Below are 144,179 nucleotides of genomic sequence, written 5' to 3'. Positions count from 1 at the left end.
TGCAGGGTCCCAAGGCTTTGGGCCATCCTCTACTGCCTTCCCGGGCCATAGCAGGGAGCTGGCTGGGACATTAACTGGTACTCTATGGGATTCCAGCATTGTGCAAGGCCCTTTTGAATGACTTTTTTATACTAATTTTTGAATCACTTTAACATCATCACAAAGCTGACAAATTTTAAGTCAGAGACTGTTCATCAGAGGCTCTTCGATGAATCTATTATATTTTGAAAGGCAGAGAGAAATCAAGAGGTCTCCTACCTGCTGGTTCACTCCCCAGAGAGCCACAGCAGTCAGGGCTGGGCCAGGAACGCGAGTAACCTGGCCGTTACTTGCTGCCGACCGCTGTGGCGCACATTAGCAGGAAGCTGGATGGGGAGAGGAGTGAGCATTTGAGCCCTAGGACCTTGAGATGGGATGCCAGCCTTCTAGGCAGCATCAGAATCCTTGCTGAAAGCCTGTCCCCCTCCCGCCCCCTCCTCTCGTGGGAAGCTCTTTGCGAGTGTGACTGGACAGTGAGATGATGGGGTTGCAGTTTGGATGGCAGCTGAGATGCTGCTTGGAATCTCCACATCCCCTAGCCCAGAGCCCAGGTGCCCGTCCTGCTTCTGCTCCCAGCTCCAGCTCCCTGCTGAAGCACCCAGACAGGTAGCAGGTGCCAGCTTAGGCACTGGGAACCCTGGATGGAGATCCACCTGGCTCAGCCCGACTGTTATGGGTCTTTGGGGACAACCAATGGATGGAAGATTTCTCTGTTTGCCTTTCAAATGAAAAACAAAAGTTTAAATGATTTTTTTTTTTCATTACGCTAGGCGACTGCCATTCTGGATGTATTCCAGGAGAAGCCCTGGGACTTGGGCCTGACTGGAGCCCCACCCTGGTTCAAGAAGATGTGGGCCCGGGGCTCCCAGACATGTCCTGGCTCTGCGACAGCACGGCCACCCACTGCCCCAGCCGCGCCTGGGTCCTGTCATCTCCTGAAAGCACCCACCCCTGTGATTAGGGAAGTGAGCACCCATTCCGCAGGGCTGGTCCCTCCCGCCCCCTCCTTCTCCACCACGCCTTGCCCTTGACCCCATTGGGACTGGCAGCCCACGGGTCCCCAAGTGCCCCGAGAATCTTCCCTCTGTCCTTTTGAGAACAGCACCCAGCCTCTTCCCTTTGACGAAGACACACATCTTCACCGTGTGAATAACAATTTGTCCGGGGTTAGGGGACTGCTTCTGGCTCCCACAGCTCTCGGCCAGCCGAGGGCCACCCCTGGGCAGATACTGGTCATGGTTGAGGGTCGGCACTTGGGCTGGTCCAAGCAGAAGCCAACCACAGAACCACAGGTGGACTTTGGAGAGGAGAGCATATTCTTGGTGTTCCGTGTCTCTGCTGGGCATGTCCCAGGCTCAGAACCCACAGGAAGAGACTACAGATGTCCGTCCAGCACTCGGAGCCAGCCGTTCCTGCAATGGCCTTGGATTTCCAGATGTGTCAATCACTGTTGGTAACCTGTGTCTCAGGGCCATTTTCTGTTACTGGAGACAGAAATATCATCGAGGGTCCGGCACGGTAGCTTAGTGGCTAAAGTCCTCACCTTGAACGTGCCAGGATCCCATATGGGTACCAGTTCTAATCCCGGCAGCTCCACTTCCCATCCAGCTCCCTGCTTGTGGCCTGGGAAAGCAGTCGAGGACGGCCCAAAGCTTTGGGACCCTGCGCCTATGTGGGAGACCTGGAAGAAGCTCCTGGCTCCTGGTTTCGGATCAGATCGGCTCAGCTCCAGCCATTGTGGCCATCTGGGGAGTGAACCAGCAGACAGAAGATTTTTTTTTCTTTGCTTCTTTCTGTAAATCTGACTTTCCAATAAAAATAAAATAAATCTTAAAAAAAAAAAAGAAAAACCTGTATGTAGGGGCAAAATGGTGATGCAGTGGTTTAAACTGCCTCTTGGGATGCCCACATCCCAGCCCGGGGTGCCTGGGGTTGAGTTCTGGCTCTGCTTCTGCTCCAGCACCCTGCTACTGTGCACCCTGGGAGGCAGCAGGTGAAGGCTCAGCTACCTGGATCCCTTCAACCCCGATGGGAGATCCAGGTTGTGCTGTGGACCCTCGACTTAAGGTCCAACCCTGGCCGTGTGGGCATTTGGGGCATGATCTCTCTCTCTCTAGCTGTCTTTCAAATAAATGTAAATAAATAACCTTACGAAAAATAAAAGAGGGCCAGCATTTTAGCTCAGCGAGTTAAGCCTCCGCTTGTGACCAGGGCATCCCGTTGAGTGCCAGTTCGAACCTCAGATGCTCTACTTCTGATTCAGCTTCCTGCTCATGCACCTGAGAGAGCAACAGATGCCGGTCCAAGGATTTGGCAGACCCGGGTGGAATCCCCGGTCCAGTCCCGGCCGTTGTGGGCATTTGAGGAGTGAACCAGCTCATGGATCATCTCTCCCTCTGCCTTTCAAACAAATACATCTTTTAAAAAAAGCTTTATTAGTATTATTTTTTTTAATTGCAAACTCAGATATACACAGAGGAGGAGAGACAGAGAGGAAGATCTTCTGTCCAATGATTCACTCCCCAAGTGGCTGCAACGGCTGGTGCTGTGCTTATCCGAAGCCAGGAGCCAGGAACTTCTTTCTGGGTCTCCCACGTGGTTGCAGGGTCCCAATGCTCTGAGCCACCCTCTACTGCTTTCCCAGGCCACAAACAAGGAGCTGGTTGGGAAGCGGGGTTGCCAGGATTAGAACTGGTGCCCATATGGGATCTCGGTGCGTGCAAGGTGAAGACTTTAGTTGGTAGGCTACAGCACCAGGCCAAATACATCTTTAAAATAACATTTGACAAAGAACAGCAATGTGCAGAAAGAACATAAAGCATTAACCTATAGATTCCTGCATTGCCCAGCCAGGAGCTCTGGTCACGCTGTTCCCTCCCCAGGAGCCACCCTGCCCCTCCCACCCCCACTCTCGGCTCCGGTGGACGGCTGTCATTTCCAGCTTCCTGGCGGTCCCAGTGCTGTTCCCTAAACACCGGGGCTCAGTCCCGCCTGCTTGAGGCCGTGATGTCAATGGGGTCGCATGTTCATCTTTAAGGTCAGTTTTCTGAGTCATGAGAAGAAATCGGTCGCCACCCTGTAGCTTGCATCCCAGATTTGATCTGCATTTCCTTTTGTGAATATATATATATATATATATACATATATATATATATATATATATATATATATAAAATTTATTTGAAAGGCAGAGTGACGAGAGAGGGAGAGGCAGAGAGAAAGAGAGGAAGGGAGGGAGGGAGAGCGTCCATCCCTGGTTCGCTCCCGAGCTTTCCACAACAGCTGGAGCTGGGCCAGCCGAGGCAGGAGCCAGGAGCTCGTGGTCTCCCACGAGGGTGACAGGTATCCGAGAATGTGGCCAGCAGCTGCGGCCTCCCAGGGCGTGGGTTAGCAGGAGCTGGACCCGAGGCAGGACTTCATCCCAGGCAGTCTCCATGGGAGGCAGGTGTCCCAGAAGTTGCTAAACCGGCTGAGTGGCAACATCCACTCATGTTTGTTTACTTTCTGGAGGCTCTATTTCTGTGTTCTGCATGGTGAGGCTTCCCAGCCAGCTGGAATGCATCTGTTTAGGGTGTGAGGTAAGCCTCAGGTCCGGTCTTCCCACACATCAACACCCAAGCCATGTAACCTCTCCCTGCCCCCCACGGGGTTCCTGCATGTTACTCAGGTCCCACACCACAGCGTGGCCACGTCCATCTGCCTGGCACACTCTTGTCTGCTCCTCTGTCTGTACCCCTGCAGATGCCATGATGCCCTCACCACTCCTTCACCTCCCTTAGGGTCTCTACTCATTACCTTTCTCTCTTTTTAAGATTTATTTTTGTTGGAAAGGCAGATTTACAGACGCTCCAAGATCTTCTATCTGCTGGCTTATTCTCCAAATGACCTTAACGGCCAGAGCTGGGCAGGTGCAAAGCCAGCAGCCTGGAGCTTCTTCAAGGATTCCCATGTGGGTGCAGGGGCCCATGGACCTGGGCCATCTTCCATTGCTTTCCCAAACCACATGAACAGAGTTGGGTCAGAAGTGGAGAAACCAGGTACACATATGGGATGCCAGCGCTACTGGATGCAGCTAAACCCACTCTGCCACAGTGCCAGTCCCCACAATATATATTTTTAAGACTACAGAAAACCATTTATTCCAGATTAAAAAAATTTTTGTCCTTATTTGTTTCAAACTGAATTTCCCCATGCTTGAATATAATCTATTTTTGCCTCAACATTCTACTTTTCCAGGCGGTGTTATAAACAACAAAATACATAAAGTGAATTTTTAAAATTCTCAACACATGTTACATCTCAAATCACAAGCAAGCAAATGCACCTCAAATTCCTGTCAAATTATTTAAGTGAAACCAGTTGGTGTGCTCGCTGCGTGCTCAGCCTCTCCACGTGGAGACAAGCTTGCTGTGAAAGCAACAGTCTAATGGGGATTAACATTTAGAACCGACTCAGCATTCGCAATTCTGGGGGCCCCACAGTATTTTTAATATAAATAAACATGTCTACCTTTGCTTTCACAGCTTGTGGCTCTCTGGTTTTAATTGAAACTATCTTGAAGAAGAACAGAAATAGTTAATCTGTAGTTTTCATGCCTGTGGCTAGAAGGAGGGGTCAGGTTTCGTCTAAGCAACATGTAGGAATCAGTGGACCGTCCTGTCTCTAGCCTGTCCCACTGCTGTCATGTGCTACCTCAGATCTCAGGGGTCAGGGCCCGGCGGCGTGGCCTAGCGGCTAAAGTCCTCGCCTTGAAAGCCCCGGGGTCCCATATGGGCGCCGGTTCTAATCCCGGCAGCTCCACTTCCCATCCAGCTCCCTGTTTGTGGCCTGGGAAAGCAGTTGAGGACGGCCCAATGCATTGGGACCCTGCGCCAGTGTGGGAGACCTGGAAGAGGTTCCAGGTTCCCGGCATCGGATCGGCACACATTGGCCCGTTGCGGTCACTTGGGGAGTGAATCATCGGACGGAGGATCTTCCTCTCTGTCTCTTCTTCTCTGTGTATATCTGGCTGTAATAAAATGAATAAATCTTAAAAAAAGATCTCAGGGGTCTCAGTCCATCTCTCCCCGTGTTCCTGCCCACACCGGGAAGGTGGTGACCCCTCTGCACACGTGGGAGTACCTTGCTCTGTGTGGCTCCTGAAGCCAATCACCCCACGACCCCGGTCCCAGGCCAAGGTTAATCTCATGATCTCATTATCCCTGTTTATAGCCCGGACCATGGATGCCCCAGCTCCCCACGCATAATCCCAACCTGGCTCTGCTTCCCCACCCTGCCAACCACTGACGGCCCCTGCTCTGTCCCCAGCGGGCAGGGAGGACCCTGATGCCTCCTCCAGTGGACGTTTCTGTTTCCCAGGATCACTCCTGCCCTTCCTCCTCCTACTGCCAGGAGGTGGGGGTCTGCGCCCGCCTTGTCTGCTTCCAGAAGTGTCCTCTCCCACACCTCCCCACCACCTGCTTTGAATCTCCTGAGATTTGACAAAAGCCCCCACTGCAATATTCCCACGGTCCTGGGCCAGGCCTTAACCTTGGCCGTGAATGGCCCCAGCCTTCCCCTCAGCACTGGGCCATGCGGTCAGCTCCAGGCAGTGCCCATGCCATAGATGGGCCTCTCCCCTTGAGGGGCTGGTTCTTGGGGTCTGTGTTCCAGGCACCGCCTTCACCCACTTTGTTGTAGAGTGTGAGTTCCTCGCTCCAGCAATAACTTTTCTGTCTGCATCTGATTTGTCCATGGAGGCAGTTGGGCCAGGGGCCGTGGGAGGAGTGCCCAGGGCTGGGACCACACAGAACTTGGCGCAAAACAATTACCATTTCAAACTGTAACATGCAAGGCGGGGTGATACACAGAGGTTTTGTGTCTATCAGGCTACTCCCGGAATGGGTACCACAGCTGGAGCTGGTCCATGCTGAAGCCAGGGGCAAGGGACTCCATCTGAGCTTCCCGCATGGGTGGGTGGCAGGAGCCCAAGCACTTGGCCAACACCTGCTGCTTCCTGCAGTACACACTAGTAGGAAGCTGGAGACAGGAGCCAGAACTAGGATTCGAACCTGGGCCCTATGATGTGGGACCAACGTGTCTTGGCTGGCAGCTTAACTCAAATGCCCACCCAGGTCCATCCCACCTTCCTCTTGTGCCTTCGGGTGATCAATCCTGGCTCCCCATCACATCAGCTCTTCCAATCACCTGCGCTGGGCAGGGGCGGGGCTGACAAGGTAGGAGACACATCTACCATTCGCAGGTTTTCTATGTGGCTTCATGTTTTGCTTCTCTCTCTTTTTGTATGTCTCTCTGTTGCTCCCTTCCTTCCTTATTTTGTTTCACAGTGTAAACATTTGGGGTGGGTGCTGAGGGGCGACGGTTAAGCCGACCCTGGAGCAGAGAGCCCCGCTTGACCCAGTTACTCCGTGTCTCTGATTCATGTGCCTGGGAAGGAATGGATGAGCCCCTGCCACCCACGGGGGAGCCCCTTGTGGAGCTCCTGGCTCCTGGCCTCAGGCGGCCCAGCCCACCTGGGGAGGGAATTGGCAAATGAAAGGATCTCTCTCTCTCTCTCTCTCTCTCTCTCTCTCTCTCTAATTCTACCCTTCAAACAAAATGCATACAGTTTTTAAATTGCAAAAGTAATCACAACACCTACTGGAAAATGACCCAAGTTGTGTGTAATCACTGTGTCATCATTAAGTTCATTTTTATTTTCCTAAAAGTGTGTTTATTTTTATTGGAAAGGCAGATTTACAGACAGAGGAGAGACAGAGAGGAGATGGAGAGCTTCCTTTTGCCGGTTAACTCTCCAAAGCCAGGAGCCAGGAGCCTCTTCTGGGTCTCCCACAGAGTGCAGGTCCCAAGGCCTTGGGTCATCCTCCTCTGTATTGCCATGCCAGAAGTAGGGAGCTGGATGGGAAGTAGAGTAGCCGGGACACGAACCAGTGCCTATGTGGGATGCTGGCACTTGCAGGAGGATTAGCCAATTGAGCATTACACTGATTGCCCCACTCCATTCCATTGAGTTTATTTTAATGTGTGATATGCGGACTGTCTGTGACTCAGCGCTGGGGACAGCTCTTGCAAGCACTTCTCAGAAGACCATGTGTAGCTGACACACCTTTAAGGCCCCCTCCTCCCAGGAGACTCCCAGGTGGCCAGTGAGGTGGGCTAATTTGTCCACTCGGTTCCACCCTCTCTACCCTGGGGATTTGCTATTCTCTTGAACTTGATAGAATTCAGATTTCATCCATTTTCTCCTGGGTTTCGTGAGAAGCCTTTCTTTTCCTTCCTGAAGTTCTGCAAGATCTCTTGTGACACCTTGCAGTATCTCCAGAAGGTGTGGTCTGCCCATGCCTTCTCTGTAAGCCTCCTTCCTGCTCTCCTGCCTCGGTTTCCCCAGTCACACACCAATGTCCTCACTCTTACACGCGAGTCTTCCGAGACCTTCTCCCTTGGGTGATCCCTGCCTTCCACAGACATCGCCACAAGGTTGTGCTTTTTTTCCCTGCAAGGTCATCCTTGACAGAACTTGAGCTCTCAGAACCTGATGTTCAACCACTGAGCTCTTGCCCAGAACATGTCCCGACTGTCCCAAAGGGGTACTGATGGACGCGGTCTCCAGGGGTACTCGTGATCTTGGGGATCCCCACCCCCTGCGCCATCAGCTGTGTTTGGAGGCACTGGTGTCCTTGAGCTTGTGAGACAAGCCCCAGCCCCACTTCTCTGGGAGGTGTCCAGGTCACAGCCCTCCTGCCCTCAGCGGAGTTGGCTCCAGTCCCGGTGCCTTCCAGGGTCTTGTGCTTGAACCACTCAAGCCCTGTCCCCCAGTACCTCCCCTGCGCGTTGATCCCAAGTAGGAGGTCACCCCCATTACCTCCCAACAACAGGAGCTGCCAGGGGAGGGAGTTAGGGTCAGGCGAGAAGGCTTGGGGATGCCCTGGGGTCCAGGCCTAACATAGGTGTGAGATGAGCAGGGAACAGGTGCCAAGGACCCAGCTGCCTCCCACAGATGTTGCAGTCATCTGGCAGGCCCACACTCAGCCACCTCCCGACCCAAGGCACTTCCTTTCCTTTCCACAGCAGGGCATGGCTATGCAGCCCACTCTAGCCCCGCTTATTTTTTTGTTTGTTTTAGATTTATGTATTTATTTGAAAGTCAGAGTTAGAGAGAAAAAGAGAGAGAGAGAGAGAGAGAGAGAGAGAGACCTTCCACCCACTGGCTCACTTTCGAAATGACTGAAACAGCCAGGGTTGGATCTGGCCAAAATCAGGAATCAAGAATCTCTTCCAGGCCTCCCACGTGGCTGCAGGGGACCCAAAGCCTTCGGCCATCTTCTGCTTTCCCAGGCATCTAGCAGGGAGCTGAATCAGAAGTGAGGCAGCTGGGGCTTGAACCAGCATGTATGTGGGATACTGGGGGTAGCAGGTGGTGGCTGAATACGCTATGTCACGACACTGACCTCAGGCCAGCCTTGTGTGTGACTCCATCTGTTCTCCTCCCAGGGTGGACAAGGTGTGTCCAGTAAGGGGGCACCAGTCCCTGTCCCTCCCACCCTCACTCCGTCCTCCCTGCTAATGCCATATCTGGTCTCCCAAGGTCCTGGCAGCCATCTGAGTCTTTTAAACAAAACCAATTGGCTTGCTTGGTTCACACTGGCTTTCCTAAAAATGGCTGAGACAACATGTCTGTCTTCTCAGGTCTTTTGTTAGGATCTAACAAAAGTCGACTCTGGAGTATTCTTGTTGACAATCTTTACATAGTTAATTACCAAGTGCTTGGTAAAAAAAAAGGTTCAGGGGTTATAGGGAAGTGGGTAATAGTATTATGTCCATATTGTTTCCATCATGTATCTGAGGTAAAGGGGGATATTGAGGGAGAAGCCCCACCAGTTTCCCACCCACCCCAAGTCCTGGATGTGAGGCATGCTGAGATCCTTGCTTAAGTGGTTTTAATAGTTCTCCAGTTATGAATTGCTGCCAGTTTCGCTCGATGAGGTCGTCCACTGATTGACATAGTCCATCACAGAGTCTTCATTTTTCCAGTATTTCGCTGCCAACATATAGCTGAGGTGGTTGATTGACTTGTTCTGTCCTCTGTCTTTTCTTGGCTAGGGTTCTGAGTCCAGCAGTTCGATTGGGGAGATCTCCAAAGAAACTTTGAGGTGTTCCCAGACCAGATTCTTGTATGTTCTAGCAAGCACAGGGCCCGGCACAGTCCATCACCACGATCAGCTGGTGGTTTCAATTGTTGGGTTGGTTCTGTTTTCAGTCCCAAGTTGCACTGGAACCAATGGGTGTTGCAGTCCAGTCTGGTTCTGCCCAGCACAAACTCGGCCCTTACATCAACCAGTGAGAGCTGCAGCCTAGTCGGGGCGACCCACAATAACCCCCACCAGGCCCGCCCCCTACCCTGGTTTGCCAGTATGTGTAGCAGACTAGTCCAGTCTGTCCCACATCCCATTTGGCTCTTGTACTTGTCAGTGGGCATTAAAGCTTAGTTCCATCTAACCAACTCAACTATCCAGCCCTCACGGATGTTGTTGAGTGCCTCTCTGTCTAGCCACCCAAGCCCCCGTCCTAGTTTTCATGCCTTCCTGCGGGACTAGTGACCCAAGAGGGGGGAACCCACTATTTCCCTCCCAGGTCTCTATCAGTCCCGGTTTATGCACTCTTCGGGTGGTTCTGTGGTTTGACTTGACAAAATTAGCCCCCAGTGCCAGCTTCTGCCAGCTGATGCTGTGGCTAAGCCCAAACATCCCTCACCCACTCTAATTTATGCTTGCGCCCGCAGGAATAATCAGCCTAGCCTGGCTTTTCCCTGATCTAGTCCACATGCGGCGCACAGGTGTTGCAGTCTTGCTTAGTCTGGTCTGTCCCCATTCCAGTCCAAGCTCTCCAGTGGGAGTAGCTGTCCGGCGAGGGGACCAGCCCCTTAATCCCCCCGCCGGCTCTGCCCCCCTCCCTTCCTGGTTCTCACGCGTGTTGATTGGGTGCTGCAGTCAAATCCAGTACAGGCAACCTCATCCTGGCATTCCATATTGTGCACTGGGTTTTGTCGCGACCAAACCCGGTTCGACCCACACGTACTTATTTGGGGAGTGAACCAACAGGTGAAAGATCTCTCTGTCTCTCCCCTTCTCTTTGCCTTTCACATAAATAACTCATTTTGGCGGGTATCACTTCATGTCTTTCAAACCCAAGTAATTGCTCTGGCTGTGGTTGAGCGCCCTCTATTGGTAGGCTTCTGATCAGCACCCTTTGGTTCCCAGCCCAGTGTGTCCTGCACAGAAGCTGACTCCCAGCCGAGCCTCGCATACAATGCTACACATGGTCTTCTGAGAAGTGCTTGCAAGAGCTGTCCCCAGCCCTGAGTCACAGACAGTCCGCATATCACACATTAAAATAAACTCAATGGAATGGAGTGGGGCAATCAGTGTAATGCTCAATTGGCTAATCCTCCTGCAAGTGCCAGCATCCCACATAGGCACTGGTTCGTGTCCCGGCTACTCTACTTCCCATCCAGCTCCCTACTTCTGGCATGGCAATACAGAGGAGGATGACCCAAGGTCTTGGGACCTGCACTCTGTGGGAGACCCAGAAGAGGCTCCTGGCTCCTGGCTTTGGAGAGTTAACCGGCAAAAGGAAGCTCTCCATCTCTTCTCTGTCTCTCCTTCTGTCTGTAAATCTGCCTTTCCAATAAAAATAAACACACTTTTAGGAAAATAAAAATGAACTTAATGATGACACAGTGATTACACACAACTTGGGTCATTTTCCAGTAGGTGTTGTGATTACTTTTGCAATTTAAAAACTGTATGCATTTTGTTTGAAGGGTAGAATTAGAGAGAGAGAGAGAGAGAGAGAGAGAGAGAGAGAGATCCTTTCATTTGCCAATTCCCTCCCCAGGTGGGCTGGGCCGCCTGAGGCCAGGAGCCAGGAGCTCCACAAGGGGCTCCCCCGTGGGTGGCAGGGGCTCATCCATTCCTTCCCAGGCACATGAATCAGAGACACGGAGTAACTGGGCCAAGCGGGGCTCTCTGCTCCAGGGTCGGCTTAACCGTCGCCCCTCAGCACCCACCCCAAATGTTTACACTGTGAAACAAAATAAGGAAGGAAGGGAGCAACAGAGAGACATACAAAAAGAGAGAGAAGCAAAACATGAAGCCACATAGAAAACCTGCGAATGGTAGATGTGTCTCCTACCATGTTAATGATCGTGTTTAAATATAAATAGATGGGCCCGGCGGCGTGGCCTAGCGGCTAAAGTCCTCGCCTTGAACGCACCGGGATCCCATATGGGCGCCGGTTCTAATCCCGGCAGCTCCACTTCCCATCCAGCTCCCTGCTTGTGGCCTGGGAAGGCAGTCGAGGACGGCCCAATGCTTTGGGACCCTGCACCCGCGTGGGAGACCTGGAAGAGGTTCCTGGTTCCCGGCATTGGATCGGCGCGTACCGGCCCGTTGCCGCTCACTTGGGGAGTGAAACATCGGATGGAAGATCTTCCTCTCTGTCTCTCCTCCTCTCTGTATATCCGGCTTTCCAATAATAATAAAATCTTAAAAAAAAAATAAATGGATTAAACATGAAGATGGGCAGTGAATTGAAAAATATATTCCATCTATGTATTGTCTAATAAAGGCACATTTTTAGATTCAAGTATATACTATAAAAATGGTAACAGACATTGAGTGGCTAAATTAATATAAAATTTAAAACACCTTTGGATAAAAATTACTACTCTAGACCAGAAAATTTTGTAGACAGAAGCAACAAATACAAGGGTTGGGGAATGAATGTGTAGCTTTGTGGCTAAGCTGCCCACCTTCCATCTTCTGTATTCGAGTGCCTGGGTTTGGGTCCCAGCCCCAGCTCCTGGCTCCAGCTTCCTGTGATAACCCAGACACTGGGAGAGAGTGGTGATGGCTCAGGTGACCCTTGTGGGAAACCTGCCAGAAACCTGGAAGTGTTCCTGCTCCCAGCCTTGACCTTAGCCCAGCCCTGGATGCTGTGCCTATCTGGAGAGTGAACCACTAGTTGGGGAGTTTTGTTTTTCTCTCTCGGCTGACTTCAGCAACACTGTGAGCCCAGCAGACCCATGGGACATTTATCAAACCGTCTGTCCAGAAAGACATGTCCAGGTTTCTTTCAAGCGTGAGTGAAGCGTTCTCCAGGACAGGCAGGCTTGGTCATCAGACAAGTTTCCCATGGATATACAAAGAGCCACATGAGGTATGCTAACCACAGTGGAATGAAACTGGAAATTAGCAATGAGGAAGCCTGGAAATTTTACAAATATGTGGAAATTAAACAACATGTTCCCAAATAACCTATGATTCCAAGGGGAAGTCACCAGGGAAATTAGAGAACACTTTTGAGGTGAATGAAAACAAAAGTGTGGGAAGCAGAGGCAGCAGCACTCAGAGGGGCTCTCTGGGGGTGCACGCTGGGCTCCCCCAGGAGAAACCTTCAGCCCCAAGCAAGCAGAAGAAGTGGAACAGCAAAGACTGGAGTGGAAATAAAAACAAAGACTGCAAAATTAAAACCAGTAGAGCCAAAGTTGCATTTTGGGATGGTGGTGGGTTTTAATGAATTTATTTTGAAACAGAGAGAAAGAATCTCCCATTCACTGGCTATCTTCTCAAATGCCTGCCATAGCCAGGGCTGGTTCAAGCTGCAGCCAGCAGCTGGGTACTCAGTCTGGTTCTTGCTTATGAATGGCAGGGTCCCAAATACTTGAGAAATTGCTATTGTCCCCCAGGGTAAATAAGGGCAGGAAGCTGGAATGGGAAGCAGAACTGGAGCCCAAACCCAGGCACCCCAATCTGGGTGTGTCCTATTTGACACCTTAACTGTTAGTTCAAATGTTTGTTCCAAGAGCTGGCTTTTCAAATTGTCAACACACTTGAGAATCTAAAGCTGCTTTTCTCACATCACAGTTCGATTTCCAGAAATGCATTATTCCTGTTATCTATTGTTGCATGACCAATCACCCCAAAAGTTGGTGCTTTAAAATAACGGACTATGTGTTTGCTCAAACGTCTGTGTTGGTAGGCAGCGCTTGCTTAAAATGATCAGTACAACTCAACTCTGCCGCCATGTGGCGATGTCTGGGATTGCAGCAGCACAGAGGCTCCCCTGGTGGAAATTTCCAAGATGATGTTCTCCAGGGGTGCATGTGGTATAGACCGAGCTGGGGTCGCAGCACACCTGAACGTGGGTCTTTCCTTGTGCCACCATGGCATACGGGGCACAGCATGGCAACTGTTCCAGTGGTGAAAAGTGCAGGGGGACCGGTCCTGAAAGTCATGGGGTGTCTCTTCTGTCACGTAACGTTATCAGAATGTTGGTCCCACAGAGTTGGTCCCATGCCAAGGAGGGGAGACAACCTTCACTCTTTCATGTGAGGAGAGCGGGAAGATAGCGGCCACCTCCAGCCTGCCACCGACGGCTCTCCCGGGGGGCGGGGTGGGACTCTGAATCGATGCGCCCTTTGTTCTGGAAGCGAAGCAGATCTAGGCACGTCCCTGCCATGCACACCTATGTGCATGTGTGTATGTGTTCATGTGTGTGTACATGTACAGAGAGATCTTTCATGCATCGGGTTACTCCCCCAAATGATTGTGACAGCTGGAGCTGAGCTGACCCGAAGCCAGAAGCTTCTTAGAGGTCTCTGACAAGCAGGTGCAGGCACCCAAGTCTTTGGGCCATCCTCTGCTGGTTTCCCAGGTCATAAGCAGGGAGCTGGATGGGAACTAGAGCAGCTGGGACAGGAACCAGTGCCGGTAATTGGACACCGGTGCCACAGGCAAAGGCTTACCACGCCACGCCACTGGCCCAGAAATAACGTCTGAGGCTGGCATTGTGGCACAGCGGTTTCAGCTTCTGTCAGTGAGTACTTGTTGCAGGGTCAGCTGCTCTGTTTTTGATCTAGCTTCTTGGTAAGAATGCATCTGAAAAGGCAGTGGAGGAGGAAGGCCTCTGTGCCTGAGCCCCTGCCACCATGTGGGGGACCTGGAGGAAGTTCCTGGCTCCTGGCTTCGACCTGGTGTGGTCATCTATGGGGAGAGAAAGACTTCGCTCTGTCTCCTTCCTTGCTTTGCCTTTCAAATAAATGAGTGAATCTACTTTTTTTTTGTTTGTTTTAAATGAAGTTCCTGATCTCAACTGAAAAGAAAAACAACAACAACAAAAACAGCCGACAAAGCAGAAATTGGCACCAGGTGGCTCAGGTCTCTGCAGGTGCCTCCTCATGTCGCCGCTCCAAGGGGAGCCACCCCGAGACCACCAGAGGAGGTGAACGACCTGGCTGGCCAGGACTCACCTTTTTTCTCAGCAGTTCTGTGCAAGGGCACCTGCTGGTGGCTGGCAGAGATGCTCAACTGCACCTGGGCATTGAGTGTGGTGCCTGAGACCCCAGGGTGGGAACCACCTTACTGTACCTTCCTACACAGTCTCTGGTTTGGACCAGCAGAGACAAAAGCGGAAGACAGAACAAGAATCCGGGAGAAACATGGATCATTCTTGTTGGAAAAGTTTTTGTTCTGGCACCGATCCTGCCGTGCTGGCACCGATCCTGCCGTGCTGGCACTGATCCTGCCGTGCTGGCACCGATCCTGCCGTGCTGGCAGAACCGAACTGCTGAGTCTGTTTTTGTGTTGTCCGAGAGACCTGGAAGAGGCTCCTGGCTCCTGGCTTCAGACTGGCTCAGCTCTGGCCATTGGGGCTATCTGGGGAGTGGACCAGCAGACAGAAGATTTTTCTCTTAGTCTCTTCTCTGTAAATCTGCTTTTCCAATTAAAATCAATCAATCAATAAATAAAAAAATGCAGGTGGGGCTCTGTTATGGACATGAAGATCCAAATACTGTCTTCACTGCTAGGCCCGATGCCTGTCTATAGTTTTTAGTCACAGGAAAGCAGTTTCTTCTTATCTTACTGTCCATATAAATGTTCAGCAAACATTGAAGGCCACACATTGAAAAGGACACCAAATCATTAGCCTGCCAGGGTTATGTGTCTTGATTTGGTTCTGAGCAGACTTTCTGCAGTACAATATGAGCTTAATATATATTAGCTATGAAACTGGTGCTGTAGCATAGTGAGTTAAGCTGCTGCCTGGTGCTGCCATCCCATTTGGGTACCAGTTTGAGTTCCAACTGTTCCACTGCCCATCCAGTTCCTTGCAAACAGCCTAGGAAAGCAGTGGAGAATGGCCCAACTGCTTGGGCCCCTGTAAATATGTGGGAGACCTGGAGGAAGCTCCTGGCTCCTGGCTTCAGCCTGGCCCTGGCTGTTCTAGTCATCTGGGGAGTGGACTACTGGATGGAGGATCTCTATCTCTCTTTTTCTCCTCTCTTTCTCCCTGTAATTCTGCTTTTTAAATAAAAATAAATTAAAAATAAATACTATTACTATTTAACAGCAGAATCAATAGCAGCAGCAAATGGAGGGCCAGTGTCGTAGCACAGGGCATTAAACAGCTGCCTGTGATGTCAGCATCCCATCTGAGTGTCGGTTCATATCCCAGCTGCTCCACTTTCGAACCAGCTTCCTTTTAATACATCTGGGAAAGTACCAGTGGGTACCCCCTGCATTCCATGTTGGAGATTCAGAAAAGTTCCAGGTTCTTGGCCTCTGCCTGGCCCAGCCTCAGGTGTTATGGCCATCTGGGGAGTGAACCAGTCAGTGGAAGATTTCTCTTTCTATTCTGTAATTCTGACTGTTAAGTAAATAAATAAATCTTTAAAAAATAACCTCAATAAATTGCCTGGATAAAAAGTGGGTAAAGGTATGGAACCTGCCATCACTTACAGGTAAAGGAACTGACAACAGTCTGGGCAGGTCAAGGCAGCAGCACCCGAATGTGCATCCTAAAATAGGATGTGGGGTGGGCTGAGCTGCAACTGGAAGGGAGTGGACCGGGCAGGGCTGAGCAAACCTTAGCTCACAAGGAAGGACAGAAATCAGGCTCGAGCATAGGTCATGCCAAGCTAGGCTCTTACACTGACTGGTGTGCATGAGCCAGGGATACTACGACACAGCATCAAAAGCAAAGGCCAAGACAGGTGAGGGACTGTGCCAGGCTGGGTCAGAGCAACCACTGGCACACACATAATCTAGGGCTGGGAATAGGCTCGGCTGGAGAGCTGTGAGAGTACACCCTTGCTGGGTTGGGGCTCTGACTGATAAGTGCAGGGGCCGGAGTGGGGGCTGTATACTGGTCTGGATATGGCTGCAATCTCCCTTGGCACAAGTGTGGACTGGGGCTGGGTACACCTAGCCGGGCTAGACACCAGCATCATCTGGTGCTCTGGAGGACCTGGGTAGATGTAGGATGGACTAGGCTAGGTCTCTGCCCATATAAATGTTCAGCAAACACTGAAGGCCACGCTGAGCCATGTGTGAGCAATGTCTGGGTATGGATGAGCCTTGGCTGGGATGAACTATCCAACAGTAAGAACCGGAATGGATTGAAGGCCAGCAAGGAAAGGCCACTGTTACTGCTAGGATAGGAGGTGGACTAAGTTGGACTGGCTCATGGACCCACTGGTATGCGCAAGATCTGGCAGAGGGAGAGGAATTGATGGAGGAGCTTGGGAAACTCCTCTGTTGGGACATGGTCCCAGTAGGTGACTGCAAGAACCACAATAGGGAGCAACCCAGACCGGGCAAGAGAAAGATACTCACCAGCATACATTTGGCATAGGTCGGTGTTAGACCAGGCTGAACCAATTCACATTACCCGTGGGCAAATTTGAGTACCAGAACAGAGTGTGGGTTGGGCCAGGTTCAGTCACAAAACATACCAATGCACATTCCGGAAAGTCAAGGTGAGGTGAGCCGTACCAGATGTGACTGCAGCACCCAACAGCACATGTGAGAACCAGGGAGGGAGAGGGCAAAGCGGGCAGGGGGAATGTGGGCTCCCCTGCTGGACAGCCACTCCCACTGGACAGCGTGAGCTGGGATGAGGGCAGATCAGACTAGGAAGGGCTACAACACCTGTGGTCCTCATGTGAGCTAGATCAGGGAAAAGCCAGGCTGGGCTGACTGTTTCTACTGGTGCAAACATAAATTAGAGTGGGTGAGGGTTGGTTGGGCTTTGCTGCAGCATCAGCTGGTTGAGGCTGGCATTGGGGGCTAAATCTGTCAAGCTTAACTCCAAAACCAGCTGGAGAGGACATAATCTGGGAATAGGAGTGGCCTAGGAGGGAAATAGTGGGCACCTCCCTCTTGGGTTAATACTCCCACTGGAGAGCATGAGAACCAGGACTGGGGCAGGGGTGGCTAGACACAACGCACCCACCAGTATGTGTGTGGGCTGGATAGTAGGGTTGGTTGGGTTGAACTAGGCTTTAATGCCCATTGACATGTACAAGAGTTAAATGAGATGTGGAATAGATTGAACAAGTCTGCACTACATACTGGCAAGCATGGGAATCAGGGTAGAAATCAGGTAGGAGTCGCCCCCATTAGGCTGCAGCTCCCACTGGTTTGCGTGAGGGTCAACTATGAAGTGGGTAGGATAGGGCTGGACTGTTTCACGTGGAAGACAGGGCTGGAAACAGAACTGACCCAGCAATTGCAACGACCAGCATGTGCATAAGCTGACTGGGGAGACGGATTGTGCCGGACCCTGTACTGGCAAGCACACACAAGAATCAGGTCTGGGATCACCTCAGACGAAGTTTCTTTGGAGATTCCTCCAACTGAACTGCTGATCTCAGAACCCCAACCATGAAGAGACTATGTCAGCCAGTGGATTCTGAATAGAGTTCATCGTGCTTGGAATGGCGAGATGGGCAGCAATTCAGAACTGTTGAACTATCAAAACTGCTTGAGCAGGACCTTCAGAGCATGCCCCAACTCAGGGACCTGGGATGGGTGGGAGACTGGATGGGGTTTCTCCCTTTATTTCTCCCCTTACTCTAGATACAGAAAAAAAAAATGGTATTAGTGTGGACACAATGGTCTTGCCCACTTTCCTGTAACCCTTGACTCTTTGTGCCCTAATCAACTATGTAAGATTATATTATCAGCAGCAGCCTGTAGACTAAAATGTGGGCCAAGGTTGGACAGACATTATTCCGGAGATGACCAATTGACCTACGTCGTCAGGGAGAGCAATCAAAACGTGTGGAGACACAGCCTCACACCCAGAGAAGAGTAACTACTGAATCCAGCCACAGGGGTGGGCACTGGACCTGGCAGCTGAGGTGCCTGCCTTCCACGTTGGCATGCCTACACTGGAGTCCCGGCTCTCGCTTGGCCCCAGCTTCTTGCTGATGGGCACCCCAGGAGACAGGAGGTGATGGGAGACTTGGATGGAGCTCTGGGCGTTTGGTTTCTGCTTCCTCCTGGCCCAGCATCAGTTGCTGTGGGCCCATCTGGGAAGTCAATCACAAATGGGAGCTCTCCTTATCTGTCTGTCTTCCTTTCACAGAAAAAGAAATAAATAAAATAAATATAGCTTAGAAGACCTCAACAGCACGAAGTTAACAAAGACTCATGACAGGCTGGTGACATCGGAGCCCCTGTGCACCAGCAGCAGTGGAGGGGTGGGGGACATACCAGAATGTAGCTGCCTTGGAAATCCTCCCATGGCTCCTCAAAATGTAAACAGTGATACATGACAAGGGACTCAGCAGTTCTTCCACGGACACGCGGATGTCCACAAAGGGTGGGGAGCAGGGCCTCACAGGAATATTTGTATCATGCTGGTGGCCATGCAGCACTGCCCAGCAGCCACAGGGTTAACCAGCATGAGTATCTGCTAACAGACAGGTGTGTAAGCCAACAGTGACAGTCAGACAAATGATGGTGGTTGGATGGGGAGGTGGCTATAGATATGTGCTAGATAGGTAGATGACAGATCCAAGCAGATGCTGGATGCTGGATGCAGTTCTGGATAGGTAACAGGTAGATGAGACACACGAACACATGCACATAGGTAACAGGCAGATGAGAGCCACAGGTGATGGATGACATAGATTTAGTTGCTAGAGGATACGCGATGAAGCGGACGCAACACAGGTGACTGGTAGCTGTAGGTGGTTGGGGAGATGACAGACAGGTTTGTAGACGTAAGGAAGTTCTGACAGCACAACAAACCCGGTATGTCTTGGGACCACCATGCTGAGATGACCCGGTCCGTGAGACAGGTCCTGTGTGGCAGAGCTTTCATGGGGGGAATCAGAGGAGAGTGCTGCGGTGGTTGCAGGGGCTCGGGGGAGAGGGAGGTGGGGACTTGCTGGGTCATGGGTGCCGACTGTGACCTCTGTGAGCTGGGGAAGGTTGCCGGGACCATGGCTCTACCCAATGCCCATGTGTGCAGGTTCCGATGGCTAGCATGGCAGGTTCTGTTAATCTTTTCCATAACTAAAAATTTTTGAAAACCTAAAATAAACTGAAAACCTAAAATAAATGTTGGCAATTTTTATTTTACAGATGAAGAGGCAGGTCCCAGGAGGGAGGAAATGAATGAACTAAATCACTTCCTGTCCACAGGGAACCACACCTGACCTAGGCCTCCAGGCAGCTCACGTGGGCGTGGTGTGGGCCACAGGCTCACTGGAGACACCACGATGCCAGAAGCAGGCAGAGACGCCAGCGACCTGCCCACAGATTTCTTGGTCGGCTAGTTGGCCAGGCCTGTGGGGAACAGCCATGTTTGGAGCACATGGCATCTATAGGCCTCATTTAAAAATTAAAAATTTATTTGAAAGATACACACACAGAAACTTTCATCCACTGGTCAGTCCCCTGCAATAGCCAGGCCTGGGTCAGGCTGAAGCCAGGAGCCTGGAACTCCATCTGGGTCCCCCAAATGGGTGGCTGGGATGCAAGTGCTTGGGCCATTCTCTGTTGTGTCGCAGGCACATTAGTGGAGCTGGATAAGAAGTGTAGAACAGCAGGGACTTAAACTGGCTCTCCCATGTGGAATATTGGTCTAACACAGTGCACCACTCATGCCTGTCCATGTTTAGGAAGACTTTGGTATGCACAGGTGGTTTATGTTTTTAAACTGAAAATATTGGGGTGTCTCCAGGGTGGCCACGTGGTTGTGAGCACATAGAATGCATGATCATGGCGCATGGAGTCATGCACTTCGTCACTGCGCTTCCCAGATCTTCACTGCTGACCACACGAGTGATGGGGACGTGGCTTGGGGCATCTGAAACCCATACAGGAGTACGTGGGTTTGAGTCTCAGCTCCAGTTTCCTGCTCATGTGCACCCCAAAAGGTGAGAAGGGCTCAAGTTGCTGTGTCCCTGTATCTACGTGGGAGACCCAGAGTGGGTTCTTGGCTCCTGGCTTCAGCCTAGCCCAGTACCAGCTGCTGCAGGTATCTGGAGAACGGGCCTGCATCTGGATCTGCATCTCTGCCTTCCTAAAGTATTGCATATTTAAAGAAAGGGCTTACACACGTGGTGAATCTGTACCATACTGACTAAGCAAACCTAACCAATTCTCTTCTCTGCACAACCAGGGCCACATGACTGCGTATGAGCACCAAGGGGAAAGAACACGCTGTATGGTCTTCCTGGGCGTGAGAACCTGGCAGAACGAAGGTGGGCCTGGCCCACAGGGGGCTCTCACCTGGCAGGCATGACATGTTCAGCTTGCGGTTGCTGCACAGGTCATCCTGTGCATTGCTCTTGGCAGCTGATCCTGCCCTGCCCTGCCCTGGGGAATGCCCAACCACACAGCTCAAATCTCTGAAGGCCTTGCCACTGGCCCTGAAGTCCAGAGTAAGGAAAAGATGACTTTTTCAGAGCTGGCATCATGGCATGGCAGGGAAAGCCACCACTTGCAATGTCAACATCTTGTGTGGTCACTGGTTCATGTCCTGGCTGCTCCACTTCTGATCCAGCTCCCTGCTAATGGCCTGGGAAGGCAGCCAAAGGAAGCCGTCTTCTGCTTTCACAGGTGCATCAGCAGGGAGTTAGATTGGAAGTGGAGCAGCTGGGACTCAAACCAGTATCCATATGGGATTCTAGCGTTGCAGGCAGTGGCTTAACATGCTGTGCATAATGCTGGCCCCTCACTGTTGATTCTGTTAGATTCCTTTATCCCTAGAAGATAAAGAACCCGTGCCTTATTTGTCCCATATAACACCCTGGTAGTCACAGCTGTGGGTCACAGTAACTTTTCAAGATTTATAATTAAAAAAAAAAAAAACAGAGAGAGGTAGGTGAGAGATCTTCCATTGCGGGTTCACTTTCCAGATAGCCACAGTGGTCAAAGTTGGGACAGACTGAAGCCAGGAGCTTCTTTTGGGTTTCCCACATGGGTGCAGGGGTCCAAGCATTTGAGCCATGCTCTGCTGTTTTGCCAGGCACATCAGCAGGGAGCCAGATTGGAAGTGGAGCAGCTGAGACTTGAACTGCATCCATGTGGGACGCTAACATTGTGGGAGGTGGTTTTATGTGCTGTGCTACAGCACTGGCCCTTAGAGAATGTCTCCTCCCTTTTATGTTCTGGGCTAACACAGCCAGCTTGAGATCTGTTGTTCTGAAGATGTTGCTCCAGGCACATTCTGTTAGGGACTGCTGCCCAAATGTATAAGCAGCCAGTTGATGGAAAAAATAGCTACTCCTCTTTCAAGTCCTCAGTTCCCAGATGATGAAAAAGAGGAACAATGGCCACACTAAAAAGGGTCATGGCCACATGCAGCCTATCCATGACACAAACTGTACTCTACACGTTCCCAAAGACAAGGCCATCACAGAGTTCACCACTGGGTCTTGCATGATGACTCAGCCGGCCAATCCTCCACCTCTGAGTGCTGGGATCTCATATGGGCACCGATTCATGTCCCGACTGCTCTACTTCCCATCCAGGTACCTGCTTATGGCCTGGGAAAGTAGTGAAGGATGGCCCAAAGCCTTGGGACCCTGCATCCGAATGGGAAACCCAGAAGAAGGTGCTGGCTTGCGGCTTTGGATTGGCTCAGCTCAGGCCACGGCGGCCACTTGGGGAGTGAACCAGCGGATGAAAGATCTTTCCATCTCTCCTTTCTGTATAATCTGCCTTTCCAATAAAATAATAATAATAATATTAATAATAACCCCAAACCACTCTTGCTTTTCTGTTGATCTGGTTTACTCTAAAGAACACACTACCAGACTGCCTTCATGCTGCACTGATTTCGGGTGACACACCCTGTCCCGCTGCTGATTTTGGGGTGTCATTAGGACAGAGCAGACTGATGCCAGCTCCAGCCAGTTTTTTCACATCTCATTTCTTCAAGTTGGCCCCCACCACTGTTTCCCAGCCCAAAATAACTTTTCCTGAAGACCATTTAAGCAAAACCAAGAACAATGGGGAATCATGTTTTGTTTTTCTGGATTTACTTAAGGAACACTCACAGAAAAATGCGTCTAAATGATTTTGAACAAAAAAATGTTCTGAATTCATCATTGGCTGATTCACCTCTCCGTGGGCAGTCTGGAAGCTGGTTCATGCATCTGGTGGTCTCTATAGAAATTGTTCATGATCTCCAGATTTGCTCTAGGAATAGATGACTCTTCTTTCCTTGGGTGGTGACAAATTCCTGGTCCTCCTCTGCCCCAAGCCATGCATGCCCTCTTAGGAGACAAGGGGCTGGGGCCTGGGCTGGTCTAATATTTGCAATTATTCTCTTATCAGCTGTAGAAGGCTAACTTCCCATTTTGGTCTCACTGGAGTCTGGCAGAGTTGCAAATCCTGAACAGTTAAGCAAAACCCATTTTGGCTTTTCCATGTTTCTAAGACAAGACTGGGCCTTTTGAAGAAACCACCTCATGAGAGAAAGTGTACGTGGCATCAAAGGCAGAAACTCAGAATTTGAGTTTTGGGGTGAAGATTGGTCCTAACCTAACAATGGGTGTTTTGTTAAAAACTGCCATAAAAATAAATGCTAATCTAAAATACAAGTGCCAGTGTTCTTTAGGACTGAATGGTGTGAGCTGTTCCAGTTTATGCAAATAATTCCTTGGCCAAATGCACCCCTAGTGAGGGCCTCTCAGACTGGGTGGGGATTGGTTCACCTGTGAGGACTGAAGTTCTACCACAGGCGGCGTGGGCTGCTAACTTCCCTGGGAGCAATGCCTGAGGACTGGGAACTTCCTAAGATGCACCAGCCTGAGAAGCTGCTGCTGACCTTCCCTCAACCCACCAGGATGGAGACGCCATCAGCACGGGCAGAGCCAGCGTCAGTGTCTCTACAAGCCGCAGGTAAAATCCATGGGAGAGCAGCTACTGCCCTCTTGACCCCACATATTTTGTTTTCAAAGTTTAAAGCTACTTGGTAACCTCTGCTTAGGAGCCAGTGACTGAAGAGACAGAAGGCGCCGCCTAGGTCCCATTGTGACTCGGTCCCCTCCAGGCCAACCCACGGCAGAACAGAAGGAGTCCGAGGCACCTACCAGCCAGGATGAGAACTGAGAAAGAGAAGCCGGGGCAGGAGTGGGCTGGCAGGAAGGACCCGAAAGAAATGGAGGAGGGAGCAAAAGCATGATCTAGAGGCTCTTCACGCACGGCCCGCCACCTCAGGACTCCAGAACTGCTCCTAATGCTGACTGAAGGGGGGCCTGGAATGGGCGGAACGAACCTCGTGTGTGAGGGGAGGTGGTGTGAGAGGGGGCTGAGCTGCCAGCGAGCGAGTGACCGCTTTCAGGTCTGTGACACTGCTGTGGGCTGAGGGAAATCCCCCTGTACCTTAGGGTACCAGCATGGCAGGTGGCATCCATCGAACCTCAGTCTTTTAGAAACCGAGACCCCACTCCCTGCCCCCGTGTGTAGAAAAGACAAAGTTCAGCAAGTCTCTCTCTCTCTTTTTTTTAAAGATTAAATTTTGTTGTAAAGCCAAACGGTCCTAAATGGTTAGGATTATCATAAGGGACCCTACATCAGCTATGGAAAACGGAGATAAGCTGCGATGGGCTGGACGTGGGCTGCTGCCTCCATCTCCACACCAGCAGCCACTGTTGTTCTCTTCCTCCGGGAGTGGTCCCACACCACCCTCTCAAGGGACCCACGGGGCAGCCGCAGGGTGGCTGTGTGTGTGTGTGTGTGTGTGTGTGTGTTGGGGGGGGTGAAGGGTGTGGAAAAGCGACTGGTTTTCCATGTGCTCCCAGAATCACATAGACTATAGCAAACTTGACATTAAACACTGTTTAGTCCTGAGTTGGGTGACCGCCATGGAGGAGGGGCCGAGTTCATTAGGACTCTTTGCCCTCCTTGGCGTGGCGTCATACATGGCCTGTGGGTTTCTCTTCTTCCATCGCTTGACCTCCGCTTGCCCTTTCGCTGGTGGCCCCTTCTGAAGTCTTCTTGCCCATTGCTCTGTTGGCCTCTTCCTGAAGAAGAAATCAGAAACCATGAGGGTCGGAGCGGAAAGCAGTGAAATAAACTGTTCATCGAGTGCAAGGTAAAAGGGTATGGCAAAGATCTATGGGCTGCCTCGTTGGGTGGGTTGGAGTTGAGCTCCTGACGCTGGTATTGAGCGAGTGCTTGTCTTTGGGTGAACTGACTAGCCTGCTAGGACAAGTGTTTGGCTGGCACCCATCACTAGAGAGGCTGGGTTCCACGCTTGCCTCTGGCTCTGGACTCGAGCCTCTCACTCTGAAGAGCCTGAGGCTGCGGTGATGAGTCAGGTGACTAGGTCCCTGCCACCCACTTCGGGGGGAACCTGGACTGAGTTCCCAGCTGCTGGCCCTGGCCCCGGCCCTGTCCCAGCCCTGGCCCCTCATGCACATTTGGAAAGTGAACTAGCAGACAGGAGCTCTCTTTCTGTCTCAAGCAAAAATTAATTTTTTTTTTTAACTAAAATGACTAGCTTGCTGGTCCCAGCAGGATGGCTCAATGATTAAATCCTCACCTGCAAGTGCTGGGATCTAATATGGATACCAGTTTGTGTCACAGCTGCTCTACCTGCTTTCTATCTCCCTGCTTGTGGCCTGGGAAAGCAGTCGAGGATGGCTCAAAGCCTTGGGACCCTGCACCCGTGTGGGAGACCCAGAAGAAGCTCCTGGATCCTGCCTTGGATCGACTCAGCTCCAGTTATTACAGCTATTTGGGGAGTGAACCAGTGGATGGAAGATCTTTCCCCATTTCTCCTTTTCTCTGTAAATCCGATCTGCCTTTCCAATAAAAAGAAATAAATCTTTAAAATGACTAGCTTGCTAACTGGAACCCACTGATGAAGCATGAAGCAGCTCAGACCAGGGGACAAGGTCCTGCAGGAAGGCCAACTCCTCCTATAGGCTCACCGCCCCTGTCATGCTTGCCTTCAGGCAGGGAGAACAAGGAAGTATTATCATTCAGGTGAGACAGTCTGAAGAGTTTCTAAGCAGCACAAGCTTTGGTAGGGAGAGTGCTTCCTCTGTGACCTGCGTGGACCTCCCATCCTGTAACTTTGCAAAGTGGTGGGCTGTCCCTCAACCTCCGGTTCTACACCAGTCTCTAGTAGATGGGACGTGAACTGTCCCTGCTCCTGTGCCTCTCTGGTTGTCTGCCCATCTCCATCTCCCACCCTGAACCTTCTCAGAGCACACACCTTGGCGTCCTGCTCTGCGAACTTCTTGAACATATTGGCGTAGATCCTGCGGTCCCGATCGTTGTGCTCCTTCGCCTTGCGCTGGCACGTGGAGATCTGCAGCCGTGCGGCCTTGTTCTGGGGGTTCACCTCCAGCACTTTCTCAAAGTCACCCTTGGCTGACTCAAATTCATTCATGAGTAGCTGGGCCTCACCCCTCCTGTACAAGCCTTTCTCGTTGGCACTGTCCAGTCCGAGGGCCTGGGAACAGAAAGTGCATATTTTAGAAGGGCTGAAGGCAACCCTTCGCATTGGTAGGAATCTTAAAAAGGAATTTGATAGTTCTCTGGCCAAAAGAATTAGGCAAGATGGAAAAAAATGGCCTCAGATAATTGTATACAACTGATTAAAAACGAATCTAGTTACTTTCTGCCTTGAATGCAGTTTTTAGAAAAATCCCAAAGATGTTTGGAAGAAAAGAAAAAGAAACTGATATAAGGGACTTCTACCACAGGACAAAAGTAAACTGTGAAATGACAGAAACGTAACTTGCTTGATGTAGATGTAAATAAAACCAGCAAACATTCAGGGTGCAATGTCAATCACTGGGGAAGGGATGAGTTCAACAGTGGCTAGTCATGATGGGAGAGCAGAGCTAAATTCTTGGGGCCAGTGCTGTGGCGTAGGAGGTTAAGCTCTGCCTGTGGTGCCAGCATCCCATGTGGGTGCCAGATTGTGTCCCAGCTGCTCTACTACCGATCCAGCTCCCTGCTTATGGCCTGGAAAGGCAGTGGGGGATGGCTTAAGTTCTTGCCTCAAGTACCCACATGGGAGACCTGAAGGAAGCTCCTGGCTTTAGATAGGCTCAGCTCTGGCTGTTATGACCCATTGGGGAGTGAACCAGCAGATGGAAGATTCTCTCTCTTTCTCCTTTGCTCTGTGTTACTCTGCCTTTTAAATAAAAATAAATCTTTTTAAAAAAGAGATACATTCTTATTTCATATCATAAACACCAAAATTAATTCCAGACCAATTACATTTACATGTTTAACAAGGGTTTTTAAAATTTAATTTAAAATGTATTTGAAAGACAGAGAGATGGTAACAGAGACAGAAAGATCTTCAACCTGTTGGTTCAATCACAAACACCCACAAAAACCAGGTTTAGATCAGGACAAAACCAGGAGCCAGGAACTCAAGCTGGGTCTCCCATGTAGGGTAGGAATTCAAGTACTTGGGCCACCAGCTGCTGCCTTACAGGGTGCCCATTAGCAGGAGACTAGATTGGAAGTAGAGTGACCAGGATTCAAACCAGGCCCTCTGATAGGGTGTCCCAAGTAGTGCCATAACTTCTGTGCCATGTCTGTAACAGGGATAGCATAGGGAAGACCTTTTCAGATAGAATGGAAAGGACAGACTTCTTATGCAAACAGTAAAACATTCTTTACTGAAAAAGGTATAGTCAACAAAGTTCAATAAGGGAGTGCGGGCTCCCCATTGCAGATGAAAAGTTAAAAGTGTTAACAGACAACCACCTCACACACTAGGGGAGACAACTACCTCACACAAGAAGCTGCTTAGTTCATGGGAGAAATACAAATGACTAAGAGGAAGATGTGATTTAGTTGCTGGGTGGCGCATCCCATCTCATATCAAATTGCCTGGGTGGGAGTTCCGACCTTGTTTCCAACTCAGCTTTCCCCTAAAGCACACCCTGGGAGGCAGGAGGTGATGGCTCTAATGCTTGGCTCACTGCCACCTACACGGGAGTTCCCAATCCAGTTTCATTCTGGTCCAGCCCTGGATGTTGTGGGCTATTGGGAAGAGAGCCAAGTAACTGGAAGCTTTCTTTTTATAACTTTCAGATAAATAACAATAACAACAACAAGAAAAATTTTTTTAAAGAAAAGATGTGTAACCTTAGTAGCAGCCAAGAAATAAAAACTGAATATAAGAATATAAGAATGCTTTTTGTGGCCATTAACATCAACAAAAAGAAAAATCAATGATATTCAATAATAACATATATTAAACATTTTAATGTTTATGTCTTTTGAACCAGCGTGTCCACTTGGAGAAATTCATCCTATGAAAAAAATCCCAAGAGTAAGCAAAGCAGATGCTTTGTGATGGCAGTATCAGAAGCCTGCCAAGCCACCTAAGGGGATGGGCTGAACAAATTATGACAAATGCTTAGAATCATTAAGAACCTAAAGACAATGAGAGGAGCTGGATAGCGAATTGCTCAGGTACAGAAAGATGTTGTTTCTTTCTTTTTCTTTTATTAAATATTTTTATTGGAAAGGCAGATATGATTTACAGAGAGAAGGAGAGACAGAAAAACCATCTTCTATCCACTGGCTCACTCCCCAAATAGCTGCAACAGCCAGAGCTGAGCTGATCCCAAGCCAAGAGCTTCTTCTGTGTCTCCCACAGGCGTGTAGGCCCCCAAGGCTTTGGGCAGTCTCCTGCTGCTTTCCCAGGCCACAGGCAGGGAGTCTGACTGGAAGTGGAGCAGCTGGGACATGAACTGGAGCCCATATGGGATCCTGGACATGCATGCAGGAGTCCGAGGACCCAAGCTGTTCTCTGCTGCTTTCCCAGGATATAAGCAGAGTGCTAGATCAGAAATGGAGCAGCTGGGACAAAAACCATGGCCCACATGGGAAGCTGGCATTGCAGGCAGAGGCCTAGTCTACTGCACTACACATTGGCAAAGACTTATATGTATTCTTAATTAGTGAATTAAATACTATAATAATAAAAAGGTAACCTGCATCAATCTTTTAAATGAGCAGTTGCATTTTGCCCTATGAAAGACAGGTACCTGCCCCTTTATCAAGACTTATTCCTGGGCCTGGCGCAATAGCGTAATGGTTAAGGTCCTTGCCTTGAACGCCCCGGGATCCCATATGGGCGCCGGTTCTAATCCCGGCAGCGCCACTTCCCATCCAGCTCCCTGTTTGTGGCCTGGGAAAGCAGCTGAGGACGTCCCAAAGTCTTGGGACCCTGCACCCATGCAGAAGCCCCAGAAGAAGCTCCTGGTTCCTGGCTTCAGATCGGCACAGCATTGGTTGTTGCAACCACTTGAGGAGTGAATCATCGGATGGAAGATCTTCCTCTCTGTCTCTCCTCCTCTCTGTACATTTGCCTTTCCAATAAAACAAATAAATCTTAAAAAAAAAAGACTTATTCCTAATGCATTATGATAGTTTGAGTACCAGCAAAGTCAGTACTACAAGTCTTCCTGGATTTCCCAATTGACAGCGAAAAACAAACAATTCCAAACTGACCAACAAATAAAGCAAAATGAAAACCTTCCCAACATTTGGCTAAGAGGATGGGGAAGATGATCATTTAAAAAGTCAGAGGGTCTAAAGCCCATCTCCCATCTTTCCACTCCTTACCTTATCGCAACACTCGACAGCTTTGGTGTACTCTCTCAGCTTCAGGTAGCACATGGCCAAGTTCAGAAACGCGGCAAGCAGAAACGATTCTGAAGCTTTCGATTCCTTTTCTGATAAGCCATATTCCATCTCTAGCCAGGACACTATCTTTCCATACTGGATCACTGCCTGCAGGTATTTGCCTCCCTAGGAGAAAAAAGCTGTTAAGTTCTTTCTGTGTTGCATTCTGGAGTGGTGCAACCATGGCCCTGACTCAGTAAAACATATCCTCCAATCAACACCATCCCTCCAGTGGCCCTGGAACGGGTGCTTCTTTCTGCCCCTTCCCTACCTCTCAGAAGCTCCAGCAGCCCACGTCTTGCCCTGGTGTTGCCCAGTGTGGGTTCTTGGAGGGGAATGCCATCCAGCCAGCAGTAGGCCCTAAGCTTCTGGGCTACCAGCTTTGGTGCTAACATGCATCAGGCTTTGTAATGGAGGGTGACACTTCCAGGCCCCACCTCTGGTGTGGATGGTGGGGAGGGCACTTCTCTCTTTGCCCCTGCCTTTAAACAGCACAAGGTGAATGCTAGATCCTGGCAAGTTCCAGTCCCAAACATAGTAACCCTCAGTTATCAAAATCGGTGTCAGCTGCAAATACTGAGTTGTCACTTGTAGACTAAGAGCCTCTCCAGGCAGCGTACAGAAAGGGGTGTGGCTGGACCTGCAAGCACTTCACTGAAGCAAGGAAGCAGTGTGTGCTGGAGGCCATGGGCTTGCTTTCATGGTAAGAGCAATCAAAGTGGCCAAAAGGGGAGTACAGGTGGAGGCTCCTTTTCAGGTAGGCAAACCCCAATGGTCAGGCGGCAGAGAACAGCCAGAAAGAACAGTCCCAGACCTCTCACAGTTCCTCTGCACCCACACAACACTGGATTTTTCAAAAGCTCTTTCACATAAGTTTTATTTAGCTTGTTATTGAGAAAGACTTTTTCAGGATTTTTGCTTTTGAGTTTCTGCAATTGTAGTTTTCAGTTGTAGGTGACATTTGGACTCCCTTGAGGGCAGTTGACCACACTGGGAGATCTTTCACGGTTATCACCCCTGGGGTGTGGAGGAGCTGGGAAGCAGTCAAGGAGGCTACTGCACACAGGGCAGTCCTGCACACAGGCCAGGATTCCCTGGCCCTGAAGGTCAACAGTGTTAAGGTTGAAAATCCTGTACTGAAAGAAAGGAGGAAAAAAACAAAAACAAAAACACAGAGGGAGTAGATTTTGTTTACGAGCTTTTTAAAATCCCAGTTCCTAGAGTCAGAGAATGACTTGTTTCCAAACTGCATGACTGGTATCCTGGATCAAATCGGAGCCAAGTCTGGTTTGTCTGAAAAGGGTTGGGTGGCTGAGTCATGTTTAACGACCTGGTTTTAGGAATGCTTTCCCCCTGGAGCAGCACAAGGGGGCGCACCAAACCCACACCCCAACCGCGTCCCCGGGGCTCCTCCTGCTGCACTAAGCAGGTGTGACAGCTAAGGCTGCTCCCCTCCCTGCCCCGCTCCTGCCCCTTTCTGTCCTGCGGATACTGTCAACTTTGAGGGCAAAAATCAATGTCTGTTTAACCGGCTTGCACAATGCCTGGCAGGGTATCATGTTATTACCTGTTCTTAATTATTCTGAGTCAAATGGAAGGCAGTCCTCTCTTATTTTTCTTCTCAGTGTTCAGAGGTTGAAATGAGACTTTGCAATCTAAACAGCACAATCGCTTCCACTTAGAAGCTGAGCACAATTCTGTCTTACCAGGGGAGGGAGGGAGTGATGGATCCCTTAAACACCACGGTGACAGGCCAATGGAAAAACTCCAATGTGCAAACGGCACAAAATGTAGATTTTGTTTTCAGTTCTCACCCACACATCTGGACTCTGTGCGTGTGCACAATGTGCCAAGTCAAATACCCTGGAAAGCTGAGGCCCAGGAGGGCAGTATGGCAGATTGGAACCTGCCCTGAGGTTGGAAACTGAAGGAAATGTGGGCACAGGAAACTATATACCAACCAACTTGAAGTTTTAGAGCAAAGGCTGAGATCTTTCACCTACAGTGAGGAAGGTGCCCCCGGGGAAGCTTGTCGTAGGAACACAATGTTCAGAGACATTCTGGGAGAAAAGGCTTAGGTCCGTGGTTTTGAATCTTTTGTGAATTTTTTCTCCCCCCACGGACTCATGTTTTGAAAGATTTCGTCTATCAAATTGCATGCTAAAGATAATTTGTTCCATATGTGTGACTGCTGATCCAGGCTTTATCCCCGATCAGGAACTTGAGGACGGCTCAAGCGATGTTAGGAAAGGCACCCGGAATGACTGCCTTGGGACGTTATGAAGCAACAAGGCTGAGGAGCGTGCAGACACCTAGGCACTGCATCGTGCTATTGATCAAACGATGGACCGTGAATTGTGGTCCTCTCTCCATGTGTATTCAGGACACGGGCATTGTCACACATGGGCTGGGGACATGACTTTGGTTCCCATAATGTTCTCTATACCAACAGCGACCAATGAGAGCTTCTGGGAAGCCACGCTATGTTACTGTACTGAGCCGATAAAGTGTTAGTCAAAAACCTCGGACCTCCCAAAACGCTTCAGAAGTCTCAGAAAACATAAAATATGGTCCTGCATTGCGCAATGATGAGGAGATGTTTTGAGGAATGTGTTAGGTGATTTTATACTGTGGGGAATAAGAGTGTATTTCCAGGAACCTAACTGGCGGAGTCTACCACATACCTAGACAATACAACCAATCTGTATGGAGCCCAGACTCCAAACTTCACAGTGAGTTACCAGGCTGTAGCCACCTGTAGGACAATGTAAGTATTTGTGTTTCTAGCATGTCTAAGTACAGAAAAGCCCCAGTAAAAATGCAGCAAAAAAGATAAACAGTGGCACCTGCGGAGGGCATTTATCATGAATGGAGTTTGCAGGGCTAGTAGTGGCTCTAGTGAGTCACTGTGAAGGACAAGGACACTGCTGTACCCTGAGGTGGACTATAGACACACTGGACACTCAGGCTGAACCAAATATATACAAGTATTTTTCTTTCTGCAGCAATAAATTAACTTTAGCTGGGTATAGTTTTTTTTTTTTTACTTTATAAGCATAAAAAATTTACAAAACAAAAAATTTACAAAATGTTATTTTGTAATAACATTTTGATTAAAACAGAGGATAGCAGTATAAAAACTCTGTACATACTGATTTTATAAGCTTTTTCTATTTTACTGATTTTTATCTTTTTTCTTTTGCTTAGAAACGAAGATACATGAGGTGGGCAAAGGCTCAACTGGCTAACCCTCTGCCAGAATTGTTGGCATCCCATTTGGGTACCAGGTTGTGACCTGGTTGCTCCACTTCCCATCCAGCTCTGTTAGTGGCCTGGGAAAGCAGTGGAGGATGGCTCAAAGCCTTGGGACCCTGCACCGGTGTGGGAGACCTGGAAGAAGCTCCTGGCTTTGCAGGGCTCAGCTCTAACTGATGTGGCCACGGGGGAAGTGAACCAGCAGACTGAAGATCTTTCTCTCTGTCTCTCCGTCTCTGTAAATCTGCCTTTCCAATAAAAGTAAATAAATCCTAAACAACAACAACAACAATAATGACAAAACTAAGTCACACACAGGCTTTAGTCTAGGCCTCCACAGGGTCGAGACCAGTACTACCATATCCCAACCCACCAAGGTTTTCAGGGGCAGTACACATGTGCAGCTGTCATCCATGACAACAGAACCTCTTCCCAAGGAACCTGTCTGAGTTTGTTCTACAGTAAATGCTGCCTTTTATTTTTTTTTTTTAAGTAGAAGGAGTGTATGCTGAAAGCGATCATAAAAGGATAGCTCAGCAAATACATAAGCCAGTAACATCGTTATTTTTACTATCAAGTAAGTGCCCTACACTCAGTGGTTGGCAAAACACCATGGGAAAAGTGCTGCACTATAAATTCATAAAGACTCTAGGAATTGCTTGGCTCCATCACAGCTTAGGGTACCACTGACACAGATGTTGTTATATGGAACATGGCTCCAGACCTGCAGGAGACATGGTCAGGGCCCAAGGTCTTAAGGGATTCGATAGAGGAAGTTTCTTTTTTGTTACTGTTTATATCAGTGTCTTGTGCATTTGGGTATACAAATAATCCATTTGGGATGCTATTTGAGTAGTTTAGAGTACTACTTCATTGAGAATTTTTTTTTTTTGAAAACAAGACTTGCTCTTATGAGTTCAGAAATTTAAGAGAAATTGAAAACTGGAAAGAAACTTGGGGATTATCTAGTGTAACTCCTTCACTTTTGACGTGAAAATATAACCTCATTGGACCTTTTTCAATTGTCTTAAATCATCTAAATAGCCTTTGGCCCAGTTTTCCAAACTTCCCCAAGGTTTCTGGTCATCGTTATCTTACCATATTGTAAAGAAGCAAATATAAAAGCATAAATTACTCTATATTGTTTTAAACTTGTGGGTTTAAAATATTTGACTACAACCCACAAAAAGGAATGTTTTACATTGCAACCCAATACCCACTCATACTCAATAAGCCAAAGTTTTATGCAGAAAAAACTTATTATATATTCCACCAAATTAATTTTACATCCTGATGTGGGGCTCGGTGTGAAGTCTGAAAGAAACCACATGCTTTGCTTGCCCTGCCTAGGTTCATTCTGCACTGATGATGGTCTTGCGTTAACTCTCTGTCCTGGGTTAATGCTGCCTTCACTCCCTTAGCTGAGGCCATGAACCACACAGATGCTCGCTAAGGATGTGCTCAGGCTTGCGTGTTGTGGCCTCACACTGCGAAAACCAGCACCTAATGGAAAGAACTCTGTGTGTTCATGGTTTTTTTTTTTTTTTTTGGCGGGGGGGAGGGTGGAGAAACACTGTGTAGAGCACTCTAAGCAGAATCACATAAAATGCTTTTTCCTTTTTTCTTGTATCCAGGGGTTTAAAATCTAAGTGAGAAAGTCCTGCCTTCCCACATACTGGATGGGCCTTTAGCTCAGAGGCTAACACACTGCTGAGGACATCCACACCCCTACTGGAGTGCCTGGCTTGAGTCCTGGCTACTCTGCACCCGAAGAGGCAACAGGTGATATAGCTAAATTCCTGAGTTCCTGTTGCTCCCACGCGAACGAGGTAAGACTTCCTCACTCTTGGCTTCAGCTGACCCAGCCTTCGTGTGGGCATTTGGGTAACGAAACAGAAGATTCACTGTCTTTTAAATTAAGATTCACTGTCTTTTAAATTAAGATGAAAGTAAGTAAAGAAAAAAGGAATGCTGTTTAAGATATATTTAATTGAGAAGGAGAGAGAAAAAGAGAGAGAAAGTGAGCAAGTGAGTTTCCCCCATTTATTGGTTCATTTTTCAAATGCCTACAATGAATGCTTGGGACTGAGCTAGGGTTGGAGCCAAGCGCAGAAAATATAATGCAGGTTTCCCATATGTATGTCAGAAACCCAATCACTTGAGCCATGACTACCGCCTCCCAACTCTGCATTAGTGGGAGATTGGAAGTTGGGAACAGGAGCTAGGAATTGAACCCAGGCACTCTGGTGTGTGACACGGGTGTCTTAACTGCTGGGCTACATATCCTCTCTGAAAGAGGGTTCTTCAGAAGCCATCTACGATGAAGATCATTCAGGAACTTCTATGGGCTAGTTACATGGGTTGTCTTTGATCATTATTTTTCTCTGGAAATCTGTGCATGTTCTCTTTACATTCATCAGGTACCCTAATGTTACCAAAGTGGTGGAAAGAGCAAGGTGTGAAACTTACCCCTGGGTGAGTTCTACTTCTTGCTAACGATTACTCTATGCATTCTTCTCTGATTCCACACTTTTGCTGAGTGATAGCTAAGATGGCAACCAAAATGCTCTAGGCTCCAAGCGCTACAGCAGAAGGAGCGAGTTTACAAGCTACAGGAGAATGTGTAAAATGTATTTGTCTTCTCTTTCTCACATTATTATTATTATTTTAAACCATTTCTTACACTGGAAATGACAGACTTTTAAAATCTCAAGCTTATTGTTCTAAGAAGCAGCCCATCAAATTCAGAGTAGGGAGTTAAGAGCACAATTCATTGATGGGTGAATTCTTTTGACACAGGATTGTACAGGGGCTCACACACCTTGAAGTACACAGTTCCCTTCTCTTTGACAATGGCAGCCTGCTCCAATTTTTCTTTGGTATCCATCTCCCAGGATTCTTTGGCCTGCATGTAAATTGGGGACAATGGTTAGATGCACACAAAAGGAAAAGCATCAGGTGATTACAATAAGAACAAACAGCAGCTACTTGTAGAGGGTATGCCCACAATGTGAACCTTGCTAGCTGGTGACTTCAGGTGCCCTTGCCAGTTTACTGCTATGCGAGTGCTCCTGCTACTGTTTTCAGAACACACTCTGCTGATCCAATATCACCCAGGAGGTGGGAGCAGACAAAACCACAGTGAGGAACAAGGACTGCTGAGCCCAGCTAAGAGGCCAGCGAGGCCATCTCAGGAGAGCCCTGGCCCCCCTTCTGCGGGCTCACCATCACCTGACAAGCAAGTTGTTCCCTTCAGGCCTCAGGTTCTCAGTTCTAGAGTTGGAGTACTAACCAGAGTGTGTCACAAGCTGTTTGGTCCTGTAGAATCTTTAGAAGGTCAGGTCAAGTCTCTGAGCTCTGAGACAACCAGACATACATGAAAGACTTGAAAATGTATCAGTCCACAGATGTATACTTGGGAGATTTCAAGTAAAATGTAATTAAGAGAGAAAGGTTCACGCAAACATGTCACTTCAGGGCCGTGGGAAAGTGACTTTGCCATCGTCTGCTTGCATGTGCTATTACTCGTCACCTTCATGGATATAATCCAGAAACAACTGTACTGTCCACGTGAACTGCTGGATTTAAAGGATCATAAAAAGTCAACAGTACAATCTGGAGTCCTCAGGAAAAGTGACAATGGACAAGGCCGGTGCCAGTTACTGCATGCATATCACTGGGTTTAAGAAGGGAACTGCAAAATTTTCTCTGTTCAGCAATTAAGCTTGTGTTCTTGGTGTTACAGCTAGCTCATCTTCCACTCTTTCTAAATGATGATGTTGCTTTCTGCAGATCCATGTTGCTTTCTGAACAATGTTGCTCAATTATTTTAAAAACCCAGTGAACAGGGGCCCTTTGTAGGGTTTTTTTCTTTTTAACTTCAATTTTTATTGAGACGCAAACCACACTGCCCCATACACTATCCCACCCCTTGCACCTTGCATGTGGTTTCACACATCAGTCTAGTCAGGCAGTGAGGACTAACAACAGCTTGCTGGGACAACCAACCAACCCCCCAGTCCTGCCTGCCGGCGAGAATCTGCAAAATCAGCAGCTATACCCAGGTCAGGGGAGGGAAGGAGGTTATTCTGCACAGATGGAAACAGCGGAGCTCAAAGGCTGAGTGGTCATACGTTACAGGGCTGTGGGGACAGGCTGGGCCTCCAGAGGACAGGACAGACATCATGACAGTTGCTGGTTGACTGTAGCAGGAGTGTGTTGCTTGTTTGGGGGAATGGGAAGCAGCAAGGTGTTGAGAAGACCCTTCCCTTACTTTCTTAGCCACAGGACGAGAGTAGCCTTCCTTATGCACCACGCACCATCACAAGTGCCGTTAAAAGCTTTCTGTCCACACAGTGGAGGTAGCCCTGTGCTGGATTTAACAAAGGAATCCAGAAGGTTGCCCTTGTGGCATTAGCTGTGTGTTGTAGGTGGAGGCTTTGGCCCAGCTTGGGGAGGCAGCTAGGACGGCCCCACAGCTCTCTGTGGCACCCACAGTGTGTATGCCCAGGTAATCTGCTCTTGGCAAGCCTCCAGAGATGGGCTTGAGAATGGAAGGAATGTTCCAGGAGGTTTCTGGAGCCCGAAGCATTTGAAAAATTCTCTTTTGTCTCCACAAAGGAGGTATAAAAAGGTCTGTGGTTACTGGGCTTCTCTCCTCAGGTCCTGCTCACATGGCCTGGTGCCCTCAAGGCCTTGCAATTGGGCTGAAAACAGAGCCACAGTGCACGCCTCTCGGTGACTCCTGGGAAGGTACAATGAGTTCAGCACTGAAAAGCTGCACCCGGTCCCACAAGGAACTGCTTGGCAGAACGTGAACCTTTTTGTCATTAACCCAGGAAAGAAAAGTACAAAAAGAACAAGTCTAGGAACAAATAAGGGAACAAGTCTTGGATTCTACCCAAAAAAAAAAAAAAAAGGGCTGACACATAGGAACAAAATAACAACACTTAGCTCCTTGGGTTGTATATCAGCTGTGCTATGTCAGCTGGCCCCAACTCCAGCGGCAGCAGCAGCTTGCAGCCAAGAGACAGAGATCAGGGGAAGCACAATACAGAAACAAACACCATCTATCTGCTCGGCCTGTAGGACACTGATTTACAGGAGGTGGGTAGAGGAGAAATTTTCTCACCTTTTCGAAGCTCTTAAGTGTAACTTCATATATAAGCTCAGCATTAGGTTCAATGCCAAATTTAGGCTTTCCTGCCTCTCCAAAACCATATCTGAAATGGAGAGTAAAAAATATATATATATATATATATTTATAACTTTGAAAGAAATTGGTATATTTCCAGGTACTTCCTTCTGTAGTTCAAGGCATTATAGTAGCATACAGCTATCATTTGTGAGCTCCAAACAGGAGAGACCCTAACGACAAACCAGATGTTGCTCAGCAGACACCGTACCGGGTACCACTACTGTGCGTTCCTCAGAAAACTGGCTTGATTTGGTTCCCTTCTTTCCTGCATGGTCACATGTAACCCAACACCTGTCTTCTCTGAGAGAGCTTACTAGATGTGATTTTAAATGTCACTGCCCTTTTCAATCTGCCATTTTACCTCTAGTTCTTGTCATAAAACGGCTATTATTTGGCTATTAGCACTGTTCCCTTAGCTTTATCAGCAGGAAGGACAGAGAACACACAGGTACTGGAACTGTTTACATGCGATTCATCAGAGGTGTTTTTAATAAGCTTTCACTTGCAGCGGGCTGCCATGGCTGACGCCACCGCCTCTGGCCCCAACAATGGCAGGGACTGGGGGAGGGAAGGCTCATGCCTCAGGAAAGACATACAGCCTCCCAGCATTCCTTTCAGATTTTAAAAAAAAGCATACGAGCGAATGCAAAGAATTTAGCAAACATGACATAAAACATAGCACTAGCAAGCTCCAACCCCTCATCAGAAGAACCACTCTTAGAGCTTTGTAGCTATCACATAGTAAAACTCCACAACCTACTTGAGAAGAAAAATAATTTCTGGGAAGATGTAAAATGTGTGGTTGAAGATCATTGGAGATGGTTAGAAAATTCAAGCCCACACCTGCTGGACCGGAAGCTCTACAGGAGTTGTGTGTCTGGCTCAGGGGTTTGCGGCATTAACAGCAACGTCCAGCAAACAAGGAAAGTGTGCACTGAGAGCGTCCCTGTTGGAGCTGCTGCAAGCCCACCTGCCCTTTAATACACAAAATGGTCTTACAACTTAGGGAAGCTAGCCCTCAGGCTGTGGGATGAAGGATTCAGCCTCAGGTCGGTAGAGGCTAATTTCTCCTTATCTTCTCCGGGACAAAGGCTCAGCGTGGCTTGCACTACTTTCTCTCTTCACCCTTTGCCTGAATCTTCAGGAATAAAAAATGCTTACTCACTCACCTCCACTGTTATACAAGAAAATGGAAGTTACAGCCAGAGGCAGGCACAGAGATACAACGGGAGTTGGTAAGAATGGGGTGTGGAGGTTGTAATAGCAGGGCAAAGGGCATCTTCAACAACAACAACAAAAAAATTAAAAAAAAAAAAAAAACGTAATTACCCATGGCTGGATTTGGGAAGCGGTGCCTTTAGTTTTGAGCTCTTAGATCTGTGTATCTTTTATTTTATTTCGGCCTTCGGTTAGATAAACAGAATTCCTTAACTCCTGGAAACCAGGTAGGGAGGTGAGTCCTTACCAAGTGCATGTTTACTTAAAGTATGTTTTATTTGGAATCAGTGCTAGGCAGGTATAAGTGCAACCGACAATCTGGCACTTGCCTTGTGCCAGTATTCTCAACTGAGGTTGACATTTGGCAGTATCCAGAGACATTTTGGGTTGTTACAAGCTGGAGGGTGCCACTGGTATTTAGTGGACGGAGGCCAGGAACATGGCTGAACGTCTTACAATGCACATGTTGTCCGTACAACCAAGAATTACCTGGCAAAAAATGTCAATAATGCTGAAGATGAGAAAACCTGCTTCTGAGTAATTCCTGGATAGAAGCTCCATCGTTAGAGGTGGGGTGTGTGTTGGGGGAGGAGAAAGTGAGAAGGTTGGGTATGGTGGGGCACCGGGAACTTCCTGGCTGTTACCAATAAGATTATAGAAGACTAAGAAGGTGTTATTCCTATAACCCCCTTCTGGGCCAAGGTGTATGTAGAGTTCATTATCCTACAAGCATGCACTCACAGCAGCCTGTTGTGGGGGGGCACCTAGGATGGCTTCTGTTTTATACAGACTTGTCTTACTCATTTTGGATCAGCCTAGACAGAGACAGATGCAAGGCCGATAATTTATCAGACTGGAAAATAAAACCCTACAAACAGAATTCAAAGACTTAACCAGAAGGTAACCTCAGCTACAGTAACAGAAGGAATTCAGTGTTCATGCCTAAGCTGCCTCCAGAGAGTGCAGGTACAAGGAACCGCCATTGATGACCATGAAAGCTTAAATGGAGAAGCACTTGTCCTGTACTTTCCCAATGGAATGCTTCCTTTTCACATTCAGGAGACTGAGGCCGAGAAGGGGGCCCGGGAGGGGGGGTGGCGGGGGAGGGAAAGAGAAGGAGAGGGGGTAGAGAAGGAGAGAGAGAAAGATTGATTGATTCCTGAGAAATCAACAAAGATGCGAAGACGAAGTGGCCAGGATTTAACTCAAGATTCTTTGTCTCCAGAACATTGTTTTTTGATCCACACAACCTCCTAATTTGACACTAAGGCTCTTGGTAGCCTGTGTTGATGCAAAAGGGAAATGTAAGGAAGGGAAGATTAAAAGATTAAAAGGTAAAACTATTCAAATTTTGCCTGAACCAAAACAAGACAAATCAATCCACAATATTTAAGACAACAGTAAAGAGGGAAGCTACTGTTGCAATGAGAAAGGAGAAAAAAATAATGGATTTCTTATTATAAAAATATTCTGCCAAGAATTCTATCAAAGAGAAAGGAATGCTTTGGAATCCTTCTGGAGAATGAAATGCATACGATGCTAAGAACATATGTTTCCAACAGCCGTGTTTATAGCAACATTCAGATGTAATGTTCTAGGGCAAGTGGGAATCTGGATAAAATTCACTCACTGCATGCATTAAAAACACACTTGCTTTGCAGGGCTTTTCTCCATCCACGTAAGGTGTGGTGCAATGCATGTGCAGACAGCCTCATGGCTTCTCAACACGGAGGGAGACACCACGCACAGAAAGCAACATGTTCCTTTCAACCTATGCTAACTTATACCCCTAATACACATGAAAAAAGAAGTTATATCCAGAAATTTATTCCCGAAAAGATCTGAAAAATCGACCATATGTTCACACACATACAGGACTACTTTTTTCTTGTGGCCTGGGGATGACACGGGAGAGAAAGCTAGGACAGCATTCACGCGGGCTGGTGTCCTGAGGGCTGCTAAGTGCCACACACTTTGCTAAGCGCTTCCTGCACATTATTTCATTTAGTCTTCCCCAGTTTTGTGAGGTAGACACTGTTATACCCAAGACACAGGAGAGCCAAGTGCCCAAGTACACACAGCTTTGGTAAGCTGCAGAGCAGGGCTTTAACACTGACAAGAATTGAACAATGACCTGTTTAAACCTGTAAGGAACTAGCTGCATTTATACCTATGCAGATAATCTGTTTCTCCTTGACATTAAACAGAGACATCTGTCCCCACAATTGCCTTGTCACACAGGTTGCAATGCAGTGAATGGATTAATTTTAGATTATGTTTACACTAGAGAGACCTTATCCCTGAGGAGTTTACATCTGAGAAAACACATCAGACAGAAATCCTACTTTCTATCAGTGTAACAGAGCTGGGTAACATCTAGTCGGTGGGCAACACGAGGCCTGAGAAATCGTCTAGCCTGGTCCTGCCAATCTAACCACAGACGGAATTCAAAAACTTGTTAAATTTACAGTAGGCTAGTTTTTAAGTCGATCATTTTGTATGGCCTGAGAATTATGCTATAAATATACAAATGGCCTTTGGCAGAAAAAAGACACCCCACCCCTGATTTAGAATTATGATAATTTTGGAATGCTAGATTAGAAGTAATTAGAGATCACCCAGATATGGGGAAACAGCAATCTCTTTGATCCACTTTATTAAAGGAAGTTCCTGCTGGAAACAAAACGGCTTCACTAAAGAAATGCAATGTACACATAAAGAAAACACACTAAAGTGGGACTACTATGGTAGCAGAGAAAGGAAAAGAGAGAAAAGAGAAAACAGAAAAAAAGAGAAAAAAGAGAGAGAGAGAGAAAGTATTTAATAAAGGACGCCCAGCAAAAGCCAAAGAGTTCAAGGTAGAACATTCTGGAAGGATTTTCCTGTGGGTAGTGGCATGGCTAAAGCGTTACCTGAGAAACACCGATTATGAATCAAGGACCAGGGCAAAGGCATAAAGACCTCTGCATAACTAGAGACTGCACGAGGGTAAACTACAAAAGGATTGGCAGGACCTACTGGAAAGAGTAGGTCATCAAGATTCTCAGAAAATCAGAAGCCTACCATCTGAAATACGTGGAACCAGAGTAGGGACAAACTAAACAAGCAGATGCACTTTCATGGAAACAGAAGCAAAGCATGCTGGTTTCTCTCAGGGGTCCATTTCTCAAGATGGAAGGGTTAGATTCACTATATAATTTTAGACCTAAAAATACTACTGAATAAGTTTTCACAAGACAGTCAGTGTCTGATAGCTCTAAGCGTGGAAGTATTAATGGATCATTCTTATAATGGGAAAAAGTTAGAGAAAGATGAGTCATATTCCCTGTCTTTAGATCCAGAAAGAAACTTTTATTTTCAGCTCTAAAAATTCAGGGACTCTCTATAAGAACAAATGGCATAAATCCAAGTGGTCGTAAATCATCTAAATGCTTCTTATGTGCCCCCAAACCCACATGCTTTACTGCCTTCTGCCTCTAATTCAAAGAAAAGACAGCAAGCAAATGACATGTGAGAAGAGTTAATAGTTTCGTGTCGCGGCAATGTGGCAGACAAAACAAGAAAGAAAATTTGCCTGTTGGTTCTACCCTTAACTCATTTCAATCAAGTAAACATGCTTACAAACCATTCTGATATTAAAAGGCCCATTAATTTTTTTCGATGACTAACTTATAAGTTGATTTAATGAACTGTTTCCAGTTTTGTATTAACTTCACTGAAATACCAAAACACCAGATGAAAAAGCAAGAATATCCTTGTTCTTTGGATAACCTTCACGTGTAGTGAACGGGTATGCTCCTTACCGTGGTCCAAGGTACAAGATACACTGTTCTTCCCGCTGCATTTTCTCCAGGGCTTTGTCAATTCCGATGGGAATGTCATGATCTTCTCCTTCGCCCACAACAAAGACCACATCTCTGCAGTCAAACATCCTTCCACCACAGCAGCCTTCCAGGTGGACTGCGGGAGAGGCCAGGACAGTTAACAAAGGGGCTTCTTTAGACTGGCTAACTTGGCAGAGTGACAAGAATGGTAACAATGAGGCTGATACCACTTCTCCTTTCTCATTGCATCACATTTTGCTGGAGCTCAGTTCACCTATTCAGAAAGTTTAAGAGCAACCATATTGCTTTCTGTCTTTGTTAAACTTGCAATTATTAGTGATTGTAATTATTGGATCAGCAAGATAACTCAGTGGGCATTAGAACGAACTAGGAACACAGGTTTAATCTAAGCCAAGGCAGGTGGAGTATCCCTCACCCAGAAAAGCTCAGGACTGGAAGTGTTTTTTGAGATTTTGGAGCTTTTGATTTTTGGAATATTTATATAGCTGTTATTAGCTGAGGACTCCTAACTGAAATCTGGAACCTGGACATAACCTTTTGGAGAATTCTGAATTCTTGGATTACGGACACTTGACCTTTATGGATGTGAAGGCATTTCAAAAACTCCCTAGAAAAATGGAGTTAAAATAAATTTTAAGTTTTTTGAAACCCATGCATAGTTTTTTTTTCATAATATGCAAATTTCCCATAATCTTTTCGGAAGATCCTTTAGTGTGACAGAGGTAGCCTCACCTGTAACAAAGGGGAAAGAACATTCTGGATTATTTAATAGACAGTTGTCAAAAGCTGACACATTTAAAGTCAACTGTATAATGGTTTCAACATCTGCAACTGCATATTGGCTTCAGGCACTTGGGCAAAACAAACAACTGAGAGGTTTGTTCCCCATGACACACACAAAGGGTAACTAGTACAAAGAATTCTAATCTCATTTAAATATGGTTGAATAAAGTGAACATCCAAAGGCAGTGGCATTAATAACCATGTTCCTTAATGAAAGCAACAAGTGTAAAGTAGGAAGAACCAACAGTCTAGTGCAACTTCATAAATAAAATGCTTAATCACCTTCCCTGAAATGTTCAGTGAGAAATGTTGGTTTCCTGGGGCCTATTTCCTATTGCGCTCCCACTCGTTCAGTTTATTCGCAGAGTATTTTCATTTTAGATAACTGGATTTTATCTTATTAAGATACAATAGACAAAACACATTCATAGACATTTTTCTTATCAGCTAGACTCTTTTTTTTCTAGGAATAACTCCCTGAAACTTTTTCAAGTTTAATATTAAGAATATTTATGTCTTTTCAGTTATATATTTGATGTAATACATAAACTGGATAGCTTTTATGACAGCATAACAGTCAACAAGTAACCTAATTTGTCTTTCATTAGAAAACTTGTTTTACCTCTATAATTTATGTATAATGGCCTACACTGAACTCTAAAACGCTTAAAAAAGACTACTTTATCTATGCTTTAAAGAGATTAGAAAGGTTTTACAAGACTATAGTCATTTCATGCCCTATAAGATATTTATTTTCTAAACATAAATTCAGTCTCAACTTGCTTTACTTTTGAACTATATGATCTCAAAGGTCCCTCGAAGCTCTAAAATTCTATGACTCAGGAACAGAATCAGTTTCAAAGCCAATTCCTGTAGTTAATAATTTTGTTGGATTACCTGTAGCCCAGGCCTGAGAAATGAAACTCTGAAGAGTAAACAGTAATGGGGTAAGCATTAGGAGGCAACATGTAACATGGACATTTATGCTTTGAAGCCCTCTGTCCCTGTCTATTTCACTAGGGTACATACCATCCTGATTTGAACAAACACATAGGATAGAGTCCAGGAAACTGGGGCCAGATTGGATTCTTGGTTGAGGTCCTCTAAACAAGGGTTAGAGCTGGACTTGGCTTTCATGGCAGAGCTGGCATACGACATTTTGTTTCATATTTTATACCCATGAATGTAGATTATTCCCTCGTTATTATGTACCCTTTGGGGTTGGATGCTCTACATTAAATACAACTGAATTAACTTGCAGTAAACTGAAGGTTCTAAAAAGCAAAAGAATTTTTTCAAAATCTTTTTTATGGGAAAGGAGTTGTGCACATGTGTATGGGAGAGTGTGAGAGGGAGCTTGAGAGCTTGAGAAACAGAGCTCCTAATCCCCGATTCATTCCCCCAAATGCCCAGCGTGGGGTGGGAAAGCCAGGTGCCGGAGCTCAATCCATGTCTCTCACATGAGGGACAGTCTCCAGTTACTTGAATCATCACTGTTGCCTCTCAGGGTTGGCATTAGCAGGAAGCTGGAGCTGAGAAGTAGCGCCAGGAACTGAACCCAGGTACTTCAATACAGTATTCGAGTGACTTAACTGCTTTGGCTAAATGTCCACCCCTGGAAAATATTTTTACAGCAAATCCAGTTTTATTATTTTCAAATACATGCTTACTAGAGAGGTCCTGTAGGGAGCCTAGGACTGGAGAGATTTTTACAAGAGTAAAATATGATGTTTCTTAAAAGGCTGAGAATTCTTAGAAGTTTGTGCTTCCAAATATTTTTAAATCTGCCCAAGAAACTTAATTAAGACTAATGGGTACTACTTTTCATGAAAAAGATTTGTTGAGGAAAATGAGTTTCAGCCCACATGCTGCAGATTATCTCAAGTACTGAGATTTATTACCCTTAGTAGCAGCTTCTAACCTAGTCAACAGATCTTTCTGTCTGAGGTTTTCGTTAGAAGTATCATCTTCCTCCTGAAGGAGTGTATTTAGTGGGGGAGGGAAATTATCAGTACATTTGTTATGGCTTTTGGTTGATCAGGTTTGAATGTGTTTCCAAAACAGGAAATTCAGACTCTGCAAAGGACTCCTGCCTGTGTGTCAGTTTCCTAGGCTGTTTTTCAGTTTGTAAAGTATTTGAGATTATACGAATAATTTCAGAAGGTCTTTTTACATGTTATAACAATTAGGACAGAGAGGAAAAAAAAAGACTTTCTACTAATAAAGCAATGAATGGGAAAGCAATGAAGTAAATAAATAAAAAAGTATAATGAAAGCATAATTATGAGAGCGAAAAATTCACTGCATTTAGTTTCTCCTAGATAATAAAGGACAGCATCAACATTTGTGGCTACCTTACAGGAAGGAAAGATTTGCAACAGCTCTTATACTTACCCCTACATAGATGGACAAAATCCTTTCTTCTGGCATTGTCTAGCTCTTAGTGATTGGACCTGATTAAGCACTACCTCTAATAACACAAAATCTTACAATGATAGCTGCACGAATGAGTACATGTGTGCACACACATCCACTGTCAGTGGTGTGTGTAAAACCACCACTTTGTAATACTGACTGTATCTGGAATGTCAAGGCAAGAGGAGGTATAACTGCCCCAGGGCATATGCAGTCCAAGACTTTTTACATCTACAAATAGTGAAGGCTATCACTTGCTGGGTTAACTGGTTTTTAAACTTGGAACACTGGTGGGACAAGTTCTGCAAGACGTTGACAAGAACTCACACACCACTTTGAATCATGTGGCTGGGCAGGGGCCTTGCTCCTACAGATCCTACTATTATTATTATTATTATTATTTTCTATTAGCTTAACAATTGCTACTAAAGAGAGCCTTAGTAGCTCTGGCTGTGGAAGACCTGTGGTTGCTTTTGACTTTGCATTTTTTAGTGCAAATACTAACTTAATAAATATTTAATAATAACTACCATGACTCACTTGGGAGCTCAGCCTCTGGGGCTCAGGAGGTCTGCTGCTAATCCCAACCAGCATGATTTACGGGAAGTCAGTGATCTATGACGTTCCAAAGAGAATAAAAGGACATACAGGATGCTTCTACTTAGGGCTTTCTTGGTAGTGAAAGAAATAAACAAATTAGAAAGAGACAACCTTTTCTCTTGACTTGAAGTCTATGCATTGTAAAGGGAGGGAGGTCCCCCCAACTTCACAGTCAAACCAAACCAAATTACTCCAGCTTAGCTGCGCAATCTGAGTGTAACCACATCAAGTGAGCCTGGCCCGATGCAAAACATCATTTAAACTGGAGCTCTGACTTATTGTTCTCTTACTGCCCTAGAGCAATTTTGTTTTGAAGAGCACAGAACACCCTGTTCTGAATGTAGCTGGCACATGAACTCGATGTGCTGACAGCAATTTGTACTCCGATTAAAATAGGGGGGGAAAAAAGGAAAGAGCACACAGCAGTAACAAAAACTGGAATGCAAGAACCCAAAAACTGTACAGTTTGTATTTTAGGAAGCAAAACTGAGAGAGAGACTCCATAACTTTAAAAAAAAAAAGTGCTGTAAACGCTCCAGCCTAGAGACGCTAGCTCTGGTAAGTGTCTGTTTTTCCCTTTTCTAATTATAGCAGTTGGTGTCTGATAGCTTTGCACTCATTCCCCAAACAATTACTGGGTCATGGGGATCTGAATGGGAATGTTGTAATGGTATTACTACTAGACAAGACTGGCCATTTGGCCAGGGAAAACCAGGTTGGGACAGGTTACTCCCACTGGGCAAGGATTTTCTCTGCAGCCTGACTCATGCCAAAGAGCTTTTTTCTGCCTATGTCTCTTGCTCAATAGTACAGAGCATCCCAAAGCGAGTGGGGTCTCTAGTAACCTCTGGAACAGGCAGGCAGAGGTGGATTTCTAGAAGCATATTCATCACCGATGATAAAAATATGGTTCTATCAGGCATGGTGGTCAAATTTCCCCCAACTGCCTCCTTTGTCTGCACTGGTTTGCATCACTGGACATGAACAAACACTACTGCTGAGAAGCCTTATGGGACTGCGGGCAGGAGTGGGAGCTAGCTAGCTCTTGCAGCAGCATGCCATTTATGTAAATGACTTTGATTTCATAGTCTAAACAGGAAGCACACACTCAGCAATACATTCTCTACCAACACAAACCTTTATCGCCATTCTTTTTACATCAGGGGAGCCAGATCTGGATTCTAGTCTCATTTTGTCATTCAATAATCCTGGCTCATTTAAATGCTTTAAGTTCAGGTTTTTTGTCCATAGAAGAGGAATCAGAGTACGCGCTGAATTAAAAGCTTTTAGATCACTATTTGACATTCACTCACTCAAATGTTGGGATGTGTGCTATGTGAAAACACGGTGTTAAGTATTCAAAGACGAACTCGATGAATGTTAGCTATGACTATATTCCTGTATTTGTGGTGTGTTAACAAGATTGAACATGTTTTGGAACTCTACACAAGAAGGCACTTGGTGATTCCACATGGAATCCTGTTGACGTATGAATAAAATTCCTAGGCGGTAAAGGCAATGTCTTATACGTCTTCTGGACCTCAGAGTGACCAGCACACAGTTCAGGTCAGAAAGTAAATATTTATTTAATGACTGGCTAATCTGAAGACAGGGTATGAATAGTGGTGATTGTCACTAATTTATAGGAATTTTCCTTTTTTCAATCTATGAGTCATCCCTTCTGTTTAAGCAAATTCCAGGATGTTGCTCACATTTTTTTTTACTGATCTGAAGTTTTATTTTTAAAAACATTATTATAAAATAAATGATCCACTGATTGTATTTTTTTTAATTAAAAAAAAAAAAGAGGTGAGCATTTGGTTGCAGAAGTGAAGACACCAGAAGCCTGCATCCCTTAATAGAGTGGGTGGTTTAACCTCGGCTCCTCTACTCCTGCTCGATGTGTGCCATGGGAAACGGCAGGTGATGGCCTACATGGCTGGGTCTTTGCCACCTGTGTGAAAGATCTGGATTAACTTCTGGCCTTGTGACTTGAGCCTGGCTCAGCCCTGGCTGTTGTGAGCCCTGGGCAGTGAACCAGTGAATAGAAGGTCTCTATCTGTGCCTGTCTTTCCAATAAAATGAAAATAAGTGAAAAACATTTTTCAAAAACCAACTAATTACTTTCACTATGTTTTTGCTATATGAGCAGACTTATAGAATAAAGGAGCTGAATAAATTCAAAATATTTGAAAGAACAATGTCTGTTTTAGACCAAATGTCATAATATATTATTCAGTGAAAACATATAATAAAAGGATTTCAAGAAATTGCCTTCTTTTGCTTGCCAGACCATTTATAAATATTTAAAAAGTATGTGAAAAACAAAATCCAAAAGCCTCACAGCTTTATCAGATCTCAACACGTACATACACAGAACCTTTTCCTCTATTTTCAATTTTTAGTGCCTTTTTGCTTTTAATGCTTCTCTTCTACAAAAAATATAGCTAGATGTTTCTGTTGTCACAACTTTCACGTCATGAGCCCTTCTGTCTTTAATAGGAAACTTTATCTCATCTATAATATTTGTAATCAGTGATTTGAGTGGTTTTATCCTTGTACTAGTTTCCTATACAGTTGAACTTGTTTTACTTGTTGTTGTTGTTACTTATTTCTGATGAACTGAAAAGTTTTCTTTGTTGTTCTTACTCTTCATTCCACATTTGGTGATTTCCAAGTTTTACGTGCCATTCTTTAATTAAATAATTATTGAAAGGCAAAGAGAAAGAAAGAGATGGAGAGCTCTTCCTTCTACCTGTTCACTCTCCGAATATCTGCAACTTTCAGAGCCAGCTGAGGCTCAGCCCAGGAACCAGGAATCAATCTATGCTCTCCCAGGGTGGCTGGGTCCCCACCCGGCCGAGCCATTACCACTGCCTTACTAGGTATATATTAGCAGGTACGGAAGCTAGAGTCAAACGTGGAGCCCAGACTTGAATCCAGGCACTTTGATATGGCATATGGGCAGGCATCCCAAACAGTGTCTCAACTGCTATGACAGACATTTTCCTTTTTTAAAAAAACACTTTTTAAAAATCATTTTGAAGAGGCAAGAAGTGACACACAGCCAGGCAGAGTTTCAAAATGTTCACAAGAGCCAAGGCTTGAGTTGAGGCTCCAGCCAGGAAACAGAACCTCAAGTCAGGTCTCCTAGATTGGTGTCAGGAACCTAATTATCTTCTTTTCCCTTCTGTTCTTTCTTTTCTTTTTTCTTTTCTCTTGATTTTTCTAAGACTTATATATTTGAAAGAGAGCGACAGAGAAAGAGAGGTCTTCCATTTGCCAGTTCACTCCCCCAATATGCCTGCAGCAGCTAGGGTTGCGCCAGGCTGAAGCTGTGAGCTCAGAACCCTATTTGGATGCTCCACATGGGTAACAGGGGCTTATGCAATTTGGCTGAGTACACAATTCTAGGCTCCAAAGCTCATAGCTACAGATAATGCCCTAAGTGCTGTCTGTAGTATTTATCTTTTAATAAACTCATCCTTAATTTATTCATTAGATAGAAAAACAGACAGCAAACTCGTTTCTGCTGGTTCACTCCCCTGATGCTCACAATGGCTGTTGACCAAAGTCAGGATTCAGGAACTCAGTTCAGGTCTCTCATGTGGGTGGCAGGAATCCCACAATGTGAGCCATTACTGCTGCCTTCCAAGGTCCACATCAGCAGGAAGCTAGAGTCAGGAGCTAGAGTGAGGAATGGACTCCAGGCACTCACCTATGGGACAGGGAATTCTTAACCATTAGGCCAAACATCCACCTATCTTCAATATTTCCCTCATGAGTAAGACTGATTCCTCTGCCCAGAGCTTGCTCCTCTCTGGAAGAGTTGAGAGTTTTTCTTTTGAAGCTACATGCTCAAATTCACCAGGATGTATTGAGGTGAGAAACCACTTTTGTTTGATACTATCAACCTTAAAATTTTGTATCTTCACTAGGAAATTTTCTATTACATGTTTGATTAGAGGTGCATTGTCTCTCCTGAATTTTTCATCAGAGGAGTCTTCTAATTTGTCTTTTAGCCTTTCACCTTGCTGTTTTCCCTCTGTTTGGAGATAACCTTGACCAGCCTTCAGATCAGCAAGTCAAGACTTCAGAAACTTGTCATTTTGCTCTTCAGTCCTTCTGAGTTTTAATTTTGGGAGTCATTCTTAATTTTTGGAAACTTTCTTATCCTCCTTTTCTTTTTCAAGAGAAGTTTAAAATCCTATTAGCCATCTCTAAAGACAATCTTTGGTAATCTCCAAGTTCTCTTTTATTATTTATGCTAGTTCACCTTTTGTGCTTCTTTCTCATGGTGTCTGCTTATGATTCTTGGTGGTCTGAACAAACTACAGAGGAAGAACTTCGAGTGATCAAATGATTGTGGTTACCTGGCACCTTTTCTCCAAGCAGTTGAATGTGTTTTCACGGTAGGGCTCATCCCAGAAGACCTGGCTGCCTTTGGGGATCCAGGAGAATATTTCACAGATATTTATTGGGGGTGATGTGGATAGCAAGCCTGGGAACACCCCCGCTGATCTGCTGACGTGTGCAACGGTGTTACTTAAGATGTAGAATACTTTAGCATTATTTACTATGGGAGAGAGTTAACTTTCCACACAAATCTGTTTCAAACATTCAAATAAACTTTATGTATTGTCTTTCCCTAGCATGTGAAGTCTTCTGAGGCATATCCCTTTTTATTTCAGAGCCTGATCTGAGTGGCCTTAGCTTAAAAGCAGTTTGTGTTGTTTCAAGCCTTGGCTACAAACCAGAATCACCGAGAGAAAGAGACTCTTCCATTTATTGGCTCACTGCCCAAATGGCCACAATGACCAAGGGTAGGCCAGGCTGAAGCCAGGAGCCAGGAGCCAGAAGCTTCTTCTAGTTCTCCTACATGGGTGCAGGAGCCCAAGTGCTTAGGCCATCCTCTGCTGCTTTCCCAGGCACATTAGTAGGGAGCTAGATTGGATGTGGGGCAGCTGCATCTTGAACCAGCGCCCATATGGGGTGCTGTTACTGCAGGTCACAGTATGCCATTACGCTGGCCTCTGATTTTTTAAAACATTTATTTTCATTTCTATGTGAAAGGCACAGAGACAGAGAGCGATCATTCATCCACTTGTTTACTCTCCAAATTCCCATGGACAGTTAGGAGTCCAGAGCTCAAACCGGGTCTCTCACATATGTGGGAGGAACCCGAGTACTTGAGCTACCATCCTCTGCTCCCAGAGTGTGCATTAACAGGAAGCTGGGTCAAAAAGAGTGGAGTCACCAGGACTTGAACCAGGCACTCAGATAGGCAATGCAGGAGTCCCAAGTTGCATATTAATCTTTGTGTCAATGCCTACTCCACGTTAGAATTTTTTTAGAAGCTCCCCAGATCATTCTAAATTTCGCCAAAGCTGAGCACGCCTGCCCTGGAGGTTCTCTGGCCCAGTTGTTCAGTATTACTGTAGTACAACTCTGATGATTACCCCATAGCCTGCCTTGGCTCCCTGCATTGGCCAATTGTGAGCTTGGCGTTCTGCCTGAAATTCTTCAGAACAGTGTGTACCTCAGTAGAGGTCTGCTCTACACCTGTTTTGGGTTGGTTTTACAGAGGCTAGTTTCCATCAGACCAATTTTATCTACTTTACATAGTCCAGAAATTTTTCAAAATTCATGATTCACTTCTTGTATTCTTCCATTGTCCCATATTACTACTGATTTTTGCCCTCTTTTTTTTTTTTTGGATGGCTTTCCCCCCCCTCACAATTTCATGGGTTTGGAGGTGAGTGGAAAAGGAGGCATTTCAACAGATCACTCTGTTGAAATTCTCTCATTGAAAAATATTGCATGGTTGGGGAGGATAGTTGTGGTGCTGTGGACTAAGCTGAGAACACCTGCAGCCTGTATCAGACTGCTTGAGAACAAGTCTTTCCACTGCTTCTGAACTAGCTTCCTGCTAATGTGCCTGGGAGGCAGCAGATGATGGCCAAAGTCTTTGGGGTTCCTGCCACCCACATGGCAAACCTAAATGGAGTTCCTAGCTCTTGGTTTCAGCCTGGCCCAGAGCTGGCTGTTTTAGGCACTTGGAAAGTGAACTAATACATGGAAAATTTTTTCTTTCTATTTCTTTGCCTTTAAATAAATAAGTACTGCTGACTGCCCATAGTCCCTGAATTTCAATATAGGTGAAAGCAACTGAGGCAAGAAGAGACAGCACCACTGACAGCCAGCATTCTGGTGGACCTGATCCAACCAGAGGTTGATAATTCAGGATCTGTGAGAAAGAGAGAAGTGGTAGCTGCTTAGAGGCTTATGTCAGTCAGATTGAATTTTCTAAGAGAGTAAAGCTTGTTGGGCACTACCGGTGATTAAAGTACAATGACTAACGTATCAGTCATCGTAATCATGTCAGTTAGAGTTACCTTAGAACATGGTGCCTATTATGTTTTTAAATGGAAACTGACAAAACTAAATAAAAATTATGGGATGGTCATCTTAACTGACAGTTAAAAATATACAAGCATGGGAGACTGAAGCCTGACTTGTAAACAAGAGGGTCCTGAGGCAGAGCGAAAACAAAATATTTTTTGAGAAAGAATACATTCTGTCAAACAAACCTAAATTCTCTCTCCCATCCACAGGCAAATTAGGAAAAGGAAGCACAGGATCACAATTAAGTAAACCCTTGGTAGATGCACAATTAGTTTGAAGATTGCTACTAGAGTTAAATTAACCCTGGGTTCTATATGCCCTAGCAGAGCCTGAAGCACTTGCTGGTGGTTTACACATAGGAGATAAAAGAAGTGTTAAAGATTTCTATCCTCAAGTCTGCTTAAACAATATAAAAACAGAGACACCAGATTTAGGGAAAAAAAAATGTCCACTGTGTGCTAAGCATCTTTTTTCATAGCTATAAAGATAACCCGTGGGAGTAAGAATTATTCCCATTTTATAGATGAGAAAATTGGAGGCTCAAGGTGATTAAGCAAACTGTCTAAAGTCACAGAAATATCAGGAGGTAATTCTAGATTGAAAACTCTGAAGTCCATCCTCCCAAAGTCTGCGTGCTCCACCCTGCACGCTGCATGGCATCCCCACCCAGAAATGACAGACTCACTATTTCTTCTATGTCTACACTGACTCTGCCACAGATGGTCCCTTCTTTGCTGTTTCATTCTAGAACGAGTTTTCCTTCCAGGTTTACAGCCGGTTTTGAATCTAAGAGTAGGAGTGACACGACACAGAAAAAGCCGAGAGTCACTTCAGAGACCTTGGGAACAAGGCGGTCTTTGTTTTGAATGGCAACTACCGTTAAGGCAACCTCCTCCTCTCTCTCCCACACAGGAGCTAACCCGTTTAAGAGGGAAGGCAGGACACCTTAACCCCAGTAACCAAAAAAATCACCACAATAAATTTCTATAAAATTGATTTGTTCCAAAAAGCCAAAAAGAGCTTTGGGAGAAAAAAGTAAAAATAAACCTACAATTTCCTGGGAAAGTACATTCTAACAAGATGAGAGATAAAGAATAATTATTGCCCTTTCTTACTACATGTGGGAGCAAGAAAACAGAAAGTTGCATAAAGGATTATTTAAATACATTTGCAAAGTTTCATACATATTATGCTGTCCTTCATGGAAAAATAAGGGGATTATAATAAAAAAAAAAGCCAACCATGTATCTGCTAAGTTCTGAAAGAGAAAAATAGGAAGAAAAAACTGGGAATGGATGAGATTGGCTACGCGCAAGGGTAGGAGGAACAGGATGCAAATGGAGAAATGGCGACAGTCTGGTAGAGATAGGGGGAATAACATCTCCAAGTGCATCTTTTTTTTTTTTCCCCACAAGCCCAAAACACAGGTAATCAACAGTGTGAGGGGGACTCCAAAACCAGGATACCTAGCAACAAATACAGAAAAGGTATTACAAATGCATAATGGTTGAGGGCCAAGAGGAAGCAAGAACTTGGACAAACAGTCTTTTGAATGTATGCTACACAGTTAACAACCAAAGAAACTATACACAAACATGTCCCAGTTAAGGTATTTTTCACAGAGGTGCCAGTCTGCAATTCTGAGTACCTCATGTAGGCACTAGGACTGTGTAAATAGGTACATGTATGGAAGATAACGACAGCCAGGCCTCTCAATGTTGGAAGAAGCTTTAAATGAGCAAAGGGAGAAGAGGTCTGGGCTAGCTGGCTGAAACCAGCAGTCAGAGTGGTCTCCCGGCCTTCAGTACCCATGCAGGCTGACCGAGCTGAGTGCATCCATGCTGAGGCATGCCTATTCCCACTAGCTCAAATGGAGAGAGATTCTAGGAGCAGTGCCAGCCCCCAGCACAGCACTAGCACCCAGACACTAACTTTTTAATACAAGCTTTCAATAAAAAGAGTCAGGGTTCCTGAACTGGTTGATTCCTGGCCAGGGAGAGGAAAATTTTGAGATGAACCCAAAGCATTTTTATGATTCCAGCAAGTAAGTGAAAAACAAAATAAAGCAAAACAAACAGGAACAAAAAAAAGGAGGAGGAGGTGTGTTGAAAGGACTTGAGAGCCAACCTGAAGTGTCCAAGGGTTAAATCTTGACAATTCGAACAACATAAGTCAGAATAGTACGGAGTAATAGTTTATAGAAAAAATAATATTAATGGGTTCACAGATACAAAATAAACAACTATATAAATATATAAGGCGGGGCCCGGCGGCGTGGCCTAGTGGCTCAAGTCCTCGTCTTGAAAGCCCCGGGATCCCATATGGGCGCCGGTTCTAATCCCAGCAGCTCCACTTCCCATCCAGCTCCCTGCTTGTGGCCTGGAAAAGCAGTCGAGGACAGCCCAAAGCTGTGGGACCCTGCACCCACGTGGGAGACCCGGAAGAGGTTCCTGGTTCCCGGCTTCGGATAGGCGCGCACTGGCCCGTTGCGGCTCACTTGGTGAGTGACTCATCGGACGGAAGATCTTCCTCTCTGTCTCTCCTCCTCTCTGTATATCTGACTTTGCAATAAAAATAAATAAATCTTTAAAAAAATATATATATATAAGGTGGTGGGGTGGGGTGGGGTGGGGTGGGGGCAGCGAAGGACATGGCATTGTGGTGTGGCAGGTTAAAGCTGTACGCTGGCCCCTTGTATCAGAGTGCTGGTTTAAGCCTGGCAGCTCTGCTTCCAGCCAAACTCTGCTCTTGTTTCTGGGAAAGCAACAGATGGTGGCTCAAATACTTGAGCCTCTGCTACCCATGTGGGATATCCTGATAGAGTTCCTGGCTCCTGGCTTTGGCCTGGCCTAGTCCTGGCTGTTTTGTTCATTTGGGAAGTAAACCAGCAGATGGAAGATCTCTCCCTTTCACTCTGTTTTTCTGCCTTCCAAATAAATGAGTAAATCTTAAAAAAAGAGAGAGAGAGAGAGAGAAAGAGAAGCCCTTTATTACAGAATAATTCCAACTGATAAATATGGAAGAAATAATGGAAACACAAAAGTCACTATTAGTCACATAACAACATAACAACTGTAGCATGTAAAAAACATTAATGAATGCTAAACTGAGTGTGTGATGTGATGTAAAACAGGATGTTTATATCAGTCTCCTCCTATTTCCCTCTAATGAAGTATTTAGTAATTACAAATGAACGCAGAAGAGAAACATAGCAAAATCCACTTTCACAGAGTGGCCTGAGTCAACATCACCAGTAATGATATGCCAATATCAAGTAGCTCTTGATAATGACGAACAGAGAAAGGCCTAATATCAGTTACATGATCTTCTCTCCAAAATATTTAACCCCAATCTAATTCTGAATTCCTCAAATTAAGGAATATGCTACAGAATGTCCAGTCGTCAAATGTCAGAGCCATAATAAACAGAAGCTGGAAGATTTATTACACATTGATGTGGACATGATAACTAAGTATGATGTTGAGGCCAGAACTTGCCCCTGATGATAACAGCTAGCAAGTATAATCTTCTTGAGATGATTACCATGTTCTGCTCTGTTTAGTCACTTAATAGTCTTGGACAATATATGTTACGTCTTTGAACTCTTTTCTCACCCAGGATAATAAATCTTATCTCATAAGGTTATTGCATGAAATAAATGAATAAATATGTGAGACAGTCAATGAATTTGTTGACACACCAAGGAGTTCACTGACTAAGGATTCTTCAATGAATGGAACTGTTTTTTTTTTTTTTTTTTAATTCACTTAAAAAATATTGTTTGTTTTCATTTTATCTGAAACAATGACAGACAACACCGGGAGTTTCCATCTGTTGGTTCACTTCCAACATGACTATAAGCAGGACTGAGCCATGACATCTAAGAGCCTGGAATTCGATCCACATCTCCCATGTAGATGGAAGAGACCCAGTGCTTCAGCCATTCCCTACTGAATTCCCTCCCAGGCTACTGAATCTGGACGGGAAGTGGACTCTGGAAGGGAATGTGGACATTCTAGTCCCACATTCTTAATCATTGTGCCAAATGACTTCCTGCTATTATTCATTCCTGAGTTTGTGGGTGCTGGTAGGGTGCCTGGCACATATACATCAAACTAACATTTACTACTAAGTAAAGTCAATATTAGATAAATTGTGAATCTAAAATTATGTTTTGGTATATATTCAATGAAAAAAAAAAGATTTATGGCTGGTGCTGTGGTGTGGCAAGCTAATTATCTGCCCATGGCACCAGCATCCTGCATGGGCACTGGTTTGTGTGCAATCTGGCTCCCTGCTTGTGGCCTGGGAAAGCAGGGATGGATGGCCCAGGTCCTTGGATCCCTGCACCCATGTGGAAGACCTGGAGTAGACTCCTTGTTCCTGGCTTCAGACTGGCCCAGCCTGTAGCTGTTGCAGCTACTGGGGAGAGAACCAGCAGATGGATGGCATCTCTGTCTCTCCTTCTCTATGTAACTATTTCAAACACAAACAACATATTTTGTACAATGATTTATAAGGTATTTTTTTTCATTGGAAAGCAGATATACAGATTAATTCCCCAAGCGGCCACAACAGCTGGAGCTGTGCCAATCCAGAGCAAGAAGCCTGGAGTCTTTTCTGGGTCTCCCACAGGGGTGCAGGGTCCCAAAGCTTTGGGCTGTCCTGGACTGCTTCCCTAGGCCAGAAGCAGAGCTGCCGGGATTAGCACTGGCGCCCATATGGGATCTGGCGTGTGCAAGGCGAGGACTCTGGTCGCTAAGCTATCAACGTCGCGCCCTATAAAGTAGTTTTTAAAAATAAAGTTTTCAATATTTAAGAAAAAGGTTCCTGAGCCTTTTAAATTTGTAATAAAGGCAGTTTTTAAAAATAACGTTTTGAATAACTAAAATTTGAAAGAGTTACAGAGAGAGGGAGAAACAGAAAAAACTTCTACCTACTGGTTCACTCCCTAGAGGGCCACCAACAGCCTTGGTTGGGTCAGGCCAAAGCCAGGAGCCGAGAGGTTCATCTAGGTCCTCCACATGGATGCAGCAGCCCACACTTGTGCCATCTCTTTCTGTTTCCCCCAGGCAGTTAACAAAGAATTGGATCAGAAGACGAGTAGCTGGGAACTAAACAAGCACCCATACAGAATGCAGGTATTACCCCCTATGCTGCAGTGCTAGCCCTTTCAGGATAATTATTTTTAAATACAGAGTTTACAATTTCCCCCACTTCACCCACATAAATGGAACTCCACTGTTAAGGTCTAGTTCTCTCTTACAGCAATACTTACTTTCTACAGTTGCTCCTTCATTTGGGTTTGAATATCCCTCTCCTTTCCGTTTGATTCTCCGGATAATACCCGCATCTTCAAATAAATCCTCTCCTTTGAAATCAAGGAGTTCAACCTAGAAATGGGGGGGGGGAAATTTGGCTGAGGAAAGAATGTCACTGGAACCTTTTTTTTTCACTTTATAAAATAACTCTTGTTTTACAAAAATATACTCACATTTGCATCTTAGTTATTGAAAAGGTAGGGGGTAAAAGGACACGAGGCTTTTTTCAAATATGCAGAAAGAACGTCATGCAATGACAATGTCTAGCACTAGTCCTGCAGGGCTGCAGTGCGAAGGCAGACAGGAAATACTAGCAACACTGACTTGTAGGCAAATGGCCAGAACTGCAAGGCGCTGGCACACGGCTGTGTTGTCTGACTTGAGGCCACCGCTTTTCCACCTAGTTTATGGCGCTGCCTTCATAAAGTGAAAGAATAAACCTCATGTGTCTGGCTGACAACGACTGAAGCTGTGTGTTACCTGGTTAGGGTGGCTTTTAAAATTAGGTTTTGCTAAACGTGTGTGGAGTTCAGCACAAGATGACTAAAAACTCCACCCACTGCTGCTTCCTTTGAAGGAGATCTGTGATATTAATAAACCTCGATAAGAGGAAAATATCTTACAGCCGCATATTTCTACATTCGTCTCCGACGTTTCCGTCCTATCTTCTGGTCACCTCTGAGTAGATTACACTCAAACAACTAGCCAGAGCCTTTATTTCTAAGTCAAGCGCCTTTTGTTTATTTGGATATGACCTTTCTGTGCCAGAGACACGTTTCTAAGAAAGCATTGGCACACACTCCTTGGGTTTGTGGGAAACAATTCAAGAAGGCAGGCTCCAAAATAAATAACTTGGATCTAATTCCCAATCGCAAACTTCGCTCCTTGTTCCACTGCCTGTTGCTTCAAAGAAAGCTCTAGAATAGAGCAGATGCTGACTAGGCAACCTCACGCACATACTTGCCTCAAAAAAGAGAGTCGCATTGGGGGGAATTTTAGGGAGACTGCCAGCTGAGCCATATGCATATTCTGGCCTGCATAATAAGTGGCAGATCTCTCCTTTCTTCATGGTGGCCACCCCAATGTCCCACGCCTTGATAACTTGCCCTGAGAAAGAAAAATACAGTTAAAAAAAATCTAACAGCCCATATTTTAAAACATTTAGTTTGCATGAAACAAAAGTCCAAAACAGATTTCCAATTCTTCACAATATGTACTCAGCTAGAAAATATGGCCTACAGGATGGCAAAACTCAGCCAAAATTATACACAAAGAAATAAATAATGATTCTCTTTCCTTTTTGGGGAAGACTATCAGAGAAGATTCTCTGCTGGTTAAGATAAATGTAGTATCAATTCCTAAATTGAGTCTTTCAAAAGCAGCAGTAACAAAATCCACAAAATGTGGCTGTGTTGCAATTTTGGCTTAATTTATCATTTCAGCTACAATAATAAACGCATGCTTTCTAGGCAAAGATGGAGCAAGACTAGTATAGAAACTGGATTTTATCCTAAGGCAGCTATAATTTAGTTGGGTAGACAAAAATAAGAATGGTCAGAAAAGCATGAGTTGTATCACAGCATCCATGAAACAAACTTATTCTCTAAATTTATAATCAGAAAAATGTTCCTTCAAACAAAATGAATGTGTTCTTTTGCCAATTCACAATTACAGGAGAATCAAGATGGTGGAATAGAGTAAAGACATGCTTAAACAGACGGAGAATTATTAGCCAGGGTGAAGCAGAGGGCACATTCCAGGAAATAGGAAAGGAAAAGCTGACAGCAGAGGGGCACCTGGAGACTGACAGACACGGGAAAACAGCAGCTGTAATAGTGCAGTGTCGCAGTTATCAGATACTCCAGCGGCAGTCAGCAAGCAGCGATCTGAGCTCCATCAGTGGCCGGAGCTCCACCAGCAGCCAGGTGAGAAGGAGAGTTCACCGGGAGCTCAGCAGGTAAACCCAAGCAAAGAATTTTGCCCATCCTGCTGATTTGTTTGACTTGACTAGGAGGAGAGACAGAACAGCATTTCTTCAAAAACAGTTTTCCTTTTTGCTCAAATTCTTCACTGACTCATACATCATACAGTAGCATCATTTTCTTCAAGAAGGTTCTTGGTTTTCTTTTTCATTTCTTCAGTGACACATTAGGCATTTAGTAGCATGTTATTTAGCCTCACGGCATTGTAAAATTCTATTTTTCTTCCTTTTGTTGACTTTGCTTTGTGCCTTTTCATTTAAGGGGGTGTATAGTAATTGTGTAATTGAGCCTATCATATTCAGATGTGAGGATACAATGCAGTATGCATTTCTATTTCCAGATCAAAGATGGACTCCCAAAAATTGTTAAATTTATCATGACAATAGGATGCTGACTCTGCCACTGTCTGTGCCTACAATGATGGACTTATGACTGTTTATGAAGAACTATACTATTTCAGTAATATAAGGTAAATCAGTAGGGGGAAGAGGATTTGGGGAAGAGAAAGGGGAAATCCCAGAGCATATGGAACTGTATCACAAAAATATAATAAAAAAGAAAAAAATTACTATTACAGAATCAGAATATTTTATTTTTTGCCAGTTCCAGATAACTACTACTTAACTGTAGAACTGTATTAGGGTATATAATTACAATCCCAATATATACAATTTTTTTTTAAAGATTTATTATTATTGGAAAGCCGGATATACAGAGAGGAGGAGAGACAGAGAGGAAGATCCTCCATCCGATGTTTCACTCCCCAAGTGAGCCGCAACGGGCTGGTGCGCGCCTATCCAAAGCCGGGAACCAGGAACCTCTTCCGGGTCTCCCAGGAGGGTGCAGGGTCCCAAAGCTTTGGGCCGTCCTCGACTGCTTTCCCAGGCCACAAGCAGGGAGCTGGATGGGAAGTGGAGCTGCCGGGATTAGAACCGGCGCCCATATGGGATCCCGGGGCTTTCAAGGCGAGGACTTGAGCCGCTAGGCCACGGCACCGGGCCCAATATATACAATTTCTATCATGCCCATTTATCTCTGGGAAACAGAAAATGTAGTCTGTTTCAAAGCACAAAATGCCAAGTTGAGGGTATAAGCCATTCAAAATTTTAAATATTTCAAGCGAAGTCAGATAGGCAAAGATGCCCAGATGAAGCCAATTTTGAAGTGAGCTGTTGGGCTGAGAGAGTGGACAATGGAAAGTTAGGGTAAGAGGAGAACTACACAGCAGCATTTTAGTGAGGGTGGAAAACACGTATTTGTCATTCAAGATTTCAGCTTAGTCTGCATTAAGCAGTACAACTTTAAAAACATCAGCTCCACTTACTTGAGTGAAAAATCTACATAAACACTTGCCATCATTAAAAGACACAGGAAAAATGTGAAGCAAAAGGAAGAAGGTCATCCACTGCCTCTGAAGCCACAATCATGCTGTATTTAAAAATGTAAAACATGGGGCTAGTGTTGTGCTTCAGCATGTAAAGCCTCCACTTGCTACACCAGTATCCTATACAGGTGCAAGTTTGAGTCGTGGTAGCTCCACTTCCAATCCAGCTCCTTGTTGATATGCTTGCGAAAGCAGCAGATGACCCAAGTGCTTCGGTCCCCAAACTTCAACAGGAAACCTGGAAGATGTTCCTAGTTCCTGGCTTTGAATTGGCTCGGTTCTGGCTGTTGCAGTCATTTGGAGAGTGAACGAGCAGATAGAAAATTCTTTCATTCCTTCTCCTCTATCCCTCTATCTCTGCCTTTCAAACAAATCATCTTTTTTTTTTTTTAAAGTAAAAGACAAATAACAGCATCTTGCATTTTGGGGTATGGATTGATTTTTCATTTACTATGTATCCTGATCTTTCTCCAGTATGACCAAGGATGTGCATTTTGGAAGTTAAAAATCAGCCTACTGTAACCTCCAACTCACCTCAACTGATGTATCAGGTCTGCTCTTTACTAGCTGTGTGAACCTGTGCAAATTTCTAACTTTTGTGACTCAACTTTGTCATCTGCAAAATGTAGATGGTAATACTAGCCTGCCACTGAGTTGTGACAGAATTAGTAAATAAAATGTCAAATACATGGCAAGGTTCCTGGCATAGAAATACATACTGAATCAAGAAAAGTCACCATCACAACCATTAACATAAATTGATTTATCTCATTCATTTTTAAAATTGTGTTTATTTGAAAGCTTCTGTACAGCAAAGGAAACAATTAACAAAGTGAAGAAGCAACCAACAAAATGGGAGAAAATCTTTGTACACTACGCAAATGATAGGGGACTAATATCCAGGATTTACAAACAGCTTCAGAAACCCAGGGACAGTAAAAAATAACAACCCTGTGAAGAAATGGGCAAAGGAAATAAACAGACATTTTTCAAAAGAACAGATTCAAATGGATAACAGACAAATGAAAAGATGCTCAGGTTCCCTAGCTGTCAGAGGGATATAAATGAAAACCACGTTGAGGTAGCACCTAACTCCAGTGAGATTGGCTTACATTCAGAACTCTACTAACAACACCTGCTAGTGTGGATGTGGGGAGAAAGGTACCCTCCTTCACTGCCAGTGGGAATGCAGGCTAGTATAACCACTTTGGAAGTCAGTATGGAGAGTGCTTAGAGAATTGCGAAAAAAAAAAAAGTGTTTAATTGAAAGACAAATAGAGACAGAGGGAAAAGACAGATTTTCATTCATTGGTTCATTCCCCAGATGGCTGCAACAGCCAAGTGGAAGCTAGGAAGAAGGATCTCCATCTAGGTCTCCCAAGTAGCTGGGCCATCATCTGCTGTTTTCCAAGCACACTGGCAGGAAGCGGGATTGGAAGCAGAGGCTGGACTTGATCCCAGGCATACTGATAGGGGATGTGGCTGTCCCAAGTGGTGGGTTGAGTGCCTCTGTCACAACACCCATCGCTCAATCCATATCACTTTTAATGGCTGTGTAATACTATACTCTCCTACAGTGAAATAAATTGCCAATAGTGAGGAAACTTAACCATATGTTTGCCTACTGTATTCAGGGGTATTTGGAGGGCAAATGCCCAGAAGTGCATGATGGTATGCATTTGACATTTTATATCTATTGCCCAATTACCTTTTCAAGATGGCTTCTTCAGTGTTAGGCCCATCCCACTTGGTTCTACGGTGAACAGGCCAGAATTATCGGAAGAAATACTCCAGGTCTGCTGCTGACAGGCTGCTTTCCTGTCACAGTCTGTGACAGACTGTGCTGCTGTGTTGCCAGAATTTTTTTTATTATTATTTTTTAAATGATCAATTTGGCCATCTTTAGTCAAATACCTGACTCACCCTTTCAGGAAATGTGTATGTTGAGCAGGTGCCATTATACCTGTGCTCAAGATATTCAGTCAATTACTGAACAGCAAAGGGCTCTATAGGCACTAAGAACAGTAGGCTAGATCATCCCCTTCTTCCCTTCTATGAACATGCAACATGTGGAGGAGAAAGACACACAATTTTTGTTTCTTATTTTAAACAAAAGTGATAAGCAATAAAAGAGAGTCCAAACCAGAGCAGAGAGGAGAGGGGACTATTCTGTTTGGGGTAAGGGTGGGAACAGTCAGCATGGGCTTAATGCAAAGCTACTATCTAGGCTAGGTCTGAGGAGCTGGAAACGGCCCCGTCAATTAAATGCAAAGCAACTCAGGCTAAATAAATCATGCATGTGCCTCTGCTTTTTCTTTTTTGGAACATGGAAGAACACTGGGAACACTGGAGGCTTGTCACTGAGCTTTAGACACTAAGCAGGGGGGGTGACAGGAACGCTCAAATCTCCTTCCATCCTTGGGACTCTTTCTCAAAATATAGCATATTCCTGATTTTTAAAACATAACATACAATCACCAAGACCCCTAAAAATCGAAGATTTTTCATTTGTTCTGCTCATCCGCAATAATTCATGACCTACAAGTTGTAGTGTAGGGGAGACATATGAGGAGTCTTGAAAAAGTTATTGGAGCAAGAATCTAATTTATGGAATGGCTACAAAGGCCCTTTAAATACCAGGATACATTTTTAGAAGGTGTTTATATAACTATTATGTTATTGCAACTTTATTATCGTTCCAAATGAAATAAATGTAAATCTTGACAGTTACTGTAAATTGTATATTAAGAAAAGACTATACATGGATTTAAAAAGTTTTTTTGCACCAAATACATTTACCTTTAAGTTAATTTTCCATGGGAAGAACAAAACATGCAATATACACTCAGAACATTTGGAAAGCCTAGAAGAGCACAGAGAATACATCTTTATAAAGCCTCTGAAATCTTAGTGTCACAATTGTTGATTTGTCTCATTTCCTTCCAATTATGTAGCTATACTTTGTGTTTTAAATTTTCACATGCACATTCTTAAAATTGGAGCTGTACACAGCTGGCATTGTCGTGCAGCAAGTTAAGCCTCCCCAAAGTGCTGGTTTAGTACTGGCTGCTCTATATCTGATCCAGCTCCCTGCTGATGCCCCTGGTGAGACAGTGGATGATGGCCCACATACTTGGGACTCTGTCAACCACGCTGGAGACCAGGATGGAGTCCCTAACTCCTAGCTTTGGCCTGGTTACACCTTGTTGTCACTAGCATTTGCAGGGTGAACCAGCAGATGGAAGATCTCTTTTTCCTCTGTCACTCTTATTTTCAAATAAATAAATAAATCTTAAAAAATAAAAAAAAAACCCACCTTCTGTACAAGGTGGTTTTAAGTGGCCGGAAGGCCAAGACAATGTTTCTGAGTGGGGCTACAGCAGGGAGTTCTTCAACCACATCTGTGACAAAGCACTTACAAAAACCAGAAGGCAAGGCTGTGGCCGGTACACACTGCTAGTGAAAAGGGTTCTGAATGGCTTATTTATTTCACCTAGATTTTACCCACCAACCTGGTCTTCAAGGAAATAGCTCTTTCATTTTACCATAACTGTAAAGCTTTGTATAACATCTAATGGAATTCCCACTGGCCATTAGGAGGACTGTCAAAACAGGTAGCCCCAGACACTAGAAGCTGTGTGGACACTGACAGCCAAGCCTTGAAGTTGTCTGAAGCTCATCTGGGCTCACTACGAGGCCCTGTTATTCTCCTTCAGGCAAAACAACTTCAAAAAAAAAAAATTAACATCAGATGAGGTCAGTCTGAGACCACGATAAAGTGAGACCAAAAAAATATCAAAATATTGTCAAAAAAATTGTGTCAAAAATTCCTAAAGCCCAGTCATGATGAATCCTACAAAATACCAAAAGTCCCCTTTCGTAACTAATATGAGTGCCTACTGCTTCTCTACCAGTTTCAGCTTTATTATTTAATTATGGCAAAATGTGCATTAAAATTTATACCATGTTAGGGGCTGGCACAGTGGTGTAGTGAGCTAATCTTCTACTTGTGGTACCTAAATCCCTTATTGTTGCTTGCTCCACTTCTGCTCCAGCTCTCTGCAAATGGTCTGAGAAAGCGGGAAAACAGTAGGGGCTGGCCCAAGGCTTTTGGACCCTGCACACAAATGGGAGACCTGGAAAAAGCTTCTGGCTCCTGACTTTGGACAGGCCCAGCAATTCGGGGTTATTTGGGAAGTAAACCAGCAGATGAGAGATCTCTCTGTCTCTTGCTCTCTGTCTGATTTTTAAGTAAAATGAATACCTTTTTAAAAAAAGATTTATCCATTTCTTTATTTGAAAGGCATACACACACACACACACACACACACATATATATATATTTTTTTTTTACAGAGAGAGGAGAGTCAGAAGGTCTTCTGGTTCACTACCCAAATGACCACAATGGCCAGAGATGAACCTATGTGAACCTGGGAGCCAGGAGCTTCCTCTAGGTCTCCCTTCTGGATTTAGGGACCCAAGAATTTATGCTATCCTCACATCAAAGTGGGATCATATAGTATTTATATTTCTGTGACTAGATCACTTCACTTAACATAGCATATTCAAGGCTCATCAATGTTGTACCAAGTATTAAAATTTCCTTCTTGTTTAAGACTGAATAATATGCCACTGTAGTTACAATACATGTTCCTTATTCTTTTATTTATAAGCACTTAGAATGCTGACACCTTTTGGTTATTGTGAATACAACCACTAGGAACATGAATGTACAAAGATCTCCTGGAGATGCTGCTTTCAATTCTTTTGGATGGTCACTCATAAAAATCGCTAGATCATATAGAAATGCTATTCATAATTTTTGAGGAACAACCATTTTACTTTTCACAGTGACTGTCTCATTTTGCAATCCCATGAACAGTTCACAAAGTTTCCTGTTTCTCTTTCATGTACACTCTCAACAACTTGTTTGTATTTTTTAAAGTATCCATCCTAACAGGTGTGAAGGACATTGCATTGTGGTTTTGATTTGCATTTCCCTAATCAGTAGTGATGCTGAGCACATTTGCCTATGCTGTTGGTTAATTGTATACCCTCATTGGAGATATGTTTATTCAAGTCCTTGCCCTATTTATAAATCATATTATTTTGTTGTTGTTTTCATTAAGAGTTCTTTGCACCTTCTGGACATTAATCTCTGACCAAGTATATAATTTGTAAATATTTCTCTACTAGTTTTTAGAACACTTTCCATTATGCTGTATTCTTTCATGTATAAAATTTTGAATTCTGACATAGCTCAAAATATTTTTTATTTTTATTACCTATACTTTTGGGTGGGTAATATTGATGAAATCACTGCCAGATCCAGTGTTACGAAGCTTTCTCTCTGTTTTCTTCTAGGTGATTTACAGTTTCAGGTCTTAGGTTTAGTCCTTAGATCTATTTTGAGCTAATTTTTGCATGAGATGTAAGGTAAGAGTTCAAATTCAACTGTTTACATGTTGGGTAGCCAGTTTTCCCAATATTATATAATGAAAATACTGTTTTTTTTTCTCCATTGAGAAACAGAATTAGGTTCACAATATCAATAATAGCAATAATTTTGCTTCTCATGTATCATTTGCTGAGACCTACTATTCCTGTAAAAAAAAAAATGCCTGGGGTACAGCAGGCACTCAGCAAATACTGCTGGTTAGGACCCACTTGGGTTTTGTATGTGATTTGGGCTAATGTATTTTATTTATTTATTTATTTATTTATTTATTTATTTATTTTTGGAATTAATTGACATGGTATTGAGTAACCAATATGTTAAAAAAAAATGCAAGTTCTTAACCACATCCTGTGATTACTTCATTGACATTACAATTTTAGTTTATATACAGAACCGGCTGCTATACACCTTAAAATGGCTATAGGGTACTATTCAGCTGTCTCATGTTTATTTTCATTTTAGTATTTAGCAGTTTATAGTGTTGAAGCATAATTTTGCTGAACCTGGCAGATTTTAGGATAGTCTAAACTGGCTTATAACTCTAACAAGGCATATGTCACCAGCTGAGGTGCAGACAGTTTTGGGGGGGTATGCAGAGAAATCTTCAATACCCTAGTGAGGAGTAACTCACCTTTGTGTCCTACCTAGTAAGGTATATGTGAATCCATGCTGACTATTTCCTCTCTGGTTCTAAGCTTTCCTTGTTGTTCCCTGCCTATCTATTCTAATTTTTTGTTGTTGTTTGCTTTTTTTGGGTGGGGGGGGGGCTCCGGAGCGACCCTGATTGTCATTGCAAGAGAGGGTGGGGATCCAAAGTTGGAACTAAGTAAGGACCAGAGAGAGCTCCTCTCCCTAGTCCCAAAGGAAGTTTACTGTTCTTCTGTTTCTGCGGACCACTCAGGGCTCCTGGCTGTTGTTCCAATGACCTTGGATCCTGTGAGGAAGGATTTGGGCTTCTTCCATCCCATGTGGGAGATCCAAAAGGGGGTGGGTGACACCAGAGTTCTTGGCCTCTGAAGGCACTCCAATTCCCCGTGGTCTCCTTGGCAGTTGGGATGTAGTCCTTGCTGCCCGTACTGATAGTCCTTGGTGAGGATCCGGGAGTCTTCAGGGTTGGGATACAAGCCTCCTCCTGTCCACCTGCTCCACTCTGGTGTCCCTCCTGCTCTGTGAATATGACCTCCTGTTAAGAGGTTGTCAGGACTGCTCTTGATTCCCCCTATATATCTTTGTAGTTTTACTGTTGTCTAATGCTGATTCGAGTCTGTTGTCTATGAGTTACCTGTTATGTTCCTGACAGGTTATACTTCACATCTTCCTCACACATTCTAAGGAGATGGAAGATTTCTCTGCTCTCCCGCCCCATTTCTGAGTAGTTTAGGGTCTTAAAAGTATGTTAAGTTTTACAATTCTTTGATGTAGATCATAAGCAGTCTGACTCACATTGATTGTTCGTTTATTGGTTACATCACAATATCTTACTGCATGAGATACAGGCTGTTTGGGGTTGGAATAATATTAGTTTACAGGTACTGTTTTTCGGATTGACATCATTTCATCTTAAATTAAGGCAAACATGTGGTATCTAACCTTTTGGGATTGGCTCATTTCTCTTAGCATAATGGTTTCCAGTTGGGCCCATTTGGCCACAAAAAAACTGCATTTCGTTTTTTTCAATAGTTGAGTTGTATTCCATGGAGTAAATGAACCATAGCTTTCTTATCCAGTCTTCTGTTCATGGGCATTTCAGTTGCTTCCAAGTTTTTGCAATTATTGATTGTGCTGCTGTGAACATAGGGGTGCATGTTGGTTTCTCGTGTAGCAGGTGTTTTGGATATATTCCTAGGAGTGCTATTGCTGGATCATATGGTATGCAAATTTTCATTTGTTTGAGTGTTCTCCATACGGATTTCCATAGAGGCTGTAGCAACCTACAGCCCCACCAGCAGTGGAGTAGAGTTCCCTTTTCCCCACATCCTCACCAGCAAGTGTTGTTGGTGGTTTTTTGTATGTGAGCCATTCTTACTGGCATTAGGTGGTACCTCATTGTTATCTTAATTTGGATTTCCCTTATTGCCAGGGAACTTCAGCATTTTTTTCATATGTTTGTTTTCCATTTGGGTTTGTTCCTTTGTGAAATGTCTGCCCATTTCCGTTGCCCATTTCTTGAATGGCTTGTTTGTTTTGGTTGTTCTGGAGATTGGGCTAATGTATTTTAAAAGAGTGCTTGGGACTGAATCCTGGCTCTGCCAGTTACTGTATATCTTTGGGCAAATTTCTGTACCTTAGCCTGCTCACAAAACCAAAATGACACCAAAATAAAAATGGTGCATTTTAACAGGTACTAAACCATAAAAGAAAAAGTTGGAAGCAGGAATTCAGTGTAGCAGTTAAGATACCATTTGGGGTGCCCACATACCATATCAAAGTGTTTGGGCTCAAGGCTCAGCTCCACCCTGGCTTCTAGCTTTCTTGTTAATCAGCATCCTGAGATGCAGCAGGTGATGGCTCAAGCAGTCAGGTTCCTGTCACCTCCATGGGAAACCTGGATTGAGTCTTTGGCTCAGACTATTGCAGGTAAACCTGGCCCAGCCCTGGCTGTAGTATGAATCTGGGGAGCAAACCAGTGGATGGGAGCTCTGTCTCTTAAGTCTTTCTGTCCCCCCAAATAATTAAGTAGAAAAATTTTAAAAAGGAAATGAAAAGGTAAGGCAGAAAGTGGGAGGATATACTTGTCAAACGTATCTGTAAAAGTACTGTCTTGTTAAATACAATTCAGTAAGACAAACAAAGCATTATTTTAAGTGGGAAAAAAAATTGAATATTTCACACACAAAAAAATACACATAAATGCACACTGAGCACAAGGAAATACCCTCAATGTCACTAGATATTGGGGGAATGCAAACAAAAGCCAAAAAAGAGATGCCACTTCATATCTACTGGAAGAGTACAGTTAAAAAAAAAGACCAAGTGTTGGTGATGCTATGAGAAATGTAACTCTCCTGCCTTGCTGGCAAGTAAGCAAAATGTTACTGTTACTTTGAAAATGAGTAAATCAGTATCTTAAAAGATCAAACGCACACTCAGTAAATGAACAGCAAGTCTACTTCCAGACATTCAACCCAAATAAGTGAAAACGTAAATCCACAAAGGGACATGCATATGAAAGTTCATCACAGTGTGATTCATAACAGTCTCAAATATATCAACACAAATGATGAATGTTCGAACAGATGAGTAAGTTGTGGAATTTCCATAATGTAGAGTACTACTCAGCAATTCAACGTGCACAAGTCTCAGAATCATTGTTGCTAAGCGAACAAAGCCAAACACCAAAGACAACATATGATTCCATTTAGAGGAAATCCTTGAGCAGTCAAATCTACAGTAACAGAAACCAGATTAGTGATTGCCTGGGCCCCAGAGTCCAGGAAAGAAAGTGACTAAAAAAGAGTTCAAGACAACTTTTCAGAGTGAGGAGAAAGACGGTGGTAGTTACAGAACTATCGCCAAACTTCATCCAACTGTATGTTTTAAATGATGACTTTTCTTACATGTAAATATTACTTCAATTAAAAAATTCAAAGATGCTTAGGCAGAAACATTAATATGACTAACCTATACTGAACAAATGGTACAAAAATCTTAAAAAGCAAAAATTAGGATCGATGTGAAGATTAAATGGCATAATTCACTTAAGGCTCCTGGCCTGGCATAGGAAGTATCTAAAAAGTGAATCCCGCCCACTCCTCTTTTTCCCACTACACTAATGGCTGAATAAATAAACAGGGATTTTTGTAATGGTTATGGGTCATAATGTAATGAGACATCACTACCATTTACTTCAAGATGCTTTACTTTTAATAAGTACAGGAAAGTACAAGTATGTCAAGAATCCGGAGCTATTAGTTTATCTCTGTTCTCAAACCTGAGAGAGGAATATAATAGATAGGATGTTTATCTTCATCATTCCCAGCCATATTAGTCACACTCCAAGAGCGTCAAAAGGGATGTCAACAAAGCAGCCCGAATCAGAGCAGCATCTCTCTTCCCCAGGGCTGTGTGTGAATGTGGAAGGGCTGCGGTCTCAGTGCTTTTGGACTGACTGTATGAGAATGGGTAAAAACAATTCTTCATCCCCCAAATCTACTTCCTTCCCTCCATTTTGGTGAGTATGTATTTCTTGGGCATACAGATAAGAAAAAAAACCACTCCTATTATTGAAATATATATATACATGTAAATATGTATATACATATATAAAATATATAAAACCCAATGTTTATGTATTTATATATATAACCATATATATATATAGCCCAAGTTATTCTTATTTTAACTTCTTTTTAAATGGGTTATAGACACTGTTCTAGGAATTTAGAACATGCAATGTCCAGTTAGAAGACCTTTTGAGGGAAACCATCATCTTTTCACTCTCATTTGGAAATACAGTGGTGATAATCAGCTCTCTCAGATTGGCTCAGTTTTGTCATTTCCAACTTACTAGTACTAAAAAGATGCTTAGGTACTGTTTTAAAAGGTCTGTAGGGCCCATCAGCGTGGCCTAGCGGCTAAAGTCCTTGCCTTGAACTCACCGGGATCCCAAATGGGCGCCGGTTCTAATCCCGGCAGCTCCAGTTCCCATCCAGCTCCCTGCTTGTGGCCTGGGAAAACCGTCGAGGACGGTCCAAAGATTTGGGACCCTGCACCCACGTAGGAGACCTGGAATAGGTTCCAAGAGGTTCCAGGTTCCCGGCTTCGGATTGGCGCGCACCAGCCATTGCGCTTACTTGGGTAGTGAATCATCGGATGGAAGATCTTCCTCTCTGTCTCTCCTCTCTGTATATCTGGTTTTGTAATAAAAATAAGTAAATCTTTAAAAAAAAAAAAGGTCTGTAACCATGAAAAGTATCTGTAGATGGTGTTGGGACACAAACTGCTGAAACACTGTTGTTACAATTCCATTCTAGAGCTAATTAACAATCCTGGCACCGTAATCGCACTAATAAATACTGAGTGCCACTGTGTGTGAGGCCAAATGTGAAACACTGGCTGTGTTACTTATTCCTCAACATAACACTAATACTGCTCTACATACATAATAGCATAACATAAACATGCAACCGTGTATGCCATGCTCATCATCATTTTGGATGAAGAAAGTAAGTTGGTGCAGAAAAAAAATCAATGGCTACACATAATGTGCATGTGGAGCACTCAAATTGCACATCTCCTTATCATATCATATGTGCATTTTTTTCAGTGCAATGTTTATGGCTAGACTCTTAAAATTTTATTTCAAATATAACATTTCAACATTACCGTGACTTTTCAATGAACTATTTCTCTTTATTCCCTTGGGAGAGATAAAGTACAAGGGGTCAGGAGAGTTTAATGGACAATATTTATGTTACTACTCATTCAAAATTTTTTTTCATTTTGATGCAATAGTTACTGCCATAAAATAGAAGAATGAAACTATACACTGTCTTGCTGATGATCCTTGTTTCACAGGCAACTGAACATATTCCGTTAGAAAGTTCTAGCAGAAATACAGTGCCATATTCTTTAAAAAGATTTATTTGTTTGAAATGAAGAGTTACAGAGTGAGAGGGACAGGGAGAAGTAGAGCTTCCATCTGCTGGCTTGTTCCCTAAATGGTCATTATGGTCAGAGGTGGGTCAGGCTAAAGCCAGAAGCTTGGAATTTCATCCAGGTCTTGTGCAAGTACTTGGGCCATCTTGTGCTGTTTTCCCAGGCACATTAGCATACAGCTGGACTGGAAGGGGAGTAAACAGTACTTGAACCAGCTTGCATATAGGATGCCAACATTGCTGATGGTTATGGCACTCCTCCATAACCTAATATTCTAATTATCATTGAATGGGGCTTCTAAGGATCTATGTAATCATGTTTGTTGTGGTCTTTTTATGGTTCGTGCTTGCATTCTTTACAGAAGGCACGAGAATGGACTCAGGACTAAAACTTTAATGCTCTTTATAGATTCCACTTTCATAAGGGAGAAGGAAAAAGTACTCATGTTAATGGACTCTGGGAAGTAGTGAGAACAGGAACCCTGGCATTCTAACACCTAGAGAGACGCTCTTCACATGAGACCAAGCTGTCTTTAAACAGTTATGTCCTAGGTAGGGAATCAACTGAAAGTTGTCTCTGTTCTCTTCCAGCTGGCATTTTTTAAAGAAAGGACTCAGGAAATGTTTTCACTTAATTCAAAATTCTAGGAAACATGACACACTCATTCTCCATAGTGTTATACCAAGAAAATGCGTGTAGCCGAAGTAACAGTATAAAATTCTCAGCAACTCTTAATTCTACTTGCCAAGAAAACTGCTGAGATGACCTGTTATCTTAAATGTACCTACCAACTTTCTCAAGACAAAAAAATTTTAAGGGTAGAATAAGAATTTCTGGGACAATGGGAATAAGGTAGTCTGATGATAGTTACTGAAATTATTTGGTTTAGATCATGAAGTAACCTGAAGTCATTGTGGTAGTCCTAAAGACTCGTAACTCTAAATCAACATAGTAACTGTCATCATTATCTGCTATATTAAAGGACACTACTCTTTGTTTTGTTTTAAAAGGTTTTATTTATTTATTTATTTGAAAGGCAAAGTTACAGATAGAGAAAAGAGGAGAGACACAGATAAAGGGGCCTTCCATCCACTGGTTCACTCCTCAAACGGCCAGGATTGAGCCAGGCCAAAATCACGATCCAGGAGCTTCTTTCAGGTCTCCCACATAGCTGCAGGGACCCCAGTATTTGGGCCACTCTGAGCCGCTTTCGTAGGTGTATTAGCAGACAGCAAGATCAGAAGTGGAGCAGCCAGCACCTGAACCAATGTTCATATGGTGCTAGTGCTATAGGCAGTGGCTTAACTTGCTGTGGTACAGCACAGGTCGCAAGCGACACTACTTACCTGAGTTCGACTGCTGCCTTTTCAAGCAAAAAAAAAAAAAAAAAAAAAAGAAAGAAAGAAAGAAAGAAAGAAAGAAAGTCACACGTGCCATTAACTCATTAAGGACCAGAAGGAGAAGGGAACAGTAGCACAGCCAGGACTAGAGCTTGGAAAGAGCACAGCAGGACGGAAAATCAGACAGATGTCACCACAGCACACAAGTGACTGTGGGTACCGGGGAAGGCAGAGTGCCAGGAAGAGTTTAACTCTGGCTCATCGCTTGTTACTTCCTTTCCCAGATCTAAGCTTAGTCAACAATTTCACTATGTGAACAGTCAGAATAAAGAAGGTCTTATAGTCAAAAGTGAGGTGTGTTGAAGGACCTCTTGTTTCCCACACTTAATCTAGGAATGAGTTAGAACTGATTACTATATCTGTGGAAGATAAAAATTTAAAACAAAATTATAACTCAGCTTTCAATTTCTGACAAGTCACATAGTCCACCAAGTTCAGCTTAATGCATGGGGTGTAATTTTATCAAGATTAAAAAAAAAAGGGAATACTACACTGTGATGTTCTGATGTAGTAGATTAAGCAGCCACCTGTGACACTGGCATTCCATATGGGTACCTGTTCAAGTGTCAGCTGCTCCACTTCCAGTCCGATTCCCTGCTAATGAGCCTGGGAAAGCAGTGGAAGATGGCCCAAGTGATTTGGCCCTTGTACCCATATGACAGATCCAGATAGAGTTCCAGGCTACTGGCTCTGGTCTGGCCAAACTTTGACTATTGCACCCATGTGATGAGTGAGCCAGCAGACAGAAGATTAATCTTTCTCTCCCTTTTTCTCTATATTATTCTCCCTTTCAAATACATCAATGTTGTTTAAAAAAATAAGAATACTAAAATAACTAAAGACACTTACCAACACTAAAAAAAAAATAGCAAAATTATACTGAGCACTTGAAAGCTAGTTCTTCGCCTTTTTTGTTTGTTTTGTTTTGCAGGATCTCTTTATACATTAAAAATTGAACCTTGGGGGCAGGCATCTGAGTTAGCAGTCAAGATGTCAACCGGGGCACCTGCAGTCCATGTTAGAGGGCCTGGTTTGAGTCTTGGCTGCTTCACTTCTGATCCAGTTTCCTGCTAATGCACACCCTGGGAGTTAGCAGTGATAGCTCAGTTACTTGGGTCTCTGCCACCTGTATGGGACAGCTGGATAGAAATCCAGGCTCCTGCCTTTGGCCTGGCCCAGTCCTCCTGTTGCAGGCATTTGGAAAGTAAGACAGCAGATAGAAGCTTTCTCCATCTGTCTCTGCCTCTCCCCTCTGCCTTTCCAAATAAAAAATAAAAACTAAACGTCAAGCTTTTAAAAAGTTGTCATTTGAGAATTATTTTTAGAACAAGCCCCACGTTAACATAAATAATTAAAAAGTTACATTTTTCAACACAAAGAATTAGTGAAAAGCATGGCCTTATTTTACAGTTTTACAAACGTAAAATGTCTGACTTAAGACAACTGAGTTCTCATCTACTTGTGCATTCACCTGTTGTAACTGGTTGTAATACATGGAAAAATTTCAAACCCACGAAGAGAAGAGGGTTGGAAGAAGTTGGAGAGCTTCAGCAGCCCTTTCAAATGATTGTGAATAAAACTGTCTTACACTTGGACCTGGTACAGTAGCCTAGTGCCTAAATCTTTACCTTGCACGTGCCAGGATCCTATATGGGCACTGGTTTGTATCCCAGTTGCTCCACTTCCCTTCTAGCTCCCTGTTTGTGGCCTGGGAAAGCAGTAGAGAATGGCCCAAAGCTTGGGACCCTATGTAGGAGATCCCGAGGGAGCTCCTGGCTCCTAGCTTCAGATCAGCTCAGCTTTGCTGTTGCGGCCATTTGGAGAGTGAACCAGCAGACGAAAGATCTTTCTCTCTGTTTCTCCTTCTCTCTGTAAATTTTCCTTTCCAGTTAAAAAAAAAAATTTTTAAAGAATCAAAACTGGACAAATGGTAGCTTTATAAGGCTAGTTGCAATATGGAATTTGAAAGTGCACCAGTTGACTTTTCGTGTTGTATTACATTAAAATTCATTAGTCTGGTGTGTACTTAGAATAGAATCTCATTTTGCGTAGTCAACATTCTGTGTGGTCTCTGGCAAGATGCTGATTCAATGAGTTATCTGAGATCTTCCAAATGTTGATAATTTCATAGCACAATATTTATGAATCACATTTATTAATCCCAACTCGCCTACCAAAGTCTTTTGAGCTGTGAGAGGCTGTCAAGCTCACAGTGACAAATCCATATTTCCCAAAACTTTGATTTTCACCTGAAAATTCAATGATGACCAGCATCATTGGTTGTTTTCTTTGAAGTGACAGGTTCTATTCATTCACCCTCACCTGCCAAATACTGAATAATCACACCTAAATAATTAAAGTTTTTCCTTTCAAGCAAAAAACACTTCATGGAAAAGGCACAGCTAGGTCAGTCCCCATCTAAAGCACACGCCCGAGACAACTTATGCAAGTACACCTGCACTTGGCCAGCTTCCCTTTCTGTCACAGGATAGCAAAGTGATGGGAAACTCAATACTGTGTTTTAGTAAGATTGACTGCTTTTATTGTTTTATCAAGGACATTCTTAAGTGAGACTAGTCCTCCCCCTGCTGTTCCTCCTTGCTCACATACACTGTGGGTGAGGGGCAATGAAAAACACCATGACTACTGGAAAGTTGGGTATCCTGACTCTTGTTAAGAAAACTACAGCTTAAACAACAACAACAACAAAACAACTGCACCTATGCAAATGCCAACATAGTCAAAAGGCAGATCAAGTTATGGCACTGCTATTAAAATAATTGGCTCGTGGGTCCCTGGGAGGATTCGAGACCCCAAAGGATCTGAGGACTTCAGTTTGAATGATTGCGTTGAAACAGCTTTATTTCAAGCAAAGAGTCACTGTTCCTATGTAACACAAACAGCAATAAATTTGAGCAAAAATACAATTCAAAAAACTCTCTTACCTTTGCCAAGACTGAAAACAAATGGTTCGTTTCTATCATGACTGGAATCAAATTTCTTTCCATTTGACAATTTCCCTTTGTAATGGACATAAACTCTGTCTCCGATCATTGGCATTTCCTCACTATTGCCCGCTCTTTTGACAATCTAGAAAAGACAAACGTCAACAAGAAGTGGAACTTTTTACTCACAGTCAGGGAATGAAGTCAAACAGTCCATTCCAAGTTATCCAGGCAGATGTGCTAATACAGTACCTGTGCTTTTTAAGGCTTCCTCCATAGTCCTTTCAATAACCCTCACTGTCACAAAGCTACCTTACTGATCTGTTTCTTTGTGTTTAATTTTATTGCTAGTAATACTAACTGTTACCTCAAGAGAATTAACCCAAAAATCTGCATTATTGATTTAATGCCTCATATTTTGACACTAAAATCCCTCAAAACACAGATTTGTAAGATAGTCTACAAGTTAGAAAGGATCAGTAGCTTTAGTTTTTTTAAGATTTATTTTGCTTTTATTGCAAAGTCAGATATATACAGAGAAGAGGAGAGACAGAGAGGAAAATCTTCCATCCATTGATTCACTCCCCAGGTGGCTGCAATGGCTGGAGCTGCGCCAATCCGTAGCCAGAAACCAGGAGCTTCCTTCAGGTCTCTCACACAGGTGCAGGGTCCCAAGTCTTTGGGCTGTCCTAGACTGCTTTCCCAGGTCACATGCAGGGATCTGGATGGGAAGTGGTATTGCTGGGATTAGAACCAGCACCCATATGAGATCCAAGCGCATGAAAGGCAAGGACTTCAGTAGCCACTAGGTTGCCATGCCAGGCCGATCAGTAGATTAAGAAAAAAAAAAAAATCAAAGAAAAGTCTACAGCAGTTTCAAAGGTATGATTTTATTTACTGTATTCCTTTGCTAATAACATATAGTTTTTGATTAGTACTGTTTCATTTATTCCAGACAATCAAGTACTCTGGTATAAAGGTTCCACTTTCTATTATTTAAAAAACACTGACGGCCCACGCCGTGACCTAGCAGCTAAAGTCCTTGCCTTGAACTCACTGGGATCCCATATGGATGCCGGTTCTAATCCCGGCAGCTTCACTTCCCATCCAGCTTCCTGCTTGTGGCCTGGGAAAGCAGTTGAGGACGGACCAAAGCTTTGGGACCTTGCACCTGTGTGGGAGACCCAGAAGAGCTCCAGGCTCCTGGCTTCAGACCGCCGCAGCACCAGCCGTTGTGGTCACTTAGGGAGTGAATCATCGGATGTAAGATCTTCCTCTCTGTCTCTCCTCCTCTCTATATATCTGACTTTGCAATAAAAATAAACAGATTTTTTTAAAAAATTCAGTCTGTAAAATACGTTAGTATCACTATGCAATTTGATTCAATAATGAATATCTTGTTCTGTAGTAAAGAAAATGCCAAAAAAAAAACCCCAAAAACCTCCAAAATGAAAAGTATTTAACTTTCATAAAATCTAGTGTATTTATTTTGTTCTTGGCAGAGCAAACCACTAATGCAGTTGGTCAGTTCTTGGAAAAAGAAATCAAATCCAGGCATGTGGTGGTGTAATTTATTCTGTCAATCACCCATGCCAAACTAATTGTTTTTAGTAGGTAACACAGGATGGTAGCTAACATCCAATGAACACCTTTTAGGAGGACAAGTTTAACTTTTTATTTAAACTATTTGGACATAAGTTTTTTTTTTTTTGTAATTAAAAGGCATAATGTGTGCGTGGGAGAGAGAGAAATCTTTCATCTGCTGGTTCATTCACCAAATGGTCGTAAAAGCCAGGGCTGAACCAGGTGAAAGCCATGAACCAGGAAGTCCATTTGGGCCTCCCATGTGGGAGGCAAGGACTCATCTGCAGCCTTTGAGGGTGTACCTTAGCAGCAAGCTGGATCAGAAGTGACAGTAAGACTCAATCCCAGGCACTCTAACATGGGGTGTGGGCATCCCAAGCAGCAGCTTAAGGTGCTATGCCACAATGCCTGCCCAGAATCTAGTTTTTGAGATGTGCCTCCACCCTGCTAATGCAACCACAATCTTAGGTTTCACAACTTTCTTAGCTCAAAAACCCACATGTTCTTTAAAGGAAAAGAAATGTTACTGCCCTTCTTAGATATCCAAATTTAAAAAGTTTCAAAACATCAGTTTAAAGGAAATCACATGATGGGGCAGACATTTAGCATAGTTCTGGTCTCCCCTTCTCCCTGCTGTGGGAGTGAGTCAAGAGATGAGAGTTCAGATATGTAAATATATTTTAAAATAGTTTTTAAAAGCTCACCTACATATTCTAAAATGTAAACCCAGATTTTCTCTGCTTTATATAGGCACTGCTTTTCCAAACTTGCCTTGCTTTTTTTTTTCTTTTTAGTATATGAGGATACTTTTTAAAAAAGTTTATGCAAAATGGAATTAAGAGATGTTTGGTGCAAAATGGTTTTGAAAATTATGCATTTAAAGGGCCTTAAAAATGGTTGGAAAAATGTGTCTTACAAAAAAATCCATTCAAGAATTTAAAAAAAAATTTCCACCAAAACAAAACTTACCTGTGGATTCATTTTCTACAAACTCTTTGAAGTACTCTCATATAATAGTTTAAAATTCCCCTAGGAAGGCACTATGCTTTCCATAATTCTGATAACTCCACAGGATTGGTGGTATTATTCTAATTTTACAAGCAAATTAACCAAATTATCCCAGGACACAGGTACTAGACTTATATAATCTTTTTTTTTTTTTTTTTTTTTTTTTTTTAAAGATTTATTCATTTTATTACAGCCAGATATACAGAGAGGAGGAGAGACAGAGAGGAAGATCTTCCGTCCGATGATTCACTCCCCAAGTGAGTCGCAACGGCCGGTGCGCGCCGATCCGAAGCTGGGAACCTGGAACCTCTTCCGGGTCTCCCATGCGGGTGCAGGGTCCCAATGCATTGGGCCGTCCTCAACTGCCTTCCCAGGCCACAAGCAGGGAGCTGGATGGGAAGTGGAGCTGCCGGGATTAGAACCGGCACCCATATGGGATCCCGGGGCTTTCAAGGCGAGGACTTTAGCCGCTAGGCCACGCCGCCGGGCCCATAGACTTATATAATCTTAACCAAAAGCCCCATGGTGAAGGATAAATGATATGATTTAAAAGGTTTCTGATCGCCAGTATTTCTGTAAGTCTGTAAGTCTTGTTATCAGACTCCCTGAAGTAAAGCAAGGCACTATAGTTTGATTAGTTTCTACCCTGTGAAACTCATACTGAAATGCACTGCTTTGTGGCAGTGTTGGAAGGAGGGTTGTAAGAGGGGATGAGTTCATTGAGAAGGATTAATATTACTGTTCTGCCTTTGTTGATGGGCTGGGTGAGCTGTGGCTAGGGTGGCTTGTAACAAAGCTGATACATTTCTCATTCATTGTCTTCCTCACACTCCTGCTTGGTCTTCTGCCTTCCCGAGTGGAAGCGGCACAAGGCCCTCAGCAGAAGCTGAAGAGAGGCGAGAGCCTTGTTTTTGGTCTCCCGAGCCTCTGGAACTGGGAGCCAAGAGGAACCTCTGCTATGCGTAAGTCATCAAGTCTAAGATGCTGTATTGCAACAACTTGGAACTGACTGAAACGTGGGTCTGAAACAAGCTGGAGACCATGCTGTTGTGTGTGGATAGCAAAAAGATAGAGCAGCTTAATGACAAGTAGGGAGAGGTGGGGGACAGCTTGCAGGATCTCCACGGTCTCCAGGAGCACACTGCCGTGTCACTGCGGTCACTTGGGGAGTGAATCATCGGACGGAGGATCTTCCTCTCTGTCTCTCCTCTCTTTGTATCTGACTTTGTAATAAAAATAAATAAATCTTTAAAAAAAATTCTCTAAATTTGTAGTTAACTACCTCTAATATACTAAAATGATGTATTAAAATAATGACTCATTTGTATCCTCTGAGAACAGAGAGACATATCTCTGGGAGTCAGATATAACTTTAGCTTAAACTCCCATATCTGTATTTACTAAGATATATAATATTGGACAAGCTAATTTACTCAGCTTAGCCTCAGTTTCATCAATCACAGTCTGGGATTAAAAATTAAAACAAACAATTGCAACCACCAGCTGATTGGGGCGATGGATTGTGCCATGCCCTGTCCTTGCAAGTACACTAAGAATCTGGTCTGGGAACACCTCAGACAAAGTTTCTTCGGGGATCTCCCCAATCAAACTGCTGGACTCAGAACCCTAACCATGAAAAGACAGAGGACAGAACACATCAGTCAACTACCCCAGCCATATGTTGGCAACGAAAAACTGGGCAAACGGAGACTCTTAGATGGACTATGTCAATCAGTGGATTTTTCAGCAACCTCATCATGCTTGGAATGGCGAGATTGGCAGCGATTCAGAACTGCTGAACTATCAAAACCGCTTGAGCAAGACCCTCGGAGCATGCCCCACATCAAGGACCTGGAATGGGTGGGAGACTGGGTGGGCCTTCTCCCCTTTTCTCCCCTTTTACCTCAGATACATGACAGACACAATGTGGAAATAATAGTCTTACCCACTTTCCTGTACCCCTTGAACCTTTCTGCCCTGATTAACTATGTAAAGAATGTCAAAAATTAAGGGGAAAAAAAATTAAAACAGAGCTGCTGCCATGGCAGAGTAGGTCAAGCCTCCGCCTGTGATACTGACATCTGATTGGGCACTGGCTTGGTTTGTGTCCCAGTTGCTCTATTTCCAATTCAGCTCTCTGATTACAGCCTGCAGTGGAGGATGGCTCAAGTCCTTGGGCCCCTGTGCCCACATGTGAGACTCAAAAACTCCTGGTTCCTAACTCTCCTTGTCATTCTGTAACTCTGCCTTTCAAGCAAAAACAAATCTTTAAAAATACACATTATCTCAAAAAAATTTTTTAAAGGAAGAATAGAGGTTGGGAGAAAGATAAGAAGGAGAGAGAAAGGAAATATCATTATATTCCTAGAATTGTATCTATTATCTGACCAAATCTCCATCTCAACAGAATAGTTTTTATACACAATCTTTCAGGCAACAGGATTCCCTGCATGTCATTCATCCTTGCAGACTCACCTTTAATACTCCTCTGTCTTGTTTGGGGGTAATATCCTCACCCTGCTCAGCAACCATGGTTGCTGGATTTTCCCCATTGTTCTTCACACCTTCATCAGTAGTCATTGTCTTTTATAATTTGAAAACCTGCCAGGAAGAAACATATTTCAATTAGGAAAAACAGAATTTTCTCATTCATCTTTTCCATCCCCTGGAATCTGTATCACTCCACCTAAGATTTACCGAGAGGTAACAAGGTTAGATACTGAAAATGAAAACAAAAGCATTGCTGTGACCATGCACACTCCATCCAATTCTTCAATTTCCACCTAATTCTGGCACCAAATTAGGAAGTGCTGCAAATGAGACTTGGTAGTGATTTTACTCCTTAACATGATTACACAGTGAGAAACAGTTCTCTCAAAACTTTGAAAATGTCCTTTTCTTGGAGCCCATTTTTAACAGAGAATTAAGAATTCACTAGGTGATTTACACACAAGAATCAGGTCTGGGATCACCTCAGATGACATTTCTTTGGGAATCCCTCCAACTGAACTGCTGATCTCAGAACCCCAATCGTGAAGGGAATTACAGGTTCCATGGTCTGATCATGGAGTGCATGTGTCATGTCAAAGCTGAACCTCCTCAGAGTCTCAGATGGAGCAGTGGACAGAATATCCAAGTGCACATGGAGGAAATGGCGGTCATTCGGAGCCTGCAGAGGACGCCAGGTACCACACAGAGGATGGAGGACAGAACAAATCGATCATCTGCCCCAGCCATGTGTTGGCAGTGAAAATCTGGGCAAACAGAGACTCTAAGGTGAACTATGTCAGCCAGTGGATTCTGGAGACATTTCATCATGCTTGGAATGGCAAGACTGGCAGCAACTCAGAACTGTTGAACTATCAAAACCACTTGAGCAGAACCCTTGGCGCATGCCCCATACTGGGGGTCCTGAGATGGGTGAAAGGCTGGGTGGGGCTTCTCCCTTTTACTTTCTCCTTACCCCAGATACAGGGAAAAAAAAAATAACAATAATAATGACGTGGAAACAATGGTCTTACACACTTTCCCATAGCCCTTGACCCTTTGTACCCTAATTATGTAAAGATTGTCAAAATAATTTTTTTTAAAAAAAAAGAATTCATTAGGTGATTTGATAGAAGTGACATGAGGCTAGAGTCATGACGCAGCAGGTAGAGCCCTTGCCCGTGACATTGGGATCCCATATGGGTGAATTTGTGATCTGTCAGTTCCACTTCCGATCCAGCTCCCTGCTAATGGTCTGGGTAAAGCAGTAGAAGACAGATCCAGAGTTTGGAACCCTGCAACCCCTGTAAGTGACTTAGATGAAGCTTCTGGCTTAGGCCTGACCCAGCATGGTTATTGTGGTTATTTAAAGAATGAACCAGCACATGCAAGATTCTCTGTCTCTTCCTCTCTCTACATAACTCTTTCGAATAAAAATAAGTAATAGTTTTTTAAAAGAAGTGACGATATATCATAGTGGCAAACAAAACAGACTTTAGAAAATCTGACAGAACCAAGGCGAAGTCCTAGTTCCTTCTCTTGAGGTTTGCAACTGACTTACATTCCCTGAGCTTTAGTCTCTCACCTGTGAAACACAGATGGGATTACAGCAGTGCCTTACTGAGATCATCACTCACATCATAAAAATCTAAGCACTTGTCATCACTATCGGGACACATTTTCCATCTACTCAAAACACCCACACCTACACTTCACTATGGCATTCAAGGCCCCTCGAAATTTGAATCTAGTCTATCTTTTGGGTCTTGATTCTCCTCCTTTCTTTCACACAGCTCATGCTCCAGCTACACTAGACCAGTTCTTTTATAATAAGTCCTGTGTGTTTCTATATTCATATTTTTGGTCACTCTTTTCTCTTCCCAAAACATTCTTTTTCTTTTTAAAGATTCATTTATTTTGGAATCAAGATGGCAGAATAGGGTAAGGACACATTTATACAGATGGAAAAACATTTAACCAGGATGAAGTAGAGAGGACATATTTCAGGAAATAGGAAAGGACAGAACAACAGCAGAGGGGTACCTGCAGACTGACAGACACAGGAAAGCAGCGGACACAACGGTGTGGTGTTGCAGAGACTAATATTCCAGCACGGCGATCTGAACTCCACAGCAGCCGGAACTCCACCAGCAACCAGGTGGGAAGGGACTTTCACTGGGAGCTCAGGTGGTGAACCCAGACAAAGAACTGTCCGTTCTGCTGGTCCATTTTATTTGACCAGGAGCAGAGACAGAGCAGCAGATCTCAGACGGGCAGTGCGAGAACAGAGTAGATTTCACAGTCCAGTCAGCCCCCTAGAGCTGAATTGGGCGCCATTTTGCCAAGGAGGAAATGGCGAGGGAGAGGACTGAGCATGCGCTGAGCTGGGAGTGAGCTCATTTCTGCCTGGGTGAACTGCAACGACATGGCATTCTACGGGTTCCACTCAGGGCAGGTTGGGATAGCCCTCAGATCTGACGGCCAGCAGATCAAGAATCTTAGTGGTTGCACGGCAGGCGCCATTTTGGGCACTGTGGCAATAGCTTTGGGACTGCAGGGGACAACAGTGAACTGCGCATGTGCTGATCTCGCGAGAACTTGCTGAGGTCCGAGATTGCACTGGTCCCGCAGGAAAATAATACTGACTGTGTCATCGTACGGGTCAAAATAGGTCCGTGTGGCACCCAGACCTAATGTCCAACAGGTTCCAACAAGATCAGCGCCACCAACAACCTAATTATATAGGACACCTGGTGCCTCTCTAATCCTGGGACCTGCTCCAACCGGAAGTGGGAGAAAGGTTGCAGAGATAACAGTGCAGCCTCACCACAGTATCACAGGAGGTGGTGAATGGTGAGCCAAGAGCTGGGACTGTGGAGACCACAGTGGAAATCTGACATAAGAACCCAGACCTGGAACTTGCTGGAGGTTGTGGCACAAGTGGCTGCAAAAAAAGTTGTGTACCAACCGCAATAAGTAAAATCGCATCGTAGACCTGTGGGTGACACAACTTAGAAACCTACCCCAAGGCGAAGACTCTGCTAACCAGAAGTACAATGATCAAGAGCAAAAGAAGAGACAAAGGCACAATGAATATTGCTGAAAACTCTCCTGCAAGGGAGCAAAACCCTATGCCTATCTGAGTTAACTAAGGAAGACATCGAGAAAATGGGGCACACAGAATCCATAAGACTCATTTTAAAGATTCTGATCAACAATGAGAAGCTCATGCAAGAGTTCAAAGAATTTAAGAAAGCAATAAAGCAAATCAAGGCTGGTATATCAGAAATTAAGAACACAGTAGAGCAAATTAAGAGTACAGTGGAAAGTCTCCAAAATAGAATGAAGCAAGCAGAAGAAAGAATCTCAGAATTGGAAGGTATTTCCTGTCATCAGGGGGAAGCAAACAAAAAGCTGGAAGCAGAGCTGGATCAGGCCAAAAAAAGTATTCAAGAATTGAAAGACACTATTAAGAGGCCAAATCTAAGAGTTATGGGAGTCCCAGAAGGTGCAGAAAGAGAAGTTGAGTTTGCAAATGTATTTAATGAAATAATAAAGGAAAATTTCCCTAATCTAGAGGAAGAATTGGGAAACAAGTTCCAGGAGGGGCACAGAACTCCCAACAGGCTTGACCAAAAGCGATCTTCACCACGACATATGATCATCAAGCTCTCTTCAATTGAACATAAGGAAAAGATCCTGAAATGTGCACGTGAAAAAATCAATTAACATATAAAGGAAAGCCAATTAAGCTCACAGGAGACCTCTCACAGGAAACTCTACAGGCAAGAAGAGAATAGAGTGACATATTACAGATTCTGAAAGAAAAAAATTTTCGGCCCAGGATAACATATCCAGCAAAACTTTCTTTTGTCTTTGAAAATGAAATAAAATTCTTCCACAGTAAGGAAAAGCTAAAAAAATTTGCCTCTTCCAAACCTGCCCTACAAATGATACTTCAAGATGTTCTCTTGGCAGAGAAGAGGAATAGCACCTACCAAAACCAAAGGCAAATGGGAAGAACATCCCAGTAAAATGACAACAGAAGACTAAACCAATGAACAACCCATTGCTAAAATGACAGGACCAACGTAACTCTGAATGTAAATGGCTTAAGCTTAATCAAACATCATAGCGTAGTACACTTGATTAAAAAACAAAACCCATCTGCTTATTGTCTGGACGAGACACACTTCAACAAAGATTAGCGGAAACTATATCACATGGGTTTTGTTATTCTCTGTTAGTTTCATCTCTTCAAAACACTTCCTTCTGATTAAATCATTCAATGACTCGTAGATCATACGACAGCATCATTTTCTTCAAGAAGGTTCTTGATTTTCATTTCTTCAGCTATACATTAGTTATTTAATAGCATGTTATCTAACTTCTTCGTGTTGTAAATTTCTTTTTTCTTCCTGTTGTTGATTTTGTTTTGTGGCTCTTCATTTAAGGGGATGTATAGTAGCTGTGTAATGGAGACTGTCATATCTAGTAACATGTCATTTAACTTCAGGCATGGTAAATTTCTATTTGTTGATTTTGTATCATGACTTTTCATTTAAGGGGATGTACAGTAGTTGTGTAATGGAGATTGTCATATCTAGTAACATGTCATTTAACTTCATGACATTGTAAATTTCCTCTTTTCTTTCTATTGTTGATTTTGTATCATGACTTTTCATTTAAGGGGATGTACAGTAGCTGTGAAATGGAGACTAACATTCAGATGTGAGGATGTAGTGTGGTATGCATTTCTGCTTCCAGACAAAAATGGACTTACAATGAAACTGTTTACTATATCTTGACAATAGGATGCTGGACTCTCTGCCATTGTCCATGCCCGCAATGATGGACATATGACTATGTATGAAGAACTATATTTTAGTAATGATATAGAGGAACTAGGTCGGGGGGAGGGAATTGGGGAGGGGATAAGGGAATATGAAACTGTACTATAAAATAATAATAATAATAATAAAATGTATAAAAAATGAAAAAAGATTCATTTATTTTTACTTATTTGAAAGGCAGATTTATGAAGAGAGGAGGAAAGAGAGAGAGTGCTTCTATCCATTGGTTCATTCCCCAAATGATCACAACAGCCAAGGCTGGACTAGGTTGAAGCCAGTGGCCTGGAACTTCTTCCATGTCTTCTACATGGGTGGGTGTAGGTGCCCAAACACTTCAGGTTCTCTTCCACTGCTTTTCCAGGCACATTAGCAGGAAGCTGGATGGAAAATGGAGTGGTTGGGTCTTGAACTGGCATCCATATGGGCTGCTGGCCACCCATCTAAGAGACTAGCTTGGAGTTTCTGGCTCCTGGCTTTGGCTTGAATCAGGTGTTGGCTGTCTGGGGAGTGACTGAGAGGATGAAAGATGCTTCTCTCTTTCTCTTGGTCTGCCTTTCTAATTAATTATTATTATTTTTAAAATGTGTGTTAGTTCAGTTTAACAGTTCTTGAGAGCAAGGGCCATTCTTTGTTCATATTTAGATTCCCCAGAAGACCTCACTCAACCTTTTAAAACACCAAGACAAAAAGAACAAGGAATTTGGAACTGGGGACTCTTCAATTCCTCACAAGCTGTTTGAAAACTGGGTGTTTTAACTTCTTTAAGCCTTTTCCTGTGTAAGCAGAATAAAAATATCTACTTTCACAGAGTGACCTTCTAGGTTAAGTGGTATCATACATATTTTTAAAGCAAACTAAGAGAGAGTTCTTGAAAAGTTCATAGATTATGAAATTAAAAGGTAAGCTTATTTTAGGGCAAATTTTTTGAAATCCACATATAACATTTAAAAAAAATATTTCTTTCAACAACTTAATGAAAATTTTTATATTCAAATGTTAACTTTCATTGTTATTTCCAGTTGTTTTACACTTTTTCATTCCAGGTCAGTCAATGCTACCATTAGGTTAATCAATAGACTAAACAAAATTCACCTGGCCACTGCCATGCATAACCCCACAATGCTCCCTGACTGAACAGGGATAACCAAGAGTTAACTGCTTCTAAAGACATTCTGTGTTAGGCTAATAACGTACTGAAGGCTTCTCTCTTGTCCACAAAGTCAGACGGAGCCATTCTGCACTGGTGAAAGTGTCTTACTGCTACAACTAATAATTAGACAGCTAAAACATACAGTGCCATGTTTTGATTTGTTTCCAAGTGACCTAAGTTTATCTTACTGTCAACAGGAACACAAAGCAAACTGCTGTGCCCAAGTGTCTTCAAACAGAACACCAAAAACCAGTGGCTAAACCCCTTTGCTTTATTTTCTAGTACAGTTTATACCAGATACAAAAGATCCAAATGTTTGGCTCAGGATAAGCGAAAGGCTAGAACAAATTGTTCTCAAACAAATAACAAAAAATTAAGTGCCTTGCTCTCCATGATGCTGAGCTAGATGATGAGGAGACTAAGATGAACATGACTGTTTTCCAGCTTCTAAAAATCCACTTATAACACACACATCTGTTGAGATGTAGATGACACCTCAACAACATAGGGAAGAGATTCTGAAATACTCCAGGGGTCATGAACTGTGTCCCTGGGAAGTTACCTAGGGCATCACAGGTACACAGACACCCATCAACAGACCTCTGGGAAACCTTAGTTTAAAGCATCAAATAAATTAAAACCAACAGGTCAATGGTTATTGGAAAAGGACAACCACAAAACCACTCCGTAGGTTATAGATAGTAGTTATACCTTTCCCAAAAGGTTACCTTCTAAAACCCCAGTGGAAATCTGAAACCACAGAAAATACCAAGCGCTATACTTTTTCCTAGACATGCCTATAACATGTATATATAACAGACTCAGTGAGAGATTAATACAAACAACAAAATAGAACATTACAAAATAGTATTGTAAATTATGTGATCTCTCAAGTTTTTAATAATTAAAATGATTTATCTATTGATTTATTTGAAAGGTAGTGTGCACTAGAGACAATGAGCAAGAGAGGAAGAGAAATGGAGAGAGATCTTCCATCTGCTAGTTGCATTCGCCACTGGCCATAACAGCCAAGTCTGGGCCAGGCTGAAGGCAGGAATCAGGAGCCGCATCCTAGTCTCACACATGAGTGACAACATCTCAAGTACTTGAGCCAGTGCCTGCTGCCTCCCAGGAATAGTAGCAAGAAGCTTGATCAGAAGTAGAACAGAAGGGACTCAAACTGGCATTCCAATACAGGATGTCTGCATCACAAGTGACTATTTAACCTACTGCAGCACAATGCCTACCTCTCTCCAAAATTTTTTATTGTTCTGGGGCCAGAATTGTGGGACATTGGGTTAAAGTGCCACTTCAGATGTGGGCATCCCCTAATGGAGTGCCACTGGAGTCCCAGCTGTTTCAGTTCCCATCCAAGTCGGTGCTAATGTGCCTGAGAAGACAACAAAACATAGCCCAATTATTTGGGCCCCTGCCACTGTGTTGAAGACCCAGACAGAGTTCCTGGCTACTGGCTTCAGGCTGGCCCTGCCCTGTTGGGGCAGAAGATCTTCCCTGTTTTCCTCTCTCCCTCTTGTCTCTCTCTTGCCCTCCCTCTCTCTGTTGCTCTGCCTTTCAAACAAATAAACCAGTCCTTAAAATGCACTATTGTATTTTCAACTTTTCACTTAAAGGAAGCACATCATGGTCCACCTGTGGCATTCCAATGGCTAGCATAATTGTCTTGAACTTTAGGGCCATGCTAGGGGCAGGTAGCGGTTGCTTGAGCACATGTGCCGGGCTATTACAGCAGTTAACATAACTGAGACAGATATGAGGTTATTGATGGTGGGTGGCACATAAGGCATGAAAATACTGGAGAAAGGGAGGATTCACATTTGGGGCTATAAGATGCAGGGTGGTGAGAAATTCACCACTCAGAATGGATTGTACCATAAAATATTAATTGTGCATTTCTAAGTATCTTCTAGTTAATATTTTTGGATCACAGTTGACTGTAGCTAACTGAAATACAGAAAGTGAGATTGCAGATAAGGGAGGCATTACTGTAATTATTAAAAAGGGAGAAAGGGTCTTTCCAATGAAATGATTGCACAGATAGCCCTTGAACAACAATCTGTACCACCCATCTTGAGACAAACTATTATGCAATATTCTTATCAAAAACATTGAGTAGATTGTGGAGCAGTCTACAAGACAAGTGGCCAAGACCACCCAAAATTGCTATTGATACAAAGGATTCAGAGAAAATGAAAGAGAGAGATATAGAAGACAGGAGGCATGTTTGGAACTAAAGAGACCTGACAACCCAACATAGTGAATGATCCTTGGCTGGTGTACAAAGTGAGGGAGACTGAAGAGAACAGAAGACTGTATATTAGCTTGGTACTAAGTGGTATTACTTTTCTAGAGCATGGCACAGTGTTGTGGTCTTGCAGACAGTAACATTCCTGTTCCCACAGGACACATAGTGAATGTCTGCTACTTTATTTGAGGCCATTAAAAGTGAGTGAATGCACAAATTCCAGAAGAAAATAAAAAAGAAAGCATAGAAAAAACACGCCTACAACTCATGGCAAAGCAACACAATTCTTTTCAAAGCTCGTTATTTAAAGTTCAACTATATTTTTTAAATGAAAATTCTGTCAATGAGAAACATTTTTGCTTGGTTCTAACCCTGCTGATTTGGCAACAACGGTTACTAAAATTCAAATAAACAGAGAATGTTTACATGTAAGTTGACCTGTTCAGCTTGTAATTTTCACAGGAGAAAGGAACTTCATTTTTGGTACTGACACTTTAAGGGATGCAAGTAATTTTGGTGACCTCAGAGGACTGTGAATTACAATGTAGAAATAATTATATGAACTTTCCTGAATATTCAAGAGCAGGTAAATGTGATAAAATAAAGAAATAAGCTGAATTTTCCAAGTTCTTTCCCTTTATTACAGTTAAGTCCCTAGAAGTATAAGTTTTTTGCAAGCAAACGAAACAATTTAAAACGTCTGTTTTTTTTTTTTTTTTTTTTTTTAAATTCAGGGCTACTTGAAAAATAACGGCAAGAACAGACAATTTCTAGAAACCTTTAAGACACACTGAAAACATTTCACTGTTTTCATAAGACAGACTTTCCTTTTTCTCCCAACCCCAGGTTTATTCTGGATTTAAAACTCACTGTGTAGCTATGGATATTAATCTATAAAGCTTACTGTGCTGAACTGTCCAAAGGGGAAAGTGTTATCCAGCACATCAGCAAGGGAACACACAGTTCCTTCTGCTATAAACGTGCCGGATAAGCATGCCCTCTCCAGAACGCTCGTCAGCAAGCACCTGAGACATAACAGAAAAACGAGAAGACGTTTAGAATTTCATCGATGACATGCTGAAGACTTCAGCTCTCATAACTAAATTAATTGATCCCCCAAATGAGAAGTTAGGATAGAAACCCTGTTCACTAATCCTCCATGTATATTATGTAATATTTGTTGTTCTCTTCATTAGAAGATAGATTAAGTTACTGCCTAACAGGAGAATATTCCAGAAAAATGACAAGAACATTGTAACTAGCTACTTTGGCAGACGCACTGAAAATGACAGCAACATCCTTTTCCAAAAATCACTGACACGTGGGATGGCTGATCCCATCTAAGCTTTCCAGTTTCCTAGAATTAAAAGACAGAAGAAAGATAGAACACACACGGGAGGAGGAACACTTAGGACTCAGGATGGAACTCAATGTAAGTTTACAAGTATTTGTATAAGGATGAACTGGAAAGCCCTCAAGTAAATCTCAACCCCAGACTGCTCTCAAACATTGAAGTTCTGTTACAAAGGAGTCCCCGAGAAGTTCTCTATTTGTAGACAGGACACATATAATATAAGAGATAAATCCATACGCAGAGGAAACAAAATCCTATAAGATAATATAGCTGCATAAAACCATATTTATTTGGGCTTGGCGGCGTGGCCTGGTGGCTAAGGTCCTCGCCTTGATCCCATATGGCCGCTGGTTCTAGTCCCGGCAGCTCCACTTCCTCTCTGTCTCTCCTCCTCTCAGTATATCTGACTTTGTAATAAAAAAAATAAAAATAAATCTTAAAAAAAAAAAACCATATTTATTCAATTGCCTGTCCCAGGAAATTTCTTTCCCTCACACCAGAGTGGGAAATGGGAAGATAAAGAACAGTACTCATGCACATACTCACACTTAATTTTTTCATTTTTATAAAGAAACTCAGGCTGGCTGTTGGGTGTCGCGGTTAAAGTCCCTGATTAGGAAGTTTCTATCTCATTTTGGAGTGCCTAGTTTGAGTTCTGGCAACTCCAGTTCTGATCCAGCTTTTTGTTATTGAGCATGTTGAGAGGAAACACATGTTAGATCCCTGCCACCCATGCGGGAAAACCAGGTGGAGTTCCAGGCTCTTAGCTCTGGCCTGGCCCACCTGGCCATTTTGGGCTTTTGGGAGGTGAACCAGTGGATCGAAGATCTCTTTCTGCCTCTCTCTGCTTTTCAAATAAAATTAAAATAATTTTTTTTAAAAAGAAACTCACAAGATATTTTAATAAATGCCAAGACACACATGAAAAGCTACTCAACATATTAAAGAATAGGAAGATGCAAAGTAAAACAACCATGAGCTATTACTTCACACCCATTAGGATGACTATCACCAAAAAATGGAGAAATAATAAGTTTTGTTAAGAAAATAGACCATTAGGATGTGAAGTGGTGTAGACTTTGCAGGAAACAGTGTGGTAGTTCCTCAAAATGCTCATGACCCAACTCCTCCACTCCGAGGTACATGTTCTAGAGAACTGACGGCAGGGACAAACAGACAGTGCTTGCTCACCAGCGTTCACAGCAGCATTGCACGACAGTCAGCTGAGGAAACCACCAAGTGTCCATCAGCAGATGACTGCACAGTCATCTGTGCATAAGCACGTAAGTACACCAGGGTACTTCAAAACGTTTGTTGTCTTTTAAGACAAGTTTATTTTCATATGAAAAGTGTTGAAATTCATGCATTTTTCCTGCATAATTTGCATTTTCCACAAACTCTGTAAAGGCCCCTCATATCATCAAGCCATAAAAAGGAATGAAATTATGCTATAGGCTCTAACGTTGATAAATCTTGAAAACATTATCCTAAAAGTTAAGTAAGTCAGACATTAAAGAATAAATACTGTGTAATTCTACAATGTTGAGCTTTTAGAATAGGCATATTCACAGAGACAGAAAGTGGAAGAGAGGTTACCAGGGGCTGAAGGGACAGCAGCAAAGGGAAACTGTTGTTTAACAGTACAGTGTCTGGAATGATGACAAGTTCTGGATGCAGTGGTGATAGTTACTCATTAGGAATGTACTCAATGCCACTAAATTGTACACTTAAAATGGAATATTTAGGGCCTGGCGCAATGGCCTAGAGGCTAAAGTCCTCGCCTTGAACACCCCGGGATCCCATATGGGCGCCAGTTCTAATCCCAGCAGCTCCACTTCCCATCCAGCTCCCTGCTTATGGCCTGGGAAAGCAATTGAGGATGGCCCAAAGACTTGGGACCCTGCACCCGCATGGGAGACCTGGAGGAGGTTCCTGGCTTCTAGCTGCAGATCGGCACAGCACCGGCCATTGCGGCTCACGTGGGGAGTGAATCATCAGACGGAAGATCTTCCTCTCTGTCTCTCCTCCTGTCATATATCTGACTTTGTAATGAAAATAAAATCAATCTTTAAAAAATGGCATATTTAATAGTGCGCATGTCTTATCATAATTAGGAAAATAAACAATCCTATAGCTAGAAAAGATGGAAATGAAGAGTCAGACTCAACTTCTCTCTAATCTTAATCCTGCCCACCTTCCTCTCCTTTTATTGAATCTCAAAGTTCCAAGTCAAGCCTCCAGTTCTGATGACATCAGTTTTCCTGGACCAAAGCTCAGGAAGACAGAAAGAAAAGAAAATCCCAAATAGAATTACCACCCTTTAGCAACAGATTCTTTTCTCCCTTATTGTGTATCTTGAACACATAAAATATTTGGGCAATTCACTTTTATTGTAGCACCAGTAATTATAAAGTAGTCACACACCAACCTGGCTTTGTCGATGAACTGCTTAGTTGGTTAGGTTTTTTTTTTTTTTTTTTTTTTTATGGAGGCAAGGCATTATATTAGTACTAACACAAAAAGTCTAGAAATATCAGACTATCCAAATATTAATGTTATATAATAAAAAAAAAAGAATCTGAACACAGCTTTCCCCTCCCCCAACATGGTGTTGGCCTATTTGGACTCAAAAAGGTTTAAAGATTGTGCTAAGTCATCAACTTTCTCCAAGGTGACACTGGAATGACAACATAACATAGAAAGTGTGTGTGTGTGTGTGTGTGTGTGTGTGTGTGTGTGTGTGATGGAACTAGAACCTTGGGGGAATTCTTGGAAGCTAGAAAGCAGATGAGATCGCACTGAAGAGAACAAGGCAAAGTCAACTGTCTTCAAACACAAGAACAGCTCTTCCCGGAGAGCCTTGAGAAGCCTGAGAGCGGCCAAGGAAGCTTAAAGAACCGTGTCTGGGGAAAAGAGCAGTTATGCCAGGTGGGCTTCTCTCTATCCATAAAGGGCCCAGGTGGCTGGGCTCGCGTCCGCTCTGGAAGACACAAGGCGGATCAATTACAAAGCCACTTGGAGGGCTTGTCTGATCTCCTTAAATCCCCAGGGGCTGACATACTGACCCTCAGCCACTGAACCCGAGTCTTTGTGAATCTGTTGGAATTTTCTACAGTTATCTCTTTTGCCTTCAACATCTCCATGCTCTACTTCCAAAGTCTTATTAGACGGTTTCCATGTTTTGAGTTTATCCTTCAGATTTCCTAAGCACTTTTCCAAACCTGGGCTAATTATCAGAATCACCTGGGCAGTTTTAAAAAAGCTATTGATGCTGGATGCTCAACTCCATGAACCTGAACCAAAATGGCCTGCAGTGGAGCCAGGGCATCTGTGTGCTTAAAAGGCACACAGAGCAATTCAAATGTCCAGCCAGATGTGTTCTTTAGAACCCCTGGGCTTTTCTCCTATGTTCCATTCTTAGCTCTCTAGCCTATATTCCAGGAGAGACTCAATCGAATTCTTAGATAATCTGATAACCAGCTGCGTTCAAAATATTATTTAGTATGTTCAAGGGATTTTACAAAACTTGGGGGGATAGACTTAACTACTATCTACCACTCTGGCATCCCATTTGGGCACTAGGTCATGTCCCTGATTCTCCACTTCCAATCCAGTTCCCTGCTGATGGCCTGGGAAAAGCGGCAAAAGATGGCTCAACTATTTGAACCCCTGCTGCCCATATGGGAGACTAGATAGAGCTCCTGGCCCTTTGCAGCCACCTGAGTAGTGAACCAGCAGATGGAAGCTCTCTCTCTCCCTCTCTCTATATAACTTAGTTTTCAAATAAATAAATACATAAATAAATCTTTAACAAATCTTGGTAACACTGTTTTTTTATTTCTATATACTTTTATTATCTGATTGCACATTTTTCTCAGTATTGTGTCTATTTTGTGGATGCAACCACCTCTCAAATTTGGAGACAAAATTTAGAGTAAGATGGGATGCTTCCTTGGAGCAAGGTAGATTTACAGAGGAGAGACAGAAACATCTTTCATGTGCTGGTTCACTCCCCAAGTGGCCTCAAGGGCTGGAGTTGAGCTCATCTGAAGCCAGGGGCCAGAAGCTTTCTCTGGTCTCCCACGTGGTTGCAGGGTCCCAAGGATTCTCCACTGCTTTCTCAGGCCATATACAGGGTGCTGGATGGGAAATAGAACAGCTGGTGCCCACATGGGATCCTGGAGCTTGCAGGGGGGAGTATTAACCGAGTCACTGTGCTGGACCCTGGTTAAAAAAAAAAAAAAGCTGGAAACAACAGCAAGGTAGCAGAAAAGTTAACTAATGAGAGATATATAAAGATAAAAGAATAACAGAAGCATGGAACTTGTGCTAGGGATGTAAGAGGCAAAAAATGAGATGCTGTGGGTGAAATCAAAGTGCACAGCAAAGAATTAAAAGAAAGAACTAGAGATATGGTTAGGCGTAGGAGAATGAGTTATGGGGAGGTGGAAAGGTGATTCAAGCGTAGAAGGGGCACAGGCCAGATCTATTCATTTACAAGCTGATGAAGTCATCATCAGTATCTGCTAATTAAGCCATTGTATGACTAAATAAAATACTTCAGTTTTTCTTCAACAGGATAGTCATGAGAACGCTAAATAAAATTTGGCAAACATATACCATGAAAATGTTAGGCTGTTTCCGAAATGGATCAGATAGACCTATAGGTCTATTATATTATATATAATAGGATATTCTTTAGCTAAGAGTCTACATACTAACAATATCAAAATAGGTGAATTGGGAAAGGATTTTATAAATGTTCATCTATTTAAAAGGAAAACTAGGATAATACACAAAGTTTACTATTAGGGTGTACCAATGATAATTCTGCCCACTAAACCTTTAAAAAAAAATTCAGGGGTAGACATCTGACCTGGTGGTTAAGATGCTGGCTAGGATTCTGGCAACAATTCACACAGGATTACTGGATTTAATTCCTGACTTTTGATTCCACATTCCTACTATTGCAGACCCTGGGAGGCAACAGTGGTGGCTCAAATAAATGAGTTTCTACAATTCACATGAGAAACCTGGACTGAGTCCCAGCTCTGACTTTGGCCTACCCTCTCCCTGGTCATCACAGAATTTGGGGAGTGAACCAACAGACAGGAGTTCTGCTTACTTTACTCTGCTACTTTTATCCTCAGATAAAATAAGCAAACAAATAAAAATAAAGCAGAAAGCAGAGAACGACCTTGTAAAATTTGTGAAACACAGACAAAACATGTCACAGTCCCACTTGTCAGGAATTTTTGCCATTCTTCAATTTAATCGAAACATTTGGACTGCCTTCCTTGCAGAGAGCAAGAAAACTGGCTGGGGAAAGCCAAAGGTATTTGTGAGCTCTTCAGAAGGCAATCAGGGGCAGGGCCTGGATTTAGAAGAGTTGTGTGGGTTCCAATTACATGAGGGAAGCCATGGGATTCTAGGTCGCAATTAAAATGAAAAGATTGCTGCAATTATGCCTAAGCAAGTAACACGGTGGCTCTCCAACTTCTAATGCCCAAGTCTCACTTCTGATCAGCAGTGCTTTTGGCAGCACAAACAGTTCTGAAAACTCAAAGTCATCAAAGAAATCAGCAATCTGCTGGGATGGATTAAGATCTCTAGCACTTGGCATCTGAAGTGGCTGCACTGTTTGTTTTACTGTCCTTCAATACCACACTATCCTTGAAATGAAACCCTTTGCTGTACTGTTATCTCCGGAGGCAAGCATCCAAATCAGTCTCTGGTATGTTTTTGACGCACTGCCTCTTCATTTTCACAAGCAGCATCCAGGTCTACACCAGGTCATTAGGACTCCAGAGCTCAAAGGTATGTTTGAAAGACATCACTGTTCAAGTTGTGTTGGTGAAGGCTATTCTCATCTTCATTTCTTCCTTGTAGTAAAACCTTCACTTTTAAATTGGGACATAAAGATTCCCACAAAAAAAGTCCTCCCTTGCAGCATAGTGTGGCCATGTGACTAAATTCTGGCCAATGGAATAGAGGCCAAAATATCCTGAAAGTCTCAAGGGGTTGGCCCAGGGAATACTGAGAAGTATGTAGTAGTTGTTGTCACCATTCACAAACATCTAATGAGCACCTACTATGTGCTAGGGTTATCCTAGACGAGATACAGCATTAGACCACACACAAGTTCTAGCTCCCCAAAACCCACATTATTATTATTATTAATTTGAAAGGCAAAATTCTGGAGAGAAAAGGAGAGAAAGAGAGATCTGCTGGTTCACTCCCTAAGTGACCATAACAGAGCAGAGTTGATCTCAAGCCAGGAGCTTCTTCTGGGTCTCCCATGTGGTTGTAGGAGCCCAAGGACTTTAATCATCCTTTGCTGCTTTCCCAGCACATTGGCAGGGAGCTGGATCAAAGGGGAAGTAGACGGTCTTGAACTGGTGCTAAAATGGGATGCCGGCACCACAGATGGAGGCTTGCCATGGCACTAGCTCCCAATGTTCTATTCTGACAGTAAAGTAATATTTAATGTTTAGGATGTACATCATTCTGTAAGTTCTTTGGGAGTTTGAAAATATACTTGCCTTTTCAGTTTCGTACCAAGTTACAAATGTAAGTAAACTTGATACTACATAATGTGCACTTTACTACTGTTATAATCACTCACTTACTGAAAAATTATTTTTTAGAATAAGTCTCTATGTGATCCTGATACACATGCAGCATGCTTATAAATAATTAAAACACAAGTGTTTTTTCTTTTTGTTTTTAAACCTATCTATCCAAAAGACAGAGAGAGAGGAAGAGACACACAGCTCTCCTATCTGTTGGTTTACTCTACAAATGGCTACAACAGCCAAATCAGGGCCAGGCCTAAGCCAGGAGCTTGAAACTCCACCCAGGTCTCTCAGGTATCAAAAATCCAAGTACTTGGGCCATCACCCGTTGCCTCCAAGAACACTAGTCAGGAACTGGTGTGGAAATAGGAAAGTCAGGACTTGAGCCAGGGCCCCAGTATGATGTGGGTGCATCACAAACAGCTTAATTTACTACACCACCATGCCTACTCCTTTCTTTTTCCTTTAAGGTTTTGTAAGGTATAATTAACCTACAATACACTATGCATGTTCATGTACACCATTTGGTAGATCATGACATAGGATATACAAAGTTTCTTAAAAAGTTTAATCTTGAATTGTACAATTAAAGATAAATCTATTTTTGTGTAAGAAATTTTGAAATCCATGCATACATACATAGTCATACACAAATGTAGTCATTACCACACTTAGGATAATGAATATTCTCATAGCTATCACTAACAAACACTTCCTGTGTTCCTTAGTTTATGTCTATCCAGCTCAGGTCTCCAGACAATTTCTAATCTGCTTTCAACTAGTTCATATCTTTCAGAATTCCACTGGAATCACACATGCCCTTTCTTCTGAGAATCAAATATGTTGTAGGTATCACTGTATTTGTTGCTGAACACTATTTCAATGTATGGATACTCCACAGATTTATTTGTTGTTGCACATCTGGATTATTTTCAATTTTGATCTAATATAACTAGAGCTGCTGTGAATATCCGTGTACATATCTTCATATGATCATATAAGCAGGTTTCTTGCATAAATGCTTAAAAGTGGAAATGTCATGTCACATGACAGATGTCTATTTCACATCCTTCAGCGTCAAATTTATTTTACATTCCCACCTCCAATGCACAAGTTTGATCTAGTCACTTCCTTACCAATACTTGGTGTCATCTCTTTATTTTTTAGAATTATTTATTTAAAAGGCAGAGTTACAGAGAGAGGGAGAGACAGAGACATCTTCCATCTGCTGGTTCACTCCTAAAGTCAGGAGCTAGGAGCTTCATCATTCTCATACATGGGTTCAAGGACCAAAGCATTTGGAGCATCTTCTGCTACTTTGCTAGGAGCATTAGCAGGGAGCTGGATCAGAAGTGGTGCCGCTGGGACTCAACCAATGGGATGATGGAGTTGGGGTGGCAATGGCCCTTCTACCAGTCTCTTTACTGAAGTCACTGTAACATGTGGTTTAATCTGCATATCTCCAACACGTAATGCCGCCAGTCATCATTTTCATGTGCTGATTTATCAGCCAAGTGTCTTCTTGGATGAGGCATCTGTTCAAATCTTTTGAACGGCTTTTAAAACTAGGTTTGTATTATTGAGTTAGGAGTTTCTTGTATATTCTATTAATTTTTATCAATACACAATTTGAAAATATCTTCTCCAAGTCTATGACTTGTCCTTTTTATTTTCTTAGCAATGAATTTCAAAAAGATATTCCTAATATTCTTAACGAAATGTTGTACCTAAGAATTTTTACCAAACCTAGTGTCATAAATACTCTTCCAGAAACTTCTTAGATTTCAGCATTACATTTAGGTCTATGATCAAGTTTTTAAGATTTATTTTATTTTTATTGGAAAATCAGACATACAGAGAGGAGGAGAGAGGAAGATCTTCCGTCTGTTGTTTCACTCCCAAGTGGCTGCATGGCTGGAGCTGAGCCTAACCGAAGCCAGGAGCCAAGAGTTTCTTCTGGGTCTCCCACACAGGTGCAGGATTCCAAGGCTCTGGACAGCCCTTGACTGCTTTCCCAGGCCACAAACAGGGCTGCTGGGATTAGAAAAAGCACCCATATGGGATCCTGGCCCATTAAGGCAAGGACTTTAGCCACTAGGTTACTGCACTGAACCCCTATGATCAATTTTGAGTTAATATGCCCATATGATGAAAAGTATGGATCAAAACATTTATTATTTTATCTGAAAGACAGAGTTACAGAATGAGGGGCAGAGATGTTCCATTTGCTAGTTCACTCCCCAAATGGCATCAGAATGAAGCCGGAACGTGGAACTCCACCCAGGTTTCCCAGGGTGGGAACAGGAACCCTAGGACTTGGGGCACTTTTGATGCTTTCGCAGGCACAGTAGCAGAGAGCTGGATCAGACTTGTGCCTGTTTGGGATGCCAGCATCAGGCAGTGGCTTTACCTGTTGTACCACAATGATAGCTCCAAGGCTCATTTTTAAAATATGAAGGTGGTGCTGCTTCAAAGACCTTTTTTTTTTAAAAGATCATCCATTTTCCCTCAAATGATCATTTTTTTCTTAGATTTTATTCTGTTTCGTGGATCTACTTGTTTATACCAATTATCACAAATACCACATATTTTAAAAAATATTCATTTCAAAGGCACATTAACAGAGAGGGGAAGACAGAGAAGAGCGGTATCTTCAATCTGCTGGTTCTTTTCCCATATGCCTGCAACAGCCAGGGCTGGGTCAGGCCAAAGCCAGGAATCAAGCACTTCATCTGGGTTTCTGATAAGGGAGCAGGACCACAAGTTCTTGGATCATCATATGCTGCCTCCCTGGCATATTAGCAGGCAGCTACATCAGAAGTAGAATAGCCAACGCTTGAACCAAAAACTCTGATATGGGATGAGGGCATCATCCTAACCAACAAGTTAACCCCTTTGCCACAGGACCTATCTCAGAACCACATACTGCTTACTGTACATACAATACATCTTGGAAACTAAACAGTGTTAAATCCTCCATCTCTATTCTTTTTAAATTTTGGGGGGGCTATTCTAAGTCAACTGTATTTTGATATACCTTTTAGTACAAGGTTGCTAATTTCTACAAACTGCTATCAGAAATTTTTTAATTGTAATAAGTCTAAAAGTTGGGGGATAAAACAGCAATATCATCTCCCAATCCAATTATTCAGGTTTTCTTCAATTTGTCTGTCTCAGCAATGTTTCACAGCTCTCAATATGGAGGCCTGCACATTTGGTGCTCAATATTTTAATTTTATCAGGGGCAGGGAACCTTTTATTCTGTCAAAGGCCATTTGAATATTTAGAATATCATTCACAGGGTCATGCAAAACTGTCAACTTAAGAATTAGCCAGCTTTAGATTTATTGAGTATGACTCCCACCTGTGGTTGCCTTGACAGGCCCAGACTAAATGATGTCATGAGTTACAGAGCCAGTGCCTCATGTGTTCCCACAGGTTCATAAATGACATTGTTTTTAAATTTCAATTTCCAACTATTCATGTTATACAAATGCAATTGACTTTTCTATCTTCACCTCGTATCCAACTTTGCTAACTGTAATTCATCATTCTAACAGCATTTTTGTAAATATAGGCAATCATGTTATCTGTGAACAAAGTTTCACCTCTTCCTCTCCTGTCTGGATGTCTTCTGTCTCATTGTCTTGTCTGACTGTACTGACTGTACCCTCCTCTACCCTGAATAGAAGTTGTGAAAGGAGACATACACTCTTGCTCCTGATTGTGGAGAAAAAAATATTTAACGTTAAAGCATTACATATCAGTACATATTGGCTTTTCCATGAACTTCCCCCCCTCCCTTAAATTTTTTTTTTTCCTAAGGCAGAGAGAACTAGGTCTTCCATCCACTGGTTCACTCCTCCCCAAATGACTGAAATGGCCAGGGATTAGGAGTCAAAAGCTTATTCTGGGCTTTCTGTGTGGGTGCCGGGGCCCAAGCACTTGAGCCATTCTCTGCCGCTTTCCTAGGAGCATTAGCAGGGAGCTATATCAGCAGTAGAGGAGCGAGGACTCGAGCCAGTGATTCCAGCACTGCAGGCAGTGGTTTAAACACTCTACACCACAGTGTTGGTCCCCAGCCATTGGCTTTTCATAGATGCATTTTATTTATCACATAGAGGGAGTTCCTTTTCCTAGTTTGTGAAATTTTTATCAGCAATTTATACTTAATTTTGTTTACGGTTTCTTTTGTATCTGTTGAGATGATCATTCAGTTTTTCTTTTTTCACTTTGTAAATAGGGTAAATGACACTGGTTCTCAGCTATTAAATCAAATTTGCATCTCTGGGATAAATCCCATTGCATCATTGCGTTTTGTTGATTTCATATATTATTGGATTCAATTTTCTAAAATTCTGTTAAGAATTTTTCAAGCATGTTCATGAAAGATATGAATCTATACTTTTCTTCTCTGGCAGTGTACTTGTCCGGTTTTTATATCAGAGTAATGCCAGTGTCACAAAATGAGTTAAGAATTAGTCCCTTGATATTGTAATTGCTTAAAATGTTGGCTAGAATTCATCACTAAAGCCATGAGTGCTTAAGATTTTTCTTTGTGGGAATTCAGTTTCTTTATTAGATACAGGACTTTCCAGTTAATTGTTTCTTCTCAAATAGGTTTGATGTCTTACAAGACTTAGTATCTTATGAGAAATTTCTATTTCAACTACGTGTCTAATACATTGGCAGAAATTAACCCATATTTTCTTCTCATTTTATCTTGTCAATAATTACAGAATGTGTACCCCTTTCTCTTTCCTAATATCGGTTATTTTTGTCTTTGCCTCTCCTGGTCAGGCTAAACGTTTATCAATTTTATTGGTAACCTTGAAGAGTCAGCTTTCGATTTGCTTGACTTTCTCTACTATTTTTCCATTTTCTATGCCATTGATTTTAACTTCTGACTTTAAGTAATTTCTTTTATTAACTGCAGATTTCATTGATTTTCTTCTTTTTCTAATTTATCCAAGCAGAAAGAAGCTGAAGAGATTGACTTGTAATTTTGTTTCTTCAATATAGATGGCTCTGAAGTTTTCTGTGAGCAGTCATCTTACCTGAAACCCACACATTTTGACACCATTTTAATTCAATACAAAATGCTTTCTTTTCTTTAAAAAAAGTATTTATTTGAAAGAGTTACAGAGAAAGAGGGAGAGACAAAGAGAGAATCCATCAGCAGATATTTTATCTGCTGTTTCACTCCCCACGTAGCTGCAACAGCCAGGGCTGGGCCACACCTAAGCCAAGAGTCAGAAATTTCACTGAGGTCTCCTATGTGGCTGGCAGAGATCCAAGCACTTGGGCTATCCTTTACTGCCTTCCCAGGCCATTAGCAGGGAGGTGGATTAGGAAGTGGAACAGCTGAGACATGAACTGGCACCCATACCGGATGCAAGTTTTCAGGGAATTGTTTGCCCACTATACCACAACACTGACCTAGTACAAAATATAAATTGTTTTTCTGTGACCATGGGGTTCTTAAAAACAAAGGTAGTTTAAAATATATAGTTTTCCAGGTTTATTTTTTTCATGTTCATTTATTTGAAGTATGGGAAGAGAGACAGAGACAGAGAAAATCTCCCATCCATTGGCTCCTTATTCAAATGCCCACAGTGCAGTCAAGAGCCAGGAATTACATCCAAGTCTGCCATGTTGGTAGCAGAGACTCAAGTACTTGGGCCGTCATCTGCAATCTCCCGGGTACTTTAGCAGGCAGCAGAGCCAGACTCGATCCCAGGCACTACAATATGGGATGTGGCTGTCTTAAGCAGCAGCTCAAACCACTGCACAAGAACACCTGTTCATAAAAAAAAAGTCCCAACTAATTATATAAGTCTGTTTCTCCTTTCAGTTCTATTAGCTTCTGATTCAAGTATTTTAAAACAATATTAGATACATAAGTATTTAACATTATTAATTGCACTTGATAAGTTTTATCTAATTAAGATTTATTACTGATAATGTATTTTGCTCTATATACTAATCTGCTAACATTACTGCAGCCATTCCAGCTTTCTTTTGATTAGTATAAGCATGATGTAATCTTTTTTTCAATCTTTTAGTAGTAGTCTATTTGTAGCTTTAGATGTACACGTTTCTTATTGGCAGCATATGGTGGGTCTTCCTCTTTTATCCAATCTATTAAGCTCTGCCTACTAATTGTGAATGTTATATACATATGTTCATTATACATATATATTTATACTTATTTCTTTCAAAACAATTTAAAGAGAGAGAGGCAAAGACAGAGATCTTTCATCCACTGGTTCAGTCCCTAAAGGACCACAGTGGCTGGTTCTGGGCCAAGCCAAAGCCAGGAGCCAGGAACTCTTCCCAGGTGAGTGCATCTTCAGTTGCTTTCCAGGCTACATTAGCAGAGAGCTAGGAGGGAAGTGGAGCAGCCAGGACTTGAACTGGAATGGGATGCTGGCATCTTAGGAATCCCACTGGGTTACCCCTTTATGCAATGGCTGTAAGCCCACCATTTATATTTTATATAATTACTGACCTGGGTTGGTATAAACTTAGCATCTTCTTGCTTCCTATTTATCACATCTATTCTTGGTTCCTTTTCTCTACTTCTTGGCTCTGAGGTTAAAACTTTCAATTTTAGAAAGTTTTTAGCTATTATTTATTCTCTCTCCCTTGCCTTCCTACAGCTCAAATGATTGATGCTTTATTCATTGTTTTGCATCCCTTACCCTCTCCCCACTCCTGAGTTTATTTTACTTAGTTTAAGTAAAATAAGTAAAACAAGCTGTGGCTTCAAGTTTTCCAACTTTTGCTGTTAATCCCACACAGCCTATTTTTTCATCTCTAGACCGTCGATTTGGGTCACATCCGTTATACCTGTATTTAATATTCTCAACTTTTCTACTTTCTAAATGTATGGAATATAGTTAGAACAAATGTATATATCTTTGTGTAAAATTCCATCACCTGTGTCAGTTTCTATAGTTTGATCTTTCCCCTTGTGAGCTGTACTTTTTTCTCGTCTTCAAAAGTCTTGTAATTTTGTACTGGAAGCCAAATCTGATTTTTTTCTTAGTATGTGTTCGATACTTTTTTTTAAGGTTTGTTTTATTTTTATTGGAAAGTCAAATACAGAGAGGGCAAAGACAGGAAGATCTTCTGTCCCTTGATTTACTACCCAAGTGGTCACAACGGCCGGAGCTGAGACAATCCAAAGCCAGGAGCCAGGAGTCTCTTCCAGGTCTCCCACAAGGGTGCAGGGTCCCAAGATTATGGACCATCCTCAACTGTTTTCCCAGGCTACAAACAAGGAGCTGGATGGGAAGCAGGGCTTCGGGATTAGATCTGGTGCCCATATGGGATCCTGGTGCATGCAAAGTGAGGACTTTAGCCAGTAGGCTATAGCGCTGGGCTTCTCAATACTTTTTTATTCTTATAAATATTAATCTTCATCTTGGGATGCAGATATTTGGGAGCAATGTGAACCTTTCAAGACCCATTTCTTTTTTTTTTATTTATTTACTTTTATTACAAAGTCAGATATACAGAGAGGAGGAGAGACAGAGAGGAAGATCTTCCATCCGATGATTCATTCCCCAAGTGAGCGCAACGGGCAGTGCTGTGCCGATCTGAAGCCGGGTACCAGGAACCTCTTCCAGGTCTCCCACGCGGGTGCAGCGTCCCAAAGTATTGGGCCATCCTCAATTGCTTTCCCAGGCCACAAGCAGGGAGCTGGATGGGAAGTGGAGCTACGGGATTAGAACCGGTGCCCATATGAAATCCCATTGCGTTCAAGGCAAGGACTTTAGCCGCTAGGCCATGCTGCCGGGCCCCCATTTTTTTTTTTTTTACATTTTTTTATTACTCCTATCATTTTATGATACAGTTCCACAGGCTCCTGGCATTTCCCTTATTCCCTCCTCAATTCCCTCCCCCCTGACCTAGTTCCTCTATATCATTACTAAAATATAGTTCTTCATACACAGTCATATGTCCATCATTGCGGGCATGGACAATGGCAGAGAGTCCATCATCCTATTGTCCAGATACAGTGAACAGTTTCATTGTAAGTCCATTTTTGTCTGGAAGCAGAAATGCATACTACATTGTATCCTCACATCTGGATGTTAGTCTCCATTTCACTCAAGACCCACTTCTAAGGTTTGCTGTGGTTTCATTGCTATATCTGCCTCAGGACCAAAGCAAATCCTTCTGAGAACGCTACCAGATGTGCTCTGACTCAGGAGGTTTTCTGATCTGGTTGGTGGGAACACAAACTATTTTTGAGCCTGAGAAAGAACTGGGAATTGTTCCTTGTTGTCCTTCAGGAGAGTTGTCTGGATGTGGAGAGATGTCACACATTCAGTGAGGAGTAATCATCTAGGGACTTCAGGGGACCCTTTTACAGACCCTTAAAGCTCTCTCCTTGCACAGCTTCCTTGTCTCCAAACTCCAGCTGCCTTGGTTTCCCTGGACTCTTAAGTCTTCCCAACTCAAGACTTAAGAGATTCCCTTGCAACCTGAATTGTCCCCAGGCAGTATGTTAGCATCTTTGTAGGTGACTCCTCATTTGCTTCTGCTTCTCCAGGATCATTATTCTGTTTTGTAGACTGTTTGGTGTTTGAAACTTGCCTCATATATTTGGTCTGGGGCTTCTGAGTGCTTACTTGTTTTCTGATTACAGCCAGGAAAGCAAATCTAATCTCTGTTATTCTATCTTGACCAGAAGCACAAGTTCATCAGTACACTTTTAAACTGGAACCAGAAAAACACAGTAAAAAGACACAGGTATCCAGAGTGGAGAGTCAATAGAGGAAAAGTGTCTCATAAAATAAATACTGCTTGAACAAATACTGACAGTCTAAATTTGAAGGGTATAATTTTTCCATGATGCTACAAAAACCAAAATTTATAACTCATAACAGAAAAAAAAACACCTTTCCTAAAATGGCAGGTAATTTATTTTAAAAACAGCAGTCAAAATTACGGTTTTGTACATGTTTCTGGGGCTCAGAATAATTATAGCATATTCCATTGTTTCTTTAATTCATATAAGAAATAAAAATTACTGGGCCTGAGTTGTGGATTAAGCCATCAAATACAATGACAGCACCCTATATGGACAACAGTTTGTGTTTCAGCTACTTCGCTTCTGATCTAGCATCCCACTGACAACCTAGGAAAACCAGTGGAAGGTGGCCCAGGTGCATGGACTCCACCACCCACGTGGGGGACCCAGACGAAGCTGCTGTGTTCAGCCTGGCTGACCTCTGGCCGTTTCAGCTATTTGAACATTGAATCAGTGGATGGAAGATCTCGCTTTCCCCTCCTCCTCTCTCTGTAACTCATTTAAATATATAAAGATCTTTTTTTAAAAAAACTATGTTCAATTTTACAAAGAAAAAAGAATGAAAACTGTGATCCAACATTTCAAAAGGTCATTAATAATGAAAAGAATATTTCAAAAAGTTCATGGAAAATAGAATTTTTAAATATTTATTGATGTGAAGATTTAAAAAATCCAAGTACACAAAAGATCTTTAAAAGGTTCATAAAGCCCGGCTAGCTCAGTCGGTAGAGCATGAGACTCTTCAAAGGTTGATAAAAAATTATATGCATGTATTTCAAATTTTTTGAACCAAAGTCTCTAATTTAAATAATTTTAATGTGGAGGGGCCAGCATGGTGGCTCACAGGTTAATCCTCTACCTGTAGCACCAGCATCACACATGGGCGATGGTTCATACAGAGGCAGCTCCTCTTCTGATCCAGCTCCCTGCTAATGGCTTGGGAACGTGTGGAGAATGGCCTGGCCCCTGCACTAACATGGTAGATACAGAGGAAGCTCCTGGCTCCTGGTTTCAGACTGCCCCAGTTCTGCCTGATGTGATCATTTGAGGAGTGAACCAGTGGATGGAAGATCTCTCTCTGTATCTGCCTCACTCTTCCTGTAATTCTTTTAAGCAAAATAAATAAATCTTTTTAAAAACTAGTTTACAGAGGCAGAAAAGACAGGGAAACAAAGAGAGCTCTCTTCTGTTGTTTCACTCAGCAAATATTCCCAGTGGCCAGCTACATCTCTCACTCGGGTGCAGGAACCTAACAGCTTGAGCCATCATAGCCTTCTCCCATGGTTTGCATCAGCAGGAAACTGGAAGCAAGGGCTGGAGCTAGGAAACGAACCCACACGTTCTGATATGGGACATTGAACTCTTGTCCATCTGCTTGAATAAATGCCTGTCCCTGAACTTATCTTTGAATTCATCTTTACAGTATTTTTTTTAAGTCTCTTAGCACCTACTTTAACATGTTACTGTTATCCTCATAACCATAATGTTAGATGACCACATAGATGACCACTGAACATCCTCCCATCACCCCGACACACATACACACACACACCAGCCAAGAAGTACCTGCCAATGGCTGCACTGCCTTTAATACAGAAGTCAAGCTGATTCGAAAGTTCAGGATCTGCCTGGGAATGCAAAGCATCTAAAACAGCCAAACGAACACTTCAAAGAATGAAGCTGCAGGATTCCCTGTTCATGGTTTCAAAACTTAGTACAAAGCTACAATAATCAAGAATGTGTGCTAAAGGCAAGGGGACAGACATAGATCAATGGGATGGAAATGAGAGTCAAGAAACATATTCATATTTATTTCATCTCCACAAACGATGTCAGAACAATTCAAAGAAGAGTCTTCAAAATTGGCATAGGGACAACTGTATCGCCATATGGAAAAGATTGTAAACACTCATCTCACACGACATATAAAAATAACTAAAAAAATGAGTCAACAACCTAAATGTATGATATGAAAGAATAAAACTCTTGGAGTAAAACATAAGAGTAAATCTTTATTGATCCTGAATTAGGAAATGGTTTCTTACATGAAACTGAAGGCTTCAGCAATAAAACAGGGATAAATTAGGGACCTGGCATAGTTAACGGCTAAAAGTCCTTGCCTTGCATGCACCAAGATCCCATATGGGCGCCAGTTCTACTTCTGGCAGCCCTGCTTCCCATCCAGCTCCCTGCTTGTGGCCTGGGAAAAGCAGTGAAGGACGGTGCAAAACCTTGGGAACCTGCACCTGCGTGGGAGACCCGGAAAGAACTCCTGGCTCCTGGCTTTGGATTGGCTTATCTCCAGCCGTTGTGCCTGCTTGGGGAGTGAACCAACAGATGGAAGATCTTCCTCTCTGTCTCTCTTGGGCAAACATATGGGAGACCCAGAGCAAGTTCCAGGCTCCTGACTCTGGATCGGCTCAGCCGCTATTTAGCGAGTGAAGCAGCGAACTGAAGACCTCCCTCTGTCTCTCCTCTCTGTAAATCTGTTTTACAAATAAAATAAATCTTGGGCCTGGCACAGCTAAAGTCCTTGCCTTGTATGTGCTGGGATCCCAAATGGGTGCCAGTTCTAATCCCGGTGGCTCTACCTCCCATCCAGCTCGGATAGGCTCAGCTCCGGCCATTGTGGCCACCTGGGAAGTGAATCATCAAACGGAACATCTTCCTCTTTGTCTTTCCTTCTCTCTGTATATCTGACTTTCCAATAAAAATGAATAAATCTTAAAAAAAAACCCACATCTTTAATGTTCTGAGGTGCGATAGTGGTAACTGGTGTACAATTATGCTACAACACTAGAAGCCACTGGATTAGAGAAGAGTGAATGCCATAATATGAGAATTTTATCCAAGCTAAGCTATTATAAAAAGTATTCTATTGTTGTGGGCATTGTGGCAGAGTAGGTGAAGCTGCTGCTTGGTTCCAGCTGGTTCTGGCCTCTGGTCCTCTGCTTTCAAACCAGCTTCTTGTTGATACATCCTGGGAGGCAGTAGATAATGGCTCAGATGACAGTAAGGCTCTTGGACCCCTGCCTCCAGCATAAGAGACCTGCTAGAGGTCTGAGCTCCTGGCTTTGCCTGACCCAGCCCTTGCTGCTGCAGGTATCTGGCGAATGAACCAGTGAACTAGAGGATAGAAGATCTCTCCCTTTCTCTGTTCTTCCGCCACTCTGCCTTTTGAGTAGATGATAATAACACAAATTTAAAAAAAAATAGAAATTATCTTCTTGAGAGGATGGGCTCTGTTTCATGATATACAGCATCTCCATTTTATTTTTACTACATAACACTAATGTGAACATTTCTGTGCTTAAGCTTTTATAATACTTTATAATACAATGTAAGAGTTCTTGAGTCAGTCTATTTGTATGAGAATCTCGTCTTGAAAACATAAAAACTGTATGATCTTAGATAAGTCACTTAACTTCTCCATGCCTCACATTCCTCACCTAAAACAAAAGGTTAACAATATTAACACTTTATGGGATTAAGTAACATTAAAATACACTGAGGTTTTGTGTCCTTGCCTGCCACATGGTAATCTTTGAACATTAGTAGTAGTAACTGCTACAACTATCATTCTAGTTTGCATTGCTTTCTTAAGATGATTTCCAGAGGTAGTACGACAGGCTCAAACACCAAAAACATTCATCTGATAAACCACATCTCAAATAGGTACTCTATTTGTGCCAGTAATAAATATATGAGAGGGGCCCGGCATGGTGGCCTAGAGGCTAAAGTCCTCACCTTGAACACGCCGGGATCCCATTTGGGTGCCAGTTCTAATCCCGGCAGCTCCACTTCCCATCCAGCTCCCTGCTTGTGGCCTGGGAAAGCAGTCAAGGGTGGCCCAATGCTTTGGGACCCTGCACCCTCCTGGGAGACCTGGAAAGAAGTTCCTGGCTCCTGGCTTCGGATCGGCACAGCACTGCCCGTTGCGCTCATTTGGGGAGTGAATCATCGGACGGAAGATCTTCCTGTCTCTCCTCCTCCCTGTATATCTGACTTCCCAGTAAAAATAAATAAATGTTAAAAAAAAAAAGAAAATATGGGGTACGTGTTTTTGTGTGTTTGGCTTATTTCACATAATGATCTCCAATTTCATTTTGTTGCAAAACAATCAGCATATTTTCAACTGGCAAGGGTGTTGCAAAAGTACAAATTAAGGTCGGTAGAATACAGTCCATCTTAAGACTGTGTGGCTTGAGCACAAAACACCTGGGGAAGGAATGGTGAGACCATAAGGGCAGAGACAACTGAGCCAGCAACCCTGTGAGTTGGAGCAAAGTTTTTTCACTGATAGAACAGTGTGCAGAAAGACAGGAAGACACAAGTCACCCTGCCCATCTAGGGAACTGTGTATGATCCAACTGGCTGAAAGAGGCAGATGATGCTAAATAAACCAGCAGAGGCTTTCCTATCAAGGCCCTAGTGCGCCAGAGTAAAGCATCTGAGCTTTATTCTAAAGGAAATGGGGAACCAAAGCATTTTTAAGAAAAGAAGTGACAATCAGACTGGCTTTAGAAAAAAAATTGCTCTGACGACACACAAAATCAAATCTAAAATGCCCGTTACACTTAACACCCTCCATGCCAATTCCCGATTCTCTCTGAAAGTGTTTCTTGTTAACTCCCACCCCCCACAGCCCTGCTTCAGCTGCACTTTGTACTTGCTCTCACATCTTCCCGGACTTCCTCCCCCATAGAGCCGCGCCACTCATGTCCTCACTTCCCTGGGTCTCTGTTGGTTTTCTTATCAGAAGTTTCCCTTTTTCTGATGTAAAGGAGCAAGAAATCATAGGAAACAGTCCCAATCTATCACTTCTTTCACTCACTACCTGACACATATCTTCATTGTTCCATAGCCCTTCTCTCCTTACAAGAATGTAAGCTCTGTTATAAACACGCTTAATAATTCTATGATGTTGTAATTGGTATTTCTGGAATGTGAACTTGAGGGATAAAGAGGCTAAAGGATTCCTACATATTGAATGTATTGGTAGTGAACAGTGGAACTGGCTAGCATGAGTGTGCCTGCAGTATAACTGTTTCACACACTGACTCCTTCATAGTGCCATAGCTACCTGATTCTGATTTGAGAATTTCTTCTGATCAAGCTCAATGCCGACAAGCTTTAGGACAGCAAGTCTGAATTCATACTATGTCTTCATAAAAAGATACAGGCTCGGACTTGGCATGATAGCCTAGTGACTAAATCCTGGCTTTGTACGAGCCAGGATCCCATATGGCTGAGAGTTCGTGGCCTGGCTGCTCCACTTCCCACCCAGCTCCTTGCTTATGGCCTGGGAAAGCAGTCGAGGAGGGCCCAAAGCCTTGGGACCCTGCACCCACATGGGGACCCAGAGGAGGATCCTGGCTCCTGGCTTTGGATTGGCTTAGAAAACAAATCTCCATTTTTAACATCAGCACTCAAGGCCTCCTACTTTTGCAGGATGTCACTAATAAATGTTTATCTTCAAACTTCCAAGAAAATAAAAACCTAGAAAATCAACATCCTGACATCCAGATCCTTCACATCTAAATTCATGCAATCCACACCTCAGATCTGTAAAGGACACAGTAAACATCTTCACTTAACTCAAACCTATTACATCAGGCAATGGAAATGTTTTACTTAGCTTTTCATCTTCTAAACATCTCCAACTACCGTGACAGGGTTTCAATTTCAAAAGTTTAACCATCCCAACCCGAAAGAAAGAAAATAGGTATAGTTAAGCAAAAAATAAAACATTTCTATTGAGTGTGTAAATTGGTACAGTATTTTAAGGGCGAATTTGACAATATACATAAAAAGTTTAAGTGCAATGAACAACATAGTGGCATAGTAAGTTAAGCTTCCATTAGTCAATACCAGCATCCCATAGGAGCACCGGATTTGAGAACCAACTGCTCCACTTCACAATTAGCTCCGGTAACGCATCTAGGAGGGTGGAAGATGGCCCAGACGATTGGGTCCCTATACCCACAAGGGAAACTTAGAAGAAGTTCTAGGCTCCTGGCTTTAGCCTGGCATAACACTGGCCAATGTGGCCATCTGGGGAGTGAATCAGCAGATGAAAGCCTCCCTACTCCTCTGTAACCCTGCCTTTCAAATAAATTCCCCCCCCCCAAAAAAAAGTAGTTTAAGTGCAAATAACATTTAGCCCACAGCATGACATCCAGGAAATTAGAATTTAGCTGAAGATATTCTTATAGAAGGGAATAAAAATATGGGCAGAATGCTATTAAACACAACAATGATGTAATAGTAAATAGTAAAAGTGATAACGGGAAATTTCCTTAGTGGACTATTTTTATATATCTCTGTAATAGAAAATTAGAGCAGTGAAAAAATAAAGCAGTTGGGGGGGGGGCCCCAACATGATGGCTCAACTGGCTAATCCTCCTCCTTCAAGTGCTAGCATCCCTTTTGCATGCCAGTTTGTGTCCCAGCTGCTCTACTTCCCATCCAGCTCCCTGTCTGTAGCTTGGGAAAGCAGTAGAGCATGGCCCAAAGTCTTGGCACCCTGCACCTATGTGGGAGACCCAGAAGAAGCTGCTGACTCCTGGCTTCAGATTGGCTCAGCTCTTGCCATTGCAGCTATTTGAGGAGTGAACCAGCAGATGGAAGATTTTTTTTCCTTCTCTCCTTTTTTCTGTAAATCTGGCTTTCCAATTAAAATAAACATACATTTAAAAAGACAGCAATACATGAACTGACATGAAAACATGTTTAAGAACTGGGAAGGCACTGAGAGGCAGTATAGTGCCACTTGGGACACCTGCATCCCATATCGGAGTACCTGGTTCAAGTAACAGCTCCATCTTGCTTCCCTCTATCTTCTGGGCAGTGAAAGAAGGATCAAATATCAGGTCCCCAAAATCCCTGTAGGAGATCTGAATGGAGATCCCGATTCCTGGCTTCAGCCCGTCCAAACCCTGGCTATACAAACATTTGGGGAATGAATCAGCCAATGCAAAAATGGATTTCTTTCTTTCTTCCCACTCTGTTTTCCAAATAAATAAATATTTCTTTTAAAAAACAAAGAATGGCAAGAAAGGAAGAAAAACAACTTAAAGAATAGAATGTAAACATTGCATTTGAAAAAGGAAATTGCATGTGCATTTCTATATACAGAGAAACTATCTAGAAAGAAATACTTGTATGTTAAACCACTAACAGTAGCTAATTCTAGAGAGTGGCATTCAAGGGAAGAAATAAAGTTAAATAAAGTTATATAAAGTTAAATAAAGTTAAATAAAGAAACAGATGTTAAACTTAGATGAATATAGTTAATTTTGATTACACATAGTGCAGGAAATAGGAACTACAAACAGAGCTTCATGGGAAACACGCCATTCCTTCACCTACTCATCGACCACTTACTGTGTGTCCAGCATGGTGCCTGATGCTATCGACCAAAATGCTAAGCAAGAAAGATGTACTCTGTTCCCTTACAGCTTACAAAAACACCTTTTTAAGGCTTCATTTTTTTCATTTCCCCTGTAACAACTACTCTTGACACACAAGATTATACTCTCATTGTATCTACTATGTCCTATCATCAAACAGACATTGTTAATAGGGTAAATATAGCAAACAAAAACAAAGGCAGATTTCAGACTTGCAGTTAAGGTGCAGATTAAACTTTCTGCTTTATTCGGCACACCTCACTTTCTTTGCCATATCTTCTCACAAGACCTTCAGAATCAAGAGACCCTCGGCCATTAACAAAAACAAAATCGACCCACTCCCTACTAGATTCAGATGAAAACTGGTAACAAAATCAGGTGCAACTCCAAAAGGAGACACAGGAGAAATAAGGAATTCCATAAGGAATTCCATATGAGGAGGCACATATATTTATGCTATATCATAGTTACCACCATCTTAACCACATCAAACTAAGATGTCACTATTATCTAGCCAGTTGTACATATTTAATTTGGAATGTGACTTTCCATTTGTTTCTTTTTAAAAAAAACATATTATTTTTATTTGAAAGGCAGATTTCCAGAGAGAAAGTGAGAGCAGGAGCAAGAGAGAGAGAGATCTTACATCTGCTGGTTCACTTCCCAAATGGCTGCAATGATCAGTGCTGGGCCAGTCCAAAGCCAGGAACCTGGAGCTTCTTCCAGGTCTCCCGTGTGTGCGGTCCTTGGCCATTTTTTGCTGCTTTCCTGGCTAGGCCCACTGGCAGAGAACTGGATCAGACGTGGAGCAGCCAGGACTCAAACTGGCACTGATATACCAAGACTAAAAATGCTGGCATCCTGTATGGGTGGATGCTTAACCTACTACACCATGGTGCTGGTTCCTTCATTTGTTTCTATGCTCTGCGCTAGTGGGTGGTTCAGTAATAAATATATGCAATGTTTTGTGCGGTGGAAGACACAGACTAAGATGCCTGCATTCCACATGCACATGAACCTGTTTAACTGGCAGCTCCAGTTCTTAACTCCATTTCCGACAATACTGACCATTAGAGGGAACAGTGATAGTGCGAGTAACAGTTCCTGCCACTGCATGGAGGACATGGATCAAGCTAAGTAGAGACTTGAGCTCCTGCAAGGGACCACTGAGGGCACTTGGAAATGAGCCAGTGGCTCATTTGAATGCTTCCGCTGTGTGTCTGCCTTTCTTTCTCTCAAATAAGTCAACTTTTTAAAATTCTGTAAAGCTTTGAAAAAAAATTACAAATCTATTTCCTTAACAATTTTAAAAATGATTGCAAGCCTTACTTGTAGAATGAACAATTCAACACACACCTTTTCAGATAAAGAAAAATAACCTTAAGGAGGTAAGTATTTGGCATAGGGGTTAAAACGCTGCTTGGGGGGGCCAGCAGCGTGGCCTAGTGGATAAAGTCCTCGCCTTGAACGCCCCGGGATCCCATATGGGCACTGGTTCTAATCCCAGCAGCTCCACTTCCCATCCAGCTCCCTGCTTGTGGCCTGGGAAAGCAGTCAATGACAGCCCAAAGCTTTGGGACCCTGCACCCGTGTGGTAGACCCAGAAGAGGTTCCAGGTTCCCGGCTTCAGATCGGCACAGCACCGGTCCGTTGCGCTCACTTGGGGAGTGAATCATCGGACGGAAGATCTTCTTCTCTGTCTATCTGACTTTGTAATAAAAATAAATCTTTAAAAAAAAAAAAAAAAGCTGCTTGGGGCCTGGCACAATGGCTCAATGGCTCAATGCCCACCTTCTAAGCACTGGTATCCCATATAGACACTGGTTCACTTCCCATTCAGCTCCCTCCCTGTGGCCTGGAAAAGCATTTGAGGATAGTCCAAAGCCTTGGCACTGTGTGCTTGCATGGGAGACCCGGAAGAAGCTCCTGGCTCCTGGCTTCGGATCAGCTCAGCTCTGGCCATTGCAGCTATTTGGGGAATGAATCAGCAGATGAAGATCTTTCTCTCTGTATTTCCTTTCCTCTGTAAATCTAATCTACCTTTCCAATAAAAATAAACAAGTCTTTATAAATAAATAACTAAATCTTTTTTTTTTTAAAGAAGCTTCTTGGGAAGCATACATCCCATATTCAGAGTGCCTGGTTTCAGGCCCAATTCCTCAACTTCCAATACAGGTTCCCACCATCACACACACTGGAAGGCAGTTCATGATGGCCCAAGTACTTGGATTCTTGCTGCCCATGTAGGAGACCTGCGCTGAGTGCTGCATTCCTGGCTTCAGCCTGGCCCACCCAGCTATTACAGGCATTTGGGGAGTGAACCAATGGATGGAAGATCTGTCTATGTCTATCTCTCACTCTCTAACTTTGAAAAAGATGAAAACACAAATTAAAAACAAATTAAATCCAGATGATAATAAAGTTTAAGAAAATTAGCTAAGAACATTTAAAAAGAAAAAAGGTTATAGAAAATCTTCTTGACTGATTTACTCATGCATACTGAATCTTCCTATAATGAATGTATAATGTAATTAGAAAGTAAAGGTTACTCTTGAAAAGACGCCTCTACAGCAACAGACAGCTCCTGCACGACGCTCAGCTCCTCTACCCAGGACACCAGGTCCTCTCTAGGCTGACTTATCTGGAGACTCCTTGCTTTGGTCAACCCCCAATGCCCACAGGCCTTTCTGCTTGAGAGAGTATGCTGGCACTCTCCTGTAGGAAGCCACCGCTCATCACCACCTAGCCTGCAGCCCACGCAGGCCAGCACAGCCCTCCACCATCACAGAGCTCACAGGTGAATAAAGGATCCATAAGATCCAAATCAAAATCAATTCTGTGAAGAGACGAGTCTTAATGATACTATTAAAATCATAATTGCTGACATAGAACAGGGCTAAAATTCCTAGAATCTACTTGGTAACAAATAGAATTTTCACTTAATATAGCCCCTAAAGGTTTTGTGTGACTATAATTTCAAATCATGAAACTGGCATTTCATCTTGGCACTTCTTTTGTTTAAAAAATATACAGTAATGAAGAAACCACAGAAATACAAATCACAAAATTTCCATTTCTGAGAAACTTGAACATTATGTTTGTCTCAAAGAATAAGATGGCTAAAGCCATAAAATCACATCAGGCTACAATAGCTTAGTGTAAAAATGGTAAGAATACAGCTTTAGCAGGCACATATGTTAACATCTCTGATAGCAATTTTTATAACTCTGAAAGTAAATACTCTTATAGATTATATTTTATGAATAACTAAAATTTAACATATTTAACTTTTCAAAGAATTTTGATCAACTGGTCATTTCTTCTTAATCCACAAAAAAAGAGAGAGAAAGAATATGAGCAAATTGCAGGAAAACAAAGTTCAACTTAAAAACACTTTCTGAGAGAGTGAAATGAGCTATCTTGTACAACAGGGACCTCTTTTTCCTTGGAACTAAACTAAAATTAAAACTATGCAGTTCTCTGAAAATAAAACATCCTTGAAGAATTCAACTGATGTGCCAGATGTTTTGTTTCTTGAAAGAATATAGCTGAACACATACAATAATCTGTTACATTTTTTTCCTAGCATTGCTCAATGTTCCTGGCCCACAATACACACACGGTAACTATTATCATATTTAAGGATCTGACAGCATTGTTTTACAAATCACTAAATATTCATCTCTAGCTAAATACATTAATAAAATTTTCAATTTTCACAGCCACAGATTTCAGTAATTAAGTATCATATATATATTTTTTCCACACGGTCTAAATACAATACATTTCCTGAACTTTTAGCTTTCAGTTTCCTGTTCGTCAATGTTAATACATAAACACACCCCAGTCACGGTATTTCCACTTCTGACAACAGAAGACAAAAACTTCATATGACCAAACATAATCATAGGGCATATAATATTTAGCAGTTTAGATAGCAATGGCAGAAATTTAATAATTCATAAAAAGGGAAATATAAATTATATTCCATGGGTAACAATTCACAACATACTTCCTTTATAAGTTAAAACTCAGAAAAAGTTTCTTTCTTCTGAAAAACCGATAAGCTTTTTTTAAAATCAGACAATAACTGTGAAACCCATCCTGTTTCCTTTTTTCTCTTGCTTGCCAGGATGCTCAGAGCTAAATTTAATGTTGAAATACCAACACTGTCTTGCCTTACATTAACGGTGTAAAGTTTTCTCCTACTTCTCTCATCCTGCACCATTCTTCCCATGGGATGTATGTTCATTTTCCAACGTAGCTTTTAATGGGCTTTGTCTTTTTTACTTTAAACTACCAAATATTTTCCAAATGAGTGTAAGTTGTAAGTTAAAATAAATTTAACAGCTTAAGAAGTATATCTTATCTCACTGCATAACTCAATTTACATAAAATGTAGGTTTTTACATATTTTCCACTTTAAAGCTTTTTAAAAATCCAGTAACTTTTAGAAAAGATATTTAAAAATATGACACAAAACAAAACAAGCTGCTTAGGGACACTGGTTATGAGGATTTGAAATTTTTGAATATCTTTAACTTATGAACAAAATTGGCTTAGCAAAGCTAATAACAAAAATAACTTATAATTTTAAAAATATTACATAAAATATAAAACATGAAGTATTAAGTTCTCACTAAATTAAAGTATACATAATATATTAACTTCTCATGTACTGGTAAACAGCATCCTTACATATAAAATAGACTATAGGTTTAAAAATATTTAAAGTCTAGGAATCCAAGAAAACGGGGAAAAATTCAGTTGCACCTGTTTATAAATTACACACACAAACACATCAAAATACTCAGTATATGTTAACACCAAAAGGGTTGTTAGAGATAGAAGTAAAGTTATTTAAATCAACAAACACAATTTGAAGAAACAACACACTAAACCGATAATTATAGTCAAAAACTGAAAAAGGATACTATGAACTAAACAAAGGAAATCCAGAATACAGTCATATTAAAACAGAAGAAAAATGAATAAATTTTATCATTAGAAACATCAGTGAAAGGATGAACAAATTAATAGTAAAGCTTGTCATGTTTAGGAAACAAAATATAAACTAGAAAAATGCTAATAAATCAAATGAGCAATGTAAATAAATAATACACATAAAATGAAAGTGATAAAAAATCCACTGTCCCTTCTTACAGTATGAGAATTACAAGATTACTGAAAGAGGTTGAATTACAACGAAAGGAATCGTCTAATAAGCAAGGGAACAGCAAAATGTGTTACCACTAAAATTTTGAAGAAAAAGCCAGCAATCACAAATATGCGGCTTAACAGGTTTTTCTTTCCAAACTACAAGACAATTCAACATAAAAACCATTTTAAAGACAGAGCCAAGGTTTTTATTTATTTCATAACGGGGCTAAGAGAAACTAAACATATACACACAAATGCTCCAAAAAACCCAAATCTAATTTTGAAGCATTTTTCCTTGCTTTTAACCACAGAATTAAAAAACAAAATGTGTTATAAAAGGTAACTACCCTGTGACTTCACAAGTCACAGGGATGGGTGGTCAGGAAAAATCCCCCCTCCCTTCAGAAAGATGAAGACAAGAAAAGGAAACCAAACCAGGAGAAATATAAATAACTGAACTAATGCAAGGTAGTAAAGATATGGGGAAAAAGCTTTTTCTGTGTAGATATTTGTGGATTATGGAATTCAATCTTTCAGTGTCTAAAAGTGATATAGAAAAATTGGTGTTTTAGAAAAAAAAAAACGAATCTTGTTCAGAAACCTTTTTTCGGTGTTGTTTTATTTGGGGGGAAAGAATGTACCAGAATTTGTAGAGATCTTGGGGCATCTTTTTGCAACCCAGACCATTGTTCCTTTCCTTAATCATCGTATATACAGAAAACACTCACAGACACACACAAATAACTGCAAAATGTTTTAATGATAAATTATGCACGTAGTAGGTAAAAAGTATGTGTACAACACACAGATGCTCCAAGTACAGACAGGGCAGCTTCCACACTTACTTCACTGCAAGGAAAGAAGCAAAAGTGGTATGATACTGAATTGGTGTTTGACAACTAACATTATTTCTACATAAGGAAAAAATGACCTGTTCTATAAAAAGGGAAGGAAACCATTTATTACTGAACAGCTGTTGTTGGCTGACTCTAAGCTTACACACACGCATATTTACATAAATATATTTAACAAATATATTTATGTATAAATATATATATATTCCATCATATTGCATTTAAGCAGGAAATCAATGTAGAAAAAAACAATGCTAAAATAAGGTTCCCAGAATCACAAGTGTGCCACTAACAGACAGCTGATGTATGTTTAGGGACCATGCAACAGAAGTGCAGGGTCAAGTCTACAAGGTAAAAATACTATGATTCCCAATTTTTCCTGCTAATATCATTATTCTATCAAATAGCTCTGTATAGGAACCCATGTTTCAACATGACAGGAAAAAAAAGCAAGTTCACTTTTTTTGAGGATGATATTTTGTTTGCGTACTATCAAAATATACAACTCCAACAACCAGAGAAATAAATCCTTTCCTTCTCAAAACAGATTTTGGAGTCTTGGGTTTTTTTTAAAGATTTTATTATTATTATTGGAAAGCCGGATATACAGAGAGGAGGAGAGACAGAGAAGATCTTCCATCCATCCGATGATTCACTCCCCAAGTGAGCCGCAACGGGCGCAACGGACCGGTGCACGCCGATCCGATGCAGGGAACCAGGAACCTCTTCCAGGTCTCCCACGCGGGTGCAGAGTCCCAAAGCTTTGGGCCGTCCTCGACTGCTTTCCCAGGCCACAAGCAGGGAGCTGGATGGGAAGTGGAGCTGCCGGGATTAGAACCGGCGCCCATATGGGATCCCGGGGCGTTCAAGGCGAGAACTTTAGCCGCTAGGCCACGCTGCCGGGCCCATGGAGTCTTGGTTTTAAAACATATTTAGAACAGTGATGTTCATTCAAGAAATACAATCATGGGCTTCTCACATTACTAAGGATGAATTATTATCACAGTGTTTTAGAATAAAAAGTATTTCCTTTATCTAAATGTTCAAGAGCTAGAACAGCAAAATTGATAGTAATTCCATAATTCCTACCCAGAAAGCTGAGACTCACACTATCACACAGCAGCAGCAGTGTGAGGCAAACCCCAAAGGGGCAGTCCTGATCCGTGTTTTAGCTGTAGATCTTCAGCATGCAGCTTTAGCTCTTCGGCATGCCAATATCCCTGTCTATAAACCCACAGGACTAAAGGACATTCCCCCCCTCCGCCGCCTTCCTTTTTCATTTCCCTTCCTTGGTTCCTTTCTACTTACAGCTTTTTATTTTTTTAGATGTATTTATTTTTATTGGGATGTCAGATTTACAGAGAAAAGGAGAGACAAAAAGAAAGATTTTTCATCCGCTGGTTCACTCCGCAAGTGGCCACAATGGCCTGAGCTGAGCCGATCCGAAGCCAGGGGCCAGGAGCTTCTTCCAGGTCCCCCATATGGGTGCAGGGTGCCAAGGCTTTGGGCCATCCTCTTTGCTTTCCCAGGCCACAAGCAGGGAGTTGGAAGGGAAGTAAAACAGTCGGGACATAAACCGGTATCCATATGGGATCCCAGCACACGCAAGGCAAGGGTTTTAATCACTAGCCCATTACTTATAGCTTTGTGAATCAGGTTCTAACTAGGAATTTTTTTTTTTTTAAGATTTTTTTATTGAAAAGTCAAAGTTACAGAGAGGAGAGACAGAGAGCTAGCCTGGGATTTTGAGAACAGGGAGGAAAACCGTAGCAGATACTATCTGCACTTTGGAGAGAAGAAATAAGGATTATGTATGTAAAATCCCCAAAAACAATTACAAAAATAAATGCAGAGATTAAACAGATACAATGGTTCAGGAGAGACAATCATGAGCTTCACTGTCAAAATCCGAAAGTTCCAGTCACTTCAAGATAGTGAGAAACGCTGGATGCAGACTTAGAAATGTGATCTGTAACACTCAAGAGGCTTGGACAAACAAGATTTTCCAAGTTCCCTCGGCACATGTGGGAAAGACGTCCTCCTCCCCAGCCTAATCATTCATCATTCCACCCCTACACGATCACCACTGATTCTCCAACAGATTACTGCTGACCAATCTGGCTTAATCATCTCAAACAAACCTGGGCTATCTTCCCTTCATGATCACTGAATCACTGAGTATCTTAAATGCATTCTCTCTTTTCTCAACTTTTACAAATAATTAATCAAGCTGTAACAATGCTTGGAGCACTATTCTAAGTGTTTTACATGTGTGAACTTTAATTATTTCAGCAATCTTAGGAGGGAGGTTAAAGAACTTGTTTACTAAAATTACACAGTAGCAGAGGTGGGATCTAATACAGTCTGGCTAATGACTCCTTCTGAGTTCAGGTCAAGTTCCCTCATCTTCCTGAGGCTCTTCTCTGCCTAGCAATTACTGCTGCCGCTTGATCCCTGAAGCAAACCACTCATTTGCCACTTACCATGGATGTACTTTGTTACCAATCCTTTGTACACATGCTCTATCTTCTCTGAGAGCAAGTTGTGGTTTATTTATTTTGTGACACTACTTTAGAACCTAACAGAACTTAATAATGTAGTAACTATCTAGAAGACAGCAATGCTTATCAATGAAACTATGAGAGCACTTAGAGTTTGGGGAAGAGATACAAATGTGGAGCTAAACGCTTCACGTTTCATTTAATCCTCACAACAAAATTGAGGCAGATACTAATTTTTCCCTTTTCCAAATTAGAAACAAGGAAACTGAGGCTTAAAGAAATTAAGTATCTTGTTAGTGATAAGTGTTAGTGATCATATGGAAACCCCAATAGTCTTAGTTCATCAGAGTGTATACCATACTCCTAATCCCTAGATTACTAGCAGACATCCTGAAGGAAAAAATCAGCCTTGACAATCCACCTTGCACCTCCTTAGCAGCAGACTTTGGCATTTACTACATCCTGAAGTTGGAGAACAGACACAGCTGCTGACTTCAAGAAATGTACACTCCCTTGAGCCCTCAGGACCAAACTTTGCTGTCATGGCACAGTCCTCATCATCAAAACTTCACGATCCTTCTAAATGATCTTCCTTACCATCCCTTCTCCCTTCACACTTGCCCACAGCCATTTCATAGGTCTGTCCCTCAAACTGCTGGGTTACAGAACAGAACAGTCCCAACAGTCTAAACAATTACTGGAGCATCTGAATTTAGAGATAACATGGACAATTTAGTTACATATTCATAGTGAAATACAGGTAAATGAAAGGCATGTGGAAAGAAAGCAGTAGCAAGAAACAGCAGACATTAAAGCTACACTGCAGACTTAGAAAAAAGTATGAATGTAAGAAAAAGCAGGAAAAGCAAGGAGTAGACACAAACAGAAGGTGAAAGGCAGAGTTCAGAGTAAATTCATGGACAGCTATTTTACGAATGCCAACTCCTGGAATTGTTTCTTTTCCGAACCTCTATAGGATGCAGAAAAGTATATGAAACGCCATTGAAAATAACTAGGAACAACATACAAATTAGGAGTTATTTCAGAGCTGCAATCTAAGCTTTTCACTATTTTATAATTAAGGCGTGGAATGGTTAAATAACACTGCTGAAACCTCACTGCAGTATTTAGTCCTATCACAACAGGCCTTCTAGGTATGGCGTATGTTTCTCTTTTTTTCTACCCTTGGTAACCACTGGGTTAATTTCACCATCAACCCACATCCAGAATCCCCATATTTACTTGTAGCTCCCTTAGAAGAAATTAATTAGCTATTCCACAGTGTGTAGAACAATATAATAGTTCATTCTCTAAGTCCCAAAGTCAGTCATCTTAAATTTTGTCCAGATAGAAAAAAATTCAAACATCTCCCAGAAGAGTGGAGTAAGAAAGAGCTCCATAAACTGATTAAAAACAAGATCAGCTGATAAACCACAACTTACCTGGAAAAGAATTAGGCCCAAAGTCCCTGACACCATACACACCTGCTAGTGGGCAGCATAATGAACGGATAACTTGTTTCTCCCTTTGCATGCTACATGCTCCCCACTAACCTCAGGCTCCTACCTGTCAGACAAGCTTCTATTTCAGCAACCTGCTAGGAATAAGCAAGGTAGCAGAATAGAGTATCCTATCATGTTAAGCAATGAGAGTTATAACAGGAACCATCTCATCAAGAAATACGGGATAGTGGGCCCGGCAGCGTGGCCTAGCAGCTAAGAGTCCTTGCCTTGAAAGCGCCGGGATCCATATGGGCACCGGTTCTGGTCCCAGCAGCTCCACTTCCCATCCAGCTCCCTGCTTGTGGCCTGGGAAAGCAGTCAAGGGCGGCCCAATGCTTTGGGATCCTGCACCCGCGTGGGAGACCTGGAAGAAGTTCCTGGCTCCTGGCTCTGGATTGGCACAGCACCGGCCGTTGCGCTCACTTGGGGAGTGAATCATCAGACAGAAGATCTTCCTCTCTGTCTCTCCTCCTCTCATATAACTGACTTTGTAATAAAAAATACATAAATCTTAAAAAAAATAAATAAATATGGGATAGAAGACTCCTCATGTAAACCAGTGGTGGGGATATCTGGCCTATGGGATACACATGGCCTGCAATATCACATGGTCTATTCCTACCAAGGTGACTACAGGCAGGATGTGAAATTTAACAAATTTGTAACAGGCTAATTCTTAAATTAACTAATTTATTTTTCTTTTGGAAAGTCAGATAGACAGAAAGGAGGAAAAACAGAGAGGAAGATCTTCCATCCATTGATTCACTCCCCAAGTGGCCACAACGGCTGGAGCTGAGCTGATCCAAAGCCAGGAGACAGGAGTCTCTTCCAGGTCTCCCACAAGGGTGCAGGGTTCCAAGGCTTTGGGCCGTCCTCAACTGTTATCCCAGGCCACAAACAAGGAGCTGGATGGGAAGTGGGGTCGTCAGAATTAGAACTGGTGCCCATATGGGATCCCAGTGCTTGCAAGGCAAGGACCTTGGCCGCTAGGCAGTGTGAGGCCCAACAGACTAATTTTTAATCTGATAATCCTGTATGACCTATAAATGATGCCATAAATATCCAAATGGTCCTTGGGAGAAAAAAAGTTCCCTCACCTCTGAACCCACAGACCTGTATGCACTTTAGTCATAAAAATACTATGAGTGTTGGTTCTATTCCTGGTGGTCCTGCTTCCCAACCAGCTCCCTGCCGGTGGCCTGAGAGCAGTCGAGGATGGCCCAAAGCCTTGGGACCCTGCGCCCACATGGGAGACCTGGAAGAGGCTCCTAGATCCTGGCTTCAGAATGGTGCAGCTCCGGACATTGCTGCCACTTGGGGAGTGAATCAATAGACAGAAGATCTTCCTCTCTGTCTCTCTTCCTCTCTGTAAATCTTTCCAATAAAAATAAAATAAATCTTAAAAAAAAAATTAGGAAGTCCAGAACATGTGTTAGATATACTCAGTTCCATCACCTTACTGCAAAGCAGGTGCAGATATTCTGGATCAAGAAGAAATTATCCTGGTCACATCTAAGTCTGCTGCTCAAACCTCATGATAAATTGTGGACCCCCTCCAACTGCCACCCACCAGGGTATTTGAGCTGAGAGATTTAGTAATCACCCATATCAACCTGATTTAAATTTAAATATAATTACTATCTTGACCTTAAAAAGTATGTCTGTCCTGTAAGTCTGAGCCTTCTCTGGAAGGAAGGAAATGTCTCACTTTACTTAGTGAACCTATCTTCATTTCAGTATGTCTGAAGTTCATTACAAATTAGGGATAACTTCCTGCTTTAATATGTTAACAAAATTAGGCCAAGTGTGGTGGAAATGAAAGATACAAAAAGATCAAACGAGGCAGTATAAAGCTAGAAACAAAGAGATTTCGTGAGTCAAAAGCTTAAGAAGTCAAAAATGACCAGTAAGAAGAAAGTAGTCATTCATGCTAAAGAGGCAAGTCAGGAAGAAGTACTTGGACGGGAGGAAAAGGCAGAGGGGATGTGGGCTGATACACAGCTACTACAGAAATAGTACTTAAAAATATGGTCTTAAGTCACAGACCCCAAGTTAGGAAGGTGATACAGATGTGGAGTTCTAAAAGGGGTGGCAGTTAAACTCCAACAAGGATAGCTTTTAGAGAAAGAAAAGAACATTTCAACAACTGTATCCTTCAGACACTATACTTTGGAAACAAACCTAACTTAGATGAATAACAACTTACTCTACAGATGTATCATGCTTGGACGAATTTATTTTACTTTAGCCACAAAATCAATCTTCCTTTTTCAGGCTGTGAGTGACAAAAAGAGACTGAGGTAAAAAAAAAAAAAAAAGTCTCCTAATTAACATTTTTCAAAGTCAAATATTTGAGCTAAGACACAGCTATCAGGTTTTATAATAAAGCATTTGAAATAAATGAGATGAAAATTTGGTACACAAATGCTACCACTATTTTATATTCATGAGAATCTGAGTTTTTGAAAGCCACATTAACTGGGGGTAGTGTTGTTACACAGCAGGTAAAGCCACTTTCAGTGATGCCAGCAGCCAGGCCGCTTCATTTCTGATCCAGTTTCCTGCTAAAGAGCCTGAGTAACCAGCGGGAGATGGTCCAAGATGGTCCAAGTGTCTGGGCCACTGCCATTCGGGAGACCCAGATGAAGCTCCTGGTTTCAGCCTCTGCAGGTGAACCAACAGATGAAAGAAATCTCTGTAACTCTTTCAAATAAATAAATCTTAAATACACACAAACACATTAACCAAAATGTTAATGATTAATGAATTTGAGAAAATCTGGAGAGTGGGTACATGCATGTTTACTATACTGTTCTCTTTAAGATTTATTTATTTTTTATTGGAAAGGCAGATTTGCAGACAGAAGGAGAGACAGAGAGCAATGTCTTCCATCCACTGATTCATTCCCCCAATAGCTGCAATGGCCGGAACTGAACTGATCCAAAGTTAGGATCCAGGAGCTTCTTCTGGGTCTCCTATGCAGGTGCAGGGTGCCAAGGCTTTGGGTCGTTCCCGAACGCTTTCCCAGGCCACAAGCAGAGGACTTTAGCAACTGACCCACTGCACCAGGCCTTAATGTTTTCTTTGGTTCTATGGATGTGCGAAACTGTCATAATAAAAAGGACTACCTACAGTATCTTTAAAATACTATCTTCAGTTAAGACTGACAACTCAAAACAGATAAATACTTCTCAAGTAATGTGTTTTTCACTTCCAATAAACCAATGAAAGAAAAGTGTACACAAATTAAAAAAAAAAAAGGCCTTGCATTTCACTTGAAAAAATTGTTAGGTTCATTAAGTGGAAAAAGTCAGTCATCAATGTCAGCTGATTCTTTGCATCTGCTGTTTCTCTTTCAATGAACTTACGGTTTTGTTGAAAAATATATAAGCCATATAAATGTAGTTTTTATTAGTAAAGGCAAAATAAGTATCAGTGAATAATCTGTAAAGCATGAGGTTAGCCCTTCAGTTATGTCTAACATTTTCTACACTAGTAACTAAACAAACAACACACTCAAGATACATACAAAAAATATTTGAAAAATGGACCAATATTCATAAAGTATATAATCCTAAATTATAAAGAACACAAATTTAAGAGTATAAAAGCAATAAGTAGAGGGAGAAAGCTGAATTTTTAAAAAGCAATTATCGGGCCCGGCGGCGTGGCCTAGCGGCTCAAGTCCTCGCCTTGAACGCGCCGGGATCCCATATGGGCGCCAGTTCTAATCCCGGCAGCTCCACTTCCCATCCAGCTCCCTGCTTGTGGCCTGGGAAAGCAGTTGAGGACGGCCCAGTGCATTGGGACCCTGCACCCGCGTGGGAGACCCGGAGGAGGTTCCAGGTTCCCGGCATCGGATCGGCGCGCACCGGCCCGTTGCGGCTCACTTGGGGAGTAAATCATCGGACAGAAGATCTTCCTCTCTCTGTTTCCTCCTCTCTGTATATCTGACTTTGTAATAAAATAAATAAAATCTTTTTTTAAAAAAAAAAGCAATTATCATTGTCTAAGCTATGGTTTAAAAAGACAACTCACATTATTGGGGCTAGCAGAGTAGCTGCCTGACCATCTCTCACTTGCTGATGACATGGAAAGCTCAAGACTTGCAAGCACAAACCTTTCCTCACTATGACAAACAGCACCGCCCGAACACACCAACCAGATGCCTGATTTCTCTTCTTTGGTACATTCCACGACAAGGAAGACTGTACAAGTCTGTATGCACAATCTAGCATGTTGTGTGTGTGCAGTTTTGTTAAGAATCACCACCACCTTCTCTTCCCAGAAGGCTGCTGCCATCCCTCATTGACACCAGAGGACCATGAAATAAAGCCAGCTCTCTCGCTGGGAATTCTGCTTTGAGTCATTTTCAGGTTCCTGTTTCTTCTAACAAAAATAAGTTGTCCTGAAACTTCAGTGAGAAGCAGAATACACACAAGGATATTTCAGAAAATCCAAGAAAAAAATGGAACTAAAAGACAATTGTACTTCAGTGCAAAAACACACCCAAAACTCAGGTGCAGTCTTTCAATACCCATTTCCACACACTCTCTGAAGACCCTTGTATAGGTACAGAAAAAAGCCAATGACTCTTTTTTCCATCATTATTAAAACACTACTTAATTCACAATGGAAGTATTTCACTTTTTTTAAAGATTTATTTGTTTGCTTATTTATTTGTTAATTGCAAAATCAGATATACAGAGAGGAGGAAACAGAGAGAGGAAGATCTTCTGTCCGATGATTTACTCCCCAAGTGGCTGCAATGACCAGTGCTGTGCTGTTACAGAGCCAGGAGCCAGGAACCTCCTCCAGGTCTCCAACATGGGTGCAGGGCCCAAGGCTTTGGGCCATTCTCGACTGATTTCCCAGGCCACAAGCAGGGAGCTAGATGGGAAGTGAGACTGCTGGGATTAGAACTGGCACCCATATGGGATCCTGTCATGTTCAAGGCAAAGACTTCAGCCTCTAGGTCATGCTGCCTGGCCTAAGTCTTTCACTTTTTTTTTCACATAACAAGATCATCTCATTTTCAACACTTTTTAAAAACATTTTTCTCCTTTAAAGTAAAATGTATACAACATAAAATGCACAGATCTCAAGTATTCAGCTTAGTAAATGTGAACAAATGTACATAACAGTAAATCTGGATGAAGTTATACAGGTGTTCCTTGTACTAGACTTGCAACTGTGAATCAACAATTACATGAAAATAGGAGCCAGTGCTTGTTCTAACAGGATGTTGCCTGGGATGCAACATCACTGCTTGTCACTGCTGGGGGGGGGGTTAGGGATGCCTACGCCCACATCACTGCTGGGGGGTGGGGTTAGGGATGCCTACGCCCACGTCACTGCTGGGGGGTGGGGTTAGGGATGCCTACGCCCACGTCACTGCTGGGGGGTGGTTAGAGTCTCAGCTCTCTTCTGGTGCATCCTGGCAGGCAGCAGGCGGTGGTTTAAAGACTTGGCTTCCTGTCATCCACACAAAAACGCTTACACTGAGTTCCTGGCTGCTGGCTTTGGCCTGGCCAGGTACAGCCCCGGTTGTTGTGGGCACCTGGGTAACAAACCAACAAGTAGAAGATCTCTGACCACCTGTCTTTGTCTCTACCCATCAAATAAACTAAAAATTATTTTTTAAAGATGATATGAAAAAAGTTATCTAAAAAGTGTCCACTTCCATTTTCAAAACCTGAGTCAAACCACAAAATAAATCTATTACTCCAGAAAGTTCTCTTGTGCTCCTCTGTAGTAATCCACAGCCCCTATCCAATGGTAAAAATGGTCCTGATTTTTATCACCGTACCTGAGTCTTGTCTGTCCTTGTATTTTTCATAAATGACACCATGTAGCACATACTCCTTTCTCTTTGGCTTCTGCTCTGAATATTTTGAAATGTAGCTATATTGTTTGTGTGAATCTGCAATTCAATCTATTGTAGAAAAAGCTGTAATAAACATTATGTATCAAATTTTTTTTCCAGACATGCACTTTATTCCTCTTGATACAGTAAGATTTCATGGGAAAAAGAGAGAGAGAGAGAGAGAGAGAGAGGAGGTAGTTTCACAGACATATAAGCCTGGAAAATAAGGAAGTACACAGAACTATATACATACATACACATATAAGCACTACATGTATATTGTTGTATGCAATATAAAAATAAGTATTTGATATTTATATATGTGTATGTGTATCTCATATACATTCAAATAATTCTAAAACATAAACCTAGAAGCAATAATCTCAAACAATTTAAAAACATAGATTCATAGTGAAAATAAACTTGAGAAAGATGACATACCAATTTTTCTTAATGAGTTTTATTTGTTATTTATTATTTGTAAGTTATTTAACTTAAGAAAAAGAAATTTATCTCCATGTAATCTATCCTGTTATGCTTCAATGAAATCCCTTCTTATAACAAATATCCCATCCAAAACTGGAATTTCAAAGTATTTTATACTACCATCTACCACTACATCATAATTTCTCATCCTAGGAAAAAACCCAAAATATGTGCTAAGATGACAGGACTTTCGGGCCCAGCGCAGTAGCCTGGAGGCTAAAGTTCCTGCCTTGCACACTCTGGGATCCTATATGGACACTGATTCTAATCCTCGCAGCTCCACTTCCCATTCAGCTCCCTGCTTGTGGCTTGGGAAAGCAGTAGAGGACGGCCCAAAGTTTTGGGACCCTGCACCCACATGGGGGACCCAGAAGAAGCTCCTGGCTCCTGGCTCTGAATTAGCTCAGATCCAGCCACTGCAGTCACTTGGGGAGTGAACTAGTAGATGGAAGATCTCTGTCTCTCCTTCTCTTTGTAGATCTGCTTTTCCAATAAAAATAAATCTTTGAAAAAAAAAAAGCCTGTGGCTTTTTAGTTTTCAATTTAAAGATAAATAAATAAAAAAGAACAGAAATAATTTCACTGGATAATATTTAACATGATTAGCGAATGGTGCTACGTCAGGTTAGGCCTCCACTTGCAATGCTGGCATGCCATATGTACCGTGTTCATGTCCTGGCTGCTCTACTCCAACCTAGCCCCCTGCTAATGCGTCCAGAAAAGCAGAAGAAGATGGTCCAAGTTCTTGGGTTCACACATCCATGTGGGAGAAACGGATGAGGCTCTGGCTTCTGGCTTCGGACTGGTCCAGCTCTGGTCATTGTGACCATCTGGGAAGTGAAAACAGTGGATAGAAGATTCTCTGTCTCTCTAATCTCACTTTTTTTTTTCTTTGCAAATCTGCCTTTCAAATTAAAAAAATCTTTAAAAATATTGAACATGATTAAAGAATATCTCAGGCTCATTCAGAATGTATTCTGATAAAGATTCAATATAGAGGATGCTTTCTCCATTCCAAAATGTAACTTTGTGCAAATTAAGCCTGTGATACATTTTTACTTGCATATTCTACTATGTAACATTCAGCCAACAACAGAGGAAGTCTTTTAATTTCTAAAAAAAGGGACATTAAGATACACACAAGTGTGATTTTTTAAAGAGATTAATTTGAAATTCCCAATCATGCTTTTGATGATTTCAAGGGGATTCTTCACTGAACCTCTATGAAGTGTTAAGATTGAGAGCTGGTGTTGTGGTGCAAGGGGTTAAGTAACCATACCAATGATGCTGGCACCATACTGGTAATGCTGGCATTCTGCATGAACACCAGTTCAGATCCTAGCTGTTCCATTTCTGATTCGTTCCCTGTTAATGCTCCTGGGGAAGCAGCAGCAAAGGACCCCAATATCTGGTCCCCTACCCCTTACCTACATGGCAAGACCCAGGCTATTGGTCTCAGCCCGGCCCAGCCCCAGTCAATGCAGTCATTTGGGGAATGAACCAGCAGATAGAAAATTGTCTGCCTCTTCCTCTCTGATTCTTTCAAAAAATAAACAGATGTTTATTAAAAACTGCCAAAATTAAAGCAGTGTGCTGTAAGTGGTCCTAGAGATTCACCATTGCCTATCTTAGGAACAGTTTGCAAATACAAAAGGGAAAAAGCAATCCTTTCCTTTCAGTCTTCGATCTTTCTTTGCCTTTTATTCCCCCTTCCAAAAAATGAGCAATTCCAAAAACACAAAAATCAAACGTAGTACATTTTTAACTTAAAAAACATTTTGGCAACTGGATGTTCCCTAACTTTCAGAGATGTATGATTATTTACTAAAAAGTCATTATTTTAACTGAAAATACATCATTTTCATTTTTCTAATAATTATGCCTTTCTCTAGAAGAAAAACAGCCTTGATTGAGACTTGATTTTGATTACAAAAATAATAGCAACTCTAAATAGCCAAAGTCACCAACTTCCAGTTTTTGCCAATTGTTTTCGAGAACTACAATAAAATTTTACTCATATTTTAAGTGTTCACTTCTATATCAAGGGTACTAAAACAAGTGCACCAAATATGCAGACTCCACACTCCCTCTGATGGTCCTGCACTTTCATGAATCACATTTTCTCAAAAAAACTGCAATACAGAATCAGGCATAAAATGTAGGTCAATTCCCATAAACTCTAACAAGAGTTTGTACAAGTCGAGGCAGGTGTTATGCTGTAGAGTGGGGTGGGATGCTGTCTGCTTAGAATGTCCACATCCATTGGAACTGGAGCACCTAGTTCAAGTCCCTCTGGCTATTCCACGTTTCAGATCCAGCTTCCTGCTAATGCACCTGGGAGGCAGATCAATGATCCAAGGGCTTGGGTTCTTGCCACTCATATCAGAAAACTTGAACGGAGTTCCTTGGTCCTGGCTTTGGCCTAACGTAGCCCTAGCTATTTCAGGAATCTGCAAGTGAACTGGCAGATGGAAGGTCTCTCTCCCTCTTCCCCATACTCTCTTTGTCACCCTGCCTTTCAACAAATTAATTAATTAACAAAGCACAAACTGCTTTGAGTATCGAAATTCTAGTGTTCTAAACATTCCTTAAAATATCTTTGATATTCTAACACCAACTTGTTAGCTGTATGAAATACTTGTATTATATAGCCCGACTATAAAATACTATTTGTATTATAACAATTCTACAAATTATTTTAATTTACTTCATTTGGCTGATCTTTTCTACAGTAAATAAAGGCCTCACTTGCAAATTAAATCACACTTAAGCGATTCTTTTAACTCAATAGTTATGTGATTTATATACTATCATCCACCCAATCTTTGGCATGGGTAGGTCGCATTTTCTTTATACTTTTAAGGAAGTGATTTCAGAATTTCATTTCTTTACTTAAAGATGTATTTATTTTTATTAGAAATGCAGATTTGGACGTGGCGGCGTGGCCTAGCGGTTAAAGTCCTCGCCTTGAAAGCCCCGGGATCCCAGATGGGCGCTGGTTCTAATCCCAGCAGCCCCACTTCCCATCCAGCTCCATGCTTGTGGCCTGGAAAAGCAGCAGAGGACGGCCCACAGCCTTGGCACCCTGCCCCTGCATGGAAGACCCAGAGGAATCTCCTGGCTTCCAGCTTGGATCAGCCTAGTTCTGGCCTTTGGGGAATGAATCAGTGGATGGAAGACATTCTCTCTCTATTCTTCTTCGTAAAATCTGCATTTCTTTTTTTTTTTTTTAAGATTTATTATTTTTATTGGAAAGGCGGATATATATAGAGGAGGAGAGACAGAGAGGAAGATCTTCCATCCGATGATTCACTCCCCAAGTGAGCCACAACGGCCGGTGCGCGCCAATCCGAAGCCAGGAACCTGGAATCTCCTCCAGGTTTCCCACAAGGGTGCAGGAACCCAAGGCTTTGGGCCATCCTCAACTGCTTTCCCAGGCCACAAGCAGGGAATGGGAAGTGAATGGGAAGTGGAGCAGCTAGGACATGAATGGCACCCATATGGAATGTAGATGACACAGGGTTGAGGATTAACCTGATATGCCTGGCCCGGCATGATAGCATAGTGGTTAAAGTCCTCGCCTTGAAACGCACCAGGATCCCATATGAGTGCCGGTTCTAATCCTGGAAGCCCCACTTCCCATCCAGCTCCCTGCTTGTGACCTGGGAGTGCAGTCGAGGATGGTCCAAAGCTTTGGGACCCTGCACCCGCATGGAAGACCCAGAAGAAGCTCCTGGCTCCTAGCTTCAGATTGGCTCAGCTCTAGCCATCGTGGCCGCTTGGGGAGTTAACCATCAGACAGAAGATCTTCTCTCTGTCTCTCCTTCTCTCTGTATATCTGCCTTTCCAATAAAAATGAATAAGTCTTAAAAAAAAAAAAAATGATGTGCCACCATGCTGGCTTCCAGAATTTTAAAACACAGTAAAATGTACTACAGAGACATTCCTGAGCATAAAATATTGAAAAAAACAAAATCTAATAACTAGTCAGCTATGAAGGTTCGGATATTTTCAGAAAGATAAAATAGATTTTTAATTGTTCAGCGTAAATTAATCACAGAATTGTGCATCAGAATATATGCAACAGGGGCAGGTATTTGACCTAGAAGTTAAGACATCAGGGCTCCATATCACGGCACCTAGATTCAACACCTGGCCCTGACTCCATACTCCTCTTCCCAATCATGCAGGTCCTGGGAAGCAGCAGTAATGACCCAGTGATTGGGTTCCTGTCACCCAAATGATGCACCTCGATTGAGCTCTGGGCTCCTGACTTGAGTAAGGCCAGTCCACACCTGGTCGGCACTTAGAGAGTCATCCAGCAAGGAAGAACTCCTGTTCTCTCTCACAAAAACACGTACAATACATATTCTTCCTTAGGAATTGTGGAAAAGTGTACTACAATCCCATAGAGGTCATCTTTCTTTTTAAGGTCTATTTTATTTTTATTTCCAAAGCAAAGCTACAAAGAGAAAGGAAGAGTCAGAGAGAGATCTTAAATCTGCTGGTTCATTCCCCAAATGGCTGCAATGGCCAGGGCTGGACCAAGAGTAACCAGAAGCTTTTTCCAGGTCTCCCACATGGATATAGGAGCCCAACTACACATGCCATCTTCTGCTGCTTTCCAAAGCAAATTAGCAGGGAGCTGGATCAGAAGCAGAGCAGCTGGGATTCAAACCAGAGCCCACCAAACCAGAGTGTGATGCCGTCATCTCAGGCGAGGGCTTTAGCAGTTACGCCACAACGCTGGTCCCCGAGGGCATTCTTAACAGCAGGTACAAAGTGCATGTTAATATTAATTAAAGCAGCATTAATGTATATTGCTGTGCTCTTCACTCTGTCTTTGGATTCAGCTATCACAATATGAGTCCTTAGTTTTGGCAGTGTTCTTCATTTAAAACTATTAACCACCAGCACACCTCCTCAACCCCAAAAGAGTCCTACTTGAAGGTCACTGCCCAAAAAACATTCCGAGTGTTGGTTGTGAGAATTCAACTTATGCTTAATTTTGAAACCAAAATGTGGTTGATAACTTTACATGGTCTACCACAAAAATCCAGTTAAAACACATAAAAACTAAATTTTACAATATTTGTTTATTAAAAGCACTTTTATAAGTACCTAAGATATACTTTTATGTAAACAAATCCATGAGACATAAGTTTATGATAAGGATTACAAACCCTTTAACAGCACAGCACTTGAACAAATGTATTACTTTACATTAAAGAGCAATCAAAGAAATCACAAACAACGAAAGCCAAAGGCTTATAAAATCCTTTACAACTTTATAAAAACCAAACCCGTCATATATGAGGACAAGTCAGCATTTTATCCTTCCCAAGCAGCAAAAAGCCAACTCAGCTTCCACAGCGGTAACTTCTACAGGTATACAAAGCGGTTGTTATCTTCTCTGGACTAATTCATTCTAAACAGAGATGTCTTCAGGAAATGCCTGAAACATGCCTTCTTTCTCCAGTTCAAGAATCAACAGAAAATTAAAGTTTAATGAACTGCCTAACTTATTATTACAAGTTCACGAATTGATAAAAATTGCTTTAAAAACAAATCCACCCAAATTTCCAATAAATTAAAAAAAATTCCAAAACATTCTTTTCACTAAATGCTGAAAAGACAAAACCCTAACATATGTGGGAAATTCAAAAAGTTCATGGAAACGTGGAATTAAAGGACAGATTTATCTTAGTGCAAAAAAGAAAAGTCTGAAATCCATGCATACTTTCTCCAGCATATGCACTTTCTGAGAACTTATATAAGTTTATTGGTTTAGAAAAACAAGTTTTTGAAGACCATCTTTTTTTTTTAATCTGAAGTAATAACTATTGTCAAGAGCTCACTTTCAATGGCAAATTCTTATTAGCTATTACATAACTTTAGCTGGGGTAAATAAGTGATCACTCACTAAAACAGCAGTGAAATTAACAATCAAATCAAGGTTAGCAACTTTGTTGCTTATTAGTGGAATATAAATCATATCAAGTATGAAAAATGAACAAGATGCTTAACAAAACAAAACAAAACAAAACAAAAGCTGGAGTAAACTGAATCGAGCACTTCTCACAAATGACCTCATTTTTAAAAATATATGTGTATAGGGCTCGGCAGCATGGCCTAGTGGCTAAGGTCCTCACCTTGATCCCATATGACCGCTGGTTCTTATCCCGGCAGCTCCACTTCCTCTCTATCTCTCCTCCTCTCAGTATATCTGACTTTGTAATAAAAATAAAATAAATCTTAAAAAAAGAAATATATATAGATATGTGTATAGAATCTCTAACCTGCCAGAGCCATTACTGCAGCAGTGATAAGCAGAGGTCAGCTGAGAGAGAGAGACAAACTGACAATGGTAAGTGAAAGTTGGACGTAATAAAAATTTCCCATTAAAATAAGGATTTTTTCCCCTCAACTCAACCCTTGAATTTTGACTCAAACACCAAGAGAAGCAACTACAATAATTCTCGAAAGTAAAAACCCTGAAAGGGGGTTGAAGAGTGGGGAATGTAACTCCCATAGACTACAAATCCTTACTCCCAAATATGCTTCACCTTCTCCCCAACCCACCATCTAACAAAATGGGGAAGACAATGACAAGAAACTCTCTTGTCAGCCAGCAAAGAAAGCTCCCATTCAGTGCTAAGCCTCCTGCCCCTGGAAAACACACTCCTGGAAGCAAACCCAAAACCACCAGCTCCAACTGCTTCGTGCCGAACGGCCTGAACGGCGGCCAAACGCCGTACACGCTGTCCCGAGCCGCACGGAAGGGTATGCGGAGTTCTGCACTCTCCCCTTACAACCTGTACCTTGCCGAGCTTTCGCCACCACTGCGGAAACCCACTTATGCCACGAGACTTTGATGTCCCCACCCTGGCTCGCTGCACCCAGAGAGAGCAACCCACTGCACTCTAACCTCTCCTCGACCCCTCTCCCCCCTTGCCCGTCTCCCCAAAGGACTTCTTCAGCAATCCTGGGTGTCGGCTCCCTCTCCATCGCTGGGGCACCTCTAGGGACAGCGGAGTGCCAAGTGTCTGTCCCGGGCAGGCACCCGAGCACTGACCCCCTAACACCTACTCCCGGCCGGCTTCCACTGGCACCGTAAGAATACAGATCACCTGTGTGGCACCAGGCAAGCAGGGAGGGGTCCAAGGCGCTGGCTTGCCCCCCGGGTGGGAGCGCCCAGGAGGCAGGTGGCGGCGGCTAGCGCCCGTCCACACCCACGGGCGGCCACCCCGCGCGCGCGCGGCAGGCGCCACCGGCGGCGGGACGCTCCGTTATCCTTGCCCTCGGCCGGCCCGCCAGGTGAGCGAGTCTCCATCGCGCCCACGGAGGCTCGGGGCTCGCCCGCCTCGGACTCGTCCAAGTCCTCCGGCCGCCCGGCTTCCGGAAGGCGAAGTTTTCGCTCCCGCCCCGCGGTTGGCGCCTTGCTCCAGGCGCCACCCGGCTCTCCGAGAGGGGGGTCCCGCCGCCTGTACGGGGAGAGAGCCGGAGCGGGACCTGTCACCCCCCTCTTGGGCGGGAAACAAAAGCCGAGTGAGAGGGGGCGAGCGGGCGCGACCCGCGTCTCGCCTCCGCCGAGGAGGACCGTGTGGCGGGAAGGTGGAGAGCCGCTCCCGCTCCGCGCCCCTCAGCTGGGCGCACCCGGCCGGGCGGCCACGGCGGGCGGCGGCGCGGCCAGAGGGGTTCCCCGCCACCTGGAGGTTTGGAAAGGGGGAGCCCTCCGGCGCGCACACCTCGAGGACTTCCAATCCCCGCGCCCCGTCGCGCCGCTCCCTCCCCGGGGCTGAGCAGAGGCTGAGGGGAGGAGGGGGACGGCGGGCGGCCGCCGCAGGACCGGGAAGGAGGGGGAACTGGGTTCACAGGACCCCACGGCCGCCCACCTCATCCCTGCGGCCATGGCGCCCGTACCTGTCGCCACGGTGCCTGGCCAGCTCCTTCTCGCTCCTTCTCGCTCGCCCGCGCGCCGCCGCTCGCCCCTCAGCCCGCCCAGCAGGCAGCCCGCGCGCCGGACACCGCAGCCCGAGACTGGCAGCTCCCGCGAGCCGGCCCGAATCCTCCGGGCAGAGCCCGGCACGGTCCCGCCCCCGCCGGCCGCAGGACCCGCCTTCTATAGGGCCGCGGGGCTGTCAGTCCGCCCCCAAAAGGCGCGCGGGCTGTCGCTCGGCTGATCCGGATTGGTGGCCGCGCGCGGCCCATGCAAATGAGGCCCCGCCCACGTGCGTTTGCATCTCCGCCTCCCCACACCAGCAGCCCACGTGTCTCTCTGGCCCTTGCCCTTTGTGAGGGCTGGAGACAAGGGGTGGTGGAAACTGACCGACGCCCCCTCGCATCATCCCTTATCTCCACAGAAACTAACGCCCAAGCCGGCTGGTTGACTTCACATCTCTGGAACCCGTGTCTTTTCCTGTCTGGCCGGCAGGCCTGCCCCGAGAAGGGAGAAGGGGGCAGGCAGGCAGGCCTGTTTGTGTTAGGTGAAGTAGTCCAGGTTGGCTCCCAGGAAACAACGCCTTAAAGCTGGGGGTGCTCTGGCCAGGGGCTGAGGAAAATCCCTCCTCAAGAGCCAGGTCAGCACACAGCACCTCCTTTTGGATGCCCAGAGACACCCACCCCCTGCCCCGCAGGGCCCTGCAGGCCTTTCAAATCCACTATTAGCAAGACAAAAGCAGGCCTGGAAAGCGTCTGTATTCGCCTTCAGCCTTCAAGCTTCCATCTCCTGAGCGCTGGTGCCCCTGGGATGGGATGATTATCTCTGGAAATACAACGTCCCATAGACAGCTTTAGAACACCTGGCTCCTGGCTCTGGCTCTGCTCCTGGCACACCATCCCATTCAAAGCCCTTCGTAAATCCATAGTCATCGTGCTGTCTGGTGCCTTTGTCAGGATTTGGAGGGGTCAGGGGGTAGGAGGTTGGAAGCATTTGGCTAAGAGGCTAAGACACCAGGTCTTATTTGGGGTGCTGGGCTCCATCCCTGGCCAGGGCTCCCAGTTCCAGCTCCTTGCTCATACAGGCCTAGGGAGGCAGCAATGATGTCTTTTTTTTTTTTTTTAAGATTTATTTATTTCATTACAAAGTCAGATATACAGAGAGGAGAGACAGAGAGGAAGATCTCCCGTCCGATGATTCACTCCCCAAGTAAGCTGCAACGGGCCGGTGCACGCCGATCCGAAGCCAGGAACCAGGAACCTCTTCCAGGTCTCCCACGCGGGTGCAGGGTCCCAAAGCATTGGGCCATCCTCAACTGCTTTCCCAGGCCACAAGCAGGGAGCTGGATGGGAAGTGGAGCAGCCAGGATTAGAACCGGTGCCCATCTGGGATCCCAGGGCGTTCAAGGTGAGGACTTAAGCCGCTAGGCCGCCATGCCCCGCCCAGCAATGATGTCTTAAAGCTCATGAGAAAGACGTGGATCCAGTTCCTGGTCCAGGAGTCCTCTCACTAGCTCTGTCTCCCCTCAACCCCTTGTCCTCTCAAATAAATAAAAAGAGAAAAAGGTGGTATATGTTTTTTTTTTCCCCTAAGGCAAATAGAGCCAGCACTGAAATGTTCTTGGGGTCCCTGTCTCCTTTTTTTTTTTTTTTTTGCCACTGTATCATTTCCACCAGATCAGATACAGTTACTCCCAATTCACCAGTCATCAACTGGGCTCAAACACCAACAGGTAGAAAGCACCGGTGCCATGTGCAAGGTAGGCCTGTCTCTCAAGGACTTGAGTGCAGTACACAGGGGCATGCATGTACCTGACATTCCAGTGTCTCCTCCCCTTATAGGGATTGAGATGGTGTCTACAAAGGGCAGAGCACAGGGGTCCAAGAAGGCAGGGAGCAGCTTTGGCTGAGAGAGGCAGAGAAATACTGAAGAGGTGACATTAAAAACTGAGGCTGGGACCCAGCGCAAAAGCCTAGTGGCTAAATCCTCACCTTGTATCCACCAGGATCCCATATGGGCACTGGTTGTGTCCTGGCTGCTCCACTTCCCATCTAGCTCCCTGCTATGGCCTAGGAAAAGAGTAGAGAATGGCCCAAGTCCTTGGGACCCTGCACTTGCATGGTAGACCTGGAAGAAATTCCTGGCTCCTGGCTTCAGACAGGCTCAGATCTGGCCATTGCAGCCACTTGGGGAATGAACCAGCAGATGGAAGATCTTTTCTCTCTCTCTCTTCTTCTCTCTAAATCTGCCTTTCCAATTAAAAATAAATTAATAAATCTTAAAAAGAAAAATCAGGCTGGCCAGACAGAGGGGTGTGGATTGTTAGTTATTTAAAACAGTGTTAGAGTTCTAGTTCATATGATATTACGATATTATTACGCACAGCCAATTCCTGCAACCTGGTTCTTTACCGTGAGCTGAAAACGCCAGATGCAACGAGGTATCTTAGGAGGTTTATTCCAGCGGGGCAGGAACAGGGTGGAGGGGAAGGGGAGAGGGGAAGGGAGGCTGGAAGAAGAGGAGAAGAGCAAAGAAGAGAGAGACTGAGAGAGAGCCGCACCTGGGGGGCCTTTTTGTCTGCCAGGTGTGGGGGTTGGAGATTGGGAGGGATAGAGGGCAGGCCCCAGGGGATTGGTGCCTGCAGGTGAATGCCTAGGGATGATTGGTGAGTGGGCGGGGTTGGGGAAGGGGCTGGAAGATTGGGGGTGGGATTTTCAGGTGAAATGCCCGGTTACATTTGATTGGTGAATGGCTGGACTGGCGTGAATTTCGTGAGCTGTGAGGAAGAAGAAATGGCGCCGGGTCCAGGGTGGGATATTAGAATAACTCCTTACATGGATAGGGAAGGAAAAGGAGTCCCTGTGGTGGGGGTAGGGTTCGCAGACGCTTAGCGTGAACAACGCATGCAGTTCCACGAATGAAGGCCGAGCGAGGAGCAGTGGGCAGCTCTGCTGGGTGGTGTGGACAGGTCACATGCTCTGAGCCCAGACTTTTCCAGGAGGAAGACAGAAGGATCCATGTATGCAGCTGCCAGGCTATGTTGTAACACATCACGGCAAATAACAACAGGCCCTGTAGATACAGCTGCAGTGTTTTTTTTGTTTTTTCTCTCCCTAGGCGGGAATCTGTGGGGAACAGTCAGTCCCACAGTTATGGGACTAGCTGTTATGGGACTGGCTAGCTCCACCCCCTCCCCTAGAAAATCATCCTAGTCCCTGTACTTGCCTGGCCTGGCATTTGGAAACATTCATGTTTGCATTTGTCCTAAATGTGGCTACCCTGCAGAATTCAATGATGACATGGTGGGCTATGGTGTAGCCGTTTCCTGATGTTTGGAGTCCATCTCTACAGGACACGTTGCTAAGAGTGGCATCACAGGTGTGTGACCTGTGTCATCAAAAGTGCCACAATTTAGAAAGTACCCGTACTTGGATTAATGCTCTGCGTCTGCTCTCTTGAAATTTTCGGTGGTTTTTTTTTTTTAAGATTTATTTATTTTTATTAGTAAGTGCAGATCAGATTTATAGAGAGAAGAAGAGAAAGATCTTCCATCCACCGTTTCACTCCCAAGTTGCCCCAACAGCTGAAGCTGAGCCAATCTGAAGCCAGGATCCAGGAGCCTCTTCTAGATCTCTTCCACATGGGTCCAGGATCCCAAGGCTTTGGGCCATCCCAGGTTACAAGCAGGGAGTTGAATGGGAAGTGGAGCAGCTGGGACATGAGCCAGCGCCCATATGGGATCCCAGCGCGTGGAAGGTGAGGATGTAGCCATTGAGCCATGGCATTGGACCTCTTGGTGATTTTTAAAGACAGGGCCCTGCAGGTTTTATTTACCTGAGTCCTGCAGATGTTGTGCTCAGTTGTATCCGTCAACATCAGCCGCCCCTGGCATGCTCATCCTTGCTGTTGAAACCACATCTCATTTTTAAAGCATTTGGCTGGGCCGCCCGCCTCGTGTCACTTGCTTGTCATAATGGCAATTTAGGGATGATTGCCATGTCTTTTTATTCTCAACGCTGGAGAGCACTGTAGTTTGGTGGCCATCTCCAGGGACAGTTCAGGAAGCGGAAGCATCTGTACCTGAACTCAGCCCGCAGGAGCCCTATTCTGCCCACAGGGAAGCCATCTCTAATTTGCCTTCAGCAGCCTTTCAAAGGCAGCAGGGTGTGGTAAGGGCAGAACACATGGCAGAGTGGGCATGTGTCATTTCGCAGCTACCCAGCACCTTTTGAGTAGTTTCACACCAGTTTGGAACACTTTTCAGCTATTATGTATTCAAATACTACTTTTGTTCCTTTTCCTCTCTCTTTCAGGCTCCCACTGAAACACATGTGAGCCACACTTCCTTCCTTTCTTTTGTGTTTTCTATCTTTCGTCTTTCCATGCTTTGTTCTAACAAGTTTCTTCTGTTTTTTTTTTTTTTTTCCAATTCACTAGACTTCTCTTTTCAGCTTAAAAAAATATATATTTTAAAGTCACCAATTCAGCTCCATTTGGTTATTCTGGGTTTTTCATTCCAGAATTTCCATTTGGTTCTTGGGTCTGCTTTGCTGCCTCCTGTATCCTGTTGTGCCCTGCTCTGGTTTCTAAGCTCACTCTTCTCTTCTTAGACAGGGTCACTACCCTTGTCTTACTGTCTGCCTCTGAGCGTTCCAGGCTGGCGTCTGCTTCCACGGTGGTTTTGTCACTGGTTTCGCCTCATGTCTCGGCTCATGTGTCTGATTATGCTCTGGACATTGTATCTGAAAGTCATTTGATGTACTCAGGTACTGAGATTGTGTTTAGGACACCATATTTGAGAAATCATTCAATGATAATTTCTTCCTCTGCCAAGAATTTCCAATTGCTTCCGCCAGACATCTGGGGACATTACGAGGCTGGGATCCCCTTCACCCCCCATTAAAGGCCCCAGATTTTCTCACCTGCCCGGATGACCTGAAGCTGACTATAGTCTGTGGGAAGGTTTATTTCTTAATGGTCTTCCCCCCTTACTCAACGGTGTGCTCCTGGAAGTCCCCAAAACTGAGTTCTTTAAGTGATACATTGCCCCATAGGAAACTATTCCACCATTTAGTGGTTTAAAATAGATGTCAATAAATTTGTTCTTGAAGGGCCAGACGGTATTTTAGGCTTACAAAGGCAAAACAGCCATAGATAATGCATAAACAAGCAATATAGCTGTGTTCTAATAAATCTTCATTTACCGAAACAGGTAGCCATCCTCAACCTGACAAAGAACATCTGCGGAAAGCCCCCGGCTAATGTTGTACTTAACAGTAAAAGACTGAATGCTTTCCCTAGGAAACAAGATAAGGATGTCTACTCTAACCACTTCTTCTTGATACTGCCCTGGCAGTTCTAGCCATGGTAATTAGGCAAGAAGAACAAATAAAAGTCATTCAGGTTGGAAAGAAAGAAATAAAACTGTGTTTTCACAGACACATGATCTTGTTTATTGAGAATCCAAAGGACTTTATTAGAAAGCTATGAGAATGGATATATTCAATAAGCTTGTAGGATTCAAGATCAATAGCAAAAATTAA

At 43.3% G+C, this 144,179-nt stretch overlaps 1 protein-coding gene and 1 long non-coding RNA gene across 4 annotated transcripts; one reads left to right on the top strand and one right to left on the bottom strand.

The window, feature by feature from the left end:
• Positions 1-22,855: 22,855 nt before the first annotated feature.
• FKBP5 (FKBP prolyl isomerase 5) lies at positions 22,856-138,757 on the bottom strand. 3 transcript variants are annotated; one of them, XM_058664049.1, is made up of 12 exons: positions 138,711-138,736; positions 138,621-138,672; positions 81,886-82,011; positions 76,819-76,963; positions 59,016-59,158; positions 58,009-58,123; positions 42,486-42,642; positions 37,399-37,489; positions 35,089-35,172; positions 28,953-29,138; positions 25,567-25,806; positions 22,856-24,367 (listed from the first exon to the last, which is right to left on the bottom strand). In XM_058664049.1, exons 3-12 carry the CDS (start codon positions 81,988-81,990, stop codon positions 24,260-24,262), a joined length of 1,374 nt encoding a protein of 457 aa, XP_058520032.1. In that variant the 5' UTR covers positions 81,991-82,011; positions 138,621-138,672; positions 138,711-138,736; the 3' UTR covers positions 22,856-24,259. The 3 variants fall into 3 exon arrangements, with proteins under 3 accessions (XP_058520032.1, XP_058520037.1, XP_058520045.1); XM_058664054.1 differs by having other exon boundaries at positions 138,593-138,757; XM_058664062.1 differs by lacking the exons at positions 138,621-138,672; positions 138,711-138,736 and having other exon boundaries at positions 81,886-82,013.
• Positions 137,943-139,538, top strand: LOC131480258 (uncharacterized). The gene is made up of 3 exons (XR_009245380.1): positions 137,943-138,014; positions 139,061-139,197; positions 139,408-139,538. It is a non-coding gene; the product is annotated as an uncharacterized LOC131480258 (long non-coding RNA).
• The last annotated feature ends 4,641 nt before the right edge of the window (positions 139,539-144,179 follow it).

Source organism: Ochotona princeps, chromosome 1 (assembly GCF_030435755.1).
Source record: "Ochotona princeps isolate mOchPri1 chromosome 1, mOchPri1.hap1, whole genome shotgun sequence".
In the NCBI taxonomy this organism is placed as follows: Eukaryota; Metazoa; Chordata; class Mammalia; order Lagomorpha; family Ochotonidae; genus Ochotona; species Ochotona princeps.
This window is presented reverse-complemented; position numbering and strand designations above follow the sequence as displayed.

Bases quoted from the DNA above. Each gene is read 5' to 3' on its own strand.
- FKBP5 (XM_058664054.1), bottom strand. From the start codon at position 81,990: ATGACTACTGATGAAGGTGTGAAGAACAATGGGGAAAATCCAGCAACC. The intron at 59,159-76,818 runs GTAAGAGAGTTT...TTTCTTTCTCAG, and splicing joins TGTTTTCAGTCTTGGCAAAG to GGCAAGTTATCAAGGCGTGG. The intron at 42,643-58,008 runs GTAAGTATTGCT...CCTCTCCCGCAG, and splicing joins TGAAGGAGCAACTGTAGAAA to TCCACCTGGAAGGCTGCTGT.